Below are 114,485 nucleotides of genomic sequence, written 5' to 3'. Positions count from 1 at the left end.
TCTAAAAATAGCTTTTTGAGCAGTTTAATGTTTAGTGATCCTAATCTTAACCTATTTGCGTGAAGGCTAAAGTAATCTTAGTTTGAGTATGTTCATAAAAAACAATATGTTTTTCACAGACTCGTTCAATAAAGTCGCACAGAGCTAAGCGGTAAACTATTTTTGGGTCGTCTTTTGTAGTACTCCGTCTCTTGTAGTACTCCTTTATGTTGATCTCTTACCAAAGATAGTTCGAACACAGATTTCAGTTTTCTCCTGAAACCAGCTGGACTCCGACAATGTGAGCTGCCAACGAAAACTTCGAAATAATATTCAGTCTGACCCAATGCCTTCTGCTGAGATACTTCAAATGCTCGTAAATTCTGCCATTAATAGAGATATAAAGTTGTAATCCCTTGAGCATTTAAAATTTGAGCACTTAAACAATTTACAAAATTGACAATCATTAAAAAATCACAACAATTATTGTAACGAAAGGAGATTTAGTTGACTGACTATTGTTGTCATGTCGGATTATATTTTTATACCTGATACTCAAAATTAGTATTGTGGTATATTAGATTTGTGCTGAAAATTGATGTGTGTAACGTCCAGAAGGAATGTTTTCCGACCCCATTAAGTATATATATTCTTTATCAGCATCAATAGCCGAGTCGATTGAGCCCTGTCTGTCTGTCCGTCCCTATCAGCGCCCAGTGCTCAAAGACTATAATAGCTAGAGCAACGACATTTTATATCCGGACTTCTGTGATATGTCACTGTTAAAAGTATATTTCAAAACTCTGCCCCGCCCATTTCCGCCCCACAAAATGCGAAAATGTGTGGCATCCACAATTTCAAAGATACGAGAAAACCAAAAACGCAGAATCGTAGAGAATGACTATATCATCTAGACTGCAGAATCTGAATTGGATCGTATCAATATTATAGCCAGAATGAAGAAAACAATTTCATTCTCTCTCTAACACACACGTATCATAGCCGGCTTTGCTTAGCGCAAAACATTAGCGCCTAGATCTCAGAGACTATAAGAGCTAGAGCAACCAAATTTGTTTATCCACATTTCTATGAAATCGAACCTGCACAAGTTTATTTCAAAACTTCTCCCCACCCCACTTCCGCCCCCGCAAAGGACGAAAATCTGTGGCATCTACAGATCTCAGAGACTATTAGAACTGACTGCAGAGCTCTCACTGTTACAAAACTAGTTGTAATTGTGTATTTTAAGTGTATTTTTGTAAATGTATTTCTTTTTGCTCACTGTAGAGAGCTCACTGCTACAAGTGCGTTTCAAAATTTCGCCCCACCACCTTCCGCCCACACAAAAGACGAAAATATGTGGCAACCACAATTTTGAAGAAAGGAGAAAATTAAAACGCACAATCATAGAGAATGGCCATATCTACCAGATTCCCGAATCTTACCGAATCCGAATATTACAGCCAAAAGTAACAAATCAATTTGCAGTGGCTACGCAGTGCCCATCGATCTCCGCAGCAACTCACAACGTTCCCCCTCGTTTTTTATTTGGACGTTGACGTGCAATGACTGCATCTTATACTGCACCGTCAAGTGGTGTGACACCTGCAGAAGGCTGTTACGCGCGGATCCCAGGCAAAACGCGGGAGGAGTCCCGCCCAACCGACCGAGGGGAGCTGTCGCATGACGCGCGGTGCGAATCAAACGCGTACATGCAGGAAAGATAGTTGTATGACTAATATTCGAGGAAAATTAGCACTACACTTACTAGGAAACTAAGCATGCATTCAAAATACAAATACCACTACAATTACAAATTACTAGAAAGGTGTGTAAGGATTAGTAACTTAATAAGAGGTAAAGATTTAGTGGTGGATATAATATGGTAGAGGGAATTATAATCCGAGCATAAGACCCTAAACGGTTCATATAAGGAATAATTCTGCATGAAGGTGGAATGAAAGTGGAAAGGAACAACGATATAAACTTTCTAGTTAGTCTAATAGGAATCGTGAAGTTTATGCGGCCCACAGATCAGGGCTGTCTATGTCACCCTTGATCAAGTTGTGCATAAAAATCACACCAAGCATTTTCCTACGGTTAACTAAGGATGGGAGGCTTACTAATAGAAGTCTACTAGAGTAAGATGGGATCCCTGTGTAATCTCTTCCTTATCTATCCCATATAGTATATATGGCCATTTCCATTCTGACGTTAAGTTTCATTCGTACGACAAAATGTTTAAAAAATAACGAAAAAGTCTAATTAAAAAAAACAATTATATTTTGTAATTATAAAAAGTAAGTTATGTAAAGTAAGACAAAATATGGTTAGGTATGGTCCACGTACAAAATTAAAAAACTATCTGTAGAATATTTGTTTGCATATATATAAAACATTCAGTGTTAAATTTCCAAGTTTTTAAACGCGTACGTTACTGGCGTTACGTTACCAAATTTAACAAACACATATCGCTTATAACATGGTGCTTCGTTAAGGATTTTATATTTATATATTGGTGTTTTTTTTTTTTGGGGAATGATATTGAGTTAAATATTATTCTGGATACTTTAGTTAATCACACTTCAACATTAACCACTTTTTATAATTATTTTCCATGCAAAAATTCTATTCCCATTTCATTTGATTTTGTTTTTTTTTACACAAATTTCCTTAAAATGTGTTCATTTTTTTTATTAATTAGATTTGGAATTTGGTTTTTTATTTTAAAATATTATTAGTGATACAAATTATGTTGCTTGCTGTTACTGTTAGAGCACAACAATAAAAATGTTGGCGGAAGATGTTGCCAAATCCAAACTTGGTTGCTCTAGCTTTAATAGTTTCTGAGATCTAGTCGCTCGTATGGAGCGACAGGCAAAGCCAGGAAACGTGTGTATTAGAGAGATACAGAGCGAGAAGGAATGCAATTTTTTCTTCATTCTGGCTATAATAATGATACGATCTGATTCAGATTCTGCAGTCTAGAGGATATAGTTGTTGTCTATAATTCTGTGTTTTTGATTTTCTACTGATTTTCGTTATTTGTGGGGGTCGTGCGAAGTTTGGAAATACATTTTTAATAGCGAGATATCAAAGAAAATGTCGTTTCTCTAGCTCTTATAGTCTCTAAAAACTAGGCGCTCATAGGGACAAACAGACACATAGGACTCAATCGACTCGGCTATTGGTGCTGAACAAGAATATATATACTTTATGATCGGAAATGCATTCTTCTAGACGTTACACACATTCACTTTCACCACAAATCTAATATATCACTATACCATTTTGAGTATCGGAGATATCAAAAAATTTGTGTCATTGTGGGCAGGTCGACTGAGTGTATTCTGGGCGGCATACGCCGGTATCTGGTTCCCGCAAGACGCCTTTCCAGTACATTAGAGTGGCTTCTGGGCTTACAAATATGGCTCTTCGCTTGATTGTTGATAACATCACCAACGAGTGGTATGTTAAGGTCCTTGGCAATGTCCCGGTTACGGATATACCACTCAGCTCTGGAGATCCTACGAAGAAATGTACTCTGGAACGTCATGATCGTCGCATGGTTAGTTTTGGCGGCAATCCCATGCACCTGAACGCTGGCTAGTATGGCTTTGTATATTATAACTTTGTTTTTTAAATTGAGCTTGTTGCTTTGTTTAAGTAGCCAGAACATTTTCTGGGTCTTACACACCAACTTGCTCCTCACGCTACGGATCTGACTGTCGAAAGTTGAACGTGCATCCAGTGTAACTCCGAGGTATGTGTGAATCCTACGCTGCTCCACTAGTTTCGCAAGCAGGAAGACACGAGGGCTAGAGCCCATTCTTATAGTGTGCGTCACCACTGCACACTTTTCAGGGTTTATGGAGATGTTCCATCGGCAGGCCCAGCTTTCAAATAACTTGAGGTATTGCTGTAGATTGTCTGTGGCATCATAGACACAGCTAGACCTCCAGAGTACTGCTGTGTCGTCAGCAAATGTTGCCACCTTGAGGGTCTGTCCTGTTTACCTTCGGACCTTGGAGGATTTGTCATGTCGTGTGTGAATAAGCAGTAAGGTGTCGGCCCAAGCACGCTGCCTTGGGGTACCTTGATGGTCTTGGTCAAAGAAGCTGCCCCATCCTGGACTGCAGGGAAGGTTGAGCATCATTTCGATCTTGACGAGTAGTCCCTTGAGCCACACCCGGTCGAAAGCCTGCGAAATATCCAGATAAGCAGCCACAGTGTACTGTTTGTTTTGGAAACCGACTGGTAAGTGTTCCACTAAATTGTGCAGTTGTTCGGGGGTCCGTGCTGAAGTCTGAACCCAAATTGGTAGTTCGGCATGGCTATTTTGACCAGCGGCGACTCCAGTAGCCTTCGTAGGATGCAGCCTATAGTTTTTGAGTTTTTCTGGTGGTTTTGCTAGCTTTGGCAAGATAATTATATGGGCAAAACTCCAGGCCTTGGGAAATATGCTAATCTTAGCGACGCATTAAAGATTAGCAACAGATATAGAATCGCTGTTTGGTAGCGCCTTTGCCACAACATTTTCAATTCTATCGTCGCCAGGGGTTTTCTTGAACTTGAATTTCTTTGTCTTCAGAGATTTCTTGAAAAGTGATTGGCGCCACAGGGAGCTCCATCTGGTGGATCTCATTCCACTGAGAGGCTCAGTGACTAGTAGATTTTGTCCGGAAAGGTTTGAATCTTTCTTCCAGGTTCGTCGCAAAAGCCTCCACTCTGTCCATTGCTGTTCTTGCCCAGGAGCCGTCAGACTTCCTTACGCCCGACATGCTCTACTCGGTGCCCGCCTTCGATCTCTCAACCGTTGCAACGACTGTCGCAGAGAATAATAAGCAAATATGCAGTACTCGCCAAGCTGTCAATATGCAGCTGCTGGATTAACGAACTTTCTTACAGCGCAGAGGAGCAGTCCGTTCTGGCTATGGACCGCAGAGAGAATGGACACCCGTCATGAATGAAGACGCTGCATCAGTACATGCTTTTATTATTTTTTTGTACATAATTATACTTTATTAGCTTTCAGAGCTTAAGCTTATTCTTAATATAGAAATTCTTGATAGAAATGTTATATATTCGTTTAGAAATCCCTACCTAGTAGGCACATAAGTAGTTTAGAGTAAATGAGTGGTTTAAGTGATGTATTGGTGTATGCTGACGGAAGCAATTGTTTATATACTGATTTCATAATATATTGATAATACTGATTTATATAATAGAGATTCAACAAGTCATTTATTTTTTTGGCTCAATGTAAGCTCCTACGCCCGGCGACAAAAAAAGCCGCACTCTGAATTTCATACCTATTTTACTTTTCCAGCCTGTGACTTCCGATTCGTCTAATTTTTATCTTTGTCGTCGCTAAATCACATCTGTTCCCACGTCTGTAATTCAGCATTTTTGTTAAGTAATATTTTGTGGTAACAATCTTAGCAAAGGGGTAAGGAAAGATCGTGTTATTATTAAATAAGTCTCAGGATGCGTTTAAAAATTATGATGAGATAGCATCAAAGAAGCAGCAGTTTTACAAATGAAATTTCGGCTCGAACTATTCAACGTCGGTTAAAAACAACTTTTGAAAGGTCGAATGAAGACAGCTCGCTTAAATTGGTCCAATCTGAGTGGTTACGAATCATATTCTCGGATATGTCCAAATTTAATCTTATTAAAGTTCGCACAGTAGGAAGATATTATTTTTTCAATTATTTGAATATATCAACAAATTTAGTATGAATATTTGATTAAAATTTATTAAAAAAAAAAAATTTGACATGAGGTCCATAAGAAGTCAACAATGCATGAAATTTCAGGGTGCAATTTTTTTCTTGTCGCCGGGTACAGATTGTTATGTTTTTAATTGCGTTGCAGATCACTTAAGATGCAAATTTCTATTAGCATTTTCAAGAAAACCAACTAACAAAATTCATAACTTCCCAGATTTAGTTTTTGTCCATCATCTAGCGTAGAGTTCTGAAATAGGACTCGCGTGAAGGTTCGATCCCAGGCAAGATAAAAACATTGTGGCTTATTCTTCCACCTTTCTGAAAACATGGGAAAAACTAAGAATTATAAATAAAGTAGATTAACAAATGTTAAAAGCTTATCTGCTAGATTTAATTTCAGTGGATGGAATTTTTCATTTATAAACATTGCATTACATAAATGATGGGGAATCCGTAAACAAATCATCATACGATTTTAAAAAGTTTGCTTTGGTAAAGACTGCTCAATTTTTAATGGTAGTTATTCTACGTCACACAAAGCATACACACCTCTTTAAAAATCCGTTAAATTCATTGGATTCGAGTTGAGCAGAGTGACTGTCTCAACATATAGCAACTCAACTGTTTATGATCTTTCATCATCTTTCTGAAAAAAGAACATTATTGTGTTATCAATTTAACGAAGTAAATATTAAAACGAAAACCTATATGGTGAGAGCATTATATCAGCTGTTTAATTTGGTTGGATTTGGAACAGTTCTCTTCACGGAATATCGAAGCGAGCTGGGTAATTGTTTCATCATATACTTATATTATAGTAGTTGTACGAGTATAAAATAAAAATAATGTATCTTACATAAAAGAAAGCCAAAATGCAGAGCGCAAAACGACTTCGGCCATGGGGAAATTCAAAATGGCACTAAATGAGAGAAAAAATGTAATCAAAAATATTATATCCATTGGTTAAAGTATATAAGAGCATTCATTTCTATTTAAGTCTAGATCAGTTACTAAGGTGAATATTTTCATCAGGTTTTTCAAGAGTAGCAAATAAAAAACTACATCATTTCTCAGTTAATTATTTTTTTAACTATCATCTAGCGTACTCACCTAAGATAGGACTCGCGTGAAGGTTCGATCCCAGGCAAGATAAAAACATTGTGGCTTATTCTTCCACCTTTCTGAAAACATGGGAAAAACTAAGAATTATAAATAAAGTAGATTAACAAATGTTAAAAGCTTATCTGCTAGATTTAATTTCAGTGGATGGAATTTTTCATTTATAAACATTTCATTACATAAATGATGGGGAATCCGTAAACAAATCATCATACGATTTTAAAAAGTTTGCTTTGGTAAAGACTGCTCAATTTTTAATGGTAGTTATTCTACGTCACACAAAGCATACACACCTCTTTAAAAATCCGTTAAATTCATTGGATTCGAGTTGAGCAGAGTGACTGTCTCAACATATAGCAACTCAACTGTTTATGATCTTTCATCATCTTTCTGAAAAAAGAACATTATTGTGTTATCAATTTAAGGAAGTAAATATTAAAACGAAAACCTATATGGTGAGAGCATTATATCAGCTGTTTAATTTGGTTGGATTTGGAACAGTTCTCTTCACGGAATATCGAAGCGAGCTGGGTAATTGTTTCATCATATACTTATATTATAGTAGTTGTACGAGTATAAAATAAAAATAATGTATCTTACATAAAAGAAAGCCAAAATGCAGAGCGCAAAACGACTTCGGCCATGGGGAAATTCAAAATGGCACTAAATGAGAGAAAAAATGTAATCAAAAATATTATATCCATTGGTTAAAGTATATTAGAGCATTCATTTCTATTTAAGTCTAGATCAGTTACTAAGGTGAATATTTTCATCAGGTTTTTCAAGAGTAGCAAATAAAAAACTACATCATTTCTCAGTTAATTTTTTTTTTAGCTATGATCTAGCGTACTTACCTAAGATAGGACTCGCGTGAAGGTTCGATCCCAGGCAAGATAAAAACATTGTGGCTTCCACCTTTCTGAAAACATGGGAAAAACTAAGAATTATAAATAAAGTAGATTAACAAATGTTAAAAGCTTATCTGCTAGATTTAATTTCAGTGGATGGAATTTTTCATTTATAAACATTGCATTACATAAATGATGGGGAATCCGTAAACAAATCATCATACGATTTTAAAAAGTTTGCTTTGGTAAAGACTGCTCAATTTTTAATAGTAGTTATTCCACCTCGCACAAAGCATACACACCTCTTTAAAAATCATTTGAATTGATTGGATTTGAGTTGAGCAGAGTGACTGCCTCAACATATAGCAACTCAACTGTTTATGATCTTCCATCATCTTTCTGAAAACAGAACATTATTGTGTTATCAATTTAACGAAGTAAATATTAAAACGAAAACCTATATGGTGAGAGCATTATATCAGCTGTTTAATTTGGTTGGATTTGGAACAGTTCTCTTCACGGAATATCGAAGCGAGCTGGGTAATTGTTTCATCATATACTTATATTATAGTAGTTGTACGAGTATAAAATAAAAATAATGTATCTTACATAAAAGAAAGCCAAAATGCAGAGCGCAAAACGACTTCGGCCATGGGGAAATTCAAAATGGCACTAAATGAGAGAAAAAATGTAATCAAAAATATTATATCCATTGGTTAAAGTATATTAGAGCATTCATTTCTATTTAAGTCTAGATCAGTTACTAAGGTGAATATTTTCATCAGGTTTTTCAAGAGTAGCAAATAAAAAACTACATCATTTCTCAGTTAATTTTTTTTTTAGCTATGATCTAGCGTACTTACCTAAGATAGGACTCGCGTGAAGGTTCGATCCCAGGCAAGATAAAAACATTGTGGCTTCCACCTTTCTGAAAACATGGGAAAAACTAAGAATTATAAATAAAGTAGATTAACAAATGTTAAAAGCTTATCTGCTAGATTTAATTTCAGTGGATGGAATTTTTCATTTATAAACATTGCATTACATAAATGATGGGGAATCCGTAAACAAATCATCATACGATTTTAAAAAGTTTGCTTTGGTAAAGACTGCTCAATTTTTAATAGTAGTTATTCCACCTCGCACAAAGCATACACACCTCTTTAAAAATCATTTGAATTGATTGGATTTGAGTTGAGCAGAGTGACTGCCTCAACATATAGCAACTCAACTGTTTATGATCTTCCATCATCTTTCTGAAAACAGAACATTATTGTGTTATCAATTTAACGAAGTAAATATTAAAACGAAAACCTATATGGTGAGAGCATTATATCAGCTGTTTAATTTGGTTGGATTTGGAACAGTTCTCTTCACGGAATATCGAAGCGAGCTGGGTAATTGTTTCATCATATACTTATATTATAGTAGTTGTACGAGTATAAAATAAAAATAATGTATCTTACATAAAAGAAAGCCAAAATGCAGAGCGCAAAACGACTTCGGCCATGGGGAAATTCAAAATGGCACTAAATGAGAGAAAAAATGTAATCAAAAATATTATATCCATTGGTTAAAGTATATTAGAGCATTCATTTCTATTTAAGTCTAGATCAGTTACTAAGGTGAATATTTTCATCAGGTTTTTCAAGAGTAGCAAATAAAAAACTACATCATTTCTCAGTTAATTTTTTTTTTAGCTATGATCTAGCGTACTCACCTAAGATAGGACTCGCGAGAAGGTTCGATCCCAGGCAAGATAAAAACATTGTGGCTTATTCTTCCACCTTTCTGAAAACATGGGAAAAACTAAGAATTATAAATAAAGTAGATTAACAAATGTTAAAAGCTTATCTGCTAGATTTAATTTCAGTGGATGGAATTTTTCATTTATAAACATTGCATTACATAAATGATGGGGAATCCGTAAACAAATCATCATACGATTTTAAAAAGTTTGCTTTGGTAGACTGCTCAATTTTTAATGGTAGTTATTCTACGTCACACAAAGCATACACACCTCTTTAAAAATCCGTTAAATTCATTGGATTCGAGTTGAGTAGAGTGACTGTCTCAACATATAGCAACTCAACTGTTTATGATCTTTCATCATCTTTCTGAAAAAAGAACATTATTGTGTTATCAATTTAACGAAGTAAATATTAAAACGAAAACCTATATGGTGAGAGCATTATATCAGCTGTTTAATTTGGTTGGATTTGGAACAGTTCTCTTCACGGAATATCGAAGCGAGCTGGGTAATTGTTTCATCATATACTTATATTATAGTAGTTGTACGAGTATAAAATAAAAATAATGTATCTTACATAAAAGAAAGCCAAAATGCAGAGCGCAAAACGACTTCGGCCATGGGGAAATTCAAAATGGCACTAAATGAGAGAAAAAATGTAATCAAAAATATTATATCCATTGGTTAAAGTATATTAGAGCATTCATTTCTATTTAAGTCTAGATCAGTTACTAAGGTGAATATTTTCATCAGGTTTTTCAAGAGTAGCAAATAAAAAACTAAATCATTTCTCAGTTAATTTTTTTTTTTAGCTATCTAGCGTACACACCTGAGATAGGACTCGCGCGATGGTTTGATCCCAGGCAAGATAAAAGCATTGTGGCTTATTTTTCAATCTTTCTGAAAACTAATAATTTGTTTATGTATGTATGTAAATTGAGTGGATGGAATTACTTAAATGATGCGGAATCCGTAATGAAATCATATTTGTCCAACACACCGTTAACATATTTCTAGATTATTCATATTATACACACTATATTTGATTTGCAAGTGTAGCAGTTAATAAAAGCAAACCTCACAACATATGTAAAAAAAAAATGGTATTAACATTCGTTTAAAAAATAAATCTTATAATATATATGGCTAAATAAATAAGCAAGTAATCCAGCAGCTTAACAAGAACATACCATAGAATCATATGAAATTGCGCTACTCCTATCAAAGGAAAATCACCATAGCAAGTCCTGAAATAAATGGAATGTGCAGAATTCATACAACTATAGATCGTTTTACATTTACCATTTAGTGGTTCACATGGATCTGACTGTATTGCTATTCACTTGTAACTGTTTCAAATGTCTACAAAGATAGAAAATTTAGAGAGTTAACATAAATTCAAATGCGTTCTTCATCAATCCTTCTCTGTATTTTTTCAATCAGTAAAGAATTGTCATCAGTAAACGGACAGAGACGAAAAATAAAACATCATTTTTATATCTGAACGAATTTTATATCTGAAAGGGTTTATATACCTTATGTGAAAAATACGGCCCCAATATTAGTGTTCTTTTCGAGCCCCTCAATCTAAAGAATCTAAAATCTAAAAGAAAAAATCAGTTATTTAAGTGGTTTGCAGCATGTTTGTGAGTTTACATACCATGCTTTAGATGTAGCACCAGATTGGACGATTTGGCAAAACGTGAACAGCAAGTCGATTTGCAATGACTCCTAGAAAGGAAATAGACCCCTGGACCCAAGAACAGAACGCACAAAAATTATTTTCTACAAAGTGTAGAGTTATATATTATATATGCTCTGTGAATGCAATACAATATACAAAATGCATATCCAGCTCAGACGGCCTCCTGTACGGGGGGTTCGTAACCTTCAGGACGGTCGACCACGGCGCCTTCAGCAGATACGACGGCTTCTGTAGTTTTTCCGCCACCATCACCATGCAACTCCAGAAGCTTGGATACGTCAAAACGAGGCTTCTTCAACACCTTAACTTTACGGATGTAAACATCGTGTAAAGGATAGATACGCTGACAACTCTTTTCGATATCTTTCGCAATTGAGTCGAGAGCTAATTTGTTAACCAGCTGTTTCAGATCAGCACCGCTGACTTCATTAGTAATGATGTCAGTCATACGGGCCCGAATCTTACGGACCTGAGACTGCTGCGCATAGCAAGTTTTGCGCTGAGACTGCTGGTCCTTTGCAGTAAATCCAATGCAGAACACACGCAACAGATAGCCATCAACAGTTTTGGCCTCTACGATGGCCTCGATAAGTGTTTGCCACTTCTTCACCATGGACCTATCCAAAGAAAAAGTACATTTGTGTAGATTATTGTGTACATACATATATGTATGTGTATCTCTATTGAATACAAAAGTGTTAGGTCGTCGTCGTCCGATATTTTACTCAGTAGGTTGTCGCAAGAGTAAAGCGGTTGCGTAGAGGGCTTGCCCCATAGTGCGCTATATAAATACGTTGTCCAAAAAAATATATATACAGTGGTGCTCATACACTTAAGCCACAAGAACTACACAAAGAATTTAAGCGAAAATCAAGAAAAGCGATTTTACAGCTCCCATTTTTTGTCTCAAATTAGACCTAAGCCCGATGCGGTGAAACAGCCCCAGACCATGATCGAAGCGCCACAATGTTTAACGGTCTTTGTGTATTCTGGAGTTAATTATTTGTTGGGAGGACGTCGTACATATAGTTTACCATCATTTCTAAAGACATTAAACTTAGATTTTTCGATCCAAACAATCATATTTCAAATATTGGGACCTTGGTGAGTAAGCACTGTGGCGAATTGAAGGCGCTTTTTAACATTCATGATGGGCAGCAATGGGCTTAGGTCCCTGGTAAAGATTCAAGGTATTATGAACGCCGAAATGTAGAGAGACATTATCAGTAACAATTTATCTGGAGAACATGCCGGAAATTTGCCACTTGCCTGGATATTTTAACAGGACAACGACCCGATACATTGCTGCAGGATAGTCCCAAAAAAAAAACAGCAATTAAAAGGATTTGTGCCGAATTTTACAGGAAGAATGGAGGAAAATCACCCCTCAGCAGTGCGCACGTCCTGTAGATTCAATACCAAGGCGTTGCTCCACTTTTCTTAAGCAGAAAGGTCATCCTACTAAATATTAAAGTAGTTTTATTAAAATTACTAGGAATAGTGGGCAAATTTTAACTTTTTTAGCCATTTTGTTTGAGGTGGCTTAAGTATATGAGCAGGACATTTTCGAGATGGTTTCAGATTTTTAAATTATTTCGCTGACTATATATTTTCATAACTTGGTTGTTGTTGTATTAAAACACTGACATATAGAACTAATTTGAGACAAAAAATGGGAGCTGTAAAATAAAAACTTTTCTTGATTTTCGCTTAAATTCTCGGTGTAGTTCTTGTGGCTTAAGTGTATGAGCACCACGGTATATATTGGCAAATCATTTTATTTTCGTTGGCCTAATTCTTCAAATTAATCGTTTTCCTCGATTATGCATAAGGTGTACAGACATACATATATATGCACATACATGTATGAATGACCTGCTTGTGCCGCATTCATACTAAAATATTTATTGAGTTCACTTACCTGTATTTATCTGTAGTCAAATCCATGCCATGGAAGTTGCACAAAACGTTGCGGTCCTGTACGTCTTCAGCAATAAGACGAAACTTACGGAAAGAACGCTCAGGATCGATATCTTTTTGCAGGTCAGCCAGAGACACTTCAAACACGCGGCCCTTCAAGTAGTCGGAGGCGATTCTTTGACCCTGGGTGCGGTTGACAAGCGTTTTACCGATTTGACGGGTTTGAAACATATTCGGTGCTTTGACATCGTACCAGTCCTTGCGTGAGAAGGGGTCTACTACCTTCTTCTTACCACCCTTTTTTCCTCCCTTGGAAAGACCCTTATTTTTGCCGACTGCCATGTTCAACGAATAAACCGGAAAAGGCCGAAACACGTTGAGTACGCTTGTCAAAAGGAAATGATAGAAATAGTGTTGAATAATGCGTAGATTAGTTAAGCCTTAAGTACACTGAGCGATTTCACAATTAAACGTAGATGAGTCAAACTAAATGTTTCGAATTAAAGTATTATTGTACATATTATGTTTTAAATTGAAAATATATGAATTTATATACTCGGTTAAATTAACCTAAAAAGCTTAGTACTTAATACTATTACATAATCAGATGAGCGCTCATAAGCGTCATAATTTTCGATAGGTGCAGTGTGTGACCAGTTGCACATTCTCTACGGTTTGTGTTTGCTTACAATTATATCTGTTAAAAATTCCATTTTTTTTTTCCATGAAGACAAATTTATAGATCTGAGCACCACCACAGGAACGGTGGGATTTTTTGACAAGTGTGAAAAACCGATTCACACTGGTTCCATCCACAATCTATTAATTGGTTGCATTTACATTTTGAATTAAATGTTGCGGGAAACTAAAATATTGCTGTCTTAACCCAGATGTTCTGTTACACTCATGTTGCGAAAACAGTTCCCCGAAATGGATGGTCCTCAGTTTGAATAGCCTATTAGTCTCATCAACAGTCGAAGGAAAGCCGATAATATCGATTTTATAATATATTAATTAAATACCCGGTAGTCATCTTCATAATATATAAGGAGATAAAAAACATGTTGATTACATTTCTGATTCGCATTGTAGTCCTTCAGCGCCGGATTGCTTTCATATAAAATTTACATTTTTATTTGATTTTATTTGTAAGCAAACACATAACAGTATAACCGCCCTATGGTTGCACACACCTGGTCACACCCAGCCCCAAGAACACGAGGACAGCCAAGAAGCCGGCTAGCAAACCTCACCGCCCGGACGCCGTGGTCGTCGAGGCGAAAGGAAAAACCTACAGCGAGGTGCTGGCCCTGGTTACCCGGAGAGAAGACGGTCAGCTTCAGGACCTGAGTACGAGCGTCAACAAGGTCCGCCGTACCGCAAATGGTAACCTGCTCCTTGAGCTGAACAGAGGCGATAAAGAAAGCGCAACAAGGATTAAGGGTAGCCTCGAATCGGTACTGGATGGAGTAGCGGAGGTACGAGCCCTTTCCGAAGACACGAGGACGAGGGTGCTAGCGATCAGCGACCTGGACCCGCTAGTAACCGCGGAGGACCTTGTCAGCCTACGCCCATCATACTCGGACACCCAGACTGCCGTAATTGGACTGCCGAGCAAGGATGCTCAAGTGGTCCTCGGCAAGGGCAAGGTCAAGGTGGGATGGACGGTATGTAAGATCAAGGAGAAGGACTCGCAGCCTAGGTGCTACAAGTGCTTGGAGATTGGGCACATTGCGCCAAACTGCCATAGTGCGGTGGACCGAACTGGGTGCTGCATTCGCTGCGGCATCAATGGGCACAAGATAGCAGACTGTCCAAACAAGGCAACCTGCTTCGTCTGCGCCGGGAGAGGCCGAGAGGACAGAGGCCATCCATCGGGAAGCCGGCAGTGTCCCTTCTCGATGCTAGGAGAGGTAGCCGGAACAAGAGGATGGAAGTGATCCAGCTCAATCTGAATCACTGTAGGGCCGCACAGGACCTGCTCCTGCAGACGGTGAGAGAACTCAAATCGGACCTGGCCATACTCAGCGAGCCGTACAAATCAGGTGACAACGAATCCTGGGCGACCGACAGAACAGGGAAGGCATCCCTGTGGGCATGTGGAGGCGATCCCTACAAAATCACCAATGTGCTGGCAGGAGACGGATTTGTGCGCGCGAGAGCTGGCAACCTATGGGTATACAGCTGCTTCCTAGCGCCCAGTCTACCCCTCGAGTCCTTCGCCCGAATCATTGAGGAACTAGCTGAAGACGCAAGAAACCGCGGGGCAGTCCTAATCGCCGGGGACTTCAACGCGTGGGCACACGAGTGGGGCTGTCAAGTCACCAACGCAAGAGGCCGAATCCTGCTAGAAACTTTAGCATCGCTAGACCTAGCGCTGCTGAACGAGGGCTCCCAGCAAACCTTCTGCAGGGGTAGCGCTGGGTCAATCATTGACCTAACGTTCGCGAGCCCTTCACAGCTGCGCAATGCAACGTGGCGAATAGGAGACGTGTACACCGGAAGTGACCACGAAGCCATAGTATGCACCATTGGCGAACGCCCCAGACCCAGCAGATCAAGCGCGAGGAGCAAAGCCTACATCGTGGACACGCTCAACACCAGCGCTCTGGCTAGAAGCCTCGAGACATGGGAGGCCCTCGGGGACACAAGTGCCAACGAATCGGACAACCAGCTCGCCTTGCGAATGGAGGAGGCCTGTGACAGGAGCATGAGACAGCGGAAGCCATTCATGCGGCACCACGAGCCAATCGTGTGGTGGAACGCCGACATCGACAGGCTCCGGACAACGTGTCTAAGGGCCAGACGAGCTATGCAGAGAGCGCGACGCACGACTCGGTTCGTCACATCGCATGAGGAGTATAGGACCGCCAGGAAGGCACTGAAGCATGCAATTCGGAGCAGCAAGCGGGAATGCTTTCTCCAACTCTGCGACACAGCGGAACAAGACCCCTGGGGCAGGGCTTACAACATCGTTATGAAGCGGCTAAGTGCCGGGAGCAAGGCGCCAACGGACCCCAGCACCCTCGAGGACATAGTGCACACCCTGTTCCCCAGCGAGCAACAGGGGCGTCCAGGCCCCTTAGAAAGCGACGCACCGATCACGGGCATCGAAACGATCACGGAAGCGGAGATCCCGGAAGCCGGTAGGAGCCTGCCCAGCAAAAAGCCCCAGGCCCGGATGCAATCCCAAATAGGGCTTTAAAACTGGCATTGGCACTACAGCCATCCGCCTTCGCCGAGGTCTTCAATAAGTGTCTGCTAGAAGGTACCTTCCCCGATAGGTGGAAGATTCAAAAGCTACTGCCGCTCAACAAGCCAGGGAAACCACCAGGCGAGCCTTCCTCGTACAGACCAATTTGTCTCCTGGACAACGCGGGGAAGGTATGCGAAAAGCTCATTGCACGTAGGCTCAGCCGTGCCATTGAAGATGCTGGCGGCTTGTCGCCCAACCAGTATGGCTTCCGGAAAGGCAGATCAACCCTGGATGCCATTGGCTTATTGTCCAACATAGCGGAGAATGCAATAAGTGGGACCCGCTGGAGAGCGGTACTAGTCGGGGGACTAGTCCCAATAGCAGAGCAAGCGAGGGAAAGGGCCGAGGTGTACGAGCTATCTCGCAGGGACACCCACAATCCTCCCACCGGAGTCGAGAGAGAATCACCCAGGCATGAGACCGTCAGGAGGTGGCAGATGAAGTGGGATTCCTCGACTAAAGGACGCTGGACCCACCAGCTGATTCCGGATATCAAGCTGTGGTTGGAGAGGAAGCACGGACTGGTGGACTTCCACCTCACTCAGATGCTGAGCGGCCACTGATGCTTCAGATCGTACCTGAAGCGGTTTGGACACGAAACGGAGGACTGGTGCCCATCATGTGGTCGAGGTATCGTGGAGGACGCTCTTTGAATGCCACCTTTCGAGTAAGAAAGGCGCCAGCTAGAGGATGAGCTAGCCACCAGCATTAGCGTCAGAGGGATCGTGCCGCTCATGGTAGCGAATCCCAAGGCGTGGGATGCCACCACTAGGTTCGCCGCCACTATAATGCGGGAACTACGGAGAGCGGAGAGGGCAAGGAAAGTGTCGGAGGAGTAAGGAGGAACGGCTGTGCGAAGCAATGCTTTGCGGCCGTACCGCATAGCTACGCCCCATTACCCCACCAACAAACCACAGTCCCAGACCCTCACAACTAGTTGCTAACCTTATATAAGAACTAGTATTAAAGCATAATAAAAGTAATAGAAGACAACAAAAAAAAACACCCAGCCCCAAGCAAACTATATGACACTCTCAATCAATGGAAAATTTGTCCGATCTGAGTACGAACATGAGTCTGTTTGCCACCTAGATTTCATATCAGAAAAATGAAATACCGATTAATAATAGAAAGGCAACCGAAATATATATATATTCTATCTTTTTTCAGCAAACAGGCAAGTCAGGTAAGTCATTGACAATTTTAGTAAGATGGTTTTCCTGCACGTATAGAAGGCCACTGTGGCCACTCGCCATGAAATGCGAGGGCTTGCCTATCTTAGGTATGAAGACGACTTTGATCTGAAGCCGCTAGTCAAGTATGTGCCCGTGGGAAAAGACTCCTTCGAAGATCCTTTTGAGCCAATAATTGGCAGGGCAGGGCATCAACCCTGACTCATGTTTATTGAACAGATCTTCAGTGAATAATCCTGGCCTTCGAGGCTTACTAATGTGTCTGTCTTCAATGCTGAATTTTGGGAGTAAAAATTGGTGTTACTCTTCTTATGCGAAAATTCAGTGTATTATGCATACATAAAGAGTACACACTGTTCATAGTACATGTGAAAGAACACACAGTTTAACACTTTGTTGTAATGTTTACGTAAAATCAAGCCTCGGTCATAATTCATGTGCGACGTAATACGATCACACAATTATGCCTTGAGCTATCATAAGTGCAGCCGTTAAGTTTACGTAACTCGACGGCGTAAGGAATATGATCCAAAGCATGTGCATACCACCTTCTGTCTCACGCTCGCGCTGTCAGCAACACTAAACATTAAGCTTATATATAATGCGGCCGCTGCGCTGACGGCTTTTCTGGCAGCGCTGCTGCTCGGCCTTAGCCAAGTAAACTTTAAATTAAAAGATATGAAAGCAGTCAATAATGAACCAACGAAAATAAATTACAGCAGGTACGTGTTTTACATGTGGTGTCAGTTACGTATAGCTTTTAGTCTGGGTCCAAGTCTTCTCCGAGACTCGCGCTCTGGCGTTAGACCTCGTTAATCGCAGCCACCGCCTTCATGCAGTGGGTTGCAAAGGAAGCGTTTTGGCATTGATGCCACATTGCGTCCTCGCTCTTCACCAAGTGACATTTTTCGCGAGGGTCATGACCAAGCCGCCAATTATGGTCTTGCGATCCTCCGCTAAGCGTTGACGCCTTTTTTGGCGCAGGATTGAATTGGCTCATGGCCTTTGTTCAGTCCTTGTATTTCGGGTCGCCTTTAGCCAGGATAAATCCCACTCGTTTGTTGTATTGGTACGACGGCTTTTTGCCCTGTGGTGCGCCTGTCTGGGTTGTCAGGGGTTCCGCTTGGGGCGCTTACTGTTTATCCCCCTGTAACACCCGATGGCTGACGGCTACATTTTTGTGGATCCCTGTGGCCTTAGAACTTTTTGCACTATGGAAGGAAAACAATCATGGTTTTCGTTGTGTGAGGAAGAACTCCCACATGGTGTCGTTATGGGAGTGCCATCGGTCTACCAACCAAAGCGTCGTCGTGTTGACACTGTCGAACAGTTGAGGATAACAAAAACGAGGGGGAACGTTGTGAGTTGCTACGGAGACCGAAACTCTACATTTATACCCGATACTTAGTCAGTATGGCTCTCCTCCGGCAGACGCCGCTAATATTAAACGACACGACAAAGAGTGCGTGCGAGAGAGACAGAAAATCAGTCTGAGCGTGACGTCGGGCGCTGCGTAGCCACTGCAAATTGATTTGTTCTTTTTGGCTATAAAAATAATCTGATCTCATCCAGCAATCTGATAGATATGGTCATTATCTATGATTCTGCGTTATTGGTTTTCTCGAATCTGCAATATTGTGGATGCAACCCTGTCCGTCTGTCCGTCCGTCCGTCCGTCCGTCCGTCCGTCCGTCCGTCCGTCTATCCGTCCCCTTCAGCGCCTAGTGCTCAAAGACTATAAGAGCTAGAGCAACGATGTTTCGGATCCAGACTTCTGTGATATGTCACTGCTACAAAAATATTTCAAAACTTCGCCCCGCCCACTTTCGCCCCCACAAAGGACGAAAATCTGTGGCATCCACATTTTTAAAGATACGATTAAACCAAAAACGCAGAATCGTAGAGAATGACTATATCTTTTAAACTGCAGAATCTGAATCGGATCGTATTATTATTATAGCCAGCATCAAGAAAACAATTTCATTTTTTCTCGTCCTGTCTCTCTCTAACACACACGTAACATAGGCGGCTTTGCTTAGAGTAAAACATTAGCGCCTAGATCTCAGAGACTATAAAAACTAGAGCAACCAAATTTGGTATCCAGACTCCTAATATATCGGACCGAGACGAGTTTTTTTCAAAATTTCGACACACCCCCTTCCGCCCCCACAAAGGACGAAAATCTGTTGCATCCACAATATTGCAGATTTGAGAAAACTAAAAACGCAGAATCATAGAGAATGACCATATCTATCAGATTGCTGAATCTGGATCAGATCGGATCATTTTTGTAGGAACAAATCAATTTGCAGTGGCTACGCAGCGCCCGACGTCACGCTCAGACTGATTTTCTGTCTCTCTCGCACGCACTCTTTGTGGTGCCGCTTAATATTAGCGGCGTCTGCCGGAGGAGAGCCATACTGACTATGTATCGGGTATAAATGTAGAGTTGCGGTGTCCGCAGCAACTCACAACGTTCCCCCTCGTTTATTAATCAATTTTATCGGATAAAATTATATGATTAGTTCTGGCTATCTGGTAATTCTAACAAGAATATCAAAGTCGCGAAATATCAACGCAATCACGAAAGGCAGCACTGCCGGGGTCGTCGCTGCTTCGCTCGTTTCAACGCAACGCAAATTTTCCGGTCACGGACATCTATCAAATTTCATATTTAAGGCATATTTAAGAAAAAAGAGTATAGAAACTTTCATTGGTAGGTTTCTTAAATTTTCGCTCTTAAATCGTCCTTAGGTTAGGTTAGGTTAAGCTGGTAGCCGGGAGGGGGGGGGATAAGAGCCTGCCGCCCCCAAGCTCACTTGGACCTATAAAAGGTCCGTTGTGTTGCCGCATGGGAATGTGCCCCTTCGCGTTGCCCGAACCGTGAGAGCATACTACTGCAGGTTAAGGGCATTCCCATCAGGTGGCTTGGATGTATTTGGACAAGGTCCCTGGTTTGATTTCGGACAGGTCCGAAATGTCCGTGAGGAAAGCAGCCCCGAGAAAACGAAGACGACGATTTCCAAGGGCTGGGCAGTGGCAGAAGAAGTGGGGGACCGATTCCTCCTCCTCCTCGTCGCGACAACTCCTGCAGAAGTCGTTATGAGGGATTGACAGTCTAGAGGCATGAGTGCCGATCTGTCAGTGTCCCGTAATGGCTCTAGTAACTGCAGAGCACTGTGCTCTGCTGAGTCTATACAGCTCTACTGAGCGCTTCTTAAAGGAAACGGTTGGCTGCCATCTCCTGTTTGCATTTTGCTCGAACAATTCGTGCGTTAGGAGCTTGCACGTAGCCAAGCGCATCGCTACTTGCTCCCTCTCCGATAGGAGAGGAATCGTAGTACCCTGCCTGGCTAGCTCGTCGGCGGCGTCGTTCCCCTCGATGTCCCTGTGGCCGGTGACCCATATAAGGAAAAGATCTAACTGCTCTGCGATCTCGTGCAAAGACCTGCGGCAGTCATTTACGCTGAGTTCGACGATATTGAGCCTAGAGCTTTGATAGCTGCTTGACTGTCCGAGAAGACGCACACTAAGTGCGTATCTAGAAGTAGTTTAGAGACGATCGAAATGGCTTCTCTCATTCTGAGGGCGGAAAGTGTTGCCACCTTCTTTCCCATGAGATCCACAGGGAGGAGGTCCAGCACAGTATCCAGGGCTTCCCCTGGAGTAGCTCTGGATGGCTACTGGATGCTCAATTTCCAGTCGAGCTTTCTATCGAGGATTAGGCCAAGATACTTGGCGTTGTTGCTGAAGACTAGCGTTTCCCCACATAGTCTTGGGGAATCAGTACCGGAACTTTGTACTTCCTAGTGAAAAGCCCCAGTTCCGTTTTAGATGGGTTGACGCCTAACCCGCATTTGTCTGCCCATTTCGACATTTTCGTGAGAGTACTTGTCATGCACTCACACAACGTCTGCGGAAATTTTCCGGAGAATGCTATGGCAACATCGTCCGCGTACGCCACCACACGGCAGCCACCCCCCTCTATCTCCCGCAGCAGTGTGTTGCCCTGAGGTGTGCCTCTGCTGACAAATCTGGTAAACGTTGACGTCCCCAGTGATGCCTCAACCGTCCTGCATTGTAGCATCTGATCGATCAGGCTCACCGTCCTGGAGTCAACGCCCAGATCCGTCAGTGCGCCCGTGATGGCGGTCGGAAGGATGTTGTTATAGGCGCCTTCTATGTCGAGGAAGGCTACTAGGGTGTACTCCTTAAAGTTAAGGGACGCTTCGATGATCGATGTGATCGAGTGTAGGGCCGTTTCGGTGGATCTTCCCTTCCGATAGGCATGCTGTGAGTCTGAGATCAGACTGGACGGAATGCACGCCGTGAGATGCAGCACCAGGAGCCGCTCCATCGCCTTTAGAAGAAAAGACGATAGACTTATGGGTCTGAAATCTTTTGGGGCAGTGTGCGAGGGCTTGCCTGCCTTGGGTATTAATACGACTTTGGTCTGAAGCCAGGTGTCAGGAATGCACCCGTGGGAGAAGATTCCCTCGTAAATTATTTTGAGCCAGTTAATGGCTTTATGTCCCGCGTGAATCAGTTGGGCAGGGAAGATGCCGTCTGGCCCCGCGGACTTGTAGGGTTTAAAGCTTCTGATCGCCCAGGAAATGTTCTCCTGGCTTAGCAGTCTCAGGATGGCATTTGAGGCGACAGAAGGAGGCGCGAGGTAGCTGGGTCTGTTTTCACTGGTCGGTGTTCTTCAAGTAGCCCAGGGTGGGTGTTGTCTTCGAGAGAACTCTGCGCAAGCGTGAGGCCTCTGAGTTACTCTCGATTTCGCTGCAGAACTTACGCCAGGAGGCGCGTTTGGCTTTTCTAAGTTCTTTGTTGTAGGTTGACAGACTGGCCTTGTATTCGGCCCAGTTTTGCTCAACGCTTTCAGCCTTAGCTTTATTGAAGAGTCTCCGGGAGGCTTTCCGGAGTTCACCCAGTTTCGGATTCCACCATTCAGGTTTCTTCCGGCCTCTGTTCTTGCCAGTGGGGCATGCTTTGTCGAGCGCCTTATTGCAGGCGTCGGTAAAGATCTTAAGAAGACGAGTCGTGGCCTCCGTGGAGAACTCCTCCTCAGATGGGGGCTCAGGGAGAACACGACACTGGCACTTACCTGTGGTCCGAGAAGGAGTGCTCTTCCAGGACCCTCCAGGATACAATGTTACGCTGTATATCATGAGAGGCAATCGTGAGGTCCTGGACCTCCTTGCGGTTTTTAATAATAAAGGTGGGATCACTACCCCGGTTTAATAAGACCATCTGAGTGGTCAGTAAGTAACTGAAAAGGTACTCACCCCTTTCGTTTGTGTCAGTGCTTCCCCACTGACAGTGATGTGCATTGGCATCGCACCCCACAATTAGGCCGATGTCCTTGGCCGAGCAGTCTGCGATTAGAGCCCGGAGAGGCGCGTGTGGAGGGGGGTCTGATTGTTCATGCCCCATGTATGCGGAGCAGATCCTCAGTGAGCGCTCCTGGCCTTCGAGGCTCACTGCGGTGTGGTCTTCATTGCTGAAATTTGGGAGCAAAAATAAGTGCAACTCTCTTTTTGCAAGAATGCAGGTACGAATTTTACCTGCGGTTTCAGCTACGTATAGCTTGTAGTCAGAAGTTCTCAGACCGGAGACCCTGTTTCCGAGGATCCAGGGCTCCTGAATGAGGACTACGTCGGCTCCACCCTTGGCCAGGTGGAGCAGTAGAGCAGCGCATGCTGCCTTACAATGGTGGAGGTTTATCTGCAGGAGCGTCAACGACATTCCTGAGGCTCGGCTCCACCATTGTTGCTTCTAGATCGCTGTCAGGGGACTCCGGCTCCTCCCCGACAACGATGTGGCTGAGACCTCTGGCTAGGTCGCTCTCGTCGAACGCGTAGTCGTCCAAGATGTCGTCCGACATCATGGTCGCCGCATCCGACGCCGGGTTGTCTTCCTCGCATGAGGCCCCCTCTTTCGGGATCTCCGGCAGCTCCGGGTCTGGCTCGACCTCCGCTTGCCTGCCCTTGCGATCGGACTTGTAAGTGGATATGGTGACCTTCTTGTAGCCATAATCCACTACACCGTCCGACTTTGCGAGGAGATCAATGGATTCCTCATTTAGGACGAGGATATCCTCCACCTTTGCCACCTTCCAATCGGCTGTAGGAAGGTGGGGGTTGCAGACCTGCAGTAACCTGAGGATCTTCTCAGGCTCTGCAGGCTTAGCCTTCATGTAGAGGGCCGCAGAGCGAGCGTCTTGGCAGGCGATGGCCTTCACCTTGCCTTGATGCCACCCTGCGACCTCACACTTTGGCGGTGGTCCGCCGTTCTCCTCCAGTTCCAGTAGGAACCGGTCCTGGAGCTCGTTCTCCACCAGGTGCCACTTATCGCGAGGGACATGGCCGTCCTCGGCGGCCCTGTCCAGGACACCGATCAGGGTCTTGCCCCTCGCCACCTCAGCGAACGACCGGTTCGTGAGGTGGGTCTTCACCCGCTTGGCCTGCTGGGCTTGGCCTGGCTGATTTGCGGGGTCCTCCGCTGAGCGTTGCCGCTTGTTGGGGGCCTTGGCTGCGCCCTTTCCGGCTTTGGCTGGCTGGAACAGTGGAAGGATTGAGGAGGCCCACAGCCTCTGCTCCTTTCCTTCGGCTGACGCCCTGAAGCTCGGGTCTTCGTTGGACAGGATGAAAGCAGCTCGTCTCCTGTCCTGGTACGACGGCTTTCCTCCCCGTGGTGCAGAGACGCTGCCCGCCGGGGCTCCCATGGGTTCTTCGCTCCCGGTGCGCTTACCAGCCGCGATTACGCTCTGCTTGGCAGCCACCCCGGTATCCGCTTCGCCCTTGGAGCCACCGGACTTGGCAGGACCCGATTGGCTTTTCGGGCCTCCCCTCGCTGCGGCTGCTGCCTGAAAACGGTGGACCGACTCAGTCTCCTTCCCCGTCTTCTTTGGACCCGGTTTCCCAGGCGCTGGTGCAGAGGGATTGGCTTGTCCCTCCGGTACTTTAAGAGGAGTACCGATCTCCTTTGCGGTTTTGTTGGTTTTTATATTTTGAGTGTTTGACATAGTAGTTCCCACGAGTAGGCGGGAAGGGGATGGTCACCCGAGGCATAACCCGCTTGCCCCGGGAAGCCTGATTTAAACTGGAGGTCGGCAGGTATCCAGAGTCCGCATATTAGCGACCGGGCACCCCCCCGACCATGCATCCCTCGGCATATAATAGTGTCACCTTGGATTGGGGTAATTTCACTGAGAGTTTTCTTCTCTCCGCCCGACTACCATTCGCTAGCATCCTAGCAGAGACATGACCGTGCTAGGACCTGTTTCCAGCCGCCCTCACGGGGAGAGTATAGTCGCACTTCCACCGGTGTGCACAGTTACGGCGGGTGACGGTTCGCTCGCAACCCTCTGTGTCCTAGGGGGGGTGTGAGACGCAGACCGCACCGGCTATTACTAACCGGAGCGGTTGCGCCTCAGTTCCGAGTTCACAGTTGCGCGAGCCGACCCGTCATCCGTTTGTCCCCCTGTAGCACCCGATGGCTGACGGACCAATAAATCGTCCTTACGTGCATAAATTATTCCAATGGATTGCATTTAAATCCTTGTCGCGCAATCACTTTCAAAGAATTTACATATATTCGGCGCGCACCACTCGGCTCTTTTTGCTCTCTTCGAATCGGTTAAGGCTCTCTTCGAATCGGTAAGCAACAATGAGTATCATGCCATGCACAAAAGCGGCGGTAACAGTTTATTGTCTTCCTACATAGACCTAGACTTGGTATCGGTATCAGGATATACAAATAGTCATCAAATGCATAAATACGTCTTCAAATACTAGCAATATTGACGTGACAACATTGCGTCTGTTTTTTTTGTTGAACTTTTTTGTTTAAACCGTGTTTTAGTTAAAATACAATAAATGTGAGTACTTAAAAGTACTTAATCTTGTAGAAAATGTATGCATCAATGAGATAAAACTATGTGGGCAGGGCTGAGGGTTTTAGTAAGCCAGCATTATTCAACGGAATATCAAAACTGAGGAACGGTTATGGAACGATTACTTTTTTAAATTTTTGTTGTTTGACCTTATTCGCTAACATCTTTTTTTCAGGCCAAATAAAATAAAAGCAAGTATTTAAAATAAACCAGTCAAGTAAAAAATATGTTTATTAATTGGATAAAATTATGTGGGCATGGCTAAATCTTCCATATAGCTGATATTCGACGGAAGACCAAAATTGAGGGAATCGTCGTATTTGTTGAATCGGTAATGGCCCGGTTGACAACATCTAAGTCCTTGTCGCTCACATTCAAAAAAGTTAGATTTGGCGCGCACCGCTCGTAACCAGTCGATAGTATCGATAACCGAACTTGAATCGGGTAAGGACCTCTTTTACCCGATTGACAACAATGAGTCCCATTCCACAAACATGTTGCTAATTTCATGCACACATACCCTGGGGGAAATGGATGTTATAGAATTGTGAATATGTTTGTCATCCCAGGCAAAAACAATTTATTTTCTATTGAAAATATATTTATTTTAATATTATTTTCAATATTTCAACGATATTTTAAAGCTTATTGTCTTTTTGTAGGGACCAAGAATAGGTATCAGGATCGAGATATATATACAAAACACTTATCATATACATGAATATGTCTAAAAAATGTCAATTTGAGAAAAGGTCTTATTAGTTATGTTTTATCTTCATATCAATATTATACTTTCATATAAAAATAACAAAATAGGGTATACAAAGGCTATACTACGGCTTACACGCAATATAGCGACTCTTTTTTTTTTGAACTTTTTCGTTTAAACCTTTTTTTACAATAAATACAATAAAAGCAAGGATTAAAAACTTTCCAATCTTGTAGAAAATTTATTCATTAATGGTATAAAACTATGTGGGCATTGCTGAGAGATTTAGTGTGCCAGCATTATTCAATGGAATATCAAAATTGAGCAATAGGAACGAATTTCCTTTTTCGTTTGTTTTGATTGACCTATTTCGCTACTTGTTTTTTGTTTGAGCAAGGGTTTTAAAATAAGCCAGTCAAGTTAAGAATAGGTTAATTAATCGGATACAATTATGTGGGCATAGCTAAATGTTCTATATAGCTGGTAATATTCGACGGAATAAAGAAATTGAGCAATTGGAATGATACTTGTTTGTTTATGCTACTGTTGTAAGAGCAAAAGTGCCTTGTGCTTCTGCCTACAGTGGCTTCGAATAACAGTAATCACAGGGCACTCCCAAAAACAACCGCTGTTCCTCGGCTATTCCGTGCTTTCACCTTCTTCGCTTTTACAGTAAAATTCGATCCACAGAGTCTACAGTTGCGATCCCAACGAAACCCGCGTCCCCCCTCCCCTCTCACCTACAAGCAGTCGAGCCACGAAATCTGTTGCGATGCGAAGAAACCGCGTCCCCTCTCTCTGACCATCAAGCTGTTAACCGTTATTTACAACCTGATCAGCGTTGGCGTTCTATTTCCATAGAGAACCCTTCCCATACCCAAGCCAGAGCCTTCACCCGTCCCAAACAAGAAGTCATTTAAGTACATATGTATGTATTCATATATTCTTTATTTATTATTAATTTTTCTTGAATGTACAATGAATGAAAACAACTCTCATATGTACTCGTTTCTCTTTTTAAGGGTATTCTATTGTATACTTAGTAAGTTATAAACCATGGTTAAAGTTAAGTTGAAGGTATATTTACTGTATTTCTTTATATAAAGTCAATTTAATTTTAAAAGGTATACATGAGGTATACAAAACTATACGCAAGTTTTTTTAAAAGAAATATCGAAATAGGGTACACAAATGTCCATAACACCGGTTGACAAGCAGTAAGTGTTCAAATAACGTACCATTTTATACAAACGTACATGCGTTGCATTTCTTTCCCGCTTACCTTTTTCTGATTTGACTTTATTTACTTAGCGACTGAATCCGACGAGGATAGCAGCAAAGAATCCGAAAGCGAAGAGGTAAATGGGTAAGCAGATTCGATGACATATGTACATGGGAAGAAAAACAACAAAAACCTCGTACAGCACGCCGCCAACCGAGAAGCTGCCGCCAAAGTTGATGAGCGCGAACCAGGCGCTGGGCCAAGCAGTCGGCAAGAAGACGGGCGAGGTGTTCTCCAATCCCTGGAGCGGCACGGCAATGGTCAACAACGACACACATGTGCAGCTAAAGAATGGACGCAAGATCTGCTGGAACTTCAGGAAAGGACGATGTCGTTTTGGAACAAGCTGCCAATACGCCCATGACTCTGATTTGGCGATGACGGAAGAGACTCCTCCCAAAAATAGTTTTGAGCCAGTCTTAGCAGTCCAGGTGGTGAAAGATACTGGAAATACCAACACGCGCAAAAATCCCTGCCTGGGTAATGGCTTGGAGCCAGGCAAATGAAGGTAATGAAGTCGTACCAGAAGCAACACCCGTCTGGCCGCTGTTAAACCAGTCCTGCATCTGTGATCTGTAGCAAGCAATTTTTTCCCGCAGGACAATAGGTATTCGTCATTACATTTACCATTCGGAGGCCGTCGTCTTCGCAGCTGTCGCCGCAGTTTGTACTCTCCGATAGCTCCAGCGACAATCTCAGCGTACACACTGAACTCCAATAGGAGCCTAGCATTGGTTTATTCGGCAGCCGCGTAGACTCACTGTTGCCATCCTTTAAGCCGTCATTGTCACAATTATCTTATAGTAGAACAAGCGTAGTATATAGAGTTATGTAAATAAATCGTCCTCTAAACCCAAATTTACCTGAATCCTGAGAGAACGATATGTTGCCGATGACAAAAGCCACGCCCCTCACAGCTAACTTCCTCTTCACTCTTCACTCTGCATGCAACCTCTGTCAGGAGGGAATCCCTCGTTCTTCGCATTTCCATGCCTCGGTGGTCCACAAAGCAAGCGGCCAGGGAGTCGACCATAACGACTTTTGTTTTTAGTGCAGCCTGGACACCGTCAGTCATTTGCTGTTCGAAGGCTTTAAGTACTTCAATGAGCTCCTCTGATGTAAGGACCTCTACCACCTGAATGTCCGCCATTGCTTTCTCGCTTGTTTCCTGATCCACATTACGCTCCAGCAGCATGTCTTGTATCCTTTTGGTGGAGAAGTCTTGCTTGGTATCGACGAAAAGCACTTGCCGTTTGTGTTTACATACAAAATTAAGAGCCAAGGTTAGTTGGGTCTTTCCCACGCCAGTCTGGCCACTGACTTCCCAGACTCTGCCTCGCCTGAACGGGTGCGCAATGGAGTCCAAAAACTACAACAACTCTGTTCATATTGGCCTTTGAAGTACGCTACTTTTCTATGCCCGTTCCAAAGTCCAACTCGTTAACAGTTTCCACAAATGTATCCAGCTCCTTCTTAATCTCCAGTACTGATTCCACTTTGATGGCCAGCAGCTTGTGCAGTTTCTGGTCCTCAGCATCGTGGAAGTCGCGCAGTCTCGATATTGTTTTTGTTAGTAAATTCAACTGATATTCGGATAATAATTTTTTGCCCGTCGGAGTGTTGTTTTTTAGTGTGACCGGATTTTTCGACCAAATACACGGCAAAACCTTACGGACCATCCCGAAATGGATGGATGGTGGATGGTCGTCAGTGTGAATAGCATATAAGGACCTCTTTCACCCTGTTGACAACAATGAGACTCATTCCATAATTTAAAACGAGGGGGAACGTTGTGAGTTGCTGCGGACACCGCAACTCTACGGTTATACCCGATACTAAGTCAGTATGGCTCTCCTCCGGCAGACGCCGCTAATATTAAACGACACGACAAAGAGTGCGTGCGAGAGAGACAGAAAATCAGTCTGAGCGTGACGTCGGGCGCTGCGTAGCCACTGCAAATTGATTTGTTCCTTTTGGCTATAAAAATGATCTGATCTGATCCAGATTCAGCAATCTAATAGATATGGTCATTATCTATGATTCTGCGTTTTTAATTTTCTCAAATTTGCAATATTGTGGATGCAACAGATTTTCGTTCTTTGTGGGGGCGGATGGGGGTGGGGCGAAATTCTGAGATATACGTTTTATAGTGACATCTTAAAGGAGTATGTGTACCAAATTTGGTTACTCTAGCCTTAATAGTCTCTGAGATTTGTGGTTGCCTCAGATTTTCGTCCTTTGCGGGGGCGGAAGGGGGTGTGGCGAAATTTGGACATGAAACGGTCAAGGTCCGATATCACAGGAGTGTGGATACCAAATTTGGTTGCTCTGGCTTTTATAGGTTCTGAGATCCTTGAACTCATATTTTGCAATTGGCAAAACCGACCATGAAACCTGTGTGTTAGAGTGAGACAGAGCGAGAAAGAGTGAAATTGTTTTCGTGATTCTGGCTGTAATTAATTATACGATCTGGTTCAGATTTTGCACTCTAGAAGATATAGTTATCTTCTACGATTCTGCGTTTTTAGTTTTCTCGTATCGTCGAAATTGTGGATGCCACAGATTTTCGCCCTTTGTGGGGGCGGAAGTGGGCGGGGCAAAGTTTTGAAATATTTTTGGAGCAGTGACATATCACAGAAGTCTGGATCCAAAACATCGTTGCTCTAGCTCTTATAGACTTTGAGCATTAGGCGCTGAAGGGGACGGACAGACGGACGGACGGACAGACGGACAGACAGACATGGCTCAATCGACTCGGCTATTGATGTTGATCAAGAATATATATACTTTATGGGGTCGGAAACGATTCCTTCTGGACGTTACACACATCCACTTTCACCACAAATCTAATATACCCCAATACTCATTTTGAGTATCGGGTATAATTATGTACCTAAATTACTGTACTTGGATATCGACTTAGGGTGAATATGCCCAATTATTGGGGACAATTGTTGGTCACTTTAACTGCTATTCAAATTGGTACTGATAAGTTAGTTTAAATATGGATTTGATGTTCACCTTATATAATACATCCATATAAACACAGTTTTTTTTAAATATACCGCCAAACTACGAACCGGTAAAAACGGAACGACGCGATTTTTGCTTTCGGCCAATGAAAATCGTCAAAAAATAAATGCAAAACATGTTGGAAAGGATATTATAGAATTATATGTAGATTTTTTATCCCAGGCAAAAAAATGTAGTCTCTGTTTTAAGGCTATTACATTGTGCTCTTACAGAGACCATTGCTCAATCCATACAATTGCGGGCAACATTAACTTGTAAACCGTTTTTTAGTCAAAATACAATACTTGCAAGCAATTTAAAGTTGTTAAAAATGTAGAAAATGTATTCATCTATGGGATAAAGCTAAGTGGGCAAAGCTAAAAACTCTATATAGCTTGTAATATTCGGTTTGGCAATACCCGGTTCACAACAAATGACTCCCATTCCATACACAAATGTTGCTAATTCCATGCACACCATACCCTGGGGGAAATGGATGTTATAGAATTGAGAAAAGTAGGTATCAGGATCGACATAAATATATACAAGATACTAATAATGTACTTGAATATGTCTAAAGAATATCAATTTGAGAAAAGGTCTTAATAAATTTCGTGTGATCTTCATATAAAATTAACGAAATAGGTTGTACAAAGGCCTATACACGCATCATGTCTTCAAATACCAGCAACATTGCGACTGTTTTTTTTGTTGAACTATTTTGTTTAAACCTTGTTTTAGTCAAAATACAATAAAAGCAAGGACTAAAAACTAACCAATTGTGTAGAAAATGTTTTCATCAATGCGTTAAAATTATGCAGGCACGGCTAAATGTTCTATATAGCTGGTAATATTCGACGGAATATCAAAAACGAGGAATATGTAAAATAGAACTTGAATTCATCAGTATATTTACGGTATATTTTGAAAATGAGGCGGTATGTTTCGGTATATTTCTGAGGGTCTGACGGTATATTTTATCGGAATATCCGCGGTCACGCTGCTCACAAATTTTCCGGCCGCGGACAAGGAAACACAGAAATAACGGTCGCATATTTCCTGAAAATCAACTCGCGGAAAACACATTCGGAAAATTCCGTTGATGGACGTTTCAAAATTGTATAAATTATAAAACGATTGGTTAATAAAATATAGGGGATCGCTATGCGGTGGATATCTGTTTTGTACAATATAAAAACAATCCTGTATTTAGTACAAAATAAAGTGGATCTTGTGGTGCGGTCGGCTGCGTCGATTTGTGCTTTGATGAAATCATAACCACATACATGTTCGAATGGGTGCATGTATGTAAATCCTCAACGAAAGATACATGTGCGTGTGTGTGTAGTGGCTCGTGGAAACATATGTGCATATACTAAGTGATTGGTGTGGTGTGCTTGTGTGTGTGTGTGCGATCGACACAAGAAGTGTATGTGCGTGTGTTTAAGTGTTTTAAAAACAAATATATGTACAAAAATACATAAATTCATATGCACATGGTGTTGTATGTTTGCGATTTGGATTACAAACGCATTTTTAGCGCTTTTGCGTGTGTTTTAAAAGTTTTTAAAAGTTAGTTTTTACTCAATAATGCGTATCTAACGCGAAGCATGCGGTACAAAAACAATTGTTCAGCCGAGACAAAAAACAGTTCGCAAGTACTATTTAATACGATCGGATTCGGATTCTAAGATTCATAAGTAAGTGAATATGCATATTTAAGTTTTGTAAATCAGTAGTGAAGTGCTGAAATAAAGTACATAGTATTTATACCTAATATTTCTGTCTGAACATATGTACGTATATGTGTGCATGTATGTATCTTCCTCTCGAACACCCACACACTGACAGGTACAGCATACGTGCTCGGAAGTATGTAGATATGTGCATGTTCATGTTATGTACAGCTGCGGCAGAAAAAATAGCACCATGGTTTCTGTAATGATGATTTTTGTTTAAACAATGTTTTTTATGAACGTTTATAAGACATCATAAATTTTCATCACTTTTTTACTGCAAATTCATGCTGCTATTCAGCTGGTCCCTATTAAAATTAATCAAATAATTTAATTATTAATTAGTTATAAACTACTTTTAATATGGTGTATATTTAATATATAATTGTATACATTTATATTATATTGTTTTTATAATGGAATATAACAATATTATAGGTGTATAATTTAATATGGTGTATATATATCCATATAAACTTATTTTCCCGTGTGGTTGGAAACCTGTACGATATATGTATGTACATACACATTAACGAAAACGGTTCAGCAGGTTCAGCAACTTGCCATTCTGTATATTTCAATATCATTCGATCCCGATAGAAAAGATATACAGAAGTCGTCTTCAATAAAACAGTCACCGTTTTCAACAAAAAAAAAAATAAATAATTTGGTTTTCGTCGGACCACAGGATTAATGTGTATACTTTTTCCTTTAGGTAAAATCAACTGTTATTTAGCAATTCGCTATGCCCATGACGTGCAGTCAAAAGTTTAATCTTCTTGATCTCACGAATACAAGTTGTGTTGAAGTGTTATTTTTGTTGCTTTTTTCATAAGATCCGTTAGCATTGTGAGACAAAGAGAACACTTCTCTGAGGGAGGAAACATGTAAACCTATTTTCTATTACAGCAAAGTGCAAAAAATGTTGGATACTGAAACAATAAAGAATACAAAAAAACAGTGCTATTTTTTTCGCCGCCGCTGTACAGATGCATGTGAAACGCTCACCTCTGTTAGGGTTTGTTTATTTATTTGCTGAAAATACGATTTTCTGTATTCTGTATCAGCATATTTTTGTTTAGGTTCACTTTGGTTCGCTTCGGTTTGGTCCGTTCCGTTGTGCGTTTCTTCTCTACCTGTTGATATCCCAGGTATCCACAATCTTGTCTCTAAATAGAAACTCGTTGTGTCATTAGTCTTACCGCCGATCCGATGCATGCGTCGTGCGCTGTTGTTGTTACTGCCCCTGTCTTCGACGGTCGACGCCGGTTAGGGTTTTACCTTGAACTAATACGTAGTTAGTATTCCCTGCTGCGAGTACCTATGCACAATCGCTGGGAATCGCTACGTAGAGATCTGTGATCTGCCAGGCCAGGGCAGGTAGCAGTTGAACAATCCAACAACCAAACAACAGATACGATAGCACCAAACATTGTCAATGCCTTTTTTCTTTCCCTGTTTGCTCAGCTCTGTATTTTATCCGAAATAGGACTGAAAGAGAATTGTCGAGGTCGGGTCGCTGTTACAATTCTCTTAAACAACATTCAAAATAAATTTTCTGAGAAATGGTTGGTTTGCTGCTTGGTGCTGGGGACCCCACGTGAACCATGTACAGACGTAACAATTGTGAAATTATATGTGAAATGATTTATGTTCAATCGCAAAAAATTTGGATTCCTTCATGTAATAAATAATAAAATACGATGAAAATAGAGTAATATTTAATATCCATTCAAAGAGAACAAGGCCAGGCCTGAAGAAGTATTTTTTGCCCCAATAAAATATGAATATCTTTTTACAATAGATAATCATCATTTGCGAAAGCAATAATATATCAGAGACTTTAAGAGCCAGAAGAGCCACAGAATTTGTCTGTACATTTTTTTGTGGTTTATATTTATTGACGCTACATACTGTTTTTAAACACATTTAGATACATATGTACGAGCTATCTTCAAATTGCAACTGTATATCCATAACTGATTGTTTATGCTTTTATTTACCCATGCGGAGGATAGTATAAAAGTCTTTCGGACCACAATATTACATATACTATACATACATATATATAAGTAGATGCCATTGGATGGCTATGTATATCAATTAGCTGACAAAAGATCTGTTGATCGATCGACAAGGGCCACGCAGCTAGCCTTCTATTCTTGTTAAATATATGTAGGTAGAGTAATCTTCTCAGTGCATTATTTTTTCACTTTAATTTCTAGGGTGGTGGTAGAGGTGGTGGTGGCCTACGAGATAAGATTAAATGGGTAATATCACTAAACGCCAGGTCTCGACAGCAGAACACGCTGTATCTCTTTATACCCGATACTCAAAATGAGTATTGGGGTATATTAGATTTGTGGTGAAAATGGATGTGTGTAACGTTCGAAGGAATCGTTTCCGACCCCATAAAATATATATATTCTTGATCAGTATCAATAACCGAGTCGATTGAGCCCTGTCTGTCTGTCCGTCCCTATCAGCGCCTAGTGCTCAAAGACTATAAGAGCTAGAGCTTCTGTGATATGTCACTGCTACAAGTATATTTCAAAACTTTTCCCCGCCCACTTCCGCCCCCACAAAGGGCAAAAATCTGTGGCATCCACAAATTCAAAGAATCGTAGAGGATTACTATGTCTTCCACAGAGCAAAATCTGAACCAGATCGTGTAATTATTCTAGCCAGAATCAAGGAAACAATTTCATTCTTTCTTGCTCTGTCTCTCTCTAACACACAGGTTTGTTCGGTTTTGCCAATTGCAAAATATGAGTTCAAGGATCTCAGAACCTATAAGAGCCAGAGCAACTAAATTTGGTATCCACACTCCTGTGATATCGGACCTTGACCGTTTTGTGTCAAAATTTCGACACATCCCTTTCCGCCTCCGCAAAGGACGAAAATCTGGGGCATCCACAAATCTCAGAGACTATTAACGCTAGAGTAACCAAATTTGTTATCCGCACTCCTGTTAGATCTCACTATAAAACGAAAATCTTTTACATCCACAATATTGTAGATACGAGAAAACTAAAAACGCACAGTGGCTACGCAGCGCCCGACGTCACGCTCAGGCTGATTTTCTGTCTCTCTCCCACGCACTCTTTGTCGTGTCGTTTAATATTCGCGGCGTCTGCCGGAGGAGAGCCATACTGACTAAGTATCGGGTATAAATGTAGAGTTTCGGTGTCCGCAGCAACTCACAACGTTCCCCCTCGTTCCGTCTCTAGCAATACTTAATATTTTGAGTTTACTTATTACTCCCAATCTCTGAGCTTATAGTTTTTCAGGCGCTCAAAATGAATATAGACTAGGATATGTATATATATATATAAACCGCATTTAACCTTTCGAGCCAGCCTTTCTGCCTGCCACTGCGACCTGGCAGAGTCGTATGCTGTATTTTAGAAAAAGTTTATCTATCCAACAGTCGAGCGTTATCATAGTTTTAAGTACATATACATTCATACATATGTACATACATGCTTGTATATATGTACATATTTATATATGGTTGTACTATTAATTGTACTGTTTTTTCAACGTATTGTAAACACTTAATTGAAGTTTGACTTCACGTTAATTTGTTCCTTTACTATTAAGTAATTAAACTAAACTATGATTTCAAATTAAACTCTTATAGGTCTCTTTGGTTTATTGAACACATTTCGGATATCACATTCCATCAAAAGCATGGATAAATCATACTTCAAGAGCAACCATATGCGGTACATTAAAGTGACGACGATACTCATTCGCGTATGCGCCGCGGGTGTAACTGGCATTATTTAGGATATCTCCACTCAAACGTCGGAAAGCTTGAAAGCTGGAAAGGAGTAAAACATGCCGCATACACACACCCGGCATGGGTCATCTGGCGATGATTTATGCAGTACCGACGAAGTGAAGATATTTAAGGACGAAGGAGACCGCGAAGATGAGAAAATATCATCTGAAAATCTGTTAGTTGAAGAGAAGTCCAGCTTAATAGATTTAACCGAAAGTGAGGTAAGTCGCAGCTTCTATACATACTATTCGTCAATCTACATATATTAAAATTCATTCATTCACAACATAATTATTTTTCCTATTTATTTATTTTTCTACTTAGGAAAAGGGCAACAAAACAGTCAGGCCGGACCACAGCCCTGTTTTTAGTAAGTATATATTGTAGAATTCCATATACATTATTTGAATTATTTGAACATATATTTTTAAGTATAGCTAGTATAGCTATACTTGCCGCTGCTTGTGGATAAAACAAAGTGCAAAGATAGTACATACCGGTTTTTCAATATTGATAAAAAGTCTTTCCTATTGGCCAATTTAGGTAGTTTCTTGTTAATCATGTTTTCCTGTTTGAGCTCCTTTGACCATGATCTTTTGCGATCAGTGTCGTATGTATGTTTGATTCCGTTAGGCTAAAGATTGCAGATGGAAATTCGATTCACTGTCTTTACATTGAAATTCTTTTCCTGATTCTCAGAAACTTTTTAAGTTATTTAGGAGTTTGCTATGGCATTGTATAGTAATTCATCTCACTAGATCAAGTTTTTTTACATTTTTTTAAAGTCAAATCCCATTTTGAAGATCCGTGTTTGATCATATTATATAATAATATTATAGCCAGCATGAAGAAACGAATTGTCCCTAATCCAATCACATTGTGTCTCTCTATCTCTCTCACTATTGCTCTCTCTCTCTCTCTCTCTCTCGCTCTCTCTCTCTCTCTCACTATTGTTCTCTCTTTAAACCGCTAGTTCTATAGGCAAGGTCTGAGGCTCTGCTTTAAACTCGGTACTGAGTCAGTATATATGTATGATTTATGTATATGTACTTTATATGTCGTTTGGAATTGTAGTTCGCAAACAAGGAAGCAAGGTTCGAATTGTTTGGGACATTTTTATATATACGATTTTACCGGTTTCCATTTTTCTTTACATCCTTGTTCTGTCCCTTTTTTCTATTTTGACACCAATACCATCCGTTTTATCTTGAGAATGAGTAAGCGCAGGGCTCGGGTTAGCATAACCACTGAAATTTCATTTGTTCATTTGTGTTCTATAATAATGATCCGATTTAATCCTGATTCGGCAACCTGCTAGATATGGTCATTCTTCAAAATCGTGGATGCCAAAGATGCCAAAGAGGCGAAATTTGAAAATACTCAACTTGTAGCAGTGTGATATCACAACAGTCTGAATACAAAATTTGGTTGTTCTAGCTCTAAAAGTCTCTGTGACCTAGGTCTCATGTAGAAGGACAGACGCACAGGGGGTGAAATCACCAATATAGCTGGAGAAAACGTCTAGCTGCTAAGGTATTGAATAGAACATAAATCTTTTTAAAAATACAAATATTTTTTTGCGTATTTTTTAAATGAATACACCGTCAAGTAATAGAAAAAACATATATTAAAAATAATTATTTTTACTGTGCAGACAAGTATCCCCATTGATGTTGCAAAATTAAACTTTTTATATTTGTTTATTTTTCACCACCATATATTTTTTTGGTATTCTTGGTCCTTAAATTTACTTTAAAATTAAATTTAGGTCCCCTGGTGAAGATTCAAGGCATTATGAATGCCGAAATGTAGAGAGACATTCTGAGTAACAATTTATCTGGAGAACATGCCGATAATTTGCCACTTGCCTGGATATTTTAACAGGACAACGACCCGATACATTGCTGCAGGATAGTCAAGTCGTGGCTTAACCAAGAGGGAATCAATGTTTTGTAATGGCCTCCGCAGAGTCCCGACCTGAACCATATAGAGAACTTGTGGGGAATTGTAACCAAGTCGTTGCCCAAAAAAAAACAGCAATTAAAAGGATTTGTGCCGAATTTTACAGGAAGAATGGAAGAAAATCACCCCTCAACAGTGCGCACGTCCTGTAGATTCAATACCAAAGCGTTGCTCCACTTTTCTTAAGCAGAAAGATCATCCTACTCAATATTAAAGTAATTTTATTAAAAATACTAGGAATACTGAGAAAAATGTATCTTTTTTAATCATTTTTTTCCAGGTGGCTTAAGTATATGAGCAGGACATTTTCGGGATGGTTTCAGATTTTTTAATTATTTCGCTGACTATATATTTTCATAACTTGGTTATTGTTGTATTAAAACACTGACATATAGAACTAATTTGAGACAAAAAATGGGAGCTGTAAAATAAAAACTTTTCTTGATTTTCGCTTAAATTCTTTTTTGTAGTTCTTGTGGCTTAAGTGTATGAGCACCACTGTATATACTTTATGGGGTCGGAAAAGATTCCTTCTGGACGTTACACACATCCACTTTTACCACAAATCTAATATACCCCAATACTCATTTTGAGTATCGGGTATAAAAATACATACAGATACATACTAGTGTTGGGTAAACATTGCTAATTTTGGTGAACATGTTCACTTGTTCTTTTTAGTATGTGAGTCAACTAACTCATATTGCTTACTTTCTCACTTAGATTGCCCACTCAGCTGTTCACTGTTCGTAATCCCTAACCACCACAGTTTTTGATACAAATAAAATACATTTACAGCTAAAAAAAATTGAAAATCAAAACAAATTTGCACTTGGCTTCTTGGCGTCCAACTTCCTCGAAATGATTCCAAATTTCACTATACTTTCGAATTAGCGACATTCTGAATTTTTAAAAGAGTAAACAGCTTTGCCGGTAATACAAATAGTGTGAAGTAAACGCAAATATGAGCAACAACTGCCAGAACGCAAAATGCCCTTTGAGGAGCAGAATTGCGCAAAAAGTGAGTAGAGAACAAAAAATGAGCAAAAATTAACTAGTGAACAAAATAGAACAAGTGAGCAAAAAATAACAGTTTGGAAGGAAAATGTTCAGTTGCTCACTTAAGTGAACCACTCCTTTTTGTTCACTCACTCATGAGAAACACAACACTAATACATTCATATGTATATACAGATAATACAGAAAAAACGTTTTCTTTCAAAAATATGCCTTTCACTTCGAAATCTGTGTTGCTGAAAGAGCACGTGCAATAATCCTCACAGGTGCAGCTTGTGCACCATATGTTATGTTTGATAGCCGATAACTGTTCGGGTTTCTGAATGATAAATAAAAAAAAATCGGAAATTTCTTGTAAGAATTTATTTCCTTCACAAATGAGGTTTTCTCCTGCTAGATTGGCCATTTTACCCACTGTGAGACGGACGGACGGGAAGTCAGACATGGCTATATCGACTCGGCTATTGATGCCGATCAGAATATATGTATGTACATATATACATTATGGGGTTCGAAACGCTTTCATTTGGGTAGTACACGCATCCACTTTCGGTAGGTATGGGATGCAACCAATAAGTTTGCCGCTCAAATAATGGGTGAGATTCGGACAGCAGAGGGGGCAAGGAGAGTGTGGGCGGAGTAAGAAGTAATGGTTGTGCGAAGCAATGCTTTGCGGCGCGGCCGAGTGCCGGGTATATAAAATTCACGTTTCAGCCAGGAACCTAAATTTGGGCTTCAAAGTCTGGTTTTTCGATCGATCGAGCTTATGGCTGCTACATCATAATTGATATAGTGATCAGATCTGCCTGCGTTTACCCTGTTTAGATAAACCAAGGTTTTCATTTGAAAAAGATAAACTGACATGGCTCATTATGTGATGAGCATCAAGAATATTTATGTATGTATACATATACAAACATATGTATGGATTTTAAGATGCTTCGTTTTATGCGTTTTTAATATAATATAATACATAATAACATACTCTTTGCAGGGTGGTTTTTTATTTCACCCGACTGCGTTGATCGCTTGACTCAGGAACACTTGAACACTTTATTTGTTGCTGTACTTGATTAATTATAATTGTCTACAGCTAAAAATATGATGTATGTATGTATGTATTAGCGCAAAAATGATGCATCTACCAATTTAAATTCCACAATTAGTCCATGGATTACTCGAGATAAAGAAACACTTTCTCACTTTTAAGTTGAGTCCATCCTTCAACCAATGTATACGTACATATATGTGTATATCGTACTAGTATAAATGGGCATATATAAATATATACCTGCTTATGCCAACGGTATGGAGAAGCATATGTATATAAATGTGTGTGTTTTCCAAGTATTGTTTTTACACAGTCTGCTATGCATGGGCATGTGTGTGTTATTATGTATATGTATGTGTGGAGTCGCCAAACGGTGGGGCAGCGGCAGTGAGCTTCGAAGATGAAGCTGAAGAGAGCATTAAGACGCGGCAAGAGAGACAGAGAGAGAGAGTGAGATTGTAGGTTGGAATAGGAAGAGGGTATGGTAAGGGGGTGCGTCGGATAAATAACCGGCTGGCTGCGCTGACTGTAATGCTGGCATCCGCCGTGCTGTGCCGTTCCATGGTGCTAACAAGGTGATCGTTCGCCGACACGCTACTTCACTTCTTGTTTTCTGTGTTGATATATTTTGCTTTATTTTGGTCTTCTGTTTGTACATAATTGTATGTACAACAGACACACACACATAAACATAAACGTACAGGCATGTTCACGTGCGGATGTATGGTGGGAACATATGTATGTATGTATAAAGATGAAGCTAATTTAAAATAGTTGCAAATTCTAAATAATTTCCAGTGTGCCCGGAACTCGGTACTATCATATATCTATATATGGATACATAAATATATGTATATGTACATAGATACAAACATATTAATGTAAGTAGAATATCCATGATTTGATAACATTCGTAAAATATGTACGAGTGCAAATCGGAATACTATGTACATACATAGGTATAAATGTATAAATGAACATACATATGTATGCTGATGTGCGAGGGCAAGCTTCATTCGTTGTCATTACCTCGCCATCCACACTTTTTAAATCCATAAGAAAACAGTTAACGAGCTTTTCTTCGGCATGGCAAGCATGTTGATTCTACAGAACACAGAACAATGTTTAACGACAAGGAGCGTTACAATCTGACTGTATCAGGGGCGTCGTCAAGTCAAGTTTTGAGAGGATCCCATGAATATATGTTGGTACATTAATAAAATTGTGTATACGTACATACGAGCATGTACATAAATCAAGTTTATGGAGTATTATGTTATATAGTACATAAATATTTACAATATATTGAAATGCTTTTTACTGTGCTATGTACTATTGTATATATAGTATATTTACCATATTCATGCATACATCATAAATACGTAACATATGTTCCTGAACTCAGACTCAAAGTATCCTTGGAAATTAATGAGTTTTCGTGGAATCGGCAGCTTCGTTCAGCGCTGCTTAGCAGCGTAAGAATTGTTAGTGGCTGGCCTCTTTTCTGATGATCAAAATTTTCGCTTTTTCTGACGTTGTCTTGTCTACCTTCTTGACTGCTTTGCTGTGGTTTCCTCATTTAGCTTTTTCTGTTCTTCTCCTTAGCCTTTTGATTTAGGGTCTTTTGCGTTTTGTGTTCGGGTCACATTCTATTTATTGGTTACGTTACATAAGTATTTATGTATGTGTGTACATTATTTGCGCTTCAAAATGCTAATTGAAACGAGATCAGTACATCTGTATACTATATCTGTATACTGTATATGTATATAGTAATATATATATATACTATATATAATATGAGTAAACTTAGAAGGCCAGCACAACAAATAATAAAGTACCGTCGATGGAACGCGATTTATCAAGAATTTACGTATAGAAACTTTATCGGTCAGACATGGTTAGACAACTAATTTTAGCCAAAAGGAAAATATCGGGCGACGACCCTAAACTATTGTATGTACACACATATGTATGTATTATGATTTTGAGCAGGTGTCTGAAAAAAGAATGAATCAAAATAAAAACAAGTAAGGAAGCTAATAAATGGTTGATATCGTTCATTACTTGACTGGAACTGCCATTCATGGAGATTAATCGGAGATACTTTCATCTGTTTTTCTGAAGATATTTCAAGAAAATGCTGCAAAGTAGTATCTTATAAATATATTTAAACAAGTGAGATACATAAATAACTTGTGAAACAAAAATAAAAGCACGTGGGCGTACTATTATTAAAATTATAATAAAAATAATAATAAGTATATTTATATTATTATAATTATAATAAAAATAATAATAATAATATTTATATTATTATAATTATAATAATAATACTATTTCTATTACTTTTTTTCAGATAAACTAGAACCTCACACACCAAGCTTCAATATGGGATACTTGGTATCGCCTTATCCATATGGAAACGGTGCTCCCAGCGGATTACCAGTGACGATGGTAAGAATAAGCAACTTTTAAGTAATTTAATCCCAACATTAAACTGGTTACTATGGTACTCCAAAATTTAAACTTTTGTTGAGCTATTTTTGTTTATACGTATAAGTAAGGAAATATCGGATGCATTTGTATTTAAGAAAACGTCAAATGCTATTTAAAGTCTTATCCTTATTAGAAGACCTCTAAAACATATTTACATATTTTTATACCCGATACTCAAAATAAGTATAGGGTTATATTATATTTGTGGAGAAAGTGGATATGTGTAACGTCCAGAAAGAAACGTTTGCGACTCCATAAAGTATACATACATATATATTCTTGATCAGCATCAATAGCCGAGTCGATTGAGCCATGTCTGTCTGTCCGTCCCTATGAGCTCAGAGCTAGTGCTCAGAACTAGAGTAACGTCATTTTGTATCCAGACTTCTGTGATATATCACTGTTACAAGTATATTTCAAAACTTCGCCCCGCCTCCTTACAGAATGACAATATCTTCTAGACTGCAGAATCTGAACCAGATCGTATAATTATTATAGCCAGAATGATGAAAGCAATTTAATTTTCTCTCGCTCTGTGTTATCGGATCTGCACAAGTTTATTTCAAAATTTCGCCCACCCCCTTCTGCCCCCACAAAGGACGAAAATCTTTGGCATCCACAATATTGAAGATACGAGAAAACTTAAAACGCAAAATCATTGAATATTACCAGATTACCAGATCCAGAATCTGGATCATATCGGATCACTTTTATAGCCAAACGGGACAAATCAGTTTGCAGTGGCTACGCAGCGCCCGACACGTTCAGTGTTTAGTTACGTTTTCTGTCTCTCCCGCACGCACTCTTTGTCGCTCAATTTAGCCATACTGACTATGTATCGGGTATAAATGTAGAGTTGCGGTCGCAGCAGCAACTCGTATATTTTCTGTTATATATCCATCATAAAAATACCATTTGAGTATGTTGCAGAATAAAATTACATACTATTTATTTTCGATAATTACTTTTATAATAAATTGTATACTTAAAGGTATATATTATAAAGAGAGACATGGGGTGAAAGGAGTGGTTGTGTGTAAAAGGGTGCAATTCCCAAACGCTACAATTAGTCTTAAACGACTGAGTTTAAAGGGTTAAAAGGGAGGTTTCTCACATTATCGCGTCACTCCAAATGAAACAAATTTGTAGACCAATTACATATTTTCAGACCGATAAAAGCATACAATTTCAATCTTGATAATTATTTACATAATAATTAGTACATATTTTGAGTTCTTTTGGGGCTATAAACTATTTTGAATCTACGTATGTGTTGACCTACTGAGCTTTTTCATTGTAAGTCGAAGATTGTTCAGTTTAATATATATGGTTTGCTGTCGTATATTGTGGCTGGTATAGCGGAGATCAATAAAGAAAGGTTTTGAGATGTGAAAGGTTTCAACAATGATAGCGAGATTCTCGACGAACCACGGGGCCGATTTCCCGTGCCCTATTGCAGGGCATATTGCTCGTTTTTAGTTTTCTCGTATCTTCAATATTGTGGATGCCAAAGATTTTCGTCCTTTGTGGGGGCGGAAGGGGGTGGGGCGAAATTTTGAAATAAACTTGTGTAGGCCTGATAACACAGAGCGAGAGAAAATTAAATTGCTTTCATCATTCTGGCTATAATAACTATACGATCTGGTTCAGATTCTGCAGTCTAGAAGATATTGTCATTCTCTACGATTCTTCGTTTTTGGTTTTCCCGTATCTTTTAAATTGTGGATGCCACAGAGATTCGCCCTTTATGGGGCGGAAGTGAGCGGGGCAAAGTTTTGTAAGATACTTGTAACTGCGACATATCACAGAAGTCCGGAAATAAAATGTCCTTGCTCTAGCTCTTATAGTCTTTGAGGCGCTTATAGGGACGGACAGGCAGACAGGGCTCAATTGACTCGGCTATTGATGCTGATCAAGAATATATATACTTAATGGGGTCGGAAAACATTCCTTCTGGACGTTACACACATCAATTTTCACCACAAAGCTAATATACCCCAATACTCATTTTGAGTTTTGGGTATAAAAAGATGGTCCACGCCGCTGCTGCTACTGAGCATATACTTATAACAATGTAGATTTTAATGTGGTATAGAGGGCAGTGCAAAAGACGAATAATAATAGGGATTTAATTTACTGCTGCACTACTGGCTATAATCTAGGAACAATGGCTTATATCAATATAATATGCGTTACCCAACACACATAAACATTTTGCTTATCCATACCAATTCCATTAAAAAACTAACAGGTGCTACTATTGCTTCTTGTCAGATATGAGGCGTAAATAATTTGATTTGACCATGTTTTCATGGTTACAGAAATTACAAACACATTCATTTGGCACTGACTGTTGACAATACCTTGTGAATTGGAAACGGAATGGATATATTGAATTTGACCCCAAACAAAATCGACTCTGTGAGTGGCGTAAATTCAATTTATCGGTGCTCACCCACAGGTTTCGTATTTGCTCTTGGTAGTCTTCGACAAAGAGGAAATGGCCGTGAACAGCAAAGAAAAATCTGACCATAGGTCCTTGGCCTCATCATCGGGGTTATATACTTACATGTATGTACATACATATGTACTATTAAGACTCCAGGCATGTGGCGGCTGCCCCATCTTCTTGTTTAACTGTTGCTTGGGTCACTGGTGTCACCCCACAATACTTACTGCTTATATATATGGCTCGTTTTATACGCCTTGCGACTTACTCTGGACTATGATAACAATGAAAGGTTAAGTGCAAATATACCTCTTAAACTAAAAAGACAACATGACAGAAGTGAAAAAAGCCTAAAGAGCCTTAGGCCGAAGGGTAAGCTATTCAGAAATAGTCCGTATAAAAGGAAGAAATTATCTTCTTCACCTTTCGTTAAACCCCTGAAAACTGGACCTAAATTTCTTTATTTGCAGAATGTACATACATATGTATATATACTTTGCAATACATTCGGCTGAGAAGAACACTTTTGATTTCAATATCCATAAAAGCTGAGTCTATTTAGACATATCCGAATATTTTTATACACAAAGCTGTTTTTCTGTAATTCATAACAATTAAAATCAGGCAGGCACCGTTCTTCATTTACTTTTGCGGATTACGTTTTCAGCCAACACGTTTCGTTTTCGTTTTAAGGTTCTCCAGTTTTCACCAAAACGAAAATTGTTGTTGCACTGGCCAATTTTTTCCGAGCCAAATTTGACGTTGGGGGTAAAATAAAATTATTTATAAAGAAATTTATAAAGAAAGAAAAGTTAAATTACCCTGATATATGTAGGTTGTCAAGATTATGTTCATGCACCATCTATTTTTTCCTTTTGCAATTAGGGGTCGTTTCGTCGTATAAAAAACCGTTTACTTTTCATTTCGTCAACGAAAATGTTTTCGCTTTGAAAACGAATACAACTGATTTTGAATTTTAGGTGCCACACAGCAGGCATTTTCGGTTTGTTTAAAAAATTCTTGTACTGTGGTTTTTTCTTTTCTTAGACGTTAACATGCAATGACTACATCTTTCAAGAGGCGATGCAGTTACTGCACCGTCAAGTGGCCCGTGTGAAACCAGCAGAAGGCTGTTACGCGCGGATCCCAGGCAAAACGCAGCTCTCCTCCCGCCCAACCGACCGAGGGGCGCTGCCGCTTGAAGCACGGTGCGTAGCCGAGCCGAATGCGAACATGCAAAGATAGCTATTACACTAACATTCGAGGAAAATTAGGACTAAACTTACTAAGAAACTAAGCATGCAATCAAAATACAAATACCACTACAATTACTAATTACTAGAAAGGTGTGTAAGGATTAGTAATTTAATAAGAGGAAGAGAATTAGTGTTGGATATAATATGGTAGAGGGAATTATAATCCGAGCATAAGACCCTAAACGGTTCATGCAAGGAATAATTCGATCTACAAAGTGGAACAACGGTATAAAATTTATACTCAGTCTAATAGGAATCGTGAAGTTTATGCGGCTCAACAGATCAGGGCTGTCTATGTCACCCCTGATCAAGTTGTGCATAAATATCACACCAAGCATTTTTCTACGGTTAACTAAGGATTAGTAAACCTACTAATAGTAGTCTACTAGAGTAAGATGGGAGTCCTAAACCCCCTTAAATACACCGCCTTGGAATGTTTATTGAATTTCTGATTTATCCTTCTCGAGCTAAAAACTTAACATCTAGTTTGAATAATAATTTTATTTTATTTTGAGTTTTAAATCAAATGATAGTTAAATTAAAGTTACAAAATAATCGCTTTATTTTGACATTATTAAAATTTTAAAGCGGTGCTGGCACTTGAACTATTTCCATTAGGTGCGTGGATGACCACAGAAGTGAAATTTTCCTGTAAATAAGGGAGAAAGAAGTGAATACTTGTATACATATCCTCAAGAAGATCTAAGCTCCATTGCCTCCTCTGTTTTTTAGGGTTCTCATTCAAGCTCTTTATTTGTTCGGAAAAATTCGAATTTTATTTCAGTTTTTTGCTAATTATAAGCGGAGAGTGACAAGAGAATTGCTTGTGTATCCTTATACAAACCTATCTTAGATCCCGAATGAAAATCATTGTAATTAACAAAGACATATATTTGTGCTACAATTCTCCGAAACTTCCACAGGTTTTCTAGATTTCTAGAACTTTTTAAATAATTTGTTTTCCCTAGGTTTAGTTTGTATTTTACTGTATTATTTTTACTGTTTTTTCAGAGGTAGGTAGAGACGGCCGCCAAGCTTGCTCGGAGCCCAGCACACATAGGCCGGTTTCGGCCCGTTGTGATTTTTTCAGAGGTAGTGGGGCGAAATTTTGAGATATACGTTTTATAGTGAGATCTAACAAGAGTGCAGATACCAAATTTGGTTACTCTAGCCTTAATAAACTCTGAAATTTGTGGATATCGCAGATTTTCGTCCTTTGCGGGGGCGGAAGGAATTTTGAAACAAACTCGTCAAGGTCCGATATCACAGGAGTGTGGATACCAAATTTCGTTGCGCTGGCTCTTATAGGTTCTGAGATCCTTGAACTCAATTGCAATTTTGCAATTGGCAAAAAAGACCATGAAACCTGTGTGTTAGAGAGAGAGACAGAGCGAGAAAGAATGAAATTGTTTTCTTGATTCTGGCTATAATAATTATACGATCTGGTTGAGATTTTACACTCTAGAAGATATGGTCATCCTCTACGATTCTGCGTTTTCAGTTTTCTTGTATCTTTGAATTTGTGGATGCCATAGATTTTCGCCTTTTGTGGGGGCGGAAGCAGTGACATATCACAGAAGTCCGGATATAAAATGTCGTTGCTCTAGCTCTTATAGTCTCTGAGCACTAGGCGCTCATAGGGACGGGCGGACGGACGGACACACTTCCTTCTGGACGTTACACACACCCATTTTCATTTACGGGTATACAAATAATTAAACCTAGACAAAAATAATAATTTTTGTAGCAATTTCAAAGCGTCAAATGTATCAAAAAAGTCGGTTTTGATCACAGCGGAAAATAAAGTTAAATTTTGTTGCATTTACAAATTTATGATCATTTAGTTTATCAGATAATTAGCAATACAGTAAGCTATTAGATGTATATAAAACATACACTAGTCGGTATAAGTATTTTGACGAAACCTTTTTCTGACTATTGATCCTAGCCTATGCAGCTTATGCAGCTGTGCATCGTTAAATAACGGTGCGAAAATGAATGAAAGAAATAATCTATTTTTAGCTCTATGCATGTCAAATTGTATATTGTTTACCTTTTGCATAATTTGACGGAATCTTTGTGTGAATGTGTTTGCACTTTTGCGCACGTTAAAACCGAACAACATTTTTATTTAGGTAAAAAAAATAGAATTGATTAAAGCGTGTGTTTTAAACCATGGGTCAAACGTCAGATTTGAGTTTCGTTACCAGACATTCCAAAAAGTTTAATTAACAAGTTTTAAAAGCATAGTAACGTAACGCCTACTCCAGGCCGTATCCTTCTACGGGAATTTAACAAATACATATATTTTGCTGAAGCTGCCATCTGCTGCAGATCAATGGAATTTTACGGCCAAGAACCTATCAGTGAGCGCACTGTCCAAAGACGTTTAAAGGAAGGAGATTTTAAGGCAGTTAAAGCTAAGTACTTGGCATATATGTATATGAAAGGCAAAGACTGTCCTTCGCAAGAGAACATCTCTACAAGCCAAAGTTGTGCTTATTTGTAAGTTATATGTATGTAAAAATGGAAAAATGAAGAAAAATTCTTTACAAAGCCGTTTAAAACTCAAACCTACATATATATCTAAGTATTCATTTTCGTTTCGTCAAAATCCTTACAAAGATCGACTTGTGTATTTCCATATGTATGTACATATGTAGAGCGTTTCCCGAAATAGCTGTTGAACTTATTTAAAGCGATCTCGTACAAAATCCAAGATGCTCAGACTTGAGCCGTTATGAATTCTTGTTTGTACGTCCATTCTGAAATGAATTTATATACATAGTTACCATTTCAACTAATTGATATTAATGGCTTTTAAGAGGTGGAGTGAAAACCATTGCTGAGAATTTTCATTTACAAGAAAAAAACTATCGTAATTTTGCAACTAATATTGTCCAATTAATATACATACATAAGATGAATTTTATATAGAATAATGATGGCTTGGAAAATTTGTTGATAATGATAATGAGAAGAATTGTATTTAATGTTGTGATTCATATATATTTTTTAATCTTATTATTACTTTTTGAATTTGTCGTGTCTCTAAGAATTTAATTTCTTTAATCAACGGCCTGTACGGAAATATTTTCTCAAAGTACCACCACCGCACACACACACACACACACAACTTTTTTGCTCCACCCCCATTGTCGGTAGACTCTGTCGACTAATGTCAGCGCGGCGTTGTCCTTTCTCGGATTTCCATGCTTTTCCATCATACCTACCCATGGGTTCTTTTTGCTTTGCGCTCTCTCTCTCTCTCTCTCTCTCTCTCTCTCTCTCTCTCTCTCTCTCTCTCTCTCTCTCTCTCTGTGTGTCTCTCTCTCGTTCTCTCCTACGCACGCACGGATGTCAAGCACATACATACATAAAGCCCCATTCTTGCGAGCACTCGTGGCAGTTTCAAACGTTGGAAGCAATCTAAAAGCCCAGCCCAGTCGATTGAAACAACTAAGTACAATAAAAAAAAAAACACCCCCCCAAATTGACGAGCATTAGCGAGTTTTTACGAAACGAAACCGAATGCAACCCCAAAATCAGTTCACGATTTTTATTTCAGACAATGGCATCAAGTTTCGATATTTGCCATCTAAAAAACATCCTGATAATCTTTGTGCAAAATCGGTAAAGCTTTCATATTGTACTATACGGATACCTCACATCATTTTCAACTTTAAGAATATGATCTCAATGTCATGCACGGAACAGTCATAGGAACGATCGGTCGAAAGACATACATACATATGTATGTATGTATTGACATATCGTTACCATGTATTGATCGCCCTGAGCCCTTTCATCTTGTTGTGCACACTAGGGGTCGTCCCCGTCTTTCAACGAACAAACAAGGCACATTTTGAACATGCCGTAATGCTTTTTAAACAGCACGCAACTTTTTTAATACCCCAAGGGTAGCATTTTTCTAAAATAAACAATACTATGCTGAAAATCTTCATTCAGAGATACCTAGGATTTTAGAATATTATTTACTATCTTACCTTTCGCAGATTATTCCACAATTATAAATTATTTGAGTTGCAAAAATCGGAAATATTCAGTATTAAAAAGTATAAAAAACCTAACATACAGAACATATGTACATATGTATATGTACATACATATCTGGTGAATATGAGCTGAGGTTGAATAAAACTGAACATACTCGCATACCGTCAAACCGGCGACATCTTCTAAGCCGAAAGGGGTGGTATCGGAGGTGGTGTCGTGTCGGCAGCAACCGGTATATACATATATGTATGCAGCGGAAAAGCAGCGTTGGCGGCGCGTTTTATATTCGTTTAGCGGCGGCTACATCAAAGGCATATTTTCAGTTTCGCTGACTCGTTGCCGTTGTAGCCATTGCCGCTTGTTATTATTACTGTTTGTGTGTTGGTTTTTTTCTGTTTCTGTTTTATTCATCAAGCCACAACAAGTACGACGACATCAGTGATAAATTGAAAATATACATACGTACAAATCTTACATACGAACATACTATGTACATATATTTTAGTAAGTAGATATAAAAGTCCAGAGACATTGACATACAGATTTACAGTCATTCAGAAATGTATACATACATATGTGTTTATTTAGCAAGCATATGGTTATGCATATGCAGAATATGGACTATATGTATATGTATATATATATACATATATATATATATATGCATATATAGATGTATAGTATGTATATGTGTACATATGTATGCATACCCTATAGTCTGTGCTCAAAATTTTGCAGATCTTAAATAATTAAAAAAAATATATATATATTTTTCTAAAGCTTCAATCTGCTGCAGATCAATGGAATTTTACAGCCAATAACCCAATCAGTAAGCGCACTGCCCAATCTTTCCATGATGCTTAATTTCGTTATGAACGGTATATGTACATAATTAGATTTCAGAGAATTAGTTACTTGTTTTCGGTATCCATGATCTCCTATAAAGTTAACAAATTTTACAAAAATTTATATATTTTTTGTATATACAATGTGATGTGAAGCAATAAGTACATTATTTATTTAATCTTTAAATTTGTTAGTTAGTTAATCAAATATTATATTCTATCTTATATTTTCAGGCCAACAAAATGGGACTCCCTCCGTTTTTCTGCCATAATGCTGACCCTCTGACAACACCACCTCCTGCGCATTGTGGTATTCCTCCATATCAATTGGATCCCAAGGCTATGGGTAAGACATACCTGATGAGCCCGAGGTTATCTGAACTACTAGTTCCTACTCCACCGTTGGCGTATTGGACAAAAATGAAAATACATTCTATTCATATTCCAGCTAAAAAATATCTCTCAGAAGTGTTTCAGATCATTAGAAACACTCAATAATGTCCGATGCGATTGGGCTGACTCCGAAAAGATTGACGTTTTGCATTGCCTAGCTCAGTCACTGGATCTTTTTCTCATCGAAATCATATGGGGGATTGTGAAATGCAGTTTAGAAACTGCAAATCCATCAACCGATCGGAGTTTTGGCAAATAGTTCAGTAATTATTGATCAAAAGATAAATATTAAACCTCAAAAAACACGTAGAACAACTAAAATGGGTTTTAAATCAAGTTCGTCATACCATTCCAATGAATAGTAGATTTCAAGGGTGTTGGAAGTGTCACCTAAATCGTTTTGAAAGTTTTGAGATGCGACAACCTTATGTATATTAACACAGCTATACTCATTTAGCTAAAACATTCCTTCAAAACTATCGCGAAGACACCGATTTTGTTAAAATGCTGTCTTCTTAAATATATTTTTGGTTACGCACTACCATTAGCGATACATATAGCTGCGCCGAAAAAAATAGCACCAGGGGGCTAATGTGTCTCTATTGAAGGTTTTTTTTTAAGCAATGCTTCTAATGAACGTTTTTAAGACTAATATATAAACTTTAACGTAAACTTTATCGTATCCCTCAGTACTGATATCAAAACCGTTCTTCCACGTGTTTCTTCTTGGAAACATACTTTTAACGCATACTTTTAAGAACCGACAATTTAAACCACCTTAGCATAGGTCCTGCCTACTGACCTACTTTTCAAGACACATAACTACTTACATTTTTTAACTTTCTTGTAACAATCGACGTGGGCCACCGATTATTAATTCAATCAAGAACTGAAAATATCAAAAAGCGCAGAAAATTATGAACCTTCACATAAAACCGTTACTAGTGCTGTTTTTGTTGGTGCTCCATTTCGATCTTCTTCGCAAAATTGCCTAAAGTAATAAGAACCGTTATTGCAGTAAAGTGCAGCAAATGTTGGACAGTGGTCATGTTTTGAAAGAATAAAGTCGTTCGTACCTAGTGGTGCTATTTTTTTCGGCGCCACCGTTTGTGTTTTTTTGTTCATGTTTAGATCATAGAGAAGCAAAAATATGTCATATTGTTCATAGCGTTCAGATCTTGTTTTATGATTTATTTCCTTATCGTTTAAATAACTTGATTCACATTGAATTCAAGTTTAAGTTCTGCCAACGTATAGTAAAATCATCAGTCCGGCAGCAACAGAAAATTAACGAGGGGGAACGTTGTGAGTTGCTGCGGACACCGCAACTCTACAGTTATACCCGATACTAAGTCAGTATGGCTTTCCTCCGGCAGACGCCGCTAATATTAAACGACACGACAAAGAGTGCGTGCGAGAGAGACAGAAAATCAGTCTGAGCGTGACGTCGGGCGCTGCGTAGCCAATGCAAATTGATTTGTTCCTTTTGGCTACAAAAATTATCTGATCTGATCCAGATTCAGCAATCTGATAGATATGGTCGTTATCTATGATTCTGCGTTTTTAGTTTTCTCAAATCTGCAATATTGTGGATGCAACAGATTTTCGTCCTTTGTGTGGGCGGAAGGGGGTGGGGCGAAATTTTGAGATATACGTTTTATAGTGAGATCTAACAGGAGTGCGGATACCAAATTTGGTTACTCTAGCCTTAATAGTCTCTGAGATTTATGATCTGCATCCTTTGCGGGGGCGGAAGGGGGTGTGGCGAAATTTTGAAACAAACTCGTCTCGGTCCGATATATTAGGAGTGTGGATACCAAATTTGGTTGCACTAGCTTTTATAGTCTCTGAGATCTAGGCGCTAATGTTTTACTCTAAGCAAAGCCGCCTATGCTACGTGTGTTAGAGAGAGACAGGGCGAGAAAAAATGAAATTGTTTTCTTGATGCTGGCTATAATAATAATACGATCCAATTCAGATTCCGCAGTCTAAAAGATATCGTCATTCTCTACGATTCTGCGTTTTTGGTTTTCTCGTATCTTTAAAATTGTGGATGCCACAGATTTTCGCCCTTTGTGGGGGCGGAAGTGGGCGGGGCAAAGTTTTGAAATATTTTTGTAGCAGTGACATATCACAGAAGTCTGGATCCAAAACATCGTTGCTCTAGCTCTTATAGTCTTTGAGCATTAGGCGCTGAAGGGGACGGACAGACGGACAGACGGACGGACGGACAGACGGACAGACGGACAGACAGACATGGCTCAATCGACTCGGCTATTGATGCTGATCAAGAATATATATACTTTATGGGGTCGGAAACGATTCCTTCTGGACGTTACACACATACACTTTTACCACAAATCTAATATACCCCAATACTCATTTTGAGTATCGGGTATAAAAATCGAATGTTTAATGGGCAGCTTGATCTTAGCAATATCATATGCATGCAACATACATACATATGTAGATACATACATTATACATACTATTAATGCGCATGTAAATTTACATGTATATTAACCGATGACTCAATATCGGATGTTGTACATATGTTTGTATGAGTGTACACTGTACATACATATGAACAAAATGTGAGAACAATAATTTACTATTGATATATGTAAGTACTATCGTTGTGGGTTGGCTATACTGCTTGTACACCCTTACACTCTCTCGTTCGGTACGGGTAACCCAACCGCGAGCTATTGACTTTCTCACCCTCGACCTCAAAGACGAAATTCAAACAAATTATGAAATAATAATTGCACATGATGCGATTTTATTTGTATACATGCTATAATATGGCATTGATCCATCCATTCTGCCAAATTTCCCTCGTTGTTTGCTTGTTTTCTATAGGATTCGTGGTGGGTTGAAATCGAGCACGGGCTGCTGATCTGGGTACCAGCGGCGTAAATAAAAGGCATGCACTTAAGAGGTCCAATGGATTACACGGTTTTATGAACGTTTACAAAGGCTGCGTACTAATAATTGAATAACACAATAAAATTCCAAGCAGCTAGGAGAAAGGAAAGCTGCAGGGGTGATATGCGGTTACGACTAGGACTGGGTCTGGGTACAGTAATCTGTGCATTTTATTTCGCTCTGTATTATTATGAATTCGAGTGAATATTATTATTTGTATTCTTAATTTTCAAATATGAAATGAATCTTTAAATAATCCTTGAAGTATAGCTATACATATGTACATACATACATGCATTTATGTAGTACTAAGATTAGGCATGCAGACAGGATTGGAAAGAAAGGGTCTTCGGCCACATTTAATAAATACATATTTTAAGCCCAGCCAAGTCGGTATTTAGTCATGACACATGACATATATACCGTACATATATTTGATATTATGAGAGCTAGCTCACCTACCGAAGTGTAATTTTTACCTTTTTACCTGTTTTGACATAGGGCGTTAATATGTACAAATGCTCGTGAAATGGGTAACTTTAAATTTAAATTTAAAAACCAAAGTACAATTATATTTCGACTAACTTCAGTTTCAATGTTGTATAAACGACTAATTGCTGAACTATTAGTAAAACATGAAGAGGGGCGTTTTCCTTTTCAAGGATATAAAGAGGACCGCCCTCTGCGCGGCGTGGTTAAAAGAACGTCGTTCATGACCTGCAGTGCAGTGTTGGGTTGGCTTTGGCTAGAAACAACCCCCGTCGTCCTAGGTTGGTACAACACTCAAACTCAAATTTTAAACCGGGTGGTTTGTCACGTTTGCAATCGCTGTCGGCGCATGGCTCTCTAGATCTCCCAGTAATGATATGCCAAACCTAAGTAGGCACATCGGAGATTAGATCATTGGTAATTTGATGAGATCGAAAATACTTTCCCTCGTCTCATGAACGAACATCGACCTTATCTCCTAGTGCACAAAATATGTATACATACATACGGATACAGATATGCATAAATACACACATACATACATATGTAAAGAGCTCTTGATTTATGCAAATGTATGTGCAATACTATGCGGAGATTTTTGTTGTTTTTTATTTGTCGTACTTTGTAGTACGTCCAATGCACCTAATGATGTCACAATAGTAGTCGCTATGGGACAACGCTAATACTTCTCATCGTTTAATGTGTTCTACCCTTATTTCAAATTGAAATTGATAGTTCACAGAGCAATCGTACCGTGTTTAAGGGTTGCGCAACAGACGATTACAAATAGCCGGGGGAAGATATTCTTAATATCATATGAGCCAACCCATTGAACGGGATCAGATGCGATGGGATGGAATATCTGGCAGAGAGTACCTAATGAATAAAAACATGTTGCACAACCACATAATAATGACATCTTTTTGTCGCTAGTTCAATTCAATTCTGGAAAGGCATGCCTCGTCCCTTCTGGCACACGTTACCGCCCGCGGGTGATTGTAGCGACCGTACCCGGTCCCGCCACCCTTCTGGAAGTTTGTTATGCTGCCGCATCGTATAACAATAAAAACTTGAAAATGACAACAATGGCATAAAATGTAAGGGCCACAAGAAGAATGTCATCAGCGGGACATAAAATATAGAGGACAACAAATTTTCAATTAAAAAAGGGCTTGAAAGTATAAATGAAAATGCTAAATAATCCTATATTTACACATCTACTTTACTGCCGACAAGCGAGCAAATGCATTTCCCGCCCTTACATATACATATATGTATGTATACATACATATGTACATACAATGTACATAAATGACATTGTTGCGGGCAATCAATTGAAACGAATGAGAACCTTTCAAATCTGACCATGAAATTTTTGTAATAGTGCCATTTAATTGTATATTCTTTCCGTAACGCGAAAACATTTTGAAGATAGTCAAATGTCATGGAAAGAATTATGTGTGCATAATTTTTTTTAAATTAAAAAAGTTTATCAACAAATATTAAAAGTTTGATTAAGGAAATATTTTTCGTTTATGACACTTATAAACACTACATACTTGTAGGTATGTTACGATGCATTTAGTAAGTTTTTACACATTTTAATGCAAGTGCATAACCACTAAGCCCACAGTGGGTGAAACGGCAAATCTACTAATATATTAGGTTATATTACTTCAATTTTCGAATTCCGAAATACATTCATCTATTCGATTAAGAATACATTATGGACCTTATCAATAGTTTTTGTTTACTTTTAATATATTTATATTTATAGAGCAAAGTAAACATAAGCTAAAAAAAAATTAGTCTTTACAATAAACGGATATAAATTGCTTTTTAAAAAGATAAAGGGGAAGAGTTTTTGGCATGTTTATTATGTTGTTTTCGCAAAACAGCAGACCATATCCTTTAATATGTCGTATGTTTACAATTTTTGGTAGATTTTTGTAGATTTTATCTTAATATGACTGACTTGTCAAGTCTAAAATTTATACCAATCTGATTATAAAATAATATAAAACCATTGTTTTTGGTTTATGGGTTTTCTATGCATTTTTTTAGTTTCAATCCACTTATCGCAAAAATTTAGAGAAGTCTGCTTTCAGATCCTAAAATAATATTAGTCTTCAACCAGAATATGATTACTGTTTAGCAACATCACTACTCAATACAATTTAACTTTTTTTTCGCTATTACTAAACCAAAGTTTTTTTTGACAAATTGAAAAAAAAACTTAAAATGTAACCATAAAAAAATATAAAAAGTCGGTTTAGTTCACAGCGGAAATGTCGGGCTGAGTAGTGTAATTGAATGAACCCACCCACTTTGCACTAATTTTATTATGAATTTTATTACTTCATGTATGTATATTTTTCGATCGCTTCGCTAGGATCTGATTTTTTTTTTAATTTTTTTTTATTAAGATTGTATTTTGTATTTTTGATTATAAATTAATATCACTGATAAAAATTATGTTGTTTGCTATTACTGCCAGAGCAACTTATACAACAGTCACAGAAAAATTACAATGGTTTAAAAAAAAGTACGTGTCATCAAGGTCGAAGAATTTGGAGGGGGATATTATTTGCTTCAATTATCTGTCCAGGTTTCAAAAGGATGCTGATTAAAATTTTAAATATTTATTAATTTATTCATTTATTCGCCAACGGAATTCATAGCAAAAAAAAAAATTCAAGGTACACAATTTAAAACGAGGTGGAACCAGTGTACCATATTTTTTTCATGACAGGTTTCCTATGTACGTATGTACATACATATGTGCCTCTTGGCATGGCAACGGCAAATTCACTAAACTCAACGGCTGTAACAGTAAAATTATAAAAAATAATCGTCATTCACAATCGGGTGTAATGTAGGTTCCAAAATATCGAATGTTGCCAAACAAATATCCGATGGAAGATTGGTATTATTTATACGACCTGGGAAAAAATTATCTCTTCTCACTTAATACAGTACCTGTAGAGACATACACACGTCGGCATAAGTATTTTGACAAAGCTCTACGCAACGTTTAGCGTTGAATTTTGACGAATTGCTACGTGTTACAGCTCTCTTATCTGATTTACCGCTAACTACATGAATGCATAAAGTATATTGCAAAATATCTTCGTAGTTGCATTTTGCGTTTTGTTAATATGCTTCTTATTCTAATTCGTAATCTGATCTTGGCTGGACAAAAGTATTTTGTCAGTGAATTTTTCAGTGAATCTCTTAAAAATGAAATAATAGTGAAGTTCAACTCTGGTATTTCAGTGCAAAATATCAGTAGATTATAGTATATTTCACGTCAGACAAACTGCTATAAAAAAAACAAATTTAAAAAAACCAACACTGCTTAAAACGCTACACGTTGTGGAAAACCACGAAAGACAACTGTCAAGGTAGACACTTTTAGTTTACGGCAATTTAAGCAGGATGTCTTGAAAACTCCTCGATCGGTTGAAAATGACTTGAAGGAAACAGGAAATTTTGATGTCAGCGAACGGACAATACGTAGAGGTCTTAAGGAAACTGATTTTTTAACATATATTACCAGAGCTATAGTGCAAATAACACAGCGCAATAATTTAAAGCGCCTTGAGTTTGCCAAAAAATTAATCGGCAAATAATTTTAATTTTGGAAAAAATTTTTATGGAGCGATGCAAGTGCTTTTTCAAAAAAAAAATAGTTTCCGTAAGAAACCTAAAAGAACGTCGCAAAAAAGTGGCACCTATATGTGTAAGAGCGATCCATGGAGGTGGGACCATAATGTTTTATGGATGCGTCGCCTACAACGGCTCGCGAAATTTAGTTCCTGTTGATGGTAGCATGAATAAAGACAAATATTTGGAAGCTAAACAATCACGCTTTCTCCTCTGGAGATTATTTTATTGGGGTGTCCTTTACCTTTAAACAGGACAACGCCCCGTGTCATAAAGCTGAAGTCGTTACCCAATTCTTGAAGAACATTGGGGTTAATACTTTGGACTAGCCGCCCCAGAGCCCAGACTTAAGCATTATCGAGAATCTCTGGTCTTATATAAAAAGAAACCGGACTCCAAATTTGACAAGGAACCGTGAGAATATAATCTGAGAGGTGAAATCACTCTGGAGAGAAATTCTGCTAGCTTATATCCACAGCTTAGTAGAGTCAGTTCCGAGACGTCTGCAGAAGGTGATAGAGGCAAAGGGAGGATATATATTTTGCTGATTCATCATATAAAGTTAGTTCGTTCCATTCGGTTTTTTTTTTTTTACATTTTATAAAATGTCAAAATACTTATGCCACCGTCTGTTTGGGGATAATTAATTTTCATTTCACAATAAACCCACTTATCATACTTTTTTTAGATATTGTTAATAGCTTAATATAATACCTATCTATCATAAATAAATATAGTTTCTACTTTGAAAAAATAAGAAGTTACAACCGAATATGTTGTGCATAATTTTTGTCAAAATACTTATGCCGATGTGTGTACTTGATTTGAACATTTTTATCAATGAAAAACTGTGTTTAAGATTGTCGGGTTCCGATATATATATATATATATATATATATTTATGTATACATATACATATGTATAACAATACATTTCTATAATCTTGTTTCCCGATATTATTTTCTAAATTGATTGAAACTCAGCTAATTTAACCAATGGGCATACAATTTCATTAACTTTGATCTTGAAAATCTATTAAAATAAGCAAAATATCACTTTTTTGTTATTTTTCGGTATAGTACATAGTATAGTCATGTTTTAAGTTACTATTCTCTCCTATAAGGAAGATGATTCTTGATTAAAGTTTTTCCTTAAAGTTGTTCCTATGTACACATAGTAAATATGAAGTGATTTATGGGAGAATGTGAGGTGATAAAGTAAAAAAAAAAAGAACACGGGGTAACCATGACCGGTACCTAGTTCAATTTAAAAAACACCAATCATTTGTAGCCAGCCACATCATTTGTACTAAACATAGCTAACAAAATTCTATCGAATCGACTAAAAAACCTAGGTGCGTTTGCTTACAGCGGAATTATCCATATTTGATCTAAAATGTTATTTTTACTATTTTTTAGTGATTGGTTTAAAATTTTACATAGTACTTATTCTCGCGACATTTTCTTACTTACAGGGTTAACACGCCCCGCTTTATATCCGTTTGCAGCAGGTCAATACCCTTACCCAATGCTAAGTCCTGATATGACTCAGGTTGCTTCCTGGTATGTATTTTACATGATTTCTCTTTGCTCCTTTCATAGCACCATCTATGCAAAAAATTGTTTCTGAAAAAACAGTTATACATATAAATGTAAATATGTGCATCAGATACATATGTATAAACTCTATTATTCGATATAATGAAAACTTTATCAAATTAAAAACAAAAGAATTTTAAATAACCCAGTATATGTATAAGTATATACATATGTTTACTGCAGCTCTCGATTGATAATTTCTTATTATATTATATTTATTTTTACAGGCACACGCCATCTGTGTACACAGCGTCCAGTTTTAGAACCCCGTATCCCACATCAATACCAATTAACACTACGCTTTCAAGGTGAAATAAAGCATTAGAATTCAACATTTTCAAAAGAAGTAATGCTTAATAATAATATTTTAGCGATTTTCCATTCCGATTCTCACCGAGCCTGCTGCCTTCAGTACACGCTGCATCCCACCATGTTTTAAATTCCCATCCTGCTATTGTGGGGGCCAGTTCTAAACAAGACTGTGGTTCTCAGGACCCAACAACGAATAATCGATATCCAAGGTAAGACATAAATTAACCAATTGTGATATACTATTAAAAAAGTTTAAAAGTACAATTCTTTCATGTATATATGTACACACATATTATCTATTAATACATCTATACATATAATTTGTAGTCATATGTATGTACATGTACATCAAGCACTGAAGTTTGAGCGTAAAATGTTGTCGCTGACCTTTCAAATATTTATATTTTTATGCAAGCCGAAATAGTACGTTTACTGTGTTCAATGTTTTTAAGAGTTTGTCCTGTATTTGTATTTGTACGTCAATGCTTCTAACACGCCATTGACATTTTTTCTGGGTGGGCGATTTACAGACGCCATCTTTAATTTAGCCATAGCTCACTATAGAGTGGACACACACACATAAACACTTCGACAAATGGACAGACATCCTGAATATATGAACTCTCTCATTGGCCCTCTCATTAATATAGCGTCTGCGCATATGACTCCATCCCCTAAAGTCTAAAAGGGCGCGACATGGCATGAAAGTTCCAGCGCTGTTTTTGACGAGAACGACGACGGTGACTATAAGCACAGCATCAGACGGACTGTGCGATATAAGAGCTTGCGGCAAGGAGGGATACAATGCAACCATGGCCGTGTGACTTTTTTGTGCTTGTAAACCTTCATTTGGAAAAACAAATTGGAATGTCTCTTCTGAACGAATGAAATGCAAAGGACTGTGGTGCTTCGATTGGCAAGTGCGTCAGGGACCTCATTACAATCTTTCACGTGCTGACCATTGCGTATGCAATTTACGCATAACAAGAACCGTTGAAAATTGGCAGTTATATGGTTTGTGTTCTCGCACAACACACAAGAAACTAGAGTGTTCGCAGCTACAAACGATTCTCTTTGACGCGTACTCACGGTTTTTCTTGACCTACCAACCTTTCCATTTTGATCTTGCAAAGAGTGATGAAAGCTTTTATGGGTACGACATCTTAGTCCCAAAAAGACAGATAATTTCCCCCTGGACGGAAGATCGGTGGGATGCAGCCTGCAATTTCCTCTTTGGTTTCCAGCGCTTCCAACTCTTGAAGATTAAAAATGGCGGCGTCCGTAAACGCCCGCACCTTGACAGCCGATACATCCCCACGTGCTAGCTCAAATATCATTCTAATGTGTGCCTGTACAATAAGACGTTAATTAGCTAATCATTTTTTGATAATATCTAATGCTGTATTGTAGTTAGACTGGCTCATTTCCAACGAACTGATGGTATCCAACGTCGCTCTGCTCGAACATGACCGCAAATGCAGACAGAAGTCAGCTCAGCGTCACTATCAATGATAGTTCTGTATAGGCTCGGCTGAACTTGGGTAGCTGCAACTGTGGGAAGACTGGGGTTCACTTGGATTCATTTGTTACGTGGAACAATGCGTGGGTTGAGAACGTTTGCCCAACTCACGCTGTAGAAGAATCCTCAATGATGATATCTACGAGTTTTCCAGGTATTTCACAGGACATGAACTGAAAATCCGCTTTCTCCAAACTGGTGTCTGCCACAGTAAAATTAGATTTCAGCTCAATAGTCCTCGCTGATCATATTCATCCATTTGGCGCAGCTTTTCACTAGGAAATTCGAGTTGCAGGAAATTGGATGCTGGCTGCGTTCGTACTAAAACTTTCACCAGATGGAGCAGCGCCAAATGTCACTGTATCACTTCTTTATCCATAGCACATGATCCACTCCTTCTACTATTTTTCCTCGTTTTCGACTGTACACTGTTGGCGCGGAATTCGATCGCATTTAAATATGATTATGCCACGAGCGAGCTCAGACAAGCTCAAAACGTTTGTACTTTCACTTTTGTGGCACTTTTTAAATGAAAAATGTGAGCAAGAGAGAGACTTCTATGCGGCCGGTCACGAGCTGTCTGAATCAAAGAGGAGGCGAAGTAAACTTACTTACCACGCTTAGAACTTTATGCAGACGGTCTCGACAGTGCGTTGCGCAGGCTGAAGCAGACGGCGAAAGAGAAGACGAAAATGAATATCGGCGCACTAGAACTGCCACGATCAACGACAGCGATTTTTGCTTCGCTACTTTTTCGACATATGTCACGTTAAACCTTCGAAATTGATTTAACTAAATGCTTTAAGAACTTTAACAAACGATAAATCACGTCGGGGTCACCAAAATGTGGGAATGTAGGAGCTTTTTCTGCAACTCTGATTCCACGTTTACTACGAATATTTTATCGGTTGTTAGATGTTTATGTTTGATAGTTCTATGATTAAAGGCCGTGGCCGTAAACTTTAAAATTTGGGTGTCAGACTGGAACAATTTTTAGTAATGCGAAACCGATGTTACGCTCTCGTGGAAAATTACGTTCTACACTGCGTTCGATGAAAACTTTTACTGACACAAGGAAGAACATATGTGTATGCGTCTTTGCATTGAGAGCGTATTTTACATGAGCACGACAATTGATAATACTAGACAACAACATTTAACTTTTTATTTACGCTTCGAACCAAACCAAACCAAAAAATTATTAATCGGCTGCACCTTAACCTTTATGCTTAGATTTGCTTAAAAGACGCATAATTAATGTATCTATTAAGAACTACTTTTAAAGTTAAAATTAAAAAAAGGACTTAAAAAAGTATTAATTCTGAACTGGAAAGCTTAGTATTTTATTCCGCGTTCGACGAAAACGAATCTACAATTTAACATTTCCTGTGCATATGTTCACAGCTTTTGCGCTTCATGCAGCACGTCTAGCTCCGCCGGTTGTCTGGGAATACCTATAACCCTTGCCTTGTCTTGAGCTCTTACCAGCAAAGGTAAGACCCCGAAGTTCGCGATGCTTGTGCACATGGTGGCATATCTAGTTGATTTTAGGTTCATGGCGAATCGCACTATGATGAGTGTCAATCAAAATTACCTCAAAGTACTTTTATGAAGCGTCTCGTACAATCCAATAAGAAACGCAATCCACCAAGTCTACGGCCGACACGTTCCCCCGCAATCGACTGCAATCCACAATAGGGTTTCAGTTGGTTAACGCCATGGCCCTCCACGGCAGACACGAATCCTGTTTGGCCCGGTATCTCAAACGACGTGCCTTATCAGGGCGCGTGGGTCTAGGCGAACGATGAAGTATTGTAAACTGGCGGTACGCATCAAGTAACACACGACATAACTTTGCTTCCGACATGGCTCAATCGACTCGGCTATGGATGCTGATCAAGGATACATATACTTAATGGGGTCGGAAACGTTTCCTTCTAGACGTTACACACATCCATTTTCACCACAAATCTAATATACCCTTATACTCATTTTGAGTATCGGATACACAAATATTAGCCCCAAATCTAACAGAAAAACTATGTTTGGTTTGAACCTGAAACATGCTGTTAAACAGTGAAATCGATCGATTTGCGTAAAAATCAATTTAAGCCATAAAACCTGTTTTTGTTTTAAATTGGATTTTTCTTTTGTGTGGTTTTAGAATATGCATCGCAGAGCACGTACATTTGATTGAGTACGTATGTATGTATGAGCCATTTCTATAATAATAACTATTATTACATTAAAGGTTTTTTTTACATTCTGCTAAATATAAGATATAATATAAGATTGTTCTTTCACTACTTCGCTATCGGTATCCTGTCGATATAATTTTCAACCCCTATAAGCTAAACAAAATAAATCGTGCAACAAGTGTTAATGCCGTCGATACCGATACCAACAGTTACTCAACAGTTCTCAATAGCGAACGAAGATTTTACTCTTATGGATAGACTTTTATTTTTATTAGTTAAAAAAGTATACACACATATTTACATATTTTTTTAGTGAATTTTTAGCAACCGGTTATTTGCTTAAAAAAATACGTCCTTAAATATTTAACTAAAAGTTTCACCTTTGCACCTTGCCTTCCAAATCTACTTCTAAATGTGACAATAAACAAATAAAAGGATAAAGGGGCATTATGCTTGTATGCTTATGGACAACGAGAGAAAATGTATCTTTTAAAATACTCTGAGAAATTTTACGTTGAACTTCTGCGCACAAGTCATTGCGCATTTTCTCTCGTAGTACATGTACCCATCGGCTTCGGCCTCGGTCTCTCCAGCGTGGAGTGTCGATAAAAAACGACGTTCACAGTCATCGTAAACTTTTAATTTTAAGGCGAGTGTAATTCGTCAAAATGTTGTGGCAGTATATACACATTTCTGAAAATCGTTATAACCAAAACCTATAGGGCATTTAAAACCTTTGAAGCAAATAAACTATAATTTAATTGAAACAAATTCAAATTATACCCGTACACATCAGTAATAATGAATCTAAAAAGCGTCTGCTTGTGTTGGACTCGTAATTAAAAATGTGAACATTGACGGAAGAATGACAAACCCGTTATCAGAAAAATTTGTTAATTATCCATAATATATCCTCCGTTTTGTGCGAAAGCTTAAGAATTTTGTATTTTGCAAGTGTAATATGTAGGAAATACATGCATGTATGTGTGTATGTATGTGTATTACTTAATATCCTCAAAAAGGTCATATATAAAATATAAAATTTCTAAATTGCGTTTCGGTTAATGACCGTCGTGTAAACTTTCTTTATAAAATCGTATGATATGATAAAATCAATATACATTTTTACGGGCGATAACCGTGTTTAAATCTTACATATAAAGCGTCATATGTCAGCAATACATGCGGGAGCAAGTAATAATATTAATCTCTGCCTGAGCTGAGCCTAAAAACCATACATAAATAAGTACAATTGAAACGATAGTATCTACCAATTTAATAGTACTTGCGTGACCAATTTAAGAAAATTAAATTATATTATCGACAATCGTACCAAAATAAAATGTAGTATCAAATAAAAATATGCGTCGTGTATTTCGTTTGAGTTTGCAACAGGCGGGAACCTGATTAGTTTTTGTACGGTCAGTGCGCCTGTCGATAACCAAGTGCAAGACAACAGCGAGATCTTTCTAGATACATTAAAGAGATGTAATGAGTTTATGTCATTACAAATAAACAATTAAATTAATTATTTCATGCGATTGAAAAAGTATGAGAATATGAAATGTTAAATACATTATTACATTACGAAGTATTAATAATAATAATAATTATTAAATAAAGACTCCATATAATAAATGTTGCTTTTCGGCTAATTTTTGTTATTTATTAAATGCAAATCTTAAAATATTTGAGCAAAAAGAAATATGGGTATATATCTTTGAAAAGCAATAAGTCATTCACTCAATTTTATAAAATGTGCTAAATTTTCAAATATTCAAATGTCACTGGAGGCACAAGCGCAATCCCAGCAGTTAATAAAGCTTATGAACGGTGACGGTGATACTACATTGACTAAAAAATTTAGAAAAATTGTAAATTCAGAATTAGAGTTTATAGTCCCACATCCTCCGCAAACAAATGTGGCAGAATTACTAAATCCGCAGTCGTACCAGCTCGGAAGCGATGTACACCCAAACCCAACGAATCAATACAACAGTTCTATGCGAATGCATATAATGCCAAATTGTGGAATATCAATTGAAGCTGAGTCATCTGATCTGGCGGAGTCAATCAATAAAATGAAGAATATACCAGAGGGAGTTTTGCACAATGATATTGAAAGCAAAATTAACAGGGTCTATGATGCGAATAATAAAATATATACAGATCTAAAAAACACCTCAATCGACACAGCTTCCGCCACCTCCTCAGTAGCAGCGATATCTAACTCGAATACCACTGATATTAATGAAGTTATGAAAAAAAGTTACTTAGACACTTTTCGAAACTCATATGCCGAATATGGTTCATTAACTTCAAACACTATTAAGAAGCCAAGTCTCAACATTCTGCAACATCTTTTTTGTATTCCAACAAGTACTTTGGATTCTGGAATGTCTTCTGCATCGGCTGTAGCGGAAGTTCTTTTACGGCAGCCGAACACCGTTACCCAAAATATGCAAAAAGTAGATGAGATAGCAAGCAATCAAGAGCTCGAGCAAGAGTTAAATCGCAATCGAGAACTTTTATCCTACGTATTTAATAATAGCATGCTGTCTCACCAGAAGTTCTCACAGCACCCATTGTTATCTCGACATTTTGCTGAATTTGTACAGCCTAAGTTAACTGAGCGGGAACCAGAATCAGAAAGTGTCCTCGAACGCAAAACACATATGATTGATTTTTCGGGGTCAAAGAAGCTAAGTATTCGGCAAGAGGATCTCCCTCCAACCCCATCTTCGCAGGATAATAACAATAACAATGAGATGCTGAATGACGTAGAAAGTGCATTAAGATTTGGAGAAGATCTTATTTTAGATTTTCCCCATCTTCAACAAATTCACAGCAATCGGGGGCAACAAATTGGGGAACCAGAAGATACTTTTAAATCAAACAGCACAGAACATTCCTCAAAGCGAGGTAAAACCCCAAAGGATCACCTGAAGTCAACCTGTAATTTATTTAAGGAGCACAAAATCCTGCTTGCTGATGTGAAAAGAAGCCTAGAACAACTTACATTACTTTCTGGTCAATTCCGGGATAACGTCAGTGTACGTCACCGTCAAGATGCCTCTAAAACCACCAATTCGTCTCTTGAAGCAACTGTACGTCGCCAATTAAATGGAAACTGCAAGAAAATTGAAGACATCTTGGACCAAATAAAGCGACTTCATCATCAATGGAATAGTGCAGAGCTCTATTATCTGCGCAGCTTGCAACGCTTAGGACTCAGTTCAGAGGATGGTGCTGGTTTTAGTTCTACGCCAACACATACTATAATGGCACTGGCTGCCATTGCGTTGTCCGTAGAATGTGAGCTTAAACCTAAAATATACGATACCCAAATTGACTCCAGCGACCTAAAGCAGCAAGTAAACACAAGTGAGTCTGAATTTGTATCAACTATAGAAAAACCCAAAACGCTACATGATATAGAGAATATAATCCTACAAAAAGCTTCAACCGTGCTTATACATCAAGGGAATCTGTCCAATAATACGCTCAATGGTTGCAGTGATAGTGATAATAGCGAAGGAGAAAAATCAATACCATCGCCCACGTGCATATGGCATCCGAAAAACCGAGACACTCGATTTAAGGAAGAAGACGAAAATTGTAGCACTGCTGCTGAAATAATTTTGGAGTACGCATCTAAAACAAATTCTTTACAAATTCCTGATCGTTTTACTAATACTAGTGCAAAGGTCCGGGCGAATATTTCAGATTCTATTGAAAGCTATCGTGCATTGAATATGAGTCCACTATTATCGTTTAAAAATAGCAGAGACAGTTTAGCTGTTTCAAATGTCAACGAATCTGGCTATTTTGCGGAGATCCAGTTTCCTGCAGCACCTTCTACGCCACCGACAAGCAGTAATAGTAGCTGCTCGACTGGAACTATTCATGTTACATGTCCGTTAAATAACAATCGAAGAAAATCTAGATACGCACGTCGCATCGAAACGCCGACAACGTCTTCTCAAAAAACAACTTTATTAAAGGGTGCAAGTATTCAGGAATATTCTCGCAGCCACCAAACAGGAAGTGTTTATAACGTAATAGATGCTACTTTACCCATACCATCATCAATTACAACCGCAATAACAGGAGCGACATCTACACCTTCTCCTCCAATTGTTCAAGCCGCATCTTCGGCTATTGCCACCGTAACCGCACTGCAAGAACGTGCCCTAACTAATATGTTCAAAGCTCGACTGAGCGCTTTGACGGCAGCTGCAGGTATCGACAACGGAGGTGGAGGCCTTGCCAGCGACAAATGTGAAGGTGAACCGGTACCAGATGCTCCGTATGATCTAAGCATTGGAACCAAGCTTAAAAACATGTAATTTGAAAATCTTTAAAGATAATATGCATATACATACACAATCTTTGAACATGAAACTTTATTATTATTTTTTAAAATTTAATCTGTCACGCTATACAAATATTTTTGACAATATAAAAAATATTTTTAACCAGTAAAAAGTTAGCTTCGGCGGCCCGAAGTTTATGTACCCAAACAATGCATCGCTCACTTGTAAGCATTCTTTTTGGTAAGCTCCGAGTAGTCTACTTACCAAGAATACCCATGGCCGGTACCGTATTCTGCCATCTAAATGACATAGTTATGTAGGTGTCCGATTTGGACATGGAAAAAACGATACTCAGTCAGTATAAATGTTATCTTCTGATTTATGTAACTTCTTCTATATTGGCATTTCCATGATGTCGAACGGGACAAGTGCTAGGAGGTAAAAATAAGACGGATTTTCAAAATGTACTGCATTGATGTTTTTTATAAATGGTTATAATTTAATGCAAATATGATTTATAGGTTTTTTTTAAATTAATTTAAACTTCTATCGCTCGGGACTAGGAAAAGTTTAAAAATATGCCGTTAACCGATATTAAGCATATAAAAATACCACAAAATACCGAAAAAGTGAACACTTGATTATTTTAAAAGGTTTTCAGATCAAAGTAAATCAATTTATATGTCACTTGATTAAGTTAATTAAATTTCAAAAGTATATGAAATTGGGTTTATATGATTTTTTAATAATTTCGTATCGGTGAAACTTTCCATGGGAATAGCTTCACAAATTCAAAACTATTTTTGAGACATTTCTAGTCTTCCAATTAGAACAAGTGAGATGACTTTTTGGATAGAATGGTAATTTTTATAAAACAGAAGAAATCCAGTTTGATTTTTATCCCTAGTCTTTATAGCCCATACTCAAAGAGTGTGTAAATATTAGATTTATGGTGAAAGTGGATGTGTGTAACACCCAGAAGGAAGCGTTTCCGACCCCATAAAGTATATATATTCTTGATCAGCATCAATAGCCGAGTCGATTGAGCCCTGTCCGTCTGTCCGTCCCCTTCAGCGCCTAGCGCTAAAAGACTATAAGAGCTAGAGCAACGATGTTTTGGATCCAGACTTCTGTGATATATCACTGCTACAAAAATATTTCAAAACTTCGCCCCGCCCACTTCCTCCCCCACAAAGGACGAAAATCTGGGGCATCCACATTTTTAAAGATACGATAAAACTAAAAACGCAGAATCGTAGAGGATGACTGTAGCCACTAGCCACAATCAAGAAAACAATTTCATTCTTTCTCGCTCTGTCTCTCTCTAACACACAGGTTTCATGGTCAGTTTTGCCAATTTTTAAATATGAGTTCAAGGATCTTAGAACCTATAAGAGCCAGAGCAACCAAATTTGGGATCCACACTCTTGTGATATCGGACCTTGACCGTTTCGTGTCCAAATTTTGCCCCGCCCACTTCTGCCCCCACAAAGGACGAAAATCTGGGTCATCCACAAATCTCAGAGACTATTAAGGCTAGAGTAACCAAATTTGGTACACACACTCCTTTAAGATGTCACTATAAAACGTACATCTCAGAATTTCGGCCTCCCCCTTCCGCCCACACAAAGGACGAAAATCTGTTGCATCCACAATATTGCAGATTCGAGAAAACTAAAAAAGCAGAATCATAGATATTGACCATATCTATCAGATTGCTGAATCTGGATCAGATCAGATCATTTTTATAGCCAAAAGGAACAAATCAATTTTCAGTGGCTACGCAGCGCCCGACGTCACGCTCAGACTGATTTTCTGTCTCTCTCGCACGCACTCTTTGTCGTTTCGTTTAATATTAGCGGCGTCTGCCGGAGGAGAGCCATACTGACTATGTATCGGGTATAAATGTAGAGTTGCGGTGTCCGCAGCAACTCACAACGTTCCCCCTCGTTTAAACTGAGCTTGTTGTTTTTTTAAGTAGCCAGAACATTTTCTGGGCCCTACCCACCAACTTGCTACTCACGCTAGGGATGTAACTGACCATTTGTGTGTGTGTGACACCAGAGCTAGAGCGCATTCTTAAATTGTGCGCATTTATCAGGGCTTATGCAGATGTTCCATCGGCAGGTCCAGTTTTCAAACAACTTGAGGTATTGTTGTAGATTGTCTGTGGCATCATAGACACAGCTAGCCCTCGAGATTACTGCTGTGTCGTTAGCAAATGTTGCCACCTTGAGGGTCTGTCCTGTTTGCCTTCGGACCGTAGAGGGATTTGGCATGTCGTGGGTGAATAAGCAAGCACGCTGCCTTGCGGTATTTCTACCTTGATGGTCTTGGTCAATGAAGCTGCCCCATCCTGGACTACGGAAGGTCCTCTCCGTCAGAAAGCTTTTGATAAACCGTCTTGTATGTGTATGTGTTTGGCATGGAAAGTACGCTAAATAGAATTGCTCTGTTTTTTTCAGGGCTAGTGCTTCTTTTTTCATATAACTTAAGTACGAGTATCTTACGCCTGGTTGTATTGAACTTTGCAATTCTGAAAAGGTGCTATAAATCCAGCTATAAATTTAGTTCGACTTTTCCCGAGTTTTCAAAGTTTTTAAATAATATACCACAAGAATTCCCCATTTTGAATTTGAAAGCCTAATACTTTCCAGACGATACGCTTTAGCTATTAAGTGTGTTTGGGTTGAATTTATAGTTGCATATATCAGCTTTCAGAATTGCAAGTCTACCGCGTAAAAAAAAGTTAAATTTTGTTGCCTAGTGTTATGCTAATGTGCTAGTATCGCCCGATAAACTTAAAAACCGATTTCCTTAAAGTTTTCATTCTTTAAAGCATTGGAAAATTATTATTACTATTCAAAGCATGCATTGACTTCTTTTAATTTTTGTCAAATGATTAGTGATAAGAGGCAGAGAGAGAGGGAAAGATGTAACGGATTGTACTGTAGGGGAAAAGCTAGAATATTTGTCATTAGGGGAACTGCAGGAATATAATTTATAAGATTTAATATAATATACATATAAGGTTAATCAAAATTTTAAGTTGATGGAGTGATTACCTCAAAGAACCGACCTTAATCTGATTGAAAAACCTGTGGTCAATCGTCAATTGTATGAGTGCTTTAGATAAATTTAATGTACGCATCTAATAGAGAATTTTCCAATCGAATTTTCCCACTGTGCCGCTCCAAAGCATCGGCGATCCGCGATCACCGCTTCGACGGTGCTGAGGCTCGAGAGTCCAGAATTGCTGAACAGACGAAACCGATGGGCAGCGGGGTCGCGGTAGAGACAAAGTACAGGCGAAAAGGGAATTGAAACCCCGCGCGCTCCCTCGTGCCTTTTGGGTTCTAATGTTAGGACCCGCCATAGAACAGCTTTTTGGTCGCTCATGCAACATCTTGGTATTGTATAGTCTTTGGTTGTATTTACTTATCGAAAATAATAAGACGGCGCACAGTGGGACATCAGTAGAAAAGAGGTCGAAAAAATTAATTTTCCTAGTAAGTAAATCACACCAAATTGTTTTGGTTAAAAAATTTGAATTTAAAAGTATTATATCGAAAAGAAAAAATACAAATTGAACATTTCACACATCGTAGTACCATATACTCCTGCACACTACATTTTGAAAGTTTTTGCTATCAAATGCAGTTTATTTGTGAAAAAGTTATTTATTTAACAAGTTGAAATGGTCGAATGGAGGTCCCACTGGGGGGCGTAGAAATATGTATGCTAATTATACTTTATTATAAGTAATTAATCATAGATGGCTTAAAAAAAATACGATTTTAAAAATTGCTGTACGTGTACTTATATGTAGGTGCTTAGAATTGTGAAATTTAATCATAGTCAACATTAATAAAACTCAACTTTTGTAGATTTTTGTTTTAAATATCATCGTTTGACTTTCAGAAACTTGGATTCAAAAAACTCATCGAATACCCAATCTATCGACTGTAAAGATAGCTCAAATGATAAAAAGAAACCACATATCAAGAAACCGTTGAATGCGTTTATGCTTTACATGAAGGAGATGAGAGCTAAAGTAGTCGCCGAATGTACGCTCAAAGAATCAGCCGCAATCAATCAAATTTTAGGGCGACGGGTAAGCCATTTAAAAACACCATTCCATCTTAAATATGCCGTATGTGTAAGCAGTTATAGTTTTCCAACGAATTGATCCCATTGACAATAGCCCAGGAATTATATATTTTTGAAATTTTTAATGGGATGTTTGACAGGCGATACACTGACGCGAAAAGAATTTTTTAACACAACGGAACGCACGGATCATCATGAATAATATGAAAATTTAACTTTAAATGTATATTACTTTTTATTTTTGCAAAAACCCATTCATGTTTTTGAAAATTCTTTCTAATGGATTCCTCATTCATAATGCATTTGTAGTGGCACGAACTTTCCCGCGAAGAACAAAGCAAATATTACGAAAAGGCTCGGCAAGAGCGTCAATTACATATGGAATTGTATCCGGGGTGGAGCGCACGAGATAACTACGGTTACGTGTCAAAAAAGAAAAAGCGTAAAAAAGACAGATCGACAACGGATTCGGGAGGTATTGCACAAAATTGTCAAATTGTTACATTCGTTTCCTTCTAACTGCATTCCACTTTTATGTTTTTCGATTTCATTAAATCACTTACACTCACACAAAACCTCAAGCACACATCTAACATCAACAACTAACCCACCCAAATTAGAAATAACAGTAACTTAAAAACTTACCTATATCTATGTAATTTGTGTAAATACTTAGATTATATTTAACGTTCGTAAAGTTCCGTAACTTACCAGTATGTAAAGAATGATCCAAAACAAAATCAACACTTGGCAAATGTAAAACTTTGCTTTCGTAGCTTTGAAGGTAATTTTAGACGAGCCTAGATCAAGTATAGTTAGTCACAATAAACCTGAACAATACAGAATTAAACTAGTTAATGGAATTTCACAGATAATGGAAGCTGAGTGCCATTTTTAGTAGAGATACAAATAAATCCTATAGTACGTTTTAACCTCGCAAAATCCAAATAATACATTATAGAAAACGCTAATTAACATTTTTCAAAAGAATCCTTTTTATGAGCATATATTTGAGACAATATTTGCTCTCAATTTAGTTGCGCCAAGTTTTTAATTAAGCAGTGCCCAATCGGCCTCAACATTAAATCTCTATTGGTCAAGCTATAGATGGTAATGTTTGTAACAATGACTACATTAGAAAAAATACTTTGTCTCTTGTCTTCTTATTAGATTTTATTGAATATTAAAATAAATATAAATATACATTTTAAAAACCACTTTATTTAAAAAGGGCAGGTTATTCTGATGAAGATTTAAATTAGCATAGAAACACATGTACAACACACAAACACCATAAGTTAAACAAATAAATTGGCAAAGTATTCAAAATTATGAGAAAAGAGAACAATAAAAACATTCCATTTTGTTTAAAGCTTTCATTTCTATTGATTCTTTAGTATGAGAATCATGCATATGAACTTAAAAACTGAGCGTCTCGTCCAGAATTGGCGAATGCATGCACCCGAAACCGTCTTAAAGATCGATCCGTCGAAGCTTTTAAATTTCTGGCGCTACGAATCGTTAAAAAAAAATATATATATATGGTATTGGGCATGTTCCCGCTCCGTAAATTAATGGGGCGTTATTCTTTACGTTAGGAAATCGCGAGCCACATATATACATATATATATATGTATATATATATATCTACATTTATGTACATTTATATATATATATATATCATAATTGAATTCAATGAAAATTTGTTTAGACATATTCCAGTTCAGATATACTCAGACACTCTAGTATATATGTATATGTATGTGCAGCATAATTAAATATGAAGTAAATTGAATAGCTGGTTTAAACATATTCCATAAAAAGTACTTATCCCGATACCTTGTGCATACAACTATTACATAATATTATTTTCGTAAAACAACGCTTTAATCCCACACCCAGTGGCATGCCTTGGGGCGTGAGGAGCAGGCGAAGTATTACGAGTTGGCGCGGCGTGAGCGTCAACTGCACATGCAAATGTATCCCGATTGGAGCTCTCGTACGAATGCCTCGCGCGGCAAGAAACGGAAGCGGAAGCAAGATGCCCACGACGGAGGTTAGACAAATTTTCTTAAACTATTGTACGATATATAAATCATATCAAAATCAGTTTAATCAAATCCAGATCAGATCAGATGTAAATCTTTAGTTTAATATGCGTTAAAAAATAAAAATTACTTTAGTAATTTCAGTATATGTACATGTAGATATTACTTGTACATATATTTATGCTAAAATTGTTTTTGTTAAGAGCCAGGTTTTGCAATTGGATTCTATTTTAAATAACTATTGAATTAAAATATGTTCAGGAAATGAAATTTAGTCTTGGCTGCTAGCAGTTGTACTATACACCAAAATTTAATACAAATCTGGTTCTAAATCGAAACCGGGTTTCATATTTCAACAGCAACTATATTTACCGGTACAAATCGAAGATCATTGTATCCTTTAACATATGAATACAACATACAACTTTTATTGTATCTAATCTTTTTTTGTTTTATACAATTATTAACTTATGCTATCATAATCATTTTTTGTGTATAATAGAGGTATACTTATACTTCGAGCATGTCTAAAACAGAAATGGATTTTTTGTTTTCATATCATAAGTTTTATTTATTGTTATTTCAAGTACTGTAGGTATTCATGCATGTAATACTATTGTTATGTATTTATAAATCCTTACAAGTGGCTAAATATTCTTAATCTATTGTATGTTTTATACCAGTAAGTGTTTTATAGATCTATTTTAGAACGGCAAAACAATTCTCAAAAAAATCTCACTGTCAACCGCGTGCTTTCATTATCTTTACTTTTTATATTTGAAACTTTAGATCATCTTCTTTTACAATTCATAAAACCTAAAAACTAATAAATAGCTCACTAACAAATCATCTATTTCTATAAAATAAACAAAATTCTTTTGTTAAAGTCAATCTAAAAATATTTCATGGTTTCCTTAGGTAATAACATGAAAAAGTGCCGTGCTAGATTTGGACTGGACCAGCAAAATCAATGGTGCAAGCCATGCAGGTATGATTAATGTTACTTATATTTTCTGAATATAGAAAGTATATATAAAAGACATTCCAAGATTCACGCAAGATTTTTTATTTTAAATTCGACTTATTTCGCTTTCTTCGATTTTTTTCGATTTATCCAAAAAAATATAATGATATACGAGTATGTAGTATTATTTCCATCGTGTAATGCGTGAGGATATTGGCTATTGCCTGCCCAAGTAAGGATATTAATTGGTGCACTTTCTTCGGAATATTTTGGGGAATTTTCTGTTTTTACAAATGTAATATTTGTATAATTTAAATGGAACTTCTCAGTAAGGTTCTACACCCATGCGCTTATTTAGGAATTTAATATTGGTTTTTTGTTCTCGAAGTAGAAATTCTTGACACAACGTACCGATTTAAGATAAGTGACCTAGAGCACTCCAAGAAAATCGTACTTCACGAAGTACGATTACATGTGTTGGATTTGATCTAAATAAATACACTAAAAACAATTCGACATACATAAAAAGACTTACAGACATATTATGCACACATCCATGTACAAATATTTACAATCTGATTTCACATCAAAGGACACATCAACTATAGAGGAATCAGGCCTGTCAATATCATTGTTACGAAAAACAACTGAGTTTCAGGCAGGCTTCGGCTATCACCTTCGCACTTTCGCACTACCAGAGCAATTTAGCTAGTACCTTCTTTATAAATATTTTTTTTAACCCAACATCAAATTTTGCTTTAAAACAATTGCTTAATTCAACAAGAGTTGACGCAGTCTGTTTTTTTTTTATCGATACGTCGGATTCTAAACATAACAGAAGCTTTGTGCATTTAACAGGACATTAGAAAATGTGAAAAAAATTTGGGAAAAAGAAAAACGGAACGTTATAGTTAAAAACGTAAAAATATCGGAGTTTTCGCCACGGTATAAAAAAAACTGCATTTATCAGCTTTTCAGAATTGCAATACAACCAGATGTAAGATTCTTAAGTTATGTTAAAAAAAGGAAGAAAAACATAACAAAAAAAGTTTTTTTAACTTTAAAGAAAAACCACACCATGAAACAAAACCATAACTCTTTAAAAATTGTTAAAGTTGCAAGACTATCATAAAAAGTCGAAGCGTAAGTATGGTGTTGCATAATGATTACGGTCTCTGGTAAAAACGGAAGGTTTAGACAGTAAAAATTAGCTGTTGTTGACTATGAAAACTCGATGGGTAAACGGTTAAGGTGCAGTCGTTTGATCAAACCTCTGAATGCCGCAAAGACAAAAATCAGAATCTTTTTTGTATCAATGTATTTAAAAATGTCAGCATTCAAATGAGTATATCAACAATAAATTACAAAACAACCAAAAATTGTATGACAAATTTTAATCTTGCGTGAGTTTTGTTGGACTATTCTAAATTTAATAGATAATTTATAATAATTTATCTATTATAATTCTACACATATTGAATTAATAGGATGGCATATGTACAAGAAAACATATAAAAGAAATGCACATTCGATTATATGATAAATTTAGTGTCCCTATAAACTTCCATAATCATGAAATAAATAGGTACACAAAACTATAACACCTGTCACTATTATTATCAATTACAAAAACTCTCCACGATCTTTTGATCAATTGTAATTGCATGGAACGCGCCCTTCAAACTTACACCACTACCCTTGTCTGCACCTCGTTTAAGACCTTGAGTTTATCTTTCATTTATGTATAATTTTTTTTAAATAATATTATGTAAGGATGTGCCAATTAAGATCAATCTTTTTATATTCGTTGATGCTGGGGAAGTCTAAAAATATATTCTTTTTATTTTGTTTCATTAATATCAGTTATGATTACTGCATTCATCGCAGATTATATAAAAGGCATATCAATATCTTAGCTTAATTTTCCGTAAAGGCTCAACTTTTATGCTCAATCATTTTTTAACGACTAAAACTCTTTAAAAATTGCTTTATCGGCTTCTTTATGTTTTGTTTGACGTTTTTGTTGTTTCATTCTAAAAATACACAACACATACACACTGATAAAACGAAATATAATAGATGATAAAATGATTTTGATGTTTTTGATTACCCCTTTTCTCTTCTTAATGCTGACGGTTATTCATATCAATTTTGGACATTTAATTGACCTCGACTTTACCGATTATTAAGTCCCAGTTTGGGTGTCATTTCAACTGTAAGCAACAGTGGCGGCAGCGTTGGCATCGGCAGTGGTGCAGCAGTCAGCAGCATAAGTGTTGGTATGCTGGCACCTATTGTAAGTGGCATAGGGGGTACTGTAATGCTGCCCAATTCGTCATCTTCGTCCTCCTCATCATCATCCACCTCGTCTTCTCATACACATGCACAAATGATGGCTAACAGTAATGGAAATGGAATAGCACCTTTAAATGGTATAACAGCCAGCGCCGGAAGTGGGGGTGGTGCAGCTAGCGCTGGTTCGCAGCAGCTGTCCCCGCAGGCACCACCAACATATGTAAATTTGTAGAAGTGCACACTTGAATGCTGAGACGAATCGAAAACATCAGTCAATCCAGGATAAAACTTACCTTTACAGCAGATGAGCCAGCATTCAATCACATCTGCGCAGATACCAGTAATTAAAAAAAAAACAGAAAATATTTTAAACAAATGTATATCAGGGTTTGCAAATTAGTTAGTGTTTATAGTAAATGTTACCATTAGGGAGTGGTTCGCATATTTGTAAGTGCATAATAAATTTTCGTAAATACTTACTAAAATGCATGTCATTAAGAAAGCTTTTTTATTTTATTGAATGAATGTATATATTTGTATTCTCGAAAGGATACATTTTTTATGCCAGTCGTTTCGAATCTTAAACAAAAATCTGAAAATAATTAATTATATTTTTAGATAATAATATAAAAATCGATTGAAATTTGATAGCTATGCCTTATAGTAAAACCAATCAGTCGAGCCGATTTAATGTTAAAAATTATGTCATATAGTTGACCAAATCAGTGGAGCCATTCCTCTTACTTAATTGCTAACATTATATGTATGTATTTACATGTTCCTAAACTACATTACTTTGGTATATTTTAATTGATTTCATATTTGATATTCGTGTATTTATAACATGTGTTGATATGTCATATGATATGCATTTGTCAAACCCTGATATGCGTTTTGTTTTAGGTATATATTGTTGTTCGTTCGATTCGATGTTTAAAATATGCCTATAATATAATAATGTATGTTGTTTAACTTATTTATGTGTTGAGTTTTTCTATGTTTATTACCGATATTTGATGTTGATGTATTTATTCTGTTTCAATGAAGTTTTCAAGTTAAATGTGTTTATTGTTTCTTTCGGTTTGTTCTGTACAACATGAAAATGCTATTTCTACCAATAATCTTATTAAAATAACGTTATATCTCGATAAAAGGAGAACATAAATATCGAAATGATAAAACTTTTAATTATTTATATTTTTGTGTGCACCACGTTAATTTCTACACAGTAGCTTTTGTTGCCTAAGTTTGCGTACTATGAGATTGTTGTAAATATGCCGGCAGTCCGCAGTCTCCGTCCATCCATCTGCCGACAAGTATGAATTTTGCTGTTTATATGGTTTTTTTAATATAAACAGCTTTTGAACAAATGACAATGTGACAATTCGAATTTAACGCGCGACTTATTTAATTTAAAAATGGTAAATTTTCCCTTCGTCTCATCATCGCTAACATAAAAGATACAATACATGGGAATGGTTTACTTTTACTTATATGGTTCCGATTAGAGTGCATGTGAAATGGTGCTGATAGGTTTCAAAGTTAAGACATATATGTATATATATAAATTATTTTCTTGCAAATGTCTGTTTTCTATCTGCAATTTTTCCTGTGCTTTTAAAGCTATTAAGTTCTTTCTGCAAATCTGTGTTACCCACTATTTAAAATATGTGGAACTCCTCTTTTGTTTGAAAGTTGTTGCACAATTGCCAGTTCTATGTAACAATTTTAATATGTTCCAGCCAGGATTCAGTAATCGCAGAACGCAAAATTGCGTGCTTTAGTTTAATAGTAAGGCTCTTACTATTTTGTTGTTTTCTTTTTTTTATAATTAAAAGTTGATATGCAATGACTGCATCATCAATTTTCCTATGCGACACCAAGACGAATCCTGTTTCGCGGGGATCCCAGGTCTAAGGTCCTTTTATATTTGATTAAGGTGATAATTCGATACACACATATGCTATAAATAATTATTCGAAGAAATTAATTGAAATAAGTTTTTGACTTTTTGAAGAAAACTTTCTTTCTGCCATAAATAGGCAGCAATATGGTTTGAACATTTAAAATGCTTATTTTACTTCAATGTTGTTATGTATCTATGTTAACCAGCGATTCAACTATTTCTTCGTGCATTGAAATTGGAAATCAAATGTAAAATTGTAAGAAAGATTGCAACACCCTCCTTAATTTAAAATGTATTCACTAATTGCCATTTCCGTTCTGATCAATATTGAATATTTTATTTATGGTCGGCATCGCCGAGTATTTTTTTATTTTAAGCTTTTTTTGCATGTATTTGATAACAGGTTTTATAGCTTTTTTAGTAAAAACATACTCCGAATAAATAACGCGTTTTGCCATTTGTTTGTATTATAGGAGCAATAATAAATTGGGAAGAAATGTATATATGTATATATATGTATACATATATACTGATTTATGTTAAAAGTGTAGTCTAACTTCGCCATTTTTAATATATAACATTTTTCGTCTTATTTGCAACCTATTTTGTAGAGACGCGATGTGCACGCTGTGCTATTGAGATCATCATTTAAGATTAAACTTTCAGTTCTAGGGTTCCGTTGCTGCATGAATCCTAAAAGTGTTACGTACATTTTGTTTGGAATGATTTTTAATGTGCACCTTAAATATTACCAAAATTTTAAATATGTAACTTATGTTATTTAAATTTTTATTTTTTTTTCATGTAGACGCAAAAAAAAATGCATACGCTACATGGAGGCTATGAATGGAACAGGCGCGATCGAAGATGGAAGTGGAATTGATGATCTTGGAAGCCAGCTAAGTGATGACGACGATGATGATGATGATGATGATCAGTTAGTCGGTAGCTGCGGCAGCGGTGATGAAAGTAATAAAATTCCAGATGATGATACAGAGTCTCTGAATCAGTCAATATCCAGCCCTGGCTGCCTAAGCGGGTTGTCTAGCTTACAAAGCCCGTCTACAACAACAAGCTTGGCGAGCCCACTTAATATGAATATTAATCCAGCAACACCGTCTCTGTTAGCTGTCAGCACTAATGCGCTTATGGTCCCCAATGCAGAACAGGGATCCAGTCAACCAAGATCGGAATCTATTTCCGCATCAGGATCGAGTAGTGGGTCAACTTGTAGTATAAGCACTACGCCGAATACCTCAAATACTGTCTCGCCTGTAACAGGAACGACGGGTCCATCTTCAAGTTTAGCCCATGAGCGCGCTATGATGCTTGGAAATCGTTTCAGTCACCTAGGTATGGGCCTTAGTCATCCAATAGGTAGTTCTGTTAGCAACAAACCTGATGCATTATTCCAGCCACATCCTTCAGTCAGTAAAAATAAGAGTTCAGCAAATGGCTTTAATGGTTTTAGCGGTTCTGGTGTACCGCCTAAGGCGCCGGCGCCGGTAAACGTACCACGAAACCCCATTGGTGCCAATCCACGAGATATAAATAATCCATTGAGCATCAATCAGTTAACTAAGCGGCGTGAAGATCTAAATGTTTGCTCCATTGCAGTCTCTGATTCTAAGGAAAAAAGTGCTTTGGGGCCTACGTCCATTATTCACCATGCTGCTCCCCACGGCTATCACCCACACCACTCGCTTTTTAATAGCAGCTTCAGCCAACATTTTCACCAACAGTTGACCCACCATTTAGCGGCAGCTAGCAATAGCGAGTCAACAATATTGTCTGGAGATACCCATTCCATAAACAACGGCAAGCATACTTCCTCAGATCCGCCAACGAACGCAAACAATCCCTCTTCAAGTGCTGGTTCTTCCGAAACTGGAGCCATTAGCGTATCATAGCAAACTGCTAGTCTATTAAAATACCTATCGCCGGCTTTCTCTCAATTTTCTCAATATTCAGTGTTGTGTGAGAAGCAGCTTAAATTAATGAACGTGCAATAAATAGTATTATCGCCATCCCATTCGCCATCTTTAGAAACATGTGGCCATTAATAGACAAGTGCCAAAATTTAAATTATTTATATATACATATGAATATGTATATTTGAATTTTTGTAATAATTGAAACTAAAATCTGGATATCTTGGCATTTTCTATAAATAAAAGAAGAGGCCAAACAGAAATATTTCTCTGGAGACAACACAAATGGATCAAAGCTCATGCTAGGGAACGCCAAATAAATTAAGTAAGCGTGTTTACGTATGTAGGTATGTATGTTTGTACTTATGGTATATGTGTACATACTTACTTATCTTAAGCTACTTACTTCTGTTACACTTACCTATCCGCAGAAAGTTTAATTCAACTATAATATACATGCGTATACATATGTACATATGTATATATTTATACGTACTTTTTAATATTTATGTTGTACTATATAATTTTTTTACCGTGGCGTATAAATCTGAATGTTCGTTTAATTACTTTTCTGAGTGTTGTCAAACTCAACATTTGGTTTATTATATTATTGATTTCAACTACAAGAAGTTTTTAGAAAATCTTTTCCATCACTCAATCAAAGACAAGACAAGTTTGAAATAATTTTTCGATGTACACCTACATATGTGTGGATTTACATAAACGTTTATGCAAATGTCATCCCCATTTGTATGTTTTGTACACAGCCAAACTTTTCAAATTTATTATCGGACACGGATACATCTGGTTTTTTGCAATTATAACACAGTTTTCCCGATTTATAATTTGGTTTGTGTACATAAATATGTGGGCATATGTGCATAAATAATTTTAAAAGATACGTATGTATAAATTTACGTACAAATGCTAAATACAAATTTGAGTTTGACAAAACACAGAATTAATACGACTTGTGTTGATACGTCATTGGTAATTGGTAGTATGTATAGGTATGCAAAAACATTGCAAATTTGCCTAGTATACACCGGGGGTTTTTGTTGCTAAACACCGCAATTCTTATTTATATGTTTGTATCTCAAATTTTTAAAGGATGAGTAAAAACAACAAGTTTGTAAATAGGTAACTTGCTTACATAAAAATACTGACAATGTTTACGAATTTATTGACCATAAGACCTGATAGCAACTATTCCATAAAGAGTAAATGCCGGCGAAATAAATACTATTTACCTGTATATATACATGTATTTATAACTGCATATTGGAAAGTTATTAAAAATACATACGAGTATATTTATACTAGTCTTCATTCAGTTCAAACTACTATCTTCCAATTATATGCATTCATACATATGTACGTACGTAATTTTATATAAGGTACGTAAATACGGGCTCGTAATTTATACATCTAAGTGCATACACTTGCATACATAGATATATTGGAAATAGTGCTTAGCACATGAATAACATGAATATATAATTATGTGATTAATGAATTAATATTTTATACTATGTGCCAATAATAAACGTATGCGATTAGGTATTAATTGTGTTGGCTCAGTTCATCATTTGTGTCGATAACTTAATGGAATTTGCTGTAAAAGTTACGAGCCCTGATAAATACAAACCTACATATGTGTGTATAAATATTTGTATGTACTTAATAGTCAAATATCCATGTAGAGATGTATTATATCTATTTAATATTTAGTATTTGGAAATTCATTTTTATATACACTCGTGTAGCTATAAGATATGTTTAGTCCTAATCGACAGTTGCATATGGATATTAACAAACACACACATACCTACATATTTATGTATGTATGTAAGAGTATTCATACTAGAGCCTTGCATAAATCAAGAGTAAACGCCATTGAAACTTTACCATTGACAGGTGTCATAGTACCAAACAAATGATCAAAAAATTATGTGTCTATGTTAAATGACTCTTAAAATACAGGTGGTATGAAAAAAGAGTTTTTTGAGTTTTCTAAACGAAAACTAGTTATTAAACAAGTCTTATTTATGTATTATAACACTCCAATATACTCCTTTCAACCTTTTCTTGAAAATGTATTCTGTTTAAATTAACCATATTAGAGTATTCTACAAAAGTTTTATTACAAGATCATGGATTCCGCAGATATAAAAAATTTGTTATAGATTTTTGTCGGCCACTGTATGTAAACAATAATCCTCAATATTTCATTTGGTGATCTCTAATGGGCTTACATTAGTAAGAGGACAGCAAATTTCATGAGTATAAATACATACAGAGCTGTGATAAAACAAAATGAAGATTTAAGCATGTAGGGCTCTAAGATACTATAGAACATATGTAGATATGTGTGTGGATACGCAGTTTTAAATATTATAAAGGTAATACAAATCCAAATATACATGCAGAAATTGGTTAAGGTCTAGCATCTGTATAAGCATAGTGTGAAGGTACATTTATATAGAAATGTGCCGATAATACGATATATGTACATACATATGAATGGATATATACATATAAATATATACATATATATTTGATAAGGTATTATTTATCTAATCAAAAAAATGTGTATAGCCATTGCCAATTAAAAAAGACTGTTTAACACATATTATATATGTTCGACTATGCATACATTCTTGTGTATGCGAGTAAGAGAAAATGGAAAATATCGATTTGAAACGAACTATGTTAGTCCTTAATTTATAAATGATCAAATGTAAATTAAGTTATGTAACAAAAGCAGAAGATTCAGTTTTTGTTTGAGTGTTTAGATACAATCGTGGATATTACATTTTTAATGTCTTTCATTTTGGCATGATACAGATATTTTGTTAGTTTTAATAGTAATTATAATCAAAATAGTTTCTATCCAATGCTTCCAATATTCTGTGTTTTGCTTTGAGTTGCTTTTTGTACAACTGTAACCACATTGAAACGATATTGCAATATTTAATGTTTTATTTATTGAATATAATTTAAAAAAATGATCGTTACTATATATATTTCCGTTAGTTTAAATTTACGCGTTAAATATCGTTTTTATTCGAGTCAGTACTGTTAAGAATATACTTATAGTGATACATTACCATATCTAGTTGTAAAATCAATCTTTGTTTTTTATAAAAATTTAAAAACAACAATAAACAATCACAAATATATGATTCGTGGGCGTTACATTTTTACTCAACAAGCATTTACAAAATTGGAAACAACATCTAATTTAAAATTTATTCTGATGTTCTTTAGACATTGTATTGTATTGTATTGCATATTTGGTATATGTATGTGTGCACTTAGAGTTATATTGATATTTTTTCTTAAATTTATTAATGATTTAATTATCGTATTCCCTGTGCATTTCACTGCTTTTATAATGAATTATTTAATGAGTGCATTTTTTTAAAAGTTAATTACTTAAAACAAAAAATGTAATTTTCAAAATAGCGTGGAAAAATGTTTTTCTTCAATTTAATTTAATATTCTTCAAATCGGAAACTCTGCTGAGGTTTGACGTTTCCGCAAATTTCTATTCATTGATTGGTTAATAAAATGGTTTGATATCATTGCTGGGGTCTAGATAGTGGTACGGGTAAAAATCGATACATACAAAAAATGTTATAAATATTCCTAAGTTAAAAATATTTAACGTATATATATAAGAAATGTATGTCTAAGTATATATACTTAAAATTAGTGATTAAATGTATGTATGCGAATTAGATTAAAAAGTACACCTTAATAAAAGAAAGCAATGTTGAACAGAAAACCGTCTTAAATTTCGTATCGATAATTTCATTTAATCCCAATAAAGCACTTTAGCAACCATTTGTTGTATAAATTTGAATACACTTGAAAAAATCAGAATCGTACATAATTATCATAACTAGTAGATTGCTCAACCGCCAGGAGTTTTTTAATTTAATGTTACCATATTTAAGAGCGTGCAGTTCTGGATATCTGTCAATACTCCAAAAGTCCTAGTGCAGTGGCTTTTATTGAAACACATTACGAATTCCCTCTGCTTGCACGTTGCTATTAATTTTAAGCTTTTGGCAAGAATGTAACGCTGGTAACTTTTTGAGTAAGCCCACGAATGCAGCCCGGTACAAAGTTACGGGAAAAATTAAAGAGTACTAAACTCCACTACGTAATATATCAAGTTTCATTCGTGTTATGGATCTATGTACTCTTTATAAAAAACCGAAGTCTGCTGTGAACTTATTTTCCAGTGCTCGGCGAGAACGGTGATCGCCAATTGGTGGCGCACAAATATATTGTTGGACGTTGATATGCAATGATTGCATCTTACAAGTGACGATGTAATGACACCATCAAGTGGCCCGTGTAACATCAGCAGAAGACTGGTGTCTGGCAAAACGTAGTCCTCCTCCCGCCCAATCGACCGAGGGGCCGCATGTCGCCACAAAGTACTAACGCTTTACATTAGATCTAGAAATGGGAGCTCCAGTGATCCTTTTTATCTCGGAGTGAACTTCATCCTCCGCCTCCAATTCTCCTCGGAGTGTACTTCTTCATTCGCCTCTAGTTCCTCTCGGAGTGTACGTCGTCCTCCGACTCAAAATCCCTCTCGGAGCGTACTTTATCTACCGCCTTTCGGAACACACTTAAATCACATCAATCATACGATCACATCTTAAACTCTGTACAATTAAGACCAATAAGCCAAAACTTGAACCACGAGACTCTCTATTAGCTACCACATTCAGAGATCAGAAAAATTTCTGTGAACCCTGGCGCGGCGAGTATGCCCCAGCCGTAGCGCCGTCACAGGCCACTGTGGCCTTCTTTACAACTTCATCTATGCTCAGTTTCCAATCGATCTTTCTGTCGAGGATCAGGCGGAGATACGTGGCATTGTAGCTAAAGGATAGTGCTTCCTCACAGAGTTTTGGGAGAGTCAGGCTACCAGTGTGTACTCTTTGTAGATACTTTGATAGTGTGTAGAGCCGTATCCGTGGATCTTCCCTTCCGAAAGGCATTTTCAGAGACTGAGATAAGACTGGGCGAAATACTTTCCATTATATGCAGCCCCAAAGGATGTTCAATCGTCATCATAAGAATGACGAGAGACTAATGGGTTTGAAATCCTTGGGGCAGTGTGCGAGGAATGATCCCTCGTAGATAATTTTCGCTGACAGCTGACGGCTGACGGTAATGACATTTTGTCCAGCGTGAATCAGTTGGGCAGGGATGATGCTATCTGTTACCGCAGAATTGTAGGAAATTATCTAATCTGTCTTAACAGGTTCGCGATGATGTTAGGTCCGTTTTCAGCGCAGCCAAAGAAGTGGATGCTGAAGAGAATATTTAGTGATTCATTGCTGGACGTTGTCCAAGACTGATCGGCTTTCTTCAGGTTGCCTAGGGTCGCTTTTGTCTTCGAGAGAACTCGGGAGATACTCTCGATTTCGCTGCAGAACTACGCCATGTGGTGTTCTAAATTCTTTATTGTAAATTGATAGACTGGTCTTGTATTCGGCCCAGTTCTGCCAAACATTTACAGCTTTTGCTTTGTTGATGAGTATCCGGGAGGCTTTCCGGAGCTTCCCCAGTTTTGGAGGCCACCATTCAGGTTTCTTCTGTCATCTGGTCTTACTAGAGGGGTAGGATTTACCGAGAACCTCACTGCAGTCGTCGGTAAATATTTTAAAAAGGAGAATACAGCCCAAGCGTTCTGAATACCGAGTCCAGTTTTATTTTATTTTTCAAGTTCGCTACAAGTTTAATAACAAAGGTGGGATCACTTCCCGGGTTTAATAAGACAATCTGAGTTGTCAGTAGATAACTGAAGAGGTAGTCACCCCTTCTATTTGTGGCAATACATCCCCACTGGCAGTGATGTGCGTTGGCGACTCACCGTGCGCAGTCTGCGATTAGCGCACGGAGGTGCACGTGGGTCGGCGGTGTCGGTTTGGGCATGACCCATCTATGTAGGAGCAGATCTTCTGTGAGAGCTCCTGGCCTTCCAGACTCACTGCTGTGTGATCTTCATCAATTTGAAAGCAAATATAAGTGTACCTCCATTTTTGCACGAATACAGGTACGAGTAGCTTATAGCAAAGACTATACAATACCAAGATGTTGCATGAGGAACAAATTCTTTTTCAATTTTCGTTTGACGCTTCATGGTACGGGCGCGCGGGGCTATTACTTCAATTCTCTTTTACGCTACCTTCGGCTCCGAAATGCTACTCGGCTTCGTCAATGCCTCGGTCAGCGTCGAGTCGGTGTGTCTCAAGAGAAAGAATAAAAAAACAAAATATGAATCGTCTGCGTGCCGAAACCGTAGGGCAGCGTGGTCGCTGATGTCTTTGGCGCGGCACAGTGGGGACTCAGCCGAAATAGTAAAAAAATTGTATGAGTGCTTTAGATAAATTTAATGTACGCATCTAATAGAGAATTTTCCAATCGAATTTTCCCACTGTGCCGCTCCAAAGACGCTCCTTTTGGCCTACTGGACTTGTGTGGGGGGCAAGTGTTGCCGCATTCTTGGAGCCCGGCCTGCACCCTTACCATTTTTGGCTGGCTGGTAGTCTGGTAGTCCGTTTTAGCCCATCGCCTCGATTGGCAACCGATTGTAGCTTTTCGCACCTATTCTCGCTTACTGCCTGGAGACGGTGGACCGACTTAGTCTCCTTCCCCGTCATTTGAGGCACTGGTATCCCAGATGCAGATAAAGAGGGATGGTCTTTTCCCTACGGGCTTTAAGAGCAGTACCGAGCTCCTCCTCCGACGCATAGCCCGCTTGCCCCGGGAAACCCAAATTAAACTGGAGGTCGGCAGGTGTCCAGCGCTCGCATATTAGCGACCGAGCACCCCCTCGGCAATGCATCCCTAGTCATATGACAGTGTTACCTTTGGATTGGGGTGATTTCGCTGAGAGACATGACCGTACCAGGACCTGTTAACAGCCGACCTCACGGGGAGAGTATAGTTCCACCAGTGTGTACATGTACGGCGGGTGACGGGTCGCTCGTGACCCCCTGTATTCACCTGTAGCGCCCGATGTCAGGCAGGCTCCAGTTTTCACTTACTTTTGCGGATTACGTTAACAGCCAAAACATTTCGTTTTCGTTTTTAGGGGCACCCGTTTTCACAAATATTTAGTATCTGTATGTTTAATATAGCCCTTTCGAGATGTGAAAGGTTTCAACAATGATAGCGAGATACTCGACAAACCAGTTTGTTTAGATCGATTCAAGACGGGGCCGATTTCCCGTGCCCTATTGCAGGGGAGGGTTCGACTAGAGCGCGGGAAATCGAGAGAGCTAACAAGAGAAAAGAGAGAGATAGAGAGACGAAAGATAAAAAGAAACGAGGGGGAACGTTGTGAGTTGCTGCGGCGACTGCTGCGGTCATTCTCTATGATTGCGCGTTTTTAGTTTTCTCGTATCTTCAATATTGTGGATGCAACAGATTTTCGTCCTTTGTGGGGGCGGAAGGGGCCGTGTCGAAGTTTTGACACAAAACGGTCAAGGTTCGATATCACAGGATGTGATACCAAATTTGGTTGCTCTAGCTTATATAGTCTATGAGATCCTTGAACTCATATTTTACAATAGACAAAGCCGACCATGAAACCTGTGTGATAGAGAGAGACAGAGCGAGAGAGAATGAAATTGTTTTCTTGTTTTCTGTTTTCTTTTCCGTTAGATCAAAGTGATTGCCGAAGTGGCGGCAGCAGATCAAAGTAATTGCCGAAGTGGCGGCGGCAGAGAGCCCCTTGAGCGGGAGAGCGCAGCAGCTCTGCAGAAAGTCAACGTTTTACAACATAGGCGGCTCTCTCTGCTCATACAATAATAATGTTTAAGTTACGGTTATTCTTCAGCGGCTGGCCCGAACATACTCCCCCCGTTGGGAGCTAGTCTCTCAACAGATTCCTTAAGGGGCAGCAAACATAGCCGAGTGACGGCCCTCCTGATGTTTCCTGAGGATGTCTTCAGGTCAGCGACGCGACACACTCCGTCCTTGCCCATAACGACATCGACCAGTCTAGCCAGTGGCCAACGCATTGGAGGAAGATTTTCGTCCTTCACCAGAACTTGCAAAAGAGTGAGATACTCTTCGCGCCAACGGCTCCAAAATATTTGTTGTAGTTGGGTGACCGCTGCTTAGCGGGCGGCCCGCCTAAAAGCAGATGAGCAGATGAACGTCTAAATCATCAGGATTTTCTGAAAGCGAGAGCAAAGGGCGAGAGTTAACAATTGCAGTGATCTGACAGATCAGAGTGCGCACCTCGTCGAAGCTAAGCACAGATGGTCCAACTGAGCGGTACAGGTGATATTTTGCGGTCTTCACGGCCGCTTCCCACAACCCGCCAAAATGCGGAGAGCGAGGTGCGATGAAACGCCAGTCGATCGAGTCAGCCAAGCAGGATTCGTGGACCTCCTTCATATGCGGTTCGCTCAGACAAAGCTTCTTTAGCTCCAGAAGCTCGTTTTTGGCCCCAACGAAGTCTGTCGCATTGTCCGACCAAATTTGACTTGGCCTTCCTCGAGTGGAAGTAAAACGCTTTAGTGCGCATAGAAACGATGCGGTGGTCAAATCCTTTACGAGCTCCATGTGTATAGCCTTAGAAGTGAAGCAGATGAATACGCTAATGTAGCACTCGATCGGAGGCCTTGTGCGGATTTCTGATCGGTAGAAAAAAGGTCCACAGTAATCTACTCCAGTGACTTCAAAAGCTCGAGATCCTTCCAAACGTTCCTTAGGTAGGTCTCCCATGATGTGTTCAACCATGCGCGGCCTAGTCCTGAAGCAACTCACACACTTGCTAACGACCCTTGACCCTGCTTTAATACCTCCATGGGCCAATCTTCCAGCCGAATTTTGGATAGCAAGGCGCAAGGTCCGGCATGGAGGTTTCTTTCGTGATAATATCTTATCAGCGCAAAGGTAATGGAATGTCCCTTTGTCAGAATGAGCGGGTGCTGAGCGTCAAATCCTAGCGATGAGTTGCCAAGACGACCTCCAACTCTAAGTAGTCCAGAATGATCGATGAACAGGTTGAGCGAACTAATAGAACTGGATTTCATGACTTGACCATTTATCCTTTATGTCCATCCACACATTTTCCAGCTGAATGTGTCGAATTAGAAGATGCGTTGCTTGCCGAATATCAGAAACGGTGAGTCCTGGATGCCTAAGACGATGTATAAATTTATGCATGTAGGCGAATGTGCGCTGCATGCGAAAGAATGAATTCGCAAATTTGCATCCGGACGTGAGATCGGCATGCGGAGACGTGATAAGCAATACTCTCTTGCGAACTCCAAAGTTGCTATGTTGTTAGCAGGAGATACAGGCCACTTATCCTTGGAGCCTAGCAAAAAGGATGTAGGGGTCACGAATCGACTTAGTAGGTGTTGGAAGGCGCATTGATGATCAGCTGCCTGGACAGCTGACCGCAGAACTGACAAGTGTAGAAGTCAGCCGAGGTCAGGGTTGCTCAATTTTGACAACCTAGAGGACGTAACCTCCCCATGCAAGAGTGCATGCAAATGTCAAGCGGCCAGATCAAGTTTCGGGCTTCGATCTTTTCCTGTGCGACAATCAAGCCAACAAGACGTGTTTTTTAAACAGTGAAAAGTTTCCCATCCGCGCCGAATTCCACTAAACAAAGTCAAAAGTGTGTACAGTGCCGGAAGGTATATAAGTGTAGCCGTTTCTGCGGGAGCAACCTCTTCTGTGGGCTTTATTATTATGTCCTAATATTAAGAATTAAGAATTTATACAAAGTATTGAAAATAGATAGAGGAAATTGTGAGAAACCTAAGAAGTACCGAAAAGAAAAAGAACAAGGGGGAACGTTGTGAGTTGCTGCGGACACCGCAACTCTACAGTTATACCCGATACTAAGGCAGTACGGCTCTCCTCCGGCAGACGCCGCTAATATTAAACGACACGACAAGGAGTGCGTGCGAGAGAGACAGAAAATCAGTCTGAGCGTGACGTCGGGCGCTGCGTAGCCACTGCAAATTGATTTGTTCCTTTTGGCTATAAAAATAATCTAATCTGATCCAGAATCAGCAATCTGATAGATATGGTCATTATCTATGATTCTGCGTTATTAGTTTTCTCAAATCTGCAATATTGTGGATGCAACAGATTTTCGTCCTTTGTGGGGGCGGAAGGGGGTGGGGCGAAATTTTGAGATATACGTTTTATAGTGAGATCTAACAGGAGTGCGGATACTAAATTTGGTTACTCTAGCTTTAATAGTCTCTGAGATTTGTGAATATCCCAGGATTTGCATCCTTTGCGGGGGCGGAAGGGGGTGTGGCGAAATTTTGAAACAAACTCGTCTCGTTCCGATATATTAGGAGTGTGGATACCAAATTTGGTTGCTCTAGCTTTTATAGTCTCTGAGATCTAGGCGCTAATGTTTTACTCTAAGCAAAGCCGCCTACGTGTGTGTTAGAGAGAGACAGGGCGAGAAAAAAAGAAATTGTTTTCTTGATTCTGGCTATAATAATAATACGATCCAGTTCAGATTCTGCAGTCTAAAAGATATGGTCATTCTCTACGATTCTGCGGAGGAACAAATTCTTTTTCAATTTTCGTTTGACGCTTCATGGTACGGGCGCGCGGGGCTATTACTTCAATTCTCTTTTACGCTACCTTCGCCTCCGAAATGCTACTCGGCTTCGTCAATGCCTCGGTCAGCGTCGAGTCGGTGTGTCTCAAGAGAAAGAATAAAAAAACAAAATATGAATCGTCTGCGTGCCGAAACCGTAGGGCAGCGTGGTCGCTGATGTCTTTGGCGCGGCACAGTGGGGACTCAGCCGAAATAGTAAAAAAATTGTATGAGTGCTTTAGATAAATTTAATGTACGCATCTAATAGAGAATTTTCCAATCGAATTTTCCCACTGTGCCGCTCCAAAGACATCGGCGATCCGCGACCACCGCTTCGACGGTGCTGAGGCTCGAGAGTCCAGAATTGCCGAACAGACGAAACCGATGGGCAGCGGGGTCGCGGTAGAGACGAAGTACAGGCGAAAAGGGAATTGAAACCCCACGCGCTCCCTCGGGCCTTTTGGGTTCTAATGTTAGGACCCGCCATAGAACAGCTTTTTGGTCGCTCATGCAACATCTTGGTATTGTATAGTCTTTGCTTATAGTCTTGAGTCCTCAGACCGGAGACCCTGTTTCCGAGGATCCAGGGCTCCTGAATGAGGGCCTGAATGTCGACTTCACGCTTGGCGAGGTGCAGCAGGAAAGGAGCACATGCTGCCTTACAATGGAGGAGGTTTCTCTGCAGGACTATCAATGACATCCCTGAGTTTCACCTACACCATTTTTTTATCATGGTCGTTTTCGGTAGACTACAACTATTCTCCGACCTCGATGAGCCGGAGACCGCTTACTATGTCGCTTTCGTCGGACACGTAGCCATCGTCGTCGTCTCACACCACCGACGCTAAGTCCGACACCGCAGACTTGGTCTCCACGTTAGGGGCTTCCGGGGGCTCTAGGTCTGGCTCGACCTCCGGTTGCCTGCTCTTTGAGTCGAATCTGTCAAGGCTATGGCTACTTTTTTGTAGTTGTAGTGTCACTGAGTCCGAATGAGCGAATGTGGGATTTCGTCCTTTTGGCCTACTGGACTTGTGTGGGGGGCAAGTGTTGCCGCATTCTTGGAGCCCGGCCTGCACCCTTACCATTTTTGGCTGGCTGGTAGTCTGGTAGTCCGTTTTAGCCCATCGCCTCGATTGGCAACCGATTGTAGCTTTTCGGACCTATTCTCGCTTACTGCCTGGAGACGGTGGACCGACTTAGTCTCCTTCCCCGTCATTTGAGGCACTGGTATCCCAGATGCAGATAAAGAGGGATGGTCTTTTCCCTACGGGCTTTAAGAGCAGTACCGAGCTCCTTTGAGGTATTTTTATATATATTACAGAATTTAGCACCCGACGCATAGCCCGCTTGCCCCGGGAAACCCAAATTAAACTGGAGGTCGGCAGGTGTCCAGCGCTCGCATATTAGCGACCGAGCACCCCCTCGGCAATGCATCCCTAGTCATATGACAGTGTTACCTTTGGATTGGGGTGATTTCGCTGAGAGACATGACCGTACCAGGACCTGTTAACAGCCGACCTCACGGGGAGAGTATAGTTCCACCAGTGTGTACATGTACGGCGGGTGACGGGTCGCTCGTGACCCCCTGTATTCACCTGTAGCGCCCGATGTCAGGCAGGCTCCAGTTTTCACTTACTTTTGCGGATTACGTTAACAGCCAAAACATTTCGTTTTCGTTTTTAGGGGCACCCGTTTTCACAAATATTTAGTATCTGTATGTTTAATATAGCCCTTTCGAGATGTGAAAGGTTTCAACAATGATAGCGAGATACTCGACAAACCAGTTTGTTTAGATCGATTCAAGACGGGGCCGATTTCCCGTGCCCTATTGCAGGGGAGGGTTCGACTAGAGCGCGGGAAATCGAGAGAGCTAACAAGAGAAAAGAGAGAGATAGAGAGACGAAAGATAAAAAGAAACGAGGGGGAACGTTGTGAGTTGCTGCGGCGACTGCTGCGGTCATTCTCTATGATTGCGCGTTTTTAGTTTTCTCGTATCTTCAATATTGTGGATGCAACAGATTTTCGTCCTTTGTGGGGGCGGAAGGGGCCGTGTCGAAGTTTTGACACAAAACGGTCAAGGTTCGATATCACAGGATGTGATACCAAATTTGGTTGCTCTAGCTTATATAGTCTATGAGATCCTTGAACTCATATTTTACAATAGACAAAGCCGACCATGAAACCTGTGTGATAGAGAGAGACAGAGCGAGAGAGAATGAAATTGTTTTCTTGTTTTCTGTTTTCTTTTCCGTTAGATCAAAGTGATTGCCGAAGTGGCGGCAGCAGATCAAAGTAATTGCCGAAGTGGCGGCGGCAGAGAGCCCCTTGAGCGGGAGAGCGCAGCAGCTCTGCAGAAAGTCAACGTTTTACAACATAGGCGGCTCTCTCTGCTCATACAATAATAATGTTTAAGTTACGGTTATTCTTCAGCGGCTGGCCCGAACATACTCCCCCCGTTGGGAGCTAGTCTCTCAACAGATTCCTTAAGGGGCAGCTAACATAGCCGAGTGACGGCCCTCCTGATGTTTCCTGAGGATGTCTTCAGGTCAGCGACGCGACACACTCCGTCCTTGCCCATAACGACATCGACCAGTCTAGCCAGTGGCCAACGCATTGGAGGAAGATTTTCGTCCTTCACCAGAACTTGCAAAAGAGTGAGATACTCTTCGCGCCAACGGCTCCAAAATATTTGTTGTAGTTGGGTGACCGCTGCTTAGCGGGCGGCCCGCCTAAAAGCAGATGAGCAGATGAACGTCTAAATCATCAGGATTTTCTGAAAGCGAGAGCAAAGGGCGAGAGTTAACAATTGCAGTGATCTGACAGATCAGAGTGCGCACCTCGTCGAAGCTAAGCACAGATGGTCCAACTGAGCGGTACAGGTGATATTTTGCGGTCTTCACGGCCGCTTCCCACAACCCGCCAAAATGCGGAGAGCGAGGTGCGATGAAACGCCAGTCGATCGAGTCAGCCAAGCAGGATTCGTGGACCTCCTTCATATGCGGTTCGCTCAGACAAAGCTTCTTTAGCTCCAGAAGCTCGTTTTTGGCCCCAACGAAGTCTGTCGCATTGTCCGACCAAATTTGACTTGGCCTTCCTCGAGTGGAAGTAAAACGCTTTAGTGCGCATAGAAACGATGCGGTGGTCAAATCCTTTACGAGCTCCATGTGTATAGCCTTAGAAGTGAAGCAGATGAATACGCTAATGTAGCACTCGATCGGAGGCCTTGTGCGGATTTCTGATCGGTAGAAAAAAGGTCCACAGTAATCTACTCCAGTGACTTCAAAAGCTCGAGATCCTTCCAAACGTTCCTTAGGTAGGTCTCCCATGATGTGTTCAACCATGCGCGGCCTAGTCCTGAAGCAACTCACACACTTGCTGACGACCCTTGACCCTGCTTTAATACCTCCATGGGCCAATCTTCCAGCCGAATTTTGGATAGCAAGGCGCAAGGTCCGGCATGGAGGTTTCTTTCGTGATAATATCTTATCAGCGCAAAGGTAATGGAATGTCCCTTTGTCAGAATGAGCGGGTGCTGAGCGTCAAATCCTAGCGATGAGTTGCCAAGACGACCTCCAACTCTAAGTAGTCCAGAATGATCGATGAACAGGTTGAGCGAACTAATAGAACTGGATTTCATGACTTGACCATTTATCCTTTATGTCCATCCACACATTTTCCAGCTGAATGTGTCGAATTAGAAGATGCGTTGCTTGCCGAATATCAGAAACGGTGAGTCCTGGATGCCTAAGACGATGTATAAATTTATGCATGTAGGCGAATGTGCGCTGCATGCGAAAGAATGAATTCGCAAATTTGCATCCGGACGTGAGATCGGCATGCGGAGACGTGATAAGCAATACTCTCTTGCGAACTCCAAAGTTGCTATGTTGTTAGCAGGAGATACAGGCCACTTATCCTTGGAGCCTAGCAAAAAGGATGTAGGGGTCACGAATCGACTTAGTAGGTGTTGGAAGGCGCCTTGATGATCAGCTGCCTGGACAGCTGACCGCAGAACTGACAAGTGTAGAAGTCAGCCGAGGTCAGGGTTGCTCAATTTTGACAACCTAGAGGACGTAACCTCCCCATGCAAGAGTGCATGCAAATGTCAAGCGGCCAGATCAAGTTTCGGGCTTCGATCTTTTCCTGTGCGACAATCAAGCCAACAAGACGTGTTTTTTAAACAGTGAAAAGTTTCCCATCCGCGCCGAATTCCACTAAACAAAGTCAAAAGTGTGTACAGTGCCGGAAGGTATATAAGTGTAGCCGTTTCTGCGGGAGCAACCTCTTCTGTGGGCTTTATTATTATGTCCTAATATTAAGAATTAAGAATTTATACAAAGTATTGAAAATAGATAGAGGAAATTGTGAGAAACCTAAGAAGTACCGAAAAGAAAAAGAACAAGGGGGAACGTTGTGAGTTGCTGCGGACACCGCAACTCTACAGTTATACCCGATACTAAGGCAGTACGGCTCTCCTCCGGCAGACGCCGCTAATATTAAACGACACGACAAGGAGTGCGTGCGAGAGAGACAGAAAATCAGTCTGAGCGTGACGTCGGGCGCTGCGTAGCCACTGCAAATTGATTTGTTCCTTTTGGCTATAAAAATAATCTAATCTGATCCAGAATCAGCAATCTGATAGATATGGTCATTATCTATGATTCTGCGTTATTAGTTTTCTCAAATCTGCAATATTGTGGATGCAACAGATTTTCGTCCTTTGTGGGGGCGGAAGGGGGTGGGGCGAAATTTTGAGATATACGTTTTATAGTGAGATCTAACAGGAGTGCGGATACTAAATTTGGTTACTCTAGCTTTAATAGTCTCTGAGATTTGTGAATATCCCAGGATTTGCATCCTTTGCGGGGGCGGAAGGGGGTGTGGCGAAATTTTGAAACAAACTCGTCTCGTTCCGATATATTAGGAGTGTGGATACCAAATTTGGTTGCTCTAGCTTTTATAGTCTCTGAGATCTAGGCGCTAATGTTTTACTCTAAGCAAAGCCGCCTATGCTACGTGTGTGTTAGAGAGAGACAGGGCGAGAAAAAAAATGAAATTGTTTTCTTGATTCTGGCTATAATAATAATACGATCCAGTTCAGAATCTGCAGTCTAAAAGATATGGTCATTCTCTACGATTCTGCGTTTTTGGTTTTCTCGTATCGTCGAAATTGTGGATGCCACAGATTTTCTCCCTTTGTGGGGGCGGAAGTGGGCGGGGCAAAGTTTTGAAATATTTTTGGAGCAGTGACATATCACAGAAGTCTGGATCCAAAACATCGTTGCTCTAGCTCTTATAGTCTTTGAGCATTAGGCGCTGAAGGGGACGGACAGACGGACAGACGGACGGACGGACAGACGGACAGACGGACGGACGGACAGACAGACATGGCTCAATCGACTCGGCTATTGATGCTGATCAAGAATATATATACTTTATGGGGTCGGAAACGATTTCTTCTGGACGTTACACACATACACTTTTACCACAAATCTAATATACCCCAATACTCATTTTGAGTATCGGGTATAATAAGACTTGAATATAAGATAAAATCGCTAATGAATAGCTACAATCTTACACTTTCCTCTCTATATCACATATTGCCAGTCGAGTACAAACGACCGAATTAACGAAAAATAGTAATGAATTTATGCCAGGAATACCCTGCTTACATAAGACAAACCTTAGTTATTAACTTCACCTCATCTCACGTTATATACGCCTCAGAATCCTCATATACATGCATATACATGTACACATACTCGCTATAAATACCTAGCATTAGAAAATTATGCCATCTCAGATTATATTAGTTTTAACCGTTTCTCGAACAAATATATAATGAAATTCCGATAAAGATCAGGAAGAATGAACTCTGTGCCGGCGTGCGTGTAACCGCGATCTAGCTAAAGGGGCCGTCTGAAACTTCCGGTTTCGAGGAAGATGGTCATAGGTTGGGTGGGCAAAATGAGCTACCACACTGACATCCGTGGGATAGCAACCGATATCTCCTCCCTTTTCTCTCCTTTCTCTCTCCTCCTTTTTCTCTCACTCTTCACTCTCTTTCTCCTTTCTTTCTCTTCCTTCTCCCTCGCTCTCTCTCTCTTTCTCTCTCTCGCTCTCTCCTCTCCTCCTCCACTCTTCCCTATCCTTTTCGAAGCCTTTTTATCTTTTTTGATCGTTCTACCAGCAGTTTTCTATCACCGTATCGTATTATCGTGTGATAACGTTGCAAAAATGGAGACGATCTGCACGAGCAAGAACCACCACCCCAAAGCCGACGAGCTAGAGCCGGAACATTTAAAGCGTGCCCCGCCTTTGCAGATCGCCCCTCCACTTCGTCTCACGAAGACGAGCGTTACACGTTACAAGGATGGGCCGTGAAACCATAGCTCTGACTGGATAAATGGCTGTGAAGCGAGCCTCTCGAGAGAATATCAGCAGGATTTAAAGATGTGGGAACATAGCGCCATTCCATGGCTGCCGTCAACTCCTGAATTGATGCCACTCGAGTTGCCACAAAAACTTGAAATTTAGCCCTAATCCAAGATAATGCTGTTGACGAATCCGACCAGCAATAGAACCGAACTGTAAAGATTCCCATGTCATTTACATTCTGCATGATTTTCGCAAGTAAATGGGCTCCACTAAATCCCAGCTTAGGAATCGATATATTCTTTAGTGGCGCCACTCGCGACTTTGAGCACAAAACGTGGCTCGAAGACTGGGCTTCCCTGGACACGACATACACGCAAGCGCCATATGCTTCTAAGCTGGCATCACAGAATCCCTGAACTTCTGTAGCCACACTAGAACGAAGAACCAAGCGAGGAAATGAGATCCGAGAAATGCTTGCCAAACTATTTCTCAAGTCCATCCAAGTTTAATGCAACGCTCAGGGTAGGCTTTCATCCCAATCCAAATTTTCTCTCCAAAGCTGCTGAAGGAAGATTTTGCAACTGACAATGACTGGATTTATCAATCCAAGAGGGTCGTAGAACCGCGCAATCTTAGATAAAACCGACCGCTTTGATGGCTTTGAGTTTGTGTCCAGTGCGGACAAGGCAAAAAGTAACTGATCCGAAGCAGGGTCCCACGCTAAGCCGAGAGTTTTGGCTATGTCGCTCCCATCATTAAATTTTAGGAACTTCTCTATGTCATCTTCCTTCAAGTACTTCCTGGTGACTGGAGCACCATTTCCTAAGTCTAAAATTACAACGGGGCAGTAAAGCTGATGTTTGGTGCATCTTGTCCATGACCTGTGCGACCGAATTACCGCCCGACTGCCGCAGAGCAGCTGAGCCAAGAGGGTAGGACTCACCCTCATCGGTGGCCAGCTGGTGCATTGCGCGGACCGCTAAAAATGATGCAGCCCTCGTCCCGTATGTGACGGTTTCTAATGTGTAGACTTGAACCTCGGACTCGATGGAATCTCGCCATAGGATGCACTGATACAAATTGTCGGGTGGAAACACTCGTACCCAGCGGTACATTTTACAAATGTCCCCAGTGAGAGCGACTGGATATGTTCGAAAGCGAATCAATATGTTAAACAATGCAGGCTTAATAACAGGGCCTGTCATCATCACATCATTTAGAGAATATCCAGTTGATGTAGCTGCGGATCCATCGAAAACGACACGGAGTTTTGTCGTCGTACTGTCCTCCTTTAGGACACAGTGATGAGGCACGAAATATTTGCAGAGGCTACGGGAATCAGGGTTGACTTGGTGCATATGATGCAAATCAATGTACTCCCTCATAAAGGCGGAATACCGCTCCTTGAGTGTAGGATTACGCTCCAGTTTTCGCTCCAGACTGATGAACCGTCGATAAGCCTGAGCATAAGATTCTCCTAAACGATCAGTATTGTTATTTAGCGGCAGACGAACTGCATACTCCCCGGATGGCAACCGTGAAAGGTGGCTTACGAAATGTGCTTCACAATCGTCTTCTTCTTTGGTATTCAACCCAGCCTCCACACAATTCTCGACTTCCCAAAACATACGAAGAGTTTTATCCAACCTTGCTTCCATCTCAGCTATCGAATCTGGACAATTGTGTGTGGCCAAAAGCGCCGAGCTTGATACCTTCTGTCCACCGCCAGATACGATCCACCCAAGCCGGGTCTTCTGCAGAAGTGGCAGTCCATCGGTGAGTTTGATTTGCCCTACGCAGAGGAGATCATAAAAAACGCTCGCACCAATGAGAAGATCAACCCGTTGAGGATTGAAAAATGCAGGATCAGCGAGCTGAATGTTAGATGGAATACTCCAATCGGATACATTTATTGTCATACTTGGTTGAGAATCGGTAATCGTGGGGGCGATGAGAGCAGTAAGCGTAGTTGTGTAAGCAGAGGTGCGAGAATGCATACAAATGCTTATGGTGGATCCCTCAGTAGAAACGCTGGTATCGCCCAGCCCAGACACAAGTGCAGACGATTGAGTTCTCCTAAGTTGAAGCTGCTGGGCGAACCTGGATGTGACGAGATGCAGCTGCGATCCTGAATCTAAGATGGCACGACAAGAAACTAAAACGCCAGACCGATTCTTCACGAGAACCACGACTGTAGCCAGAAGCACGAGATCAGAGTGAAGACCTTGGGCAGCAAGAGAGATAGACGAAGGTAGAGGCGAGCTGCTAGCAGAATTTTGAGTAACGGAAAGAGTGTCCGGTTGAACGGCCAGATCGGGAGGAGTAATACCTGGGCAGCTTTGTGTTGTGGGCTGTATACTATCGAAGTGCAACAAACTATGATGCCTACCGCCGCATACTCGACATTTTCCACTATTGCATGCGCGGGTCCGGTGCCCCGGTTTTAGGCAATTGAAGCATAGGGAAAGCTTCTTCACTTCTTTGTGGCGCAGCAACGGTTAGAGATTTCCGAATATCTTACACGAGTATATTCCATGGCCCGCCCGCATGGCAAAAGACGCATACAGACGGGTCGGCGGAAGAGTTGGAAGCTACAAACGTTTTCTTAACCTGCGTATAGGAATGTTTTTTTCCCACCTGATCGCTACTAGCATGTGTCGCTGTAGCATATTCCAATCGCTCCATTTTCTGGCAGCGTTGCTGCAAGAATTCGAAGAATTCCTCTGCGGTAGGTATAGCATCCGACGATGTGTGCTCCTCCCATTTGGTTTGCGTCTTCGAACCCAACTTTTGCAGCAGCATGTTGATGACCATGAATCCTGAAATCTCGTAAATTGACTGCATCCGAAAACTCCCGAAGCCTTTTAGCAAAAGGCGAGTCTACCCTCTTTAGCCCAAGAATCTTCTTAATATGTGCCTGGAAAACAAGTCTTTTGTTATTAAAGCGTTTATTAAGTATATCCAGAGCCGCACGATAATTGGCACTGGAGAGCTCCAACGATCGAACCGAATCCAAAGCCGCATCAGCCAGGCAAGAGCGAAGGTGCTGGAATTACTTGATGTCACTGAGATCCGCATCCGCTTCAATCGCCGATTTGAACATTGCCATAAAATCCGAAAACTCGACGTATCCACCAGAAAACTTAGGCACCTTCAGCTCAGGAAGTCGCTGCTTGTGAGCCATGATGTCACTATGTCCGGAATGGCTTGGCAGAGTCGTAGAAAGGGTAGCGGCGTGTGACTGGCTTACTTCAACAGCAGCCAGAAACTCAGCTTTCAACTATCGAAGATTTCGCGCAGCTGACTCCCAATCTCGTTTTGATCGAGAGCCTCCAATTCATTATGGGCCTTATTGAATTCCGATTTTCTGCCAACATATCAAGGCGCACCTCGACTTCCGCGGCGGTCAACTTATCGATTTTATTCCCCGCGAAGGATTCGCCAAGCCTGTGAAATCGATTATATAATGACTGACTTTTACGCTTATACAGACTCAGTCTGGAATCAGCCACCACAATGTTGCCGCCCGCGCCTGTATTCGGATCGTTGTCCATGTAAACCGTTGTGCAATTCGACACAACAACGGAAAATGAAATACCGCTTAAGCGACGATGTATAAGCGCGAGAGCGAGAATGCAAGACACGAAAAGTCAAGAACCGCGGCAGCAGCTGCGCAGAGAATGAGAGATTCGACGCTTAAAGTACGCTTAAATTTGTATATATATATTCCAGCCGCACTCTCACTAAATTTGCACTTTAAACTGTTTTTCAACGTGCACCCAAATGTATTTGTTGGTAGTTAAACTACCCAACAACAAAATATTGTATAATTAATAAGTGTTTTTAACGGAATGCGATTAAGCCATGGTTTTATATCACGTCGGGGGGTCACCAATGTTTGAGATGCCAAGCAAGGAATGCTATGTTATGTTATGCTTTGTTGCTATTGGATTATTAGGATTTATTGTATGAGCTCATCATATGTATATTTAAAGTAGGAATAGATGTAGATACACGACCTTATTTTACATCAGCAACTATAATTATTGCTGTACCAACTGGAATTAAAATTTTTAGTTGATTAGAAACTCTTCACGGAGCTCAAGTTTCTTATTCTTTTTAATTTTTTAAATCTCGTATTTTTTGTACTGTTTTTATAAAGGTTATGCTTCTATTTATATATTCTACATCTGGATGTATTGAATTCCATTAATCAAAATACGACCTTTTTTTGTAAACAAAAAACGACCATTTTATACCCGATACTCAAAATGAGTATTGGGGTATATTAGATTTGTGGTAAAAGTGGATGTGTGTAACGTCCAGAAGGAATCGTTTCCGACCCCATAAAGTATATATATTCTTGATCAGCATCAATAGCCGAGTCGATTGAGCCATGTCTGTCTGTCCCTCTGTCCGTCCGTCTGTCCGTCCCCTTCAGCGCCTAGTGCTCAAAGACTATAAGAGCTAGAGCAACGATGTTTTGGATCCAGACTTCTGTGATATGTCACTGCTACAAAAATATTTCAAAACTTTGCCACACTCCCTTCCGCCACCGCAAAGGACGAAAATCTGTGGCATCCACAATTTTAAAGATACGAGAAAACCAAAAACGCAGAATCGTAAAGAATGACCATATCTTTTAGACTGCAGAATCTGAATTGGATCGTATTATTATTATAGCCAGCATCAAGAAAACAATTTCATTTTTTCTCGCCCTGTCTCTCTCTAACACGCGCGTGGCATAGGCGGCTTTGCTTAGAGTAAAACATTAGCGCCTAGATCTCAGAGACTATAAAAGCTAGAGCAACCAAATTTGGTATCCACACTCCTGTAATATTGGACCTTGACCGTTTCGTGTCCAAATTTCGCCACACTCCCTTCCGCCACCGCTAAGGACGAAAATCTGGGGCATCCACAAATCTCAGAGACTATTAAGGCTAGAGTTACCAAATTTAGTATCCGCACTTCTGTTAGATCTAACTATAAAACGTATATCTCTGAATTTCGCCCCACCCCCATTCGCTCCCACAAAGAACGAAAATCTGTTGCATCCACAATATTGCAGATTCGCAGAATCATAGAGAATGGCCATATCTATCCACTTGCTGAATTTTGATCAGATCGGATAATTTTCATAGCCGAAAAGAAAAAAACAATTTTCAATGGCTACGCAGCGCCCGACGTCACGCTCAGACTGATTTTCTGTCTCTCTCTTTGTCGTGTCGTTTATTATTAGCGGCGTCTGCCGGAGGAGAGCCATACTGACTTAGTATCGGGTATAACTGTAGAGTTGCGGTGTCCGCAGCAACTCACAACGTTCCCCTTCGTTGTATTTGTAACAGTTTTTAACTGTAAAATATAATTTGGGAGAGAACGTAACAGTAAAATACGGCACTGGCTGCTCCTTAACCGTGCTGCTCTGAATTTTATTAACTGTTATTATTGGAGTGTTTTGCAGTTTTGACATTACAGACACTAATTCTTCAATTAAGCTTTCTATGTCATCTTTACAGTAGACAGGCAGCCATCAATATGAGAACTTGTATACTTTCTCGATTGGAGGCAATCTGTTTTGCTAGAAGCTAGAAAGTGTGGGCGTTTCGAGAACTGTTAATGGTCATAAAGGTGAAGTAGAATTGGCGACTGATCCGATGATTCATCTTTTAAGTGCTCTACACGAATCTGAGCCTGCGGCACTCTTCTTGTAACAGCAAAATTAATCAAGGTGAGTTGCTTCTTTGGATCTGTGGGCTAATATTTATGCCTGACTGAAGAAATAAATTTAAGCTTGGTGGTGGTGTGATTGTATAGTTGTATTTCTTTAGGGTTGTTTAGTCGAGATCCCCAATGTGTGTGCAACTTAACGCCTTAGCAAAAAAATAAAATTCTGGGGTCGTAGTTGATGGTATACACGGCAAGTTTTGTTGGATGACTGGACTTCGAGATGGGGGTTTTTGTTGTTCTTTATAGATAAGGAAACCTCTATAGTAGTAATTAGTTTTCGTGTGTCCATATTCCTGACTATTTGTGTATTTTACGGTTCCATTTCGTTTGTGTGCAGTAGATTTAGGAGCTTTAGATTGGTGAAATTCATTTTTACATATTGACATAGTATCAGGAGTCAGGTCTACGTTGTACATTGTTTGGGTAGTTTTCTTTCTGTTTATAATGTTCATAGCTATTTTGTCTTCAAAGCCCTTATCTTTAAGTCCAGCTTTTATCTCATTGACTGGAACCGTTGATTCGACTCCTTTGATAACCAATTGTAATGCTTTGCAACTTTTAAGTTGGTAGGTAATTAATTTTTTCATTATCGAGGTATTTCACCACTGATCTATAGAAACCTCTTTTTCTGGACGTAGCATATAGGCTCTGCACAGGGAGCGGTGGGATTTTGTGGCAGATGATGTGAGCCCCGAAATATACCGATGTATCATCAGCTCAATTTGAACTTCACAATATACCGGAAAGATACTCGCACTTGGCTTGTTGGCGTCCAACTTCCTCGAAATGATTCCAAATTTCACTTTACTTTCGAATTAGCGACATAAGGAATTTTTAAAAGAGTAAAGAGCTTTGCCGGTAATACAGAAAGTTTAAAGTAAACAAAATAGAACAAGTTAGCAAAAAATAACAGTTTGGAAGGGACATTTTCAGTTGCTCACTTAAGTGAACAACTATTGTTTTGTTCACTCACTCATGAGCAACATAACACTAGCCTACTGGCGCTTTCTGCCTGCCGGATTAAATATTTCTATATTTCGCTTGTGCCTAGCAACTGTGCTTTTCCAGTAATGCCATTATTTCTTGCTTTTCTAGTATTTATCAGTACATGTCTGATAAGAGCTAGCTGCTTAATTTTTTTGTTATTAAATATTAATATTATTAAATATTATCGTTTCCATACAAATATCATCCCTTATACACACAATATATTCTCAATGAAGATATTCTTTGAAACGTTTAATATTTTGTTGCATGCGAAGATATCGATAGGCGATACCCCGTACAAGCGGTGAGGAGGAAAGTAGTTTTGAACAGAGTGGCAAGGCCAAAATTTAACGGGAAGACCTTAGTGGCAGCCCGGATCGCAGCCCCTCAGCAACACTAATCTTAAGGTCGTTCGCTGGTCGTTCGCTGGCAACACCGGCGACTCTGCCAAGCGGTCTGGCATCTTGATATCTGACTTCGACGTTAAACACAATAAATTTAGTTTAAATAATAATTAATAAAGATTCATAATACGAACTCAAGCGTTGGCCAATGCGCCAAAGTGGTGACCTCTACGTTAAAAAACAACAGCAAATGCATGAACAGCACTATTTTTTGCGTTACCCGATCAAAGACAAAACGGCAGAAGACGGTGAAAAATTTTACGACGCAACAAACATGGCGAACACGGAGGCCACACTAAATGAGCTAAGAGAGCAACTGCAGCTGCTTCAAGTAGCAGCCGCACAGCCAACAGATCCAAACTCTCATCATTTAGCTCAGATCATCATTCCAAAATTCAATCCGCGCAACTGGAGCGCCTCCTTAATTTGCACAATGTGATGCGCGACGATCACAAATTTGACCTGGTGTCAATACAACTGGAGGGAGACGCCGTTCGTGCAATCGAAGATCTCATTACTCGCCCACCGCCTGTCAACAAGTACGACGCAATGAAGCGTCGGCTGCTCAAAACCTTCGGCGAGTCAGAGGATTCAAAAATAAGACGGCTGCTTCGGGGTGGAGACATGACTGGGAAGAAGCCATCTGAAATCTTGCTTCACTTGCGTCGCTTGGCACCCGCTAGTGGATGCGAATCCGTTATACGAAACCTCTTCCTCACCGAGTTGCCTCCGTCGATTCGTCCGCTCATTTCGGTTTGGGAGGAGAATGATCTGGACAAGCTGACAAAGATTGCCGACAAGATGATCGAAAATAGTGCCATCGACTCCATGTGTGTTATGTCGACTCAACCCAATTCCGCTGAGCATATTAAGTAAGTAAGTAGCAAAAGTCTGAATTTGAAAGACGTTGCTGCTGCTTTGCACATTCTTACACAGAAGGTTGATAAGCTACAACACAACATCCCTAAAAAGCCCAAGGTTTCCCATGGCACGAACGTAGATGATAATGGCAACAAGGCATCCCTGTGTTACTACCACAGTACTTTTGGGGATCGCGCACGCAAGTAACGGCCAGACTGCCGATATTATCAGCAGTTAAACCAAAGATGCTACCGCTAACTCAGCTGGTAGGCGGTAGCATCTCAACGACCAGCGACAAATTATCTGTGAATCACGACCACCGACTGCACATCCAAGATAAAAAAACTAGTCGGATTTTTCTCATCGATTCCGGATCGGTGGGGTCAGTTATACCTTGCACTCTGTCTCAACGCAAACTAAGCGATGACAAACTGAAATTTTATGCCGCAAACCAGACTACCATTCGAACCTTCGGAAATCAGGACCTCGAACTCGACCTGGACCTGGATCGTTCGTTTAAATGGTCATTTGTCATCGCTGATGTACAAACCGCAATTATTGGCGCTGACTTCCTATCACAGTTCCATTTGCTTATTGACATCAAGAAACAACGTCTCACCAACGGCACAAGCATATCTCTAATCTCGCAGGATTTTGTTTCTCCAAATATAAACAAAACGCATCAAGGCAAGGACCGACACACCGATAACTGCACCCCCGACAACACGAACTCATCAGATTCACCTTCAGTTCGCCACTACATAACAACAACTGGAGTACCCGTAGCAGATCGACCCAGGCGCCTGATGGGTTAGAAACTGTCTGTAGCTAAGGAACAGATAAATCAACTAATCGACAACAAGATCTGTAGATACTCCAAAAGTCCATGGGCCAGCCCGTTGCACATGGAAGCGAAAGCTAGTGGTGGATGGCGCGCCTGCGGTGATTATCGCAAGCTCAATGCAATTACCGTTCCAGATCTTTACCCGATTCCCCACATTCATGATTTCGCTGACCGTCTATATGGCAAAAACGTTTTCACTACACTAGACCTCGAACGAGCATACTATCAAATACCGATGGCCCAAGAGGACATCGAAAAGACAGCAGTATGCACACCGTTTGGGCTAATTGAGTTTGTAAAAATGCCATTTGGACTTAAAAATGCGACACAAACGTTCCAGCGCTTCATGAATCAGATTTTCCAAGCGGTGGAATACGTGTTTTGCTATATTGATGACATTCTCATAATGTCCAACTCAATGGATGAGCACAGACAACACGTGGATAATGTGTTGCAAATCCTAAAATCGCATAAACTTTGCATCAACGAGAAGAAGTGCTGTTTCGCGCAACCTGAAGTGACATTGCTGAGCTACACAGTCAACGGCAACGGAATTAAGCCCACAGAGGATCGAGTGAAGTCAATTACTGAGTACACTCAGCCACAAATGATTTGCGAATTAGGTCGTTTTCTCGGTATATTTAACTATTACCGCCGCTGCATACCTCATGCCAAGCTCGATTAAAGCATTTGAAAAATGCAAGAATAGTATAGCTAACGCCGCAACCATCGCTCACCTCAGTCTTGACGGAGAACTAAGTCTCACGTGTGACGCTTCCGATACGGCCATTGGAGCTTGAACAAAACACGAAAGGGAATTGGGATCCTCTCGGTTTCTTCTCCAAAAAACTCAGTGTAACTGAAAGAAGGTACAGCACATATGATAGAGAGCTGTTATCGATTTACGAGGCTATAAAATACTTCAAGCACATGTTAGAGGCTAGGATCTTTGTGATCAAAACTGATCACAAGCCACTGTTATATGCCTTTAACCAGAAGCCAGAAAAAGCGTCGGAGAGACAACTGCGGCAGCTGGGTTTTATATCCCAACACTCCACTGCAATCGTGCACGTGAGTGGCACTGACAACGTAGTTGCCGATGCCCTCTCCAGGATTAACGCCATCACCATGCCGACGACTCTGGATACTAAAGCTGTTGAAACTGCTCAGGCAACGGACATCGAATTTCCTGACCATTTAAATGGAGACACGTCTTTAAACCTACAAGCAATTCCAGTTGACGAGGACATCATCCATTGCGACATGGCAACGGGAACGGCTCGACCATATATTCCTCAATCTTTGCGATTCCATGTATTTTCAAACGTACACGGACTGTCTCACCCAAGTGGCAGGTCAACTCTCAAGCAAATCTCTCGGAAGTACGTTTGGCCGTCAATGCGTAAGAACGTTCTGGAGTGGTCGAGGAATTGCCTTCCGTGCCAATGAGCCAAAATTCATAAGCACAACGCTCTGATTCCGGAAAAGATCACCGTCCCCGATGGCAGGTTTGATCACAAACATCTAGACATTGTTGTGATACCCTTGGTTGACGGATACAGATATTGTCTGACAATGATTGACCGTTTTTCCCGCTGGCCGGAGGCTGTGCCGCTGAAGGATATGTCTGCAGAGACCATATGTGAAGCAATATGGTCGCGATGGATATCGCGTTTTGGATGCCCATTGACTATTACAACCGATCAAGGTACTCAATTCAAGTCTGCACTCTTTAAGTCTCTGGCGAATATGCTGGGAAGCGAGCACATTCACACGACGCCATACCACCCCCAGTCAAATGACATGATCGAGCGTTGACACAGGTCCATGAAGGCCTCCTTGATGTGCCAATCGGATATACCATGGATCAAGCTGCTTCCCACCATCATACTCGGCCTCCGCACGTGCTTCAAGGAGGACATTAAGACATCAGCAGCAGAGATGCTATATGGGTGTACGTTACGTCTTCCCAACGAATACTTTTTCGAAGTGGATGTGCCGTCGGAACCACTCGACTTTGTTCAGTTCAGGAGAAGAATGCAGGTGGTGAAGCCAAATCCAGCTTCGCATCACATCAAGCGCAAACTCTTCCTGCTTAAGGATATTCACAATTGTTCTCATGTCTTGATGATGACTGATGCTGTAGGACCAGGACCATACCCGATTATATCCAAGTCATCAGACCGGGTATTCACTATCCGCATTAATGGAAAAGAGACAGCTATTTCAATCGACAGGCTCAAGCCAGCATTTATGGCGAATTCCGAGACCAGCTCTTCTGACGATCAGCTATCAAATCGCAGCCCCTCAGCAACACTGATCTTAAGGTCGTTCGCTGGTGTGGCAACACCGGCGACTCTGTCAAGCGGTCTGGCATCTTGATATCTGACTTCGACGCTAAGCACAATAAATGTAGTTAAAATAATAATTAATAAAGATTCATAATACGAACTCAAGCGTACATTGGCCAATGCGCCCAACCTTAGCGAGGAGTGGCGCCACCTGGTCCTGGAGTATGAGAGTTCCGCGCGCTCTTCGGAGCCGTCGTGAGAGAGGATTTCCGATCTCATTCCATAACGGAGTCCCGAAGCCAAGTCACCCACACCCCAAAGAAAAGAGAGCCGCCAGCAGCCCGAATCAGGCCATGCCCTTGAACCTAGTTCATAGAAGAAGAGAGCGATGGGGATCAGCGGCCCGGGAGCATTATACAGAGCAGCTAAGCAAAGAGGGGGTTCAGAGTGAAAATTTCCCGCAACGGAGGAGCGGTTTACAGAGAAAGTGTCGTGATTTTTTTGTTTTTGAAAGAAAAAGTGAGAGGGTTGAGGATGGAGAAGTGGCCATCACCCTTTAAAAAGATAAATAAATCGTGATTCCAGGGGATCAAGATCAAACACCAGGAACCTTAGAGCTGACCAGCGGGGCGGAAAGTAGACCCAAGAAGCATAAGAGTGAGTCCGCTCCAAAAGGGGAGTAAAGAAACCCCAAATTTATTCTTTTTGTTGGCAAATTCATAGGGAATAGGTCACAGCTCCGCCATCCTGGCTTGCTTTTTTGCTGGTCTCGAAGAAACTATCCTGGCCACGTAGTGCGGATCCCTCGCCCATTTAGGGAGAGAGAAGATATCATTTATTAACTTATTTACTCCCATTATTTATTTTTGTTAGACGTCTCCATTTATATGTATATGTTAATCCCCTAATTTAAGTCCGTCCATATCTATTTATATTATATATATATATATATATATTATATATATTTATATATTACCTATTTATCTATTTATTTATTAAACGCCCGTAATAATAAGATGAGGGGGGTATAAATAGGCAGGCTTAGGCTTACCATGTAAAAGTAGGAAATTAACGTGAAAATTATAAGTAAGAAAATGAATTGCTAATCGTTTCGTATGGCGGGAAAAGGAGCCACAGCAACGGGAGGGTAAGGCTGCTGCACATGGCAGGCAGATCCAGAACGTTGTGATTCGGATCTCAGGTAGGGTGGGTACGTCGGTGGTAAAAACATCAACACCTCGACCTGGTCCACGTCTGTGTTGAAGGAAGTTACTGTAATATTGTTTGTCGAGTAGAGTCCATTTGCAGTTTTTTTTGTCGGTTATTTTTGTTGTTTCAATTTGTTCGAGATGTCCAATTAGTTGGTATGTTGTGCGACCCGAGGGCTTGGGATGACTGGCTAGCCGGCCTTGCCCCGAAGAAAACAAAGGTTCGTAACAATTTTCCAGCCCTTCCGCAACAGAAATAAAGAATCGGCTCACTTGCGTGTGGGAAATAAAAAATATTTACCTAAATATGTGAATAGTTTACATATTATTTCAAAAGGCAAAAAAAAACTATATAATGAGATGTCAAATTAACAATGTTACTATTCTTAAAATTTTTTTTTTTTTTGGGATTTAAGTTACCAAACTACCCGTGAGTAGCGTGGGATTATTTGGCCGCCCGCCTTTTGAAGGTGGAAATTGCCAAGTCAAAGAATAGAAGATGTTAAAGTGCTGTTTATAGCTTTACATCAGTTTTGTCGATGAAGTCAATTAGTGTTTGGTACGCGCTGGTGTTTTCTTTTTCAAAGAATTTGTAAATATCATTATATTTTCTTAGAGATGGGAAGTTTTGCCTTGTTGTGTTGTACTTTGTACAATTGAAAATTAAATGCGAGGCGTTATCGATACTATCGCATGTATCACATATGTTGCTAGGAACTACATGCATTTTGGCGAGAGTGTGCCTATCGAATGCGTTACCGCTAAGCAGTCTGTTGATTCTTTTAGCGTCAATGGCTTTAAGTTTAGTTTTATTTAGGAACCACGGTTTGGATGATGTTGAGGGGAAAAGCGAGCAGTAACCACGGTGCTTGATACTAGCAAACTCGGCGTATTCTCTCTCCCATTCTGCTTTTAGGATTCTGTGTATTTCGCACATAGCGTCTTTAAGGTTCCATTTAACCACTGTGTATTTTCCTCGTCTGTGGGCTTCTTTGGCTGCTGCGTCGACTGAAGTGTTCTGGGGGATGTTAGCGTGTCCGGGAATGTAGTGAACCTCTACAGTTCTTAGATGTGGATTTTTTTGGATCTTTTCTCTGATTTTGTAGGCGATAGAGTTATCCTGAATGTTCTTCGCCAGAATGAGGGCCCCGTTTCTGCTGTCTGTCAGGAGCGCGACACGAGGAAAATTGTACAAAATAGCATGGTCCAATGCCTTCTCGATAGCAAGGAGCTCGGCGGACAACGAGGAAAGGGTTTTGTGCGTGTAATAGCTATCTAAAAAACCTGTCCTATCGTGCAGGAAAGCGGCGCTGGAATGCCCATCGGCGACTGACCCATCCGTGTAATAGATTTCAAAACCCCCCTTCGTCAGCTGATCCTTCTTTTCCCCGTGGAGCAGCATGATACCTGCCTGGTCTATAGCGTGCTTGTTGGGTGCAGAGCCCTTGAAAAATTCTAAGTCGGAGCTAATTTTATTGCAAAATGAAGCTGTGTTCTCGAAAACCTCAACTCTGTCTATTATGCTGCCAAACTCCCGATATGCCTTAGCGTAGCCCGTGTTTAAATCCCTATTTGCTGACACTGTTTCACTTGCTGGGAGATTAAATGCAAACACCTTAACCAACTCTTTCGCCGCCAGGAATCTCATCCTGTAGTCCGGGGGAAGTTCTCCTGCCATGTGGTATATGATAGGAACGGGAGTGCAGATTATCAGACCCAGCGACTTTCTGAGGTGATGGTTGCAGTGGGATTTGATTTTGGCCAAGGCAGATTTGGACAGGTTGCAGAATGATGAGCACGCGTACTCTAGCCTACTTCTGACAAATGCCTTGTAAAATATAAGCCCTCTTTTGGGGCTGACACCATAGTGACACCCGCTGAGTAATCTGAGAAACGCACAATTTCTGTTCGATTCCGAGATGGCCAGATCAATGTGACCAGAGGCTGAGTTGTTTGCTGAGATAGTCCTGCCTAGGTATTTGATCTGCTCTACTTGTCTGATTTCAACTCCCTGATGCGAGATATTTAGCGCAGTTCTACGATTGTTGAAGTAAATCACTTTAGACTTCGCCGGATTGAATGACAGGTTTAGCCTATTGCATTTTTCCTCGAACTTATCTATACTGTCTTCCAGCACCCGTTTCGCAATGGATACGTCTTTGTGGAAACAAACTATGAAAAAGTCATCAGCATACTGAAACAGTAAGCAGTTATGACTGTTAATATCATGTAGTTCGGCTGTGTAAAGGTTAAAAAGGGTTGGGCTGAGACAACTACCCTGGCACCTCTACCTCTACCTCGCTTTTGCCCTTTATGAGGATTCGTTTGTTAAGGAAGCTGGAGATCCAAGCCGTGAGGCTTGTATTGAACCGCATATCCCTCATCCTGTGCTCGAGTGTGTCCACTCTTACGCAGTCGAACGCTCTTTGTAAATCCAGGCAGGCTGCGACAACCTGACAACCCCTCGCCTTCAGCGCCAGAACTTTGTTGATAAGGTCGTTGATGCAGAGAGCCGTGGACCTGCTTCTCCTGAAGGCATAGGACCTGTCCGGCAGCAGGTCACAGTTTGCTATGTGCTCGTCCAGCTTCAACTTTATCAACCCCTCTATGGATTTGAACAGCGTGTTAATCAAACAAATCGGCCTATGGTTTTGGAAGGAATTAGGGTCTGCAATCTTCTTGGGGATGGGTACCACTTTTATCCTGCGCCAGACTTCAGGGATGACGCCACTCAGCCGTACTTTATTTATAATTCCAAAAATGTCTTGTTTTTTCCCACTTGGTAGCGTTTGAAGCATCCTGAACGAGATGCCATCAGGGCCTCTAGCCGAATTGGGGTTCCTGGTTTTTAGGAAGGCCAGGAATTCTTCCAGTTCCAGGGGTTCCGGGTCGTCTGGTCCTAACAAAGGGGCAGGAATTTTCTTAGGGGGCCTACTGTTTGACGTGGATGGGGTTGCTTTAACCATATTAAGAAAGTTTTTGTCATCTTCGTACGTCCATTTGTTCCCTACATTTTTAATATGACCGTATTTTTTTATGTTCTTCACCCTGCTCCACATAGATGGCGATGAGGAGACCTCTTCTATAAACTTGGAAAAGTTGCGCTTTCTAAGCTTTTTTACATGATTTTGTATATTTTTGTCAGCTTCTAAGGTTGCTCTGGCATCAGCCAATTTTTTGGTGAGGTAGAATTTTTGCCTGCAAGCGTTTCGCACGCGAAAAAGTTTTTCCGATTCCTCGTTCCACCATTTCTTAGCAACGTACTTGTTCTTGCTCGGGAATGTGACCGTGTTTTTTAAGGTCAGGGATTTCACTTTTTCGTTGAGCTCCTCCAGATTTGAGAAATCACTTGCACCCAGAATCCGGGCTATTCTGTTGTGAAGGATCTTCTTGCCTTGGAGGGGGACATTTAGGCCTTGCACTGATAATACAATTGGGAAGTGGTTGCTGTTCGTAATTTTTGTTTT

General features: G+C 39.7%; 4 protein-coding genes and 2 pseudogenes across 9 annotated transcripts; 3 read left to right on the top strand and 3 right to left on the bottom strand.

Moving 5' to 3' along the window:
- Positions 1–5,201: 5,201 nt before the first annotated feature.
- Positions 5,202–9,713, bottom strand: LOC113566233. Its single transcript, XM_026990989.1, has 14 exons — positions 9,699–9,713; positions 9,399–9,487; positions 9,145–9,207; positions 8,838–8,934; positions 8,542–8,606; positions 8,288–8,350; positions 7,981–8,077; positions 7,685–7,749; positions 7,431–7,493; positions 7,124–7,220; positions 6,822–6,892; positions 6,568–6,630; positions 6,261–6,357; positions 5,202–6,029 (listed from the first exon to the last, which is right to left on the bottom strand). The coding sequence occupies exons 3-10, from the start codon at positions 9,186–9,188 to the stop codon at positions 7,145–7,147; spliced, it is 570 nt and encodes a 189-aa protein (XP_026846790.1). The 5' UTR covers positions 9,189–9,207; positions 9,399–9,487; positions 9,699–9,713; the 3' UTR covers positions 5,202–6,029; positions 6,261–6,357; positions 6,568–6,630; positions 6,822–6,892; positions 7,124–7,144.
- A 1,493-nt stretch (positions 9,714–11,206) lies between these two features.
- On the bottom strand, positions 11,207–13,410 carry LOC6602537 (40S ribosomal protein S3a). The gene is made up of 2 exons (XM_002027530.2): positions 13,055–13,410; positions 11,207–11,750 (listed from the first exon to the last, which is right to left on the bottom strand). Exons 1-2 carry the CDS (start codon positions 13,393–13,395, stop codon positions 11,285–11,287), a joined length of 807 nt encoding a protein of 268 aa, XP_002027566.1. The 5' UTR covers positions 13,396–13,410; the 3' UTR covers positions 11,207–11,284.
- Positions 13,411–27,494: 14,084 nt separating this feature from the next.
- Positions 27,495–27,943, top strand: LOC6602538 (annotated as a pseudogene).
- A 3,508-nt stretch (positions 27,944–31,451) lies between these two features.
- Positions 31,452–82,149, top strand: LOC6602541 (protein pangolin, isoforms A/H/I/S). 6 transcript variants are annotated; one of them, XM_026990981.1, is made up of 12 exons: positions 31,452–32,102; positions 35,782–36,146; positions 36,250–36,295; positions 42,315–42,412; positions 51,256–51,367; positions 59,972–60,059; positions 60,323–60,403; positions 60,467–60,616; positions 72,362–72,554; positions 74,453–74,606; positions 75,517–75,586; positions 80,572–82,149. In XM_026990981.1, exons 2-12 carry the CDS (start codon positions 35,982–35,984, stop codon positions 81,671–81,673), a joined length of 2,259 nt encoding a protein of 752 aa, XP_026846782.1. In that variant the 5' UTR covers positions 31,452–32,102; positions 35,782–35,981; the 3' UTR covers positions 81,674–82,149. The 6 variants fall into 6 exon arrangements, with proteins under 6 accessions (XP_026846782.1, XP_002027570.1, XP_026846781.1 ...); XM_002027534.2 differs by lacking the exon at positions 74,453–74,606 and adding an exon at positions 72,860–73,025; XM_026990980.1 differs by lacking the exons at positions 31,452–32,102; positions 35,782–36,146; positions 36,250–36,295; ... (4 more) ...; positions 60,467–60,616; positions 74,453–74,606 and adding exons at positions 66,285–68,469; positions 72,860–73,025 and having other exon boundaries at positions 80,572–81,116; positions 81,179–81,273.
- LOC113566230 lies at positions 63,316–63,840 on the bottom strand (annotated as a pseudogene).
- A 24,771-nt stretch (positions 82,150–106,920) lies between the features above and the next one.
- On the top strand, positions 106,921–107,490 carry LOC6602543. The gene has a single exon (XM_002027536.1). It carries the CDS (start codon positions 106,921–106,923, stop codon positions 107,488–107,490), a length of 570 nt encoding a protein of 189 aa, XP_002027572.1.
- The last annotated feature ends 6,995 nt before the right edge of the window (positions 107,491–114,485 follow it).

This window comes from Drosophila persimilis, unplaced genomic scaffold (assembly GCF_003286085.1).
Source record: "Drosophila persimilis strain 14011-0111.01,24,50 unplaced genomic scaffold, DperRS2 tig00000652-arrow-arrow-pilon, whole genome shotgun sequence".
Classification (NCBI taxonomy): Eukaryota; Metazoa; Arthropoda; class Insecta; order Diptera; family Drosophilidae; genus Drosophila; species Drosophila persimilis.
The sequence above is the reverse complement of the archived record's forward strand: the minus strand, read 5'-3'. Positions and strand labels throughout refer to the sequence as shown.

What these genes read in the sequence shown, in the direction of transcription:
- LOC113566233 (XM_026990989.1), bottom strand. Translation starts at nt 9,188, where the DNA reads ATGGCCGAAGTCGTTTTGCGCTCTGCATTTTGGCTTTCTTTTAT. An exon ending in TTCAAATGATTTTTAAAGAG is followed by an intron (nt 8,607 to 8,837) that starts GTGTGTATGCTT and finishes CCATGTTTTCAG; the next exon opens with AAAGGTGGAAGCCACAATGT. An exon ending in GCATTTTGGCTTTCTTTTAT is followed by an intron (nt 8,078 to 8,287) that starts GTAAGATACATT and finishes TTCTGTTTTCAG; the next exon opens with AAAGATGATGGAAGATCATA.
- LOC6602537 (XM_002027530.2), bottom strand. Translation starts at nt 13,395, where the DNA reads ATGGCAGTCGGCAAAAATAAGGGTCTTTCCAAGGGAGGAAAAAAGGGT. An exon ending in TTGACTACAGATAAATACAG is followed by an intron (nt 11,751 to 13,054) that starts GTAAGTGAACTC and finishes TTCTTTGGATAG; the next exon opens with GTCCATGGTGAAGAAGTGGC.
- LOC6602541 (XM_026990978.1), top strand. Translation starts at nt 66,521, where the DNA reads ATGTCTTCTGCATCGGCTGTAGCGGAAGTTCTTTTACGGCAGCCGAAC. An exon ending in ATCAAATTTTAGGGCGACGG is followed by an intron (nt 72,555 to 72,859) that starts GTAAGCCATTTA and finishes ATGCATTTGTAG; the next exon opens with TGGCACGAACTTTCCCGCGA. An exon ending in CAATGGTGCAAGCCATGCAG is followed by an intron (nt 75,587 to 80,571) that starts GTATGATTAATG and finishes TTTTTCATGTAG; the next exon opens with ACGCAAAAAAAAATGCATAC.
- LOC6602543 (XM_002027536.1), top strand. Translation starts at nt 106,921, where the DNA reads ATGCTACCGCTAACTCAGCTGGTAGGCGGTAGCATCTCAACGACCAGC.